The sequence below is a fragment of the Gossypium hirsutum genome, chromosome D12 (assembly GCF_007990345.1).
Source record: "Gossypium hirsutum isolate 1008001.06 chromosome D12, Gossypium_hirsutum_v2.1, whole genome shotgun sequence".
Taxonomy (NCBI): Eukaryota; Viridiplantae; Streptophyta; class Magnoliopsida; order Malvales; family Malvaceae; genus Gossypium; species Gossypium hirsutum.
The window spans coordinates 2,922,580-3,066,758 of NC_053448.1; the positions used below are offsets into that span (position 1 = coordinate 2,922,580).

General features: G+C 32.7%; 10 protein-coding genes, 4 long non-coding RNA genes and 2 pseudogenes across 28 annotated transcripts; 8 read left to right on the top strand and 8 right to left on the bottom strand.

Annotated features, from left to right (window-relative positions):
• Window positions 1–10,425: 10,425 nt before the first annotated feature.
• On the top strand, window positions 10,426–14,094 carry LOC107953378 (D-3-phosphoglycerate dehydrogenase 1, chloroplastic). The gene is made up of 4 exons (XM_041108228.1): window positions 10,426–11,344; window positions 12,425–12,912; window positions 13,001–13,096; window positions 13,218–14,094. The coding sequence occupies exons 1-4, from the start codon at window positions 10,792–10,794 to the stop codon at window positions 13,887–13,889; spliced, it is 1,809 nt and encodes a 602-aa protein (XP_040964162.1). The 5' UTR covers window positions 10,426–10,791; the 3' UTR covers window positions 13,890–14,094.
• Window positions 14,095–14,190: 96 nt separating this feature from the next.
• LOC107953377 (cyclase-like protein 2) lies at window positions 14,191–16,812 on the top strand. 3 transcript variants are annotated; one of them, XM_016888675.2, is made up of 7 exons: window positions 14,191–14,924; window positions 15,068–15,112; window positions 15,472–15,544; window positions 15,748–15,845; window positions 16,168–16,238; window positions 16,332–16,470; window positions 16,568–16,812. In XM_016888675.2, the coding sequence occupies exons 1-6, from the start codon at window positions 14,603–14,605 to the stop codon at window positions 16,455–16,457; spliced, it is 735 nt and encodes a 244-aa protein (XP_016744164.1). In that variant the 5' UTR covers window positions 14,191–14,602; the 3' UTR covers window positions 16,458–16,470; window positions 16,568–16,812. The 3 variants fall into 3 exon arrangements, with proteins under 3 accessions (XP_016744164.1, XP_040964163.1, XP_016744163.1); XM_041108229.1 differs by having other exon boundaries at window positions 16,626–16,812; XM_016888674.2 differs by having other exon boundaries at window positions 14,206–14,924; window positions 16,618–16,812.
• Window positions 16,813–22,105: 5,293 nt separating this feature from the next.
• LOC107953379 (DNA-directed RNA polymerases II, IV and V subunit 3) lies at window positions 22,106–24,392 on the top strand. The gene is made up of 3 exons (XM_041108230.1): window positions 22,106–22,660; window positions 22,762–22,999; window positions 23,782–24,392. The coding sequence occupies exons 1-3, from the start codon at window positions 22,215–22,217 to the stop codon at window positions 24,052–24,054; spliced, it is 957 nt and encodes a 318-aa protein (XP_040964164.1). The 5' UTR covers window positions 22,106–22,214; the 3' UTR covers window positions 24,055–24,392.
• A 506-nt stretch (window positions 24,393–24,898) lies between these two features.
• On the bottom strand, window positions 24,899–31,168 carry LOC107953381 (phosphatidylinositol 3,4,5-trisphosphate 3-phosphatase and protein-tyrosine-phosphatase PTEN2A). Of its 2 annotated transcripts, none has more exons than XM_016888677.2 (13): window positions 30,909–31,168; window positions 29,679–30,106; window positions 29,422–29,523; window positions 29,290–29,346; window positions 28,445–28,510; window positions 27,726–27,902; window positions 27,518–27,604; window positions 27,344–27,408; window positions 27,195–27,271; window positions 26,619–26,665; window positions 25,929–26,059; window positions 25,765–25,834; window positions 24,899–25,650 (listed from the first exon to the last, which is right to left on the bottom strand). In XM_016888677.2, the coding sequence occupies exons 2-13, from the start codon at window positions 30,087–30,089 to the stop codon at window positions 25,105–25,107; spliced, it is 1,836 nt and encodes a 611-aa protein (XP_016744166.1). In that variant the 5' UTR covers window positions 30,090–30,106; window positions 30,909–31,168; the 3' UTR covers window positions 24,899–25,104. The 2 variants fall into 2 exon arrangements, with proteins under 2 accessions (XP_016744166.1, XP_016744167.1); XM_016888678.2 differs by having other exon boundaries at window positions 29,679–30,175; window positions 30,909–31,127.
• Window positions 31,169–40,476: 9,308 nt separating this feature from the next.
• On the bottom strand, window positions 40,477–63,537 carry LOC107955928 (probable cysteine protease RD21B; annotated as a pseudogene).
• LOC107953382 (scopoletin glucosyltransferase) lies at window positions 58,286–60,209 on the bottom strand. Its single transcript, XM_016888679.2, has one exon. The coding sequence runs from the start codon at window positions 59,904–59,906 to the stop codon at window positions 58,443–58,445; it is 1,464 nt and encodes a 487-aa protein (XP_016744168.1). The 5' UTR covers window positions 59,907–60,209; the 3' UTR covers window positions 58,286–58,442.
• Window positions 63,538–69,492: 5,955 nt separating the features above from the next.
• LOC107953383 (scopoletin glucosyltransferase) lies at window positions 69,493–71,349 on the bottom strand. The gene has a single exon (XM_016888681.2). It carries the CDS (start codon window positions 71,111–71,113, stop codon window positions 69,650–69,652), a length of 1,464 nt encoding a protein of 487 aa, XP_016744170.2. The 5' UTR covers window positions 71,114–71,349; the 3' UTR covers window positions 69,493–69,649.
• A 16,104-nt stretch (window positions 71,350–87,453) lies between these two features.
• LOC107955929 (CENP-B homolog protein 2-like) lies at window positions 87,454–88,518 on the top strand (annotated as a pseudogene).
• Window positions 88,519–99,565: 11,047 nt separating this feature from the next.
• On the bottom strand, window positions 99,566–101,994 carry LOC107953385 (caffeoyl-CoA O-methyltransferase). Of its 2 annotated transcripts, none has more exons than XM_041108231.1 (5): window positions 101,689–101,994; window positions 101,481–101,560; window positions 101,235–101,379; window positions 101,008–101,139; window positions 99,566–100,910 (listed from the first exon to the last, which is right to left on the bottom strand). In XM_041108231.1, exons 1-5 carry the CDS (start codon window positions 101,992–101,994, stop codon window positions 100,800–100,802), a joined length of 774 nt encoding a protein of 257 aa, XP_040964165.1. In that variant the 3' UTR covers window positions 99,566–100,799. The 2 variants fall into 2 exon arrangements, with proteins under 2 accessions (XP_040964165.1, XP_016744172.1); XM_016888683.2 differs by having other exon boundaries at window positions 99,566–100,185; window positions 101,007–101,139.
• LOC121224626 (uncharacterized) lies at window positions 100,483–101,824 on the top strand. The gene is made up of 2 exons (XR_005922224.1): window positions 100,483–101,170; window positions 101,249–101,824. It is a non-coding gene; the product is annotated as an uncharacterized lncRNA (long non-coding RNA).
• A 4,645-nt stretch (window positions 101,995–106,639) lies between the features above and the next one.
• LOC121224627 (uncharacterized) lies at window positions 106,640–111,068 on the top strand. The gene is made up of 4 exons (XR_005922225.1): window positions 106,640–107,798; window positions 109,506–109,572; window positions 109,913–109,974; window positions 110,048–111,068. It is a non-coding gene; the product is annotated as an uncharacterized lncRNA (long non-coding RNA).
• A 125-nt stretch (window positions 111,069–111,193) lies between these two features.
• On the bottom strand, window positions 111,194–112,404 carry LOC121224628 (uncharacterized). Its single transcript, XR_005922226.1, has 2 exons — window positions 111,700–112,404; window positions 111,194–111,617 (listed from the first exon to the last, which is right to left on the bottom strand). It is a non-coding gene; the product is annotated as an uncharacterized lncRNA (long non-coding RNA).
• Window positions 112,405–116,359: 3,955 nt separating this feature from the next.
• LOC107955930 (serine/threonine-protein phosphatase 7 long form homolog) lies at window positions 116,360–117,693 on the bottom strand. The gene is made up of 2 exons (XM_016891710.2): window positions 117,041–117,693; window positions 116,360–116,756 (listed from the first exon to the last, which is right to left on the bottom strand). The coding sequence occupies exons 1-2, from the start codon at window positions 117,691–117,693 to the stop codon at window positions 116,360–116,362; spliced, it is 1,050 nt and encodes a 349-aa protein (XP_016747199.2).
• A 3,295-nt stretch (window positions 117,694–120,988) lies between these two features.
• Window positions 120,989–127,058, top strand: LOC107953386 (E3 ubiquitin-protein ligase MBR2). Of its 10 annotated transcripts, XM_016888688.2 has the most exons (9): window positions 120,989–121,239; window positions 121,857–121,993; window positions 122,695–122,772; window positions 122,867–123,030; window positions 123,255–125,022; window positions 125,323–125,373; window positions 126,327–126,425; window positions 126,503–126,646; window positions 126,729–127,058. In XM_016888688.2, exons 5-9 carry the CDS (start codon window positions 123,262–123,264, stop codon window positions 126,858–126,860), a joined length of 2,187 nt encoding a protein of 728 aa, XP_016744177.1. In that variant the 5' UTR covers window positions 120,989–121,239; window positions 121,857–121,993; window positions 122,695–122,772; window positions 122,867–123,030; window positions 123,255–123,261; the 3' UTR covers window positions 126,861–127,058. The 10 variants fall into 10 exon arrangements, with proteins under 10 accessions (XP_016744177.1, XP_016744178.1, XP_016744175.1 ...); XM_016888689.2 differs by lacking the exon at window positions 121,857–121,993; XM_016888684.2 differs by lacking the exon at window positions 122,867–123,030 and having other exon boundaries at window positions 121,027–121,239; window positions 122,695–122,796.
• A 1,902-nt stretch (window positions 127,059–128,960) lies between these two features.
• On the top strand, window positions 128,961–129,985 carry LOC107953387 (uncharacterized). Its single transcript, XR_001699198.2, has 2 exons — window positions 128,961–129,353; window positions 129,641–129,985. It is a non-coding gene; the product is annotated as an uncharacterized lncRNA (long non-coding RNA).
• Window positions 129,986–139,018: 9,033 nt separating this feature from the next.
• LOC107953388 (PI-PLC X domain-containing protein At5g67130) lies at window positions 139,019–143,060 on the bottom strand. 2 transcript variants are annotated; one of them, XM_016888694.2, is made up of 9 exons: window positions 142,792–143,058; window positions 142,631–142,687; window positions 142,422–142,544; window positions 142,190–142,327; window positions 140,440–140,538; window positions 140,016–140,319; window positions 139,687–139,910; window positions 139,490–139,576; window positions 139,019–139,360 (listed from the first exon to the last, which is right to left on the bottom strand). In XM_016888694.2, exons 1-9 carry the CDS (start codon window positions 142,795–142,797, stop codon window positions 139,193–139,195), a joined length of 1,206 nt encoding a protein of 401 aa, XP_016744183.1. In that variant the 5' UTR covers window positions 142,798–143,058; the 3' UTR covers window positions 139,019–139,192. The 2 variants fall into 2 exon arrangements, with proteins under 2 accessions (XP_016744183.1, XP_040964166.1); XM_041108232.1 differs by having other exon boundaries at window positions 139,687–140,319; window positions 142,792–143,060.
• Between the last annotated feature and the right edge of the window lie 1,119 nt (window positions 143,061–144,179).

Here is a 144,179-nt window from a genome sequence, read left to right on the forward strand (position 1 = left end):
TTATTTTATTATATCAAGGATACCTACTTTCTTAATGTAGTAATTTTCGAGGTATTACAGTAGTAATTTTCAAAATATTACAGTATATATAGTAGAGCATCATTTTAGCAAGTCCCACGTCAAAGCTTACACTGTTCTATAAAAACCCTTTCTATTACAAGAACGAAAAGAGCTCCAGGAGGCCTACTTAAGCTTTGCCAAATCTCTCCCAAGTAACTATCTAAGCTCATGAGACTCCTTGAAACCTCCAAGTTTAGCGGCTCTCCACACCTTTCATAGTGTGAATCACCTTTATACGTGTAACTCGTGGAACCCCTACGATGTGAATCGCGATAACAAACCACCCCCATATTTCATGTTTTAACAAACTTTAATTATTATTATAGCTATGAAGTTTAGGTTTTCTAAGATTTACATGGCTTGTGTATAACTATTTTTTTATATTAAAAAATTAATTTTTATAACCATAACCACTATTTTTTTTAAAAGAATTTATAAATAAAATTATAATAAATACAATTCGAATAACTATAATCAAGATGAACTATCTTACAATAACCAAATACACTAGGTTAAATCAAAATAAATGTGAAAATTAATTATTTTTGAACCGGACCAATTGAATCAGGAATCAACTAAGGTATTTGTTCGGAGAATGATATTGAAGCAGTACGAACTGGTTGAACTAACGGTTGAATCAATTTTTTATTTTTTAAAATTTTAATATTTTTTTAAATTTAACTGGTTGAACTGATAACCGCAAATTCAATTAAAATCATATAATTTGAACCTAAAAGCTCAAATTTTCACAATCATAATCATAAAACCATTGTTGATGCCTTTTATTTTCATTTTTCTAATTTTAAATTTATATGATTGTTCTTTATAAACAAAAATATATTATATTTTTAAAAAGTAAATTAAAATTAATTTTTTTTCCTAGCATCATCTGCAGATACCACATGTGGGGCTACATATAAATATTCTTTTATGATTATGTTTATTTATGATTTTGATATATGTTGACATTTTTTTTAAAAATAGTCATTAAGTATTTTTTTTATAAATATGTTTATGAAAATATACACTAAAATTTAATCATAAATTTATTTTATGAAAAATTAAAGGGGTGAAAAACTAGAATGATGAAAAATATAATTTTTTTTCATAAGTGTGCTTGGTAGGAGAGACGGAAAAAATGGAAGAAATTTATATTCTCTTTATTGCTTGATAGAAAACATTTGAAAATTGTATAATTTTGAACTAACATACACATCTCTCTCATTTCATCATTTTAATTTGGAATGGTTGATTTTTATGTATTATGATAGAAAATAGTCACCCCTCCTATTTTCTTCCTCACTTTTTTTCCCAACCAAATAAACTCAAAATTTATTTTCTTTTCATTTTTTTTCACTTCTTCCTCCCATCTTTTCATTTTTTCGCGCAACCAAACACACCCCTAATAGATAAGATAGAGGCAATAAAGCATTTAGAATATAGTGCTAATAATTTGACGTTACCATCCACTCATTCTATACTATTGCCCTTCGAGCTAAACTCGTTATTAAATCATCTCAATTATCTCTTTCTAGGCAAAGAAAAACAGTGAAAGCTGTAACTTCAAGAATCTAACATGAACTGAACCAATGGGCAATGTGAGCCAACGTCACCAAACAAAGACGCTTATGGGAGGCAATGCATGAGTAAGACATTTTAATTTTATTACTAGTTGCTCCTGGCACCTTGACTCCATTAACCCAATGTGTTTTTCCTAATGAACACAACCCCCAAGACGTTAGCAATTACGGTAGCTAAGACATAATTCTTCTCACGCCCTATACCGGCTCCTTTCTATTGAGCTTTGCAGGTCCAATTAAGGCACTCCGATTCTGTGAATAAGCCTATGGGGTGGCCTCTCAAGGTACACTGGCTCTCGATAAAGTATAAGAAACAAAACCCCCACTAAAAGATAACACCTTTAATTGTTTAGAGATCAATTGACTAGTTTGTAACTTTTTTTAAAAAAATTGACCTCCTCAATATGATAAAATTTTTAATTAAAATTTAATATTTGACTGATTAAATTTATTAAATTATCGATCCGATTGTTACAACATGACGTTGGATAAGAAGAAAAGAAAGATGGTAAATAGATTGGATACTTGTTTGGAAGGAAAAATAATTAGAAAATTAAAAAAGATAGGTTGAGCAAACACCATTGTTAGTGTGTTGATTTATTATTAGTTAATACTCTTTCTTTTTTTGTATTTCCACAAAAAAAAAAAACAAAGACCACAAACTCTTTTCAGTAGTTTGTTTTATACAGCAGGGATCTTTCCTTGATTTGCTTACGCGGCGATAACAATCATTTTCACGTGCATCTCATACTGTACCTTCTTTTTTCGCAATAAAGTACTCACTTGTCAATGAAGTTTTAATTGTGTCGGCTTGGTTGAATTTTTAGATTCTTTTTTAGTGCTGAGATTTCAATCTAATTTTTTATTTATATTTAAATATTTTATTGATATGGTGTACCCTTTCTATTAAATTATAAGATAATATTTTTATTTTTTTATTTTTTTATATTATCTTTTACATCGTGTCACTTTTTTAAATTATAATTAATATCAATGTAAACTACAAAAATAGATATTTATGTACGATTTAAATTATGTTTTGGTCGTTTGGTCACTAACTTTATTAATTTGTAATCACAATTATGAGTTAGGTTGGGTTTGAGCTAGGTTGATGCAAAATTTTAGGTCCTCTTTATAAGCCCAGACCCAACTCGAAAAATGGGCTTAAAATTTGCTCAAGCCTGACCTATATAAAAAATGTTAAACCCAAACTTGGCTCGGTCTGTCAGTATTAGATTTTTTTATATAAAAATAAATTTAAAAATATAATATATTAAATGCACTAAAAGCATTAAAATAAATGTTTCCCAACAAATTAAAAATATATTAAAAAAAGTCTTTATACTTAAATAACATTAAGATATATGCAAGTTAACAAGCAAATGTCTTTAAAATAGTAGCAAAATTAACAATAAAAAAGAGTTATACAATATCCAAACAATAATAATAAAATAGTAACAATATAATAGCAAAGTGACAGCAAAACAACACTAAAAAAATTATTTTAGCCAGATTCGGGTTGGACCAAGCCGGGTCAAAAAATCTTATCCCAGGCCCAACCTATTTTAAAAAATCAACTTTATTTTTTGTCCAATGCCATTTTTTGAGTCTCCTACTTTTCAGGTGGACATTCAGGCTTGGGCAGGTAGCTCACCCCATGATGAGGTCTACCTGACATTATAAATATAACGAAAGTTTGACATAGCACAAACTGTGCAGTTAAATATTGACTTTAGGGACTGAAGGCACAATTTCTCCTTATCCTTCTTTTTCTTTTTGTACGTGTGATCATATGGCTTATATTTGGTTTAAATGTTCAATTTGGTATTTGAATTTAGATTTAGTGTTCAATTTGGCACCTGAGTTTTTCTTTTGTCCCAATTAAATACCTATGTTTTTTTATTAGAGCATACTAAACCTGTTCATGGGTTGGGTTGGGTGGCTAGACTTGAAAGTCCGCCCAAAAAGTGGGGGTTGGGTAAAAATATAGGCCCGAAAAATGGGCTTGAGCAAAAAATAAGGCCCATTTAGAAAACGGGTTGGGCTTCGAGTAAGTTTTTTTTGCCCTAGCCTGGCCCGAATATGCAAAAAATTTTATTTTTTTTACTGTTTTGTTGCTATTTTCTTGTTGTTGTTTTTTTCACTATTTACTACAATTTTACTATTATGTTGCTACTATGTTGTTTTTATTTTTTGAATATTGTATAACTCTTGTTTTATTGTTAATTTTGTTACTATTTTAGAAACATTTGCTTGTTAAGTTGCATATCTTAGTGTTATTTAAGTATACATATTTTTTTTAAAAAAATATTTTCAATTTGTTGGGAAACATTTATTTTAATATTTTTAATATTCTTTATGTATTATATTTTTAAAAAAATTATATAAAAATAATAATAATAAAAATTATATAAAAATTAATACGGTCGTGCCCAGCCTGAGTTTTAGCATTTTTATCAGGCTATGCTTGGACAAAATTTTAGGCTCATTTTTTAGGGTAGGCCCGAGTTTAACAAACGGGCCTAAGATTTTGGATGGGCCCAACTCGACCAAGCCTATGAACATTTCTAGAGCATACATGTTAAATATTTATTAGACCACATGATGTTGTTTAGTTTAGGTACCAAATTGAACAATGAAGCTAAACTTATGTACTAAATTAGAACAAAAATAAGTATTGAATCGAATAATGCAGATAATATATTAAACCTAATAAAATAAAACTTCTTGATCGAGGACGGAACTAGACCTGTCCATGGGCTGGGCCAGGCCGGGCCCGAAATTTTTTTTGGCCCGCCTCCTAGGCCCGGCCCGGGAAATATATCATAAGCCCAAGCCCGGCCCAACCCGGCCCATTTTTAATAAACATTAAAAAATTATTTTAAAAATAAAAAATTTTAAAAGTATTTAAAATTAAAAATTAAAAAAATATATTTATTATATTCGGGCCGAGCCTGGACTAAAAAAGTGGTGCCCGAGGCCCGGCCCGTTTTTTAAACTGGCCTCGTTTTTTTGCCCAAGCCCATATTTCGGGCCTATATTTTTACCCGAACTTTCTCATATTTGGGACGGACCGGCGGGCCGGGCCACCCGGCCCATGGACAGGTCTAGACGGAACGGACCGATTCACCATGTCACTCAGCAACTCAACCGGCAAACGGACTGGAGTGGGGGACTCATCAAACCGGCCCTAGATTCTGCCACGTTTGTTCTCTTTTACTAAAAAGAGATCTACCATAGCAATGGCCAATAGCATCATCAGCGAATATTCTGGCAAGTTTGAAAGGTTGCAAGTTTTTCCACACGCGACTTTCAAGAGCGTCCTCAACCTCATTCTTTTTCTTTCGCTTTCTCGCTATTTTTCTTCACCAACCTTTCTGTTTGAATCAAATGACTGAAATGTCATATCTTATCTTATGAAGTATTAGATTAACTTACTGCATGTGTTTCATATTTGAATTAGATTAGGGCAAACTCATGAGATGATGAGTGCAATATATATAACAAATGTGTTTATAAAAAAAATTAATAATATTAATAAATAAATTTTTGGTTAAAATGGTAAAATCACGATATTAAAATTTTGATATTTTAAGTTCGAATTCCATCAAATTTATTTTTCTAAATTTTACATAATTAGTAACTATACTTTTTTTGTGTGGACTTATTGCTATCTAAACTTTAAAGCCCTAAGTATATACTAATATGACATTTATGGTTGGAAAATTTCTATTCAGAAAACAATTATGTTTCACATGAAAAATTAAAATTTTCCTCAAAATCGAGCAGTTATGTTATTTATACCAATCAATCCTTTTACTAAATTCGTACATGTGTTTTGGAATAGACATCCTAAATCGTTTTTTAACTTTTGACCAACATGATCTTCTCTACTATGTTCGAACTTTAGCTTGCTTAGAGTATAGGCTTTAACTCAGAAAACCGATTAACAGATTGAAATTTTTTTAATGTTATTTTGAGGAAATCAAAAATTATTTATAGGCTAAAAACCGAAGGAAAGTCTCTAAAATTTAAAATATAGTGAAATTTTGCAAAACAAAAACTTAACTTTGAAGTAACATGTAAATTCTGTAATTTAAACGACACATTTATAAACTCCGTATTAAGGAAAATTTGTAAGCATTAGTTGATAGTATGCATAAATCGATAAATGTTAAAAATGAACTTTGGCCTAAGTTTGTGCTCTATAAAAGGGTAAAAGTGTTGGTTAATGGCAATCATCTTAATGGTATGAAGTGATTAAACTGAATGAAACACTTTGAATGTGTTGTGTGTTGGCAAAAATGAAGTTATTAACTTCATAAAATTAGAGGTGAGTAAAATCTAAATTGATTCGAAAAATTTGATAAAAAAATTAAATTTTGAATTAAATAGTTCGAATTATTTGAGTTAATCGAGTTATTCGAATCAATTCAAATAAAAAAATCAAAATTTTCGATTTAACTCAAATATGAATTACACAATTTAAGTTATTTGAAAATCCGAATAAGAAAAGATAAAACTATGTCATTTTGATAAATGTTTACCTTTTCTAAAGTTAAAAGTCAAAACCATTAAGTTAAAAGGCAAAACTACATCGTTTTAATAAATGTTTACCTATCAACCTTACCTATGTAGTTAAATAATATTGTACTTCGTCTACCAGTTAAATAATCACTTCATGTAAATACAACATTGAGTATAAATAATAAGATTCGTTAACCCTACTCGACTTGACTGAAAATTTTTTGACTCAATTCGTAAAAATTTCAAATTGAGTTTGGTTGTTAAAATATGATTCGTCAACTTGATTAACTCAAAATTTTTTTGACTTAATTCAATTCGACTCAACGCTCACCCTTAAAAAAACTAAACCCTTATTAACAAGTGGCACATTCAAAGTGAAAACCTCTTGGTAAAACACTCAACACCAAGTGTAAATAATGGTAAAGTAGGACATTCATGAGTGTTTACTAAATTTTTGAACTTAACACATTAATGGTTCTAAACGCGTAGGTGAAAATCGTTTCTAAGAAGGTTGAATTAGTGATTTGGCAGCATCACATCACCACTCCAAAATAGAAAAAGGTTGAACTTATAATATTGTATTAGAATAGGTAGCAAAATGACATGTACATAAGTACTTAGTCTCATATAAAGAGTTGTGATTATTTGATTCATGTTGATATGTGGCCATAAATTTAATTTTGATGATGTGTAAGTTTTCCTCTAATTCTTGAAATTGTTGAGTATATTTTATAAATGAATATAAGTTTTATGAGTTATTTTATTGTGTTCTAAATGATTTGGGATTTAGTTGTACATATGAGTTGCTTGAAGGTGCTTTAAGGTGTTTTGTGATCATTTTTCAGTTTTACGGGGTTAGAGTTCGGTATCTTTCCATGGGTATCGATATCCAACTTGGTAGAATGTAAAACTCAATAGTACAAAGACTAAGTTCTGATACCTAAGGCCCTAGGTATCGATACGTAGGTCTCTAAATAGTGCCACTGCACTATTTTAGAGTTTTTGAGCCTTCGGAGACCCGTATTTGATCCCAAACACCTATAAATTGATTATAAATGGTTCTAGCATGATTTTAAAGCCTTCAAAAATGATTTCATCTTATGTCTATAATTTTATTTAAATTGTTTTAGGTTATTGTAAAACCTCTATCTATCTCAACCCGAAAGACCTCAATTTAAGTTAAACAGCTTCAAACACTTGATTTATGATTTGGACATAAGGGTATTTAATGACTCAAATTAGTTTCCAATCATATTTGTATCTTTCTAAACTTTGTTAAATCGATTTAAAGAATATTAAAATGTTGCGAAACGATTTATTTTATGATTTTCTTTTGTACAAGTTAAGAAAGTAATCCAATGGCACCTCCCACTCATGTCATACATCGAGACGAGTGAGGGACATTACAAATAACGGACAAGGCAAACCTATTCAAAAGGTTTTCATATTAGGCAAACTTTATATTTAAATTTTAAATAAAGGGTAAACTATGTTTCGGCCACCTAATTATTATTAACTCTTTATTTTGATCACCAAACTATAAAAAGTTACAAAATAATCTTAATATTATCTATTTCTAACATTTTGGTCACTCGTTTGTTGATTCAATGGCTAACTGATGATGTGGCATGTTAACTCATAGGCTTAATAGTTAATTCGGTCTTTAAATTAAATATCAATTTAGTTCTTTTAGAATTTTTTAATGGTTAAATTCAAGAAAAAAATATCATAAACTTATTAAAAAATTTAAACGTTAATAATTTGTTTTTTGAAATTATAAAAATATTTTTAAAAATTATAATCATGCAAGAAATTTTGAAAACTTAACAAAATACTAAAAAGAAAATTTAAAATGCGTAAACTTCAAAAAAAAATCTAAAAATGATTTTTCTTTTTGAAATTGTGGCGTTTAAAAAAAAATCTAAAAAAATCCGCAATTTTTTATGATAAAGGAAATTCTCAAATCTCATTGGTGAAGCTACCACCTATTAGTTACTCAATTTTTAGTATGTTTTTATCTTGGTCACCTAATTATCATAATTTTCAATTTAATCATTAAAGTTTTCAAATTTATTTTTTTAGTCACTCTGATGTTAAATCTTTAACACCGTGATGACGTGGCATTTCCTCCCCAAAAACCTTGAAGCTTTCCTCTATTGCTGTTCGATTGTTTTTGATTGCTGATCGTTGTTCGTGACATAACTAGCACCAAAACATTTCCCTTTCTCCCTCTCTCTTCTTCTTGGTTTGGTTTCTTCTGAAACCTACTCAAAAACAATAAAAATCAAGTCAAAGCTTTGTACTTATCTTGGTTCGATCTTTGCCGGTGGTCGTCTAATGAGGTTGGTTTGTTAAGCAACTGACTCAATCCACGTCAACTTCCTCACCTAGCTGACATGGCTTGTTTTTTGTTTTTAATTCAAATCAGTTAGGATTGGATTTGTTTATTTTTTGAATAGTTTGAAAGATTCAAACCACTGTTGTATTCTATCTCAAACACCTAGTTAAACACTTGTATTTATTTGTAATGCAAAGCAATGAAAATTAACTCTTGCCGTTCAAACCAAAATTGCTTCTCTTTTATGGTATCAGAGTTAGCCATCTTTTAGGATTCAAGGCCGCTCTTTTTTTTCCCGATCCTTCTCCTTCTACCATGGGAACCATCGATGCTGATATCTCCTCTGTCATGTCCTCGCTTATGTCTTTCCCTTCCATCCACAACCAACTCACCATTAAACTCACCGTCTCAAATTATCTTCTCTGGAAAACTCAATTCACCCCGATCCTCCATAATTGCTTCTCTTTTATGGTTTTGACATATGTCATTATTCATCTTGAAAGAATGCTTCTTACTTTTGGGATTGTCCGAGAGACACTTCGGACCCTTAAAATCTGATAAACCTCCAAAACAAAAAAGAAAAAGAAAAAGGATGCTACCCATTTCCGGACTCCCTTGATTCTTCAACACTAGCACATCTTCCTCCAAATCCCATTAGTGGGGAGGTGGATAAGGAGAAAAGCAATACAACTCGGTCCATGTTGATTGGACGGTGGAGCTTGTTGATCAGAGTTGTTTTGCTTTGGGTTGAAGTTTCATAAGTTTTAAAGAGGGCTTCCAAAAATTTAAACCAATAGAGTGGTAGAGGATGATGAGGCAAGTTTGTCAATATTTAAAGTGACCAAAGAAGATTCAGGGGAACGACGACATGACATGTGAGAAGAAACCAAAAAGCTTTTTTTTATTGTGTGTGTGGAAAAAATGAAAGAAAGAAATAAATGCCACGTCAGAAAATAAAATGCCACATCATCACGGTGTTAAAGATTTAACACCAAGGTGACTAAATTTTCTTTCAAAACTTTAATAATTAAATTAAAAATTTTAATAGTTGAATGATGAAATAAAAAGCTTAATTTTTTTTAAAAATCCGAAAAGTTTACAAAATTTTAAAAGGAAAATTAAAAATGGCTAAACTTAAAAAAATATAGAAAATGATTTTTTAGCGGATTTAAGGGGTGTTCAGTTCCCTTAAGAATGATAAAAATTTGATTTAATCATCTAAAAATTATAAAGATGTAGGCTATTAGAATGGCGAAATTACATTTTTACTATCATAAAAATATATAATTTAATTCCGACCTCCAAAAAATTTCTTGACTTCACCCCGGCCCCCTAAATCATATTTCTGGATCTGCCAATGAAAGAATTGTTAAGAAAAAGACAACAACAAGATTTGATCAAAACATAAAGTAACGGCTCGATCAAAATTCCACACAAAGAAAGATCCAAAGTATCGAAACTGATTTAGAAAACCTAAGAGAATAAATGTTAAAATATGTTGTTAGTCCTTATACTTTGACAAAATTTGAGATTTAATCTCTATACTTAAAAAGTCAAAAATTAATTCCTCATAGTTTTCTAATTTAAAAATTCCAGTCCAATAATTAACACCTTTAGTATCTTCCATCAAAATTTATCAACTTGGCACATTGATTAAACTATCTTCATATGAGTTGACAAAAAATAAACAGACTAGGATTTTTAAATTTAAAAAGTAGGAGGGTAGAATTTTTAACTTTTGAATTATATAAAGACTAAATCTCAAATTCTATCAAAGTATAGGGACTAATAACATATTTTAGCAATAAAAAACCGAATGGTATAACCATAGCCTAATTTGGCATCAACGAAACTGCCAAAATGGTGAGGAATTGGGCTGCTTTAATCATCTTTTACTTTTAAACTTTTCATCTTCGGAAACTAAACTTTTCCTTGTGAAGCGTGAGAAGCCAACACTGTGTTTTGAGTAACAAAATTACTGAAAAAGTTTTCATGTGTTCCCTTTCCTCAACACTTGGAATGCAAGAGAAATACCGGAAATAAAATTCCAAATTTTACCAAAATTCTTCTCAACCATTTTGGCATTTTCACTGGAAAAAGACCATCATTTCTCCCCCCTCTCATCTCATTCGCGTGTTTACACGCTCCTACCCTACTCACTCTCTTCACCGTATCCCACCAAAATATATATTCCCCACTTTCCTTCGCCTTCCCTCGCTGCATCCACTTCCGCCCTCTGCCGAACCTCCATCTCTTTTGGAAATCCCTTCTCTTCACGCATCGATCATGGCTTCTTTCAAAACCCCAGCTCTCAAAAACCCATCCCTTTCCCTTTCCTCTAAACCCCGACTTCCTTCTGCATTTTCCATCTCCTTCCGTGACAACCTGCGGTTTTCGCGCTCCTCCTCCCGACCGCAACGCCGTTTCTTAATCGTAACAGCTTCCGCTGCATCTATCTCTAGCAAACCTACCGTACTCGTCGCCGAGAAACTCGGCGAAGCGGGTTTGACGCTGCTCAAGGAGTTCGCCAACGTGGACTGTTCTTACAGCCTCTCTCCCGAAGAGCTCTGCACCAAGATCTCGCTTTGCGATGCCTTGATTGTGCGCAGCGGAACCAAAGTCAGCCGCGAGGTCTTTGAATCAGCTGGCGGGAGATTGAAAGTCGTTGGGAGAGCTGGTGTTGGGATCGATAATGTGGATCTGGCCGCCGCCACCGAGCATGGCTGTTTGGTCGTCAATGCGCCTACTGCTAACACTGTGGCGGCGGCTGAGCACGGGATCGCGCTGTTGGCTGCCATGGCTAGGAACGTAGCTCAAGCCGATGCTTCCATGAAGGCTGGTGAGAATGATTTCGTGGTTTTTTTTCTGCAGTGCTTATAATCTTTGTGGGTTGCTTAGATCTGTCGTTTATGTTTAGATTTTCTATGCTACGAATTCAGTGCCATCCTCAAATATCGGAGATATCTTTAGATTGGAGGGTAATTGTGGATTTATTTTAATCAAAGCATATAATAATGTTTCCTTCCGTGCTTTGATTTTTTGGGTTCAATTTTCAATGCTTTGATTGAATTAATGGAATATAAATATAATTAGGTTAAATTATGTTCAAGTCCTTGAATTCTTCGTACATTTAGAATTTAGTCTTTTTACTTTTACTTTTAAAATTTTAATATATCTATTTTTTTTCAGATTTAAACATGCAAGTCATTTACATGGTTAAAGTCTTCTATTAAATTTATGTTTATTATTAAGTCGATTTTTAGTTACATGATTATCAATTGAGTTTTTTTTTTTATATTTCAAAGTGTCACACCAACTAATTTAACAAAATAATTTTAATGGAGTTAACAAATAAATAGGAATTTTTAAATTTTAAAAAATATATGGACTAAATTCTTAAAAATAAAAATAAAAATAAAAATAGAGGGACAAAATTTGAAATTGTAAAGAGTACAGGGACTTGAAGCATATTTTTACCATATAACCATTATCTATTTAACTTATAAAATGCGTGTGATAAATTAATCAGTTGAAAAAAAAATTAAAAAATTAAAAACAAAATTTATTATAGAAGTATGTAGTTTTGACTAATTTTATAGATGTAATTAAATTAAAGAGTTGTTAAAATAAATGAGTGATTAAGTTAAGATTTATAGGAATTGACATTGGTTTTCACCAATCACGAGAATGTTTGTTCATATTTACGTGACGCAAGTGAACATCACCACATTTACAAGTTTTCAATGCAATCATTTTCATAATTTAATAAACGAGCAAGGTTTTGAAGTGATTTGATGTAGATATTTTGTCCTGATTTTGGTAATATAATTTTAAGGGTTTAGGATTGGCTGCTTAAGTGATTTCATGTTAGATGTTTCTGGAAACAAGTTTCAACTTATACGTATCTTTTGTGATGCAGGGAAGTGGCAGCGAAACAAATATGTAGGTGTATCCCTTGTTGGAAAGACACTTGCTGTCTTGGGTTTCGGAAAGGTTGGATCAGAAGTAGCTCGGCGAGCCAAGGGGCTTGGCATGCATGTTATTGCCCACGATCCTTATGCCTCAGCTGATCGAGCTCGTGCTATAGGTGTGGAGCTGGTGAACTTTGAGGAAGCCATATCCACTGCAGATTTTATTTCTCTGCACATGCCTCTCACCGCTGCTACTAATAAAATGCTCAATGATGAGACATTTGCTAAGATGAAGAAAGGTGTTCGCATTGTCAATGTTGCTCGTGGGGGAGTGATTGATGAAGAGGCTCTTGTGAGGGCATTGGATGCTGGAATTGTAGCTCAGGCTGCTCTTGATGTCTTCACTGAGGAGCCACCGAAACAGGACAGCAAATTGGTGCAGCACGAGAGAGTTACGGTGACTCCACATCTTGGTGCCAGTACAATAGAAGCTCAAGTGAGTTGCTTCTTTAATCAATGAATTATGTCCATATTTATTTGTCTCTGAATGATGTTATTGAATGAAGCATTGTTATGTTTTGCAGGAAGGAGTGGCTATTGAAATAGCTGAAGCTGTTGTTGGAGCCTTGAAAGGGGAACTTGCTGCGACTGCAGTCAATGCACCAATGGTTCCTGCTGAGGTACACAAGGACTTCATTTAGTTTTGCCTTGAGTACTTTCTTGTTGATGTGGCCTTACTTTTCTTCATGTTCTAGTTATTTAGGATTGATGTTTTACTTATGTGCTTCACTTTCACTGCAGGTTCTAACAGAGTTGAAACCATATGTCGAGCTTGCTGAAAAACTCGGGAGGCTGGCTGTCCAATTGGTAGCAGGTATAACTGGTGTAAAAAATGTGAAAGTGTCGTATGCTTCCTGTAGAGCTCCTGATGACCTTGACACAAGGCTGCTCCGTGCGATGATCACCAAGGGCCTTATTGAGCCTATTTCCAGTGTTTATGTGAACTTAGTTAATGCTGATTACACTGCTAAACAAAGAGGACTGCGGATTACGGAGGAACGCATTGTTATAGATGGTTCATCTGAGTGTCCACTAGAGTCCATCCAAGTTCAGATTGCCAACGTGGAATCAAAATTTGCCAGTGCGATATCAGAGTCGGGTGAGATTAAGGTCGAAGGACAGGTGAAGGATGGGATTCCCCATCTGACAAAGGTAGGGTCATTCGAAGTGGATGTAAGCTTGGAGGGTAGCATTATCCTTTGCAGACAGGTTGATCAGCCTGGCTTGATTGGTAAGGTGGGAAGTATTTTGGGGCAGGAGAATGTGAATGTGAGTTTCATGAGCGTTGGGAGGATTGCGCCGAGGAAGCAAGCAGTGATGGCCATAGGGGTCGATGATCAGCCCAGCAAAGGATCTTTACAGAGGATCGGCGAGGTTCCTGCCATTGAAGAGTTTGTTTTCCTCAAGTTGTAGGGTGACTGTACCATTTACCATATCCTTTTCTTGGGTTACAACCCTGTAGTACTAAAATTTTTTGAAAATCTGTCATTGAGTGTGTTCTGTCTCGGATAAGAAAGAATAATTTCGTTGAACTTGAGTGATTCAGATTGTGATTAATATATATTTTCGGATGAACTTAAGTGATTCAGATTGTGATCAAATATGTATTTTTGATGAACTTTTAAGTGACTCAAATTGTGATTAATTTTGGGGTTAGGCGGTTTGTTAATACTCAAAACGTACGAGGCCGGCCGAAGTTTCAAATTTTGACTAAAACTCATGTGCTCCAAAAGTTTTGCTTTTTATACAAAAAAAGAAATCACCAAATTCCACGTTTAGTAGTATTATAATCAATCTAACTAAATGCAATCAAGCACAAGTTTCTTTTTTATTACCATAATTTTGCAGCTTGACTAGTCTTGCGAGTTTGCAGGCAGATTTCATGGAGACTGGATATGGTGGAAGCTAGTTTTCAGCTTTCAGTGTTTGTCGCAATGCCATATAAAAATTTTACAATAATTTTCATGATAAATCAATGCAAGTCATAACCATGATTCAAGGCTAACAACTATCATATATAATCAATCTCTTTGTTGTCCTATTGATTTCCATATCTGATATATATTGGCAAGATATACTCAAACAGATGAGCAGATTTTTCTTTCTATGAAACTTTCAACTCCACCATGAACAAAAGCAAGCTCCAGCTGCAACTTTGTGCAGGGATATTTACTTTAAGCACCCTCTCCAATGCTGCTTATGGCAGCGACAAAATCTTTGACATAACTCACAAAATCAGTTCTCAGTTGCCAACTTTTGGATCACAGAAGGGTCTTGGTCAATTCATTTGGCTTCTTTCCAGCATTAAAAATGGGTCCACAGTGAATGTGTCGGAGTTCAAATTGGGAACCCACACTGGCACTCACGTTGATGCTCCTAGTCACTTCTTCCAGAAGTATTATGAACAAGGGTTTGATGTTTCAACCCTTAGCCTTCAAACTCTTAATGGTAAATTGGTTTATATCATAAGCCTGCCACTAATTGTTTCCTTTTTCCAGTTCTTTTCTCCTTAGACTTGGTAGGTGTTTTCAAGCAGTTTTTGCTTGGGATATCATTGATGACCTCACATGTTTGTTTTATTGTTTGTGTAGGTCCTGCTCTAGTAGTTGATGTTCCAAGAAATAAGAACATTACTGGTATGCCTGTTATTTATAATAATATCATATCAGTAAAAAGTAGTGATAACTGGTTTCAACGAAAGACCTGGTCTGATGCTTTATTTTCTAGTCTCTGCATCAAGATGCCAATGTTGGTTGACTATTGCAAAAAACGTTCTCTCTTATAATTTTTCCCTTCTTGTGATGATAAACTATGTTACCCGGACTTATCATTTTCCTCTAAAGTATGCATGTTCAACACATAGTACATGAATTTGGGGTATGAAATTCCAAATATATGAAAAACAATACAAGTTAAAAACACTCGTTTATCGTGTTTGATCTTTCTTTTTGTGTTGTTCTCTAGTAAGTAGGTAACTAAAATATGCTTCCTACAGCTGAAGTTATGAAGTCCTTGAAAATTCCCAGAGGAGTACATCGTGTGCTTTTCAAAACACTTAACACTGACAGGTAACTCAATATGAACTTACCACCTATTCATTTGTCTGCATTTACATATGCATAAAGCGAATATAGTTGAGTGGGCTCCTATCAAGAGTATTTTTGAAGCATGACAAGATCAGATGTCATTAATAATGGTGATCTTGATAGGATTGACTTTTGTTTTGTTCTACAGAAATGGCTTAAAATTGTTGATATGTTTTCATTTTCAGGAGGCTGATGCATAAAACGGAGTTTGCTTCAGACTTCACAGGATTTAAGAAAGATGGGGCACAATGGTTGGTTGATAACACAGACATCAAACTTGTAGGTAAGATTTTACATTTTTCCTCGTTAACTAGAGGAACCTTTTTGTGCCATAGATTCAGTGCTTCAATTCTGGCTTGATGATTACACAAATGTCAGTCCCATCATTACTTCAGTTTAGGAGTCACTTCAAGAAAATGTCTTAGTAACTAATGGAACAAGGCCTCTAACTTCTGAAAGTGACACAGATGACTGATCTGATTTAATTGCAGGCAATCAATGAAGTTCAATATAATCTTCTTATATAGAAAATATAACCATTTCTATGCCTTCATTGTTGGCAGAGCTTATAGTTTTACCAACCCATCTATCTGTATTAACTGCAGGACTTGATTACCTATCAGTTTCTGCTTATGTTGATGCTGCCCCAACTCATCATATATTTCTAAGGAAGAGGGTAAAGAATTCAGAAGTTTCCCTTGTGAATCTGAGAGAAAAAGTGTTGTTGTGCATTACTGAACTGCTCTTCTTCTTTTTTCTTTTTTTGCAGGAAATTGTTCTTGTTGAAGGTCTAAACCTTGATGACATAAAGCCAGGGAAGTATACTGTCCATTGCTTACCTTTGAGGATGGTAGGTGCAGATGGTTGCCCAACAAGATGCATTCTCATTGCATAAAACGTTTCTCCTAGTAAGGTTCTTTCACCATTAAAACCGATAATGTTATATTGACTCTAAAAACAACTAGTAGGGATGGGTTTTACATGATTGAAACTTTTCTTTTATAGTGGTTTGACTACTTCAAGCATATGCTCATTAAGCCTTAAATTCGGTGCAGGAGAGTAGGATATTGAGAGGAATGGTTTGAAGTATCAATAGAAGTTCTCTTTGTGGACCTTGTGTAACCAACCTTGAATTGAAATGTAATAAAATGCTGACATTGAAGTCTCATGAGTCATGACAGATAATTTTGCTTAACTATGTTTATATTATCAGAGAACAGACTAAGCTACAAAATTGCATAGTTGTAAAAGTGCCTCAGGAAAATCTTCATCTCCAGCAACATCATCAATCTATATTTTTGTTTATTTTTAGATCATTAAGTTTTTCTTTTTTCATTCACTGTTAACTGATTCCATGTTTATATTTAGAGCAACTGAACCAAAATTATAAATTACATGTTTGTGTTGGAGATTTTGGTATGAAGATATACAGGGAAGAAGATGATTAAAGAAAATGTAAAAGGGAACACATTTTTCATTTCTTCTGTAATATATATACTGATACAAAAGAGTGGCAGTCAATACCAAAATTCCATTGTTTAAGGAAATCTGTCCCCTAGTCTAGACCTAAATTAAGTTCCACCACAATTCATTCAAGTACATAACAAAATATCATTGAACAAAAAGAACAAAATACCATTTCGTCATGAACAATTATCTTCACCACTCCTTAATGCAAAAGTGTAGATACAAATTTTGCGTCCAATAATAACTTGAAAATTTTGGAACAAATCAAAGAAATTTCCTAGGATGTGATGAGTTTGAGAGAGGAGCAGCAACTTGATAATGCTGGTGTTGCTAGTCCTTGTTGCTATTACTATTATTTTTATTTGGTTGATGGATACATTTTGTTGCATTGGAAAGTAACTGTTGGATAATTACTATTGCAAAACAAAGACGTAAGTATAAATAATAAGGAAAAATAAATAAATATTGTGTCATGGATAACTATTGTCTTAAAAGTAATTTCACCTTTATTGGTGTAATCGAAAATGGATGTCGCCTCCCAAAGTTAACACAGTGTTTCCAAATACGTACACCTGAATGAGGAAGATAGAACACAATTGATATTGTTCTTTTTAAGTTCACATAAATAAGATCAAAAATAATTTTAAAGGAGAACGGTAGCATTAGTTGCACATCCCATATACAAGGTTATAACTGCATGTGTAACTTACTTTATTTGTTGGCATGTTTTGACGTATGTATTTTAATTATTAACTCTTTTTGAGGATTTTGAGTAATAGGACAATTTTCAAGCGTCCTAGATTGATATAATTAGATTATTTAAAGATATATTTTTACTAAAGAATGAGTGATTTAATTTGGGAGAAATTTCAAAGATTCATTCTTAATCAAACTTGCTCATTTACAAAGTACTACAATGCCTTCTCAAAGACTTGTGTTATGACTTATTTGTTCAATGTCAAGAACTTGTTTTTAGTGCAATTACTTCGTAAGCAAATTATTATTCATGTTTAATTTGTGACTAAACTTTTAAGGAGAAATTCTTATGGAAAAAATGATCTAATTGATGTATAAGAATGAAGTTGTTATTAAGTGAATGAGTTGAAACTAAATCGCATCTTGTACAGTTTATTCATAGTGAGTTACTATTTGAGTAAAACTCGTGAGCATAGGAAGATCTTCTGAATTGTGTAACTAACTATTGTGTCCATTCCTATTTATATATATATTTTTTCAATTGTTAATCTAATTGTAACTTACGAATATTTTTAGTTCAAGAATTATAATATATATATTTTTATCATGAAGCCTACTAACGAAGACTTGTAATTCATGAAATAGTCTTGAGAAATATATCCACACCTTTCCTTTCATAAACTCTGATGGCATTAGCAAATCGTTAAGACAATGTTTATTCAATATAATGGCATAGCTATTACAACCCTATTCCGTGGGTCTACCCTAAACACCTGTTTGATTCAATGGAATATCCTATTACACGCTTATTCAATTGCGGGCCTTTGCAATAAAATTGTCTGATTTCTATTCTGTCTCTCACCACCGATTACTGATTCGGTGTTTCCACTTTCCCACTTTCTCCCTCTTCCTTCCATATTTCTCTCTTCCAATTTTTCTGCTTTCTTTTTCTTTCTCTTTTCCACTCTCTCCTTACCCTAGATCCAATCTCTCCTCCCATGGTGCTCTCCAAGAACTCCGGTGGTCACCGGGGATGCAAGAATCGATGTACTCAGTGATCGCTCAAGTCTTCATTTTTAGTAGCTTGCGTCGAACTATGCGATGAGGCCGCCGCCATCGACGTTTACCGTCTAATCCAATACGACATGTCCGGTTCTGCTTACGGATCTCGCTTCACCGCTCTCAACCACCACGCCGCCTTCTTGCATTTCCCTCCTAGCGCCGATCTTTCCAGAGCCGTCCTCATCATCCCTCTCCGTGAACTGAACATCACTTTTGTTCGAGGTTCACTTTCATTTCAACAATTTAATTCCTACTTTTCTGTTTTTAGTCTTCTTGAGATTAATTAAACCTTTTATTTTTGGTGTTTGGCAGAATATATCAATCAGAAAATGGAGGGAATAAACAAGTTCATGAAAAGGAGCAACTGAAAAATCTACTGGCAGAGCTGGAACAGTTACTTATACATGCAAATATACCCGTGAGTGTGACAGAAATTATATTTCTTAGGGTTAAATTTTGTCTTTATGCAAAATTATTACTTGCCACTATATGCCTGCATAAGTTTCCATGTTATTTAGTTTTTTGGTAAATACTATGCCTTGAGACTGAAGCTTCCTCATTTGCTAAGCTAATTTTGTTTAAGATCTGAGTTCTTTAACTTGACTGTTTACAAGGATTAGATTTTGTCGGTTGGAGTGTTATTTTGTCTCCGTTGATTGAGACTGAATCAAGTGTAATGTTTTTCCTTAGCTTAACAATTCTAATGCATTGTTGTTAACCTATACCAGCATTTGCATCATAATTGAAGTTGATTTTGACCTTGTTTGCTTGTTGTTTTTAACACTATCCAATTACTTTAACATCATTCCAAAATCCTGCCAGTCCAAAAGACTTGGATTCCTGTTTCTTGCTCCATGCTTCCATCTTAAGCAGATACCTGTTGTTGACTAGTTTTCATATCAACTAATTGTTTAATTGGAAAATGACAAACTTTGAAATTTCTTCCTAAAACATGCCTGATATATGTAACTCCAACATCAATGCTTATTCATATGAGCGAACTTTTTTCTATTGCTATTCTAGCATCATTGGTAAGCTTTTTCTAAAAATTAATCATACTGTGATATATGCTTAAGTCTCATACTCGTTGGTTTCCTGAAGGACATTATCATCTTATGTTCCAGTAGTGTTATCAGCTAGGGCTGACATCTGTCCTTTAGTTCTCTATGTTCGCTTTTTGTGCTCTGTGTGAAAATGGTTTTTAGAATTAAATCCAAGTTAATGTTGTTCTTGTGACTCCAAATGAAACCTTTGTTACTTCTCATTTAAGGTAGGAAAATTACAAGAAAAGAGAAAACTTTGCTACTTCTCAACTCTTGATTTGTTTTTTAATGTCCTTTTTATGTTGTAGTTGTAACTTCATTGTGGGGATCTTGTGCTGCAGTATCCTGTTTATTTCGCTTTTGAGAATGATGAGATTGATACTGTCTTGGCGGATATCAAGAAGAATGATGCGATTGGTCAACCTGCTACTGCAACTACTGGAGGGTCAGTTCATAGTTTTTTGGCTTAAAATTGATACTATATATCCAATGGTTGTATAAGGATGCTCGTTTGATGTCAGGGAACAGATCTGGCCTGAACTCTTCCCTGATTTCAACGAGGGATAAAATATATTACCTGTTTTTCTTGTTTTATTTCTCAAAATATTGTTGAATGATCATTTTCCAGCTTGAGGCCCAAATAAGCGGCTCACTTATTTTATTCATTTACATTTCTACTTTAATCTTACACCATTTTTGCTTATTTATGTCTTCGTTATTCATTTACCTTGGTTGTAAATTTATATGTAAATAAGTAAATATGACTCCATCTCTATTGTGATGTGTTTTTAGTTGGTTCGTATTCTCTAGTTCATTTTGTTGTTGAAATTGGTAAGAATTCATGTTTAATCCAACTCATCTTGTGAAAAATTCAGATACAAGCTTGTTATCCCAACACCTGAACCGAAGAAAGTTGCATCTCCCACCATCACTAATATTCAGGTGTGTGTCAAATTTTATTTTATTTTATTTGTAACTTTTCTAAATGAACAAAAAGAGTGCAACTGATTGCATAGTAGAGAAAAATCACATGGCTGCTTCTTGCATACAGTAATAATGAGACACATGTATCATATGGAAGACAGCCACCTGGTTTTGCTTTTATCATATGAAAGAATACTAGTTATGTTTTAAAAGAAAGAACCTTATTGCCTTCTGACCTGGGAACAACAAAATATATATCATTGCTTCGTTGAAGTTACATAACTTCATTTCAATTGTTGCTCACTCCATCTTCATATCATATGTTTGTCTTGTAAGATATTTTGGCGTCAGATATTGGTATGTTTAATTTTTCTTGAATATGCATTAATGGTTGTTTTCTGGAAGAAGTTTTCACTCTGGTAATTCTGCTGTGGTAACAGGGGTGGTTGTCTGGCTTGAAAGTTGATGGAGGTACAAATCAACTTCCAACGATTGCTATTGTGGCATCTTATGATACTTTTGGGGCTGCTCCTGTATGTATTTTATTGATTTTCAGTAAAGAAAATCAGCTTCAATTATCCAAATGACATGATAGAATATCATTACAATGTTGTAATTTTTTGATGTTGTAAAATTTTATAACATATGGATTATGACATATAAACTATAAAATCATGTAACTTTTTGTTAATATATGAATATTATGTTTGGATGTGAAATATAATTCTCAAATTATTTATTACTTCTAATATTTTGTTTTTTATTGTAGAATAATTAAATTATTTGTTTCACTAATGATATTTTAGCAGATTAAATATGTATTGTAGTTTAAAAATAATTAAGTAGATTATATATTATTTTTATAGTATTATATATTATGATTTTTTAATTCATATAATAATTATATTAAGAATTTTATTAACTTATATTTAATAATAATTATGTTAAAATATGGTTAAATTATTTATTATTTTTATTAAATTATTTTTAATAATAATCTTATTAAAATTTAATAATAATAACAATAATCTACTTAAATTTTTTTACTAAGGTACTCTAGTCATTTTAATTTTTTTCTTTATACTATTACATATTATTCCATTCAATGGAACTATTACAATTCTATTTCATTCAATTTAACCAAATAATTTAAACCAAATTAAACATAGGGTAAGGGCATAGGCAGATGCTTTGGCTCCTCAAATTATATTTTAAAATTTCTACTTTCACGCAATCCGTTAATGGTCTCGTCCTCGATGTTTTTTTTATCCGGTACATTTATTAGGAAAAACAAAACGACATCGTTGCAGTATGCAATGAATAACCAATAAGAAGCCGACACGATAAACAACCAAAACCCCCCAGTTGGGTTTTAAGGAACGCAGACTCAAGCCCTGCCCTATAGCAGTTTCCTTCCATTGCAGAGCCGAAGACCTCAAATCCATTCAAAAAAAATAAAAATGGAGGGAATATCGTACCAGCGATTCCCTAAGGTTAAAATCCGAGAGCTGAAGGATGACTACGCTAAATTTGAGCTTCGCGATACCGATGCCTCCATGGCCAATGCCCTCCGCCGCGTCATGATCTCCGAGGTCCCCACCATCGCTATTGACCTCGTCGAAATCGAAGTCAACTCCTCCGTCCTTAACGACGAGTTCATTGCCCATCGCCTCGGTCTCATCCCTCTCACCAGCGAACGCGCCATGTCTATGCGCTTCTCCCGTGACTGTGACGCTTGCGACGGTGACGGTCAGTGCGAGTTCTGCTCCGTTGAGTTCCATCTTCGGGCCAAATGCATTTCCGATCAAACCCTCGACGTTACCAGCAAGGATCTCTATAGTTCGGACCATACTGTTGTTCCCGTCGATTTCACCGATAACGCTGGCTACGATTCCACTGAGCCTAGGTACTTAGGGTTAAATTTATAAATTACTCCTGATTTGTTTTTAAAATTGCATTACGGCTTTAGGATTCGACGTTCGTACAACTGAAATTGTTTCTTTTCAGAGGGATTATTATTGTGAAGTTACGGCGAGGGCAAGAACTGAGGCTGAGGGCAATTGCTAGGAAAGGGATAGGGAAAGATCACGCCAAATGGTCACCTGCTGCGACGGTGACTTTTATGTATGAACCTGAGATTCATATCAATGAAGATTTGATGGAAAGCTTGACGCTTGAAGAGAAGCTAAGCTTTGTTGAGAGCAGTCCAACTAAAGTCTTTGACATTGACCCAAATACCCAACAGGTATGCTATGCCTTTACTTTCTACATCATTACATCAATTCTAACAAAGAAATTGTTTGGGATTAAGCTTTGGGTTGTGTTGGCTATCACTAGAGCTTCTGGATTGTTAAAGAAATTGCTGGTTTTGATTAATTACATCTGTGATCTGTCCAATAGGAGAATTGAATTGCTTTGCACGTCATCAAGGTCTTTCCTTTTAGAGTTTCTAGTTTGCTTGAGCTTAAAATGTGGATGTGTTTTAGTAGTATTTTGTCTTTATATGTTTCTTACAAAAGTTCCTCTTATGTGCCTTTTACTTTTGTGAATCATGAGGATATTGATGGAACTTGAGCTTCAGTTTAGGTTTCTGGATTGGAGTGTTTCTCCTTGTATTAGGGCTGTTAATACCACCCTGTGTTTATCTCAAAGCTAAAGATACGAGGTGTCAAACTACATTTCTTTCTGCTTTCATTTAAATGGGGCCTGCTTGCTACTGCTGCCATTACTGTGTTGAAAACCTTGTTTCTATAGGAAGTCTCCAATGATACTGTAATGTTGTTACTGACTATTATGCCAGTGAGTGTTGAAGCATTTCGGAATTAGTTCATTTGATTAGTGCTTTTTTTTCGCCTCATATTTTGTGTAGATAGCTGTTCTGACTTGCTTGAGCATCGTATGTTTCATGTATGTTGAGTGCCTTGTTTCAGTCCCTATATTGCGAGCCAAAAATTGGAGGTTATGCTATTTCACTGCTGCTGCTGTTGGCGCTGCTAACTATGAATTCTATTTTTATCTTGAAAACAGGTTGTGGTGGTTGATCCAGAGGCGTATACCTATGACGATGAGGTGCTAAAGAAAGCTGAAGCTATGGGCAAGCCAGGTCTTGTGGAGATATATGCCAAAGAAGATAGTTTCATCTTTACAGTTGAATCCACTGGTGCGATCAAAGCTTCTCAGTTGGTTCTTAATGCTATAGAAATCCTGAAACAGAAGCTGGATGCAGTTCGCCTGTCTGAGGATACTGTGGAAGCTGATGATCAGTTTGGTGAACTAGGTGCCCATATGCGAGGAGGATGATCTGCTTGTAATTAAGAACTAGCCATTGACATTTGTAGGTTTCAGAAAAGGCGTGTTTACATCTAACTAACTTCCTTTTGTTTAAAACTCTTGAGATATTTTGGGTAGAACAGACTACTTGTTTTCCTTGATGAAAATTGTCAGCTATATGCCATCTGTTTTAAACTTAAAAGCCAGCAAAGCATGGACTGACAAATGATTTAGCCTGTAGCTTATTACTTTGTCCAAACTATCAGCCTTTGTATTTATGTTTCTGCTTTGTTGTTTCTTCCCACTAGTGATTCATCAGTGAGCTTTTAGCTGGTTGAAATGTATACTAGCATTTCGCTTTTCGCCTCTATTGTATGTCGAGATTAAGTTTCCCTTTGGCTTCGTCAAGTTGCCATCTAGGTTTAAAAATGGTGGCTACAGCTACAGTAGAAACTTATGTGGTTGCAACTTTATTACTCCATTCTTATTCCGCTTCTCTACTTGAGCCTTTATCGAAGTTTTCAGAACTAAATTGGTGGTCAAACTAATCAAACCATCAATCTTCGGTTCAATGAGTTCGTCCATCTTTAATCATGAGTTAAATTAATTTTTTCTTGGTTCAACTAATTTACACTTATTTGTGAATCAATTGATCTAATTTGAACCGATACAGTTGAAACTAAATTTTACTTAATTTATGTAAATCTTGGGGTCCAAGAATTCTCTTATCAACTTAAACATGAAACAAGCCAAAATAATACAATGACACGTTTAATCATCGTCTTCCTTGGCACGAATGTTTGGAACTCGGATTGAGAGTTTTCTGATTCCAATTACTACCGTTTTCGTTACTTGCTAATCCCATTAACTGTGATTCACATTTAATGGAATGTTTATTCTGATAGTCAAATGTAATAGTTTTTTTCAATTTACAACATAAAGAAGGCAGAACCAGATTCTGATGATGATACAAGATTCAAATGAAGCGAATATGATTTGATATAATATGGCCGACGCGTATAACTTGCAAACCAGTTTTATGTACAGAAGAAGTGGCATCTGTTGTGTTCTGCCCCAAGTTTAGTCACTTTCATAGTCCTCATCATCTCCAAAGCTGAAAACAGATGCATCAGCCGCCATTGCCCTGAATTCACTTTCTGAGCTCGAAACTTGAACACCTGCAGCAGGAGGAGCTGCAGCAGCAGCAGCAGCATCTTTTCTTGGCTCACTAGTACCATGAATTGGTTGGGAGCTTGCACTTCCTAAAGAAACTTGCTCGGTAGAATGCACCAAACTTGCAACTTGAACTGATTTGTCATTTGTTTCAGGTTCGGAGGTTGCTGAATTAAGAGCTATTCCCTCTGCAGATGTTGCCTTATTCTGCCTGCTCTTTGAAGAACCAGATTCTTCTGCCTCACCGTCTGAGAACACATCATCTTTGTCATTATGTCCTGGGTCTTTATTTTCATTTGCTGGGGCTGCACCTCCGTCAGTTGATGCAGCACCAGTCCCGGAGCTTTCGTCTGGCTTATTGGTAGTAGTTTCAGTCTGGGGCGTGGTGGGAACAGTACCATTATAATCTACTAGCACAACCTCAACCTGGAAACCAGGGGACGGCAATTTCCTCTGCATATTAACAAAAGGAAGCTCATAACACTAGAGAAGAAATTATTTGGGCCAGAAAGAAAGAAATGAAGATCCAAGACAACATGGAACATCACAATACATTTCATGGTTTACCTTGTCAAACCAATCAAGCTCACTGGTATTCAGAACTTTTCTGTTTTCTATCATTGTTGTGTTTAACCAACTGACAAATCAAAAGGGGCAGAATCACAAGATGATTAGTTACAAAATAGTAAAGCCTGAAACTACTTTTACAGGGATGAGGGCTACCAACATACCAGTAGAAATCTCCTTGGCGATCATGAAAATGAACTTTGAAATCCCCATCCAACTGAGTTAGACCAGGCTCCCCAGGCAAAGCAAAGACCATAACTCCTTTCTTTGGTGCGCTAAACCAAAAATCTTCAGGCTGTGAAGAACATGTACGTGAACATTATTTCAAATTGGTATTCTGAGGCTCAGACTTTCAAATAGCATTTTTCAAAACATATTGGTGGTGGTTATAATCATGTTGTAAAAATCGGACCAGACCGACTTGTTCAACCATTGAACTGGGAAATAGTTGCTCCAATCGTTTAACCATATAAGTTGAACAAAATATATATAACTGGCCAAACCAGTAATAACCGGAAAAAAAAACTGGTAAAAAAAAAGAAATAGATTTTTTAACAAAAAATTTCGGTTTTTTCATCACATTTTGGTCCATTTTCATGTTTTTTTTTTTGTAAATATATTTCTTCCTAATTTTTATGATTTTTTATTATTTTTCCCTTTTCGAATATTTTATGAATTTATATATTTTAATGGGTTTCCTTAATTATTACGAATTTATATATATTTTATATTTCCTGAGATGGTTGAACCACCCAATTGAACCAAAAATAAAATACCTAACCGGTGTGACCTCCAGTTTGGCATTTACCATGATTATAATAATTATACAAAACAATAAAAAATATTAGACATACCGAGAGATCCTTGGTGCGCGGATGCTTCTTTGTTGAGAAGATAACACCTGTACACAGGAGTATTGAAGTTCATGATTTAATCTAGGGTGATAGCTAAGATAGCATTAAATGACAATAAAATGGCTGCATGTCACTTTCATCTGTTAATTTCCCAAAAAAAAGAACCATTGTACAGTATTCATAACAAAAGATAAATAGCATCAAGAGTTAGGTTTGAACCTTAAACATGAGGAAGCAAATTAATTCAACAATGAAATTATGAGATTACTTAGTTGCTATTGGGAAGATTCAAATACAACATAGGAGTTTCAGACTATGGCTATGTATTTAAACACATTTATGCCAGCATTATACCATAAAACACCACCAGTACATAATAAACAGGAGTTTGAGATACTAGTGCCTGCCTGCACCATGAAGGTTGAACCAATTATCTTGTATTCAAACCTATAAGGCGTTTGTCTGTGTTGAGAACATCTAAAACACCCAGATGCAATGAGAAGTTCAGCATAAAACAATAAGAACAAGCCAGCAATCAAATAAAGGGAATTGTTTGCAGAGACAGATAAGATATACCATTATGATCAGAGATAGTGATGGAGGGCCTGATCCAATAAGGGCAGCGATGGAGCCGGAACCCCCTAAGCATGCACCTGCATAAAAAGTGGATCAGCACTAAATGAAGACCAAATATGCAACATAAACATTCTATAGCCAGATAATACCTCCGCCCAGGCGGGTTTTCACCATTGAAGTATGTTAACGTGCGTTCGAAGTATTTGACATATCTCTACAATGCATGCAAAAAAGAAAATGCCAAAGATAAGATGAGATAAATAGCTTGCCAGAAACAAATCTTGAAAGTATAAATTTTATATCACTGAAAATCAATTGCTCACAATTTGACTTGGCAGAACAAGCCCCTTTCCATCAACACATCTTTTCTGGTTGTAGTAGTCAATGGACTCTTCAGCAGTGGGGAAGAACTGCAGAAGGATAGCAATTAGCAAATAAGTTATATAAGAACATAATCATCTATTGTGACCAAGAAATGTGAAGCTACACCAAATTTACTAGCACTTCTTCAACGCGTTCATTGAGTCAAACCTTCAAGTATAGAAGAAGGCTAGAGATCATCAACCCTGTCCTTGCCATTCCAGCTTTACAATGCACAACTACAACATTCTCAATGTCCTCCTTCAGCCATGAGTAAGCACTTCGACAGAAAGATATTATCAATTGAATTGGGGGGCAATTATGATCATCAAACGGGAAACTGGCCACCTGAAGAAAAAGTTTGGTATAAATGACATAAATAATAAGATGACTCAATTTCATTTCACACTCTGCTCATCTTACAGTAAGTTTTAACAGGGTGTATTTGCTGTTGTACATGCATTGAGTGGGAAACAAAAGGTGATGGTTTTCGTCAAAGTTGAGGAGGAATTGACTAGTCCCGGGAATTATCCTCACCAATGACTGATTGTCATCATTGAGTAAAACACTCTTCTTAATCCTGTCCTAATGGATTCCATTGAAAAATTGTTTAACAAGAAAACTGGTGGCCGGTTTCATCGTTGTGAGATGAACTTATTTTTGTATCTGACGGGTCCTACCAAATGGGAAGTAAAATAATTTTCAAATGCCAAAATAGGGTGATATAGTTACCCGGTTAAGAGATAAGAAGGTTCTTCTATCAAAGCTGAACAAATAGGTGTGGAGCACAATGCCACCAAATAACCAAAATAATTTAAGAAATAAGCCTGGGAGAAGTATTAGAAGTAAACATATTCCCATAAGAGTTCCCATAACAAATAACAGCATACCTTTCCTTCAAGTAATGAAGCATCATATAGTCTTTCAGAGCAAAGGTTATACACTTTGTACTTGTCCTGCATATAGAAAGTCAATAGAGTTTAGCACCAAAAGCTGCAGTGGGGCTGGCCAAGGATGAAAACATAGTAACATGCATATGAATTAGTGACAAAAAGGCCACTTCAATCCAAAATTTTCTTTTGATTGGTACAGCCAAATATTCAGGAACAATGATTTTAACTGCTTCAGAAACCTCAACCGAAAGGTTCATGCTGAAGAGAGGTGGACGTAAACTTTGAAAAAGGTACAGGCCAGAAAGTTGAACATAGACTTGTGAAGTTTTTATTTGAAGATAGACGATTGCCAAAGAAGGCATAGAAAGAACAGAGTGAAGACTGAGGAAAGTTCTCATGTTCAAAGAGCAGAAAATATATTAAAAGAAGAGGCAAGAATAATCTCTCCCAACCACCAATCAAAATTTAATAAATCAGTATTTGAATGAGCTGCTCTGCAGCAAAGACAACTTATCATCATTGCACACAGTCCTGTAAGATGTTTAATATATCTCAAATACTGAAAAAAAAAACTAACACAAACAAGGGAAAAAAATTGTTTTTGTTCAACTTATGATGTCAGAACAACGAACTTGCCATCTATTTAGGAAATAAATGGTAAAGCCCCAACAAAGAAACATCACAAAAATCAATATGTCTTAGTAAATTACTACAAGAAGCAATCATAAGACAAAATTTGATGGAAAAATTGTAAAAATAACATTAATCAGGGGAAATGCCAGAAAAGAAAAGAATAATGATGCATGGAGTGGTTAATTATATACTGATAGAGATTTGATTACCTTGTGATATGTTTCAAAAAACTTAATCACTTCTTCCATGTGATTACGATAGAAACCCTGTATCACAATTATACATTTTTCAGTGCAGACATGAGAGGATAGTCAAATTCAACTACCGATTTATGTAGCTACCTCAACATATCCAAAAAACCCAGAGCTCAAGTCACCAGCAGGGAATCCCATAGCAATTATGTTCTCAGTGATGTATGTCATATCTAAGTCAAATCCTCCTTCCTGAAGTGAAGGTGCACAGGTAAAGTCACAAATATTGAGATTCAAATCAGAGTAAAAAACAACAGTTACTAGACATATCACACATGAAATTCTTTTATTTATTATTTAAAATATTGGAGAAAAAATGATATGGGAAAGAAGAGCATACAGCCCACCTGGTATCTCCGTTTGTTCTGTGAAACAACATGACGAGCCTTAACCTGTACAGCTTTTACTGCATTTTTAGATGAGTCCACTATACCTTTCGTAATTGTTCCAAGAAAACCAGGCTGCGTGGTTGCTGAAGCACCGTCAGAACTATCACTAGCAGGAGATTTTGGAGACGAACGCAGTCCAAACCCACTAGTAAATCGTGAAAAAGTTGATTTTCCAGCATTTCCTGTTGGTGAGTTCTCTTGCGAGGTAGCAAATGGCTGAGGAATTTTTAAATTTTTGGCCCATGATGACAGCTTGGATGGTGCATCAAGAGTAGGATTAGTAGATCCTGAATTTGTGACAGCAGGAGTTTGTACCTCAGAAGCTTTAGCAGAAGGCGAACTTGGCTTGTCAGCAGGTACATCATCCATTCTGCCGTTCCAGAGGTCTAAATAATAATTGAACGTCAAGAGTTAAAAGACCCAGCATATACGACACCAGTTTATAGTAATTACAACTGCAAGCATAATGTAGAATTTCAGCTAAAAAATACTAAATGCTATAAGAAACATAGACTTCTTGTCTTCCTACATTTAAGTAAACGAAAATCACAATTTGCTACATACTCAAATTGATTTGACTTATTGCCGCAAAGCAAGTATAAAATGGGATGAAAATGCTGACATAAGCAGATAGTCAGGTGAATCTTCTAGTTTTCTGTACTTTACATTCTTCCCAGTAATGCATGGCACATCAATCTTTTCATGATCTTACAAAGAAAAAGTAGTGCCAAAATAACATAATTGCAATAATGCAAGGTATAGCACCGATCACTCTAGGAGGTACTTTTAATCTATGCATTTATTTCCAGAAGAAATTTCAGCTGTCCATTACTAACAAGAAAATGTTGTGAGTTGCAGCACGCTAGGCAAGCAACCGTTCATACAGAAAAATAATGTACAAGAACAACTATTACAACTGTTTCAAATGCGAGATTAACAAATTATCAGCTTCTCACTCAGATTACTTGCTAATTAACAAACAATAGTTACTGATTGTTCACTCCAAAGGTCAAAAGAACATATTCATTTGCTCTTCAAGTACACTAAAGTCTTCAGCATCTAATCAAAATAAAACTTCAGAAACCCTAAACAGTTGAAAAGCAAAAACTAAAGGTGAAATAACATGAAATCATCGACTCTTCCAAAAGATTTGGTTAAAGAGATTAAGATCAACGGCAATTATCTTACCTCGTATTGAGACTACGGAATCACTTTAGTAGGGGATTGCAAAAAAAAAAAAAAGGACCTAGGGTTTCAAAATTGAACAAGGCGATGGAGAGAGAGAAGGGACCGAGGAGGGAGGAGTGGCATTCGGTATTTTCAAGGTTCTTTATTGCGTCAGTTCACGCGCTCTCCGTGGCCAACGAATGTGGACCGCTGATTTGGTTGAAACTGTATTAAAGCTTGTAATTGGACGGTGCGTGATTTGTTTCACAATTACTGAATAAACTGTATTAGCTCTTACAATGAGATATGTTCTCTTAAGATTCTTTTATATGGCCCCATACTTTATCTTCTTGGTCAATATATGGCCCCATGCCATACTGATGAATATTCATATATTTAATCTTATAATTTTATTAGGATAAACTCAATTATTACCTCTTATCTTATCTTAAAAATTCTTCTTCCCCCAACAAAGAAAATCTAGATTTGATAATATAAAAGTTATCTATCTTCCATCTTTTTCATTTCATATTATAAAACCACCCTAATTCTTTATAATTTATTTATTGTTTAGAGAAAAAGTATATTGCTTATAAATGCGATTTTTTTGCATTGTTTTATTTTATATTCATATAATGTATTATTATGCAGAATTTTGATATAATGGATTTTATTTGATTAAGTTGGTGTCAGTTAAGTCAATTTTGTTAGTTTAGTCTATTATCATCTCGGTTATGGCAGTTAGGTTAATAGATTATCAATCACTAAAATTCATAACTTAATCGACTTAATATATATTTATTACGAAAATTGCATAAAAAATTACTAAATTATTAGTAAGTTTATCTTTTATTCACTCAACTTTAAAAAGTTTCAAAATGGTCACTAAATTATTTCAACTTTGAACATCACAAATTTACAAACCACAATCTAAACAGCTTCTCTCCGTTATTTGTCCATTGTTATTTTTGTTGGCTTTTCTTCTTCATTTGCTTCTCAAGCAATAACAAACTTTGTCTTTGTCGTGGTTCATTGTTTGGTACTTGTAGTTGGACCTTGCTTCAATAGTTCCTAGTGGATTGTCCTTGCTGTGTTTCATTAGCAAAATTACTAAATAATGTGAGGAAAACAATTATAGGTTTTAACACGTTCTGTAAAAAATAGAATGTCGGTAATGGTAATATATTGCAAAGAAAAGAGAAAGAAAAATAAAGAACACGCAGATTTTTACGTGGAAACCCTTTCGTGGAAAAACCCACGGGTAGAGGAGAAGAAAATTCACTAGGTCGAATTCGAATGATTACAAGAGTAGGCTAAGTCTATTTATAGGCTTGTAAAACCATATTCTAATAGGAGTGTAGTAAGATTGAAACACCTTATTCTAATCAATATCAAATAGATGGAGTTTAATAAGGTTTAAAAAACCTTATTCTAAAATAAAATAAAAGAAGTGTAGTTCTATATGGATTTTACTTTTATTTTATTTTACCACTGTATTTTATTTAAATAAGGATTCGGGTCACTTAATTCTAACAATCTCCACCTTGACACGAATTCTCAATGAACGAGTTCTTCATCGCGAACTCTCAACGAACAAGTTCTCCACCTCTTCCATAAAACCCCTTAAGGGTTTAACTTCAACAATGAACACCAACCAAGTCTAAGCAATGCTCAAACTTGGTTATAGGAAGTGACTTAGTCATCATATCTACAGGATTTTCATGAATACTAATTTTTCTCACAACAATATCACCACAAGCAATAATATCAAAAATAAAATGATACCAAATATCAATGTGTTTTGTTCTCTCATGAAACATTTGATCTTTTGTAAGGAAGATGGCACTCTGACTGTCACAAAATACTGTACTGATTTGAAGGTTTTCATTGAGTTCACTAAAGAGTCCCTTCAACCAAATAGCTTCTTTACAAGCCTCAATAATCACCATATACTCAACTTCAGTGGTAGACAAAATGACTGTAGTTTGCAAAGTGGCTTTCCAACTGATTGCACAACCTCCGATTGTAAAGACATAACCTATGAAATATCTTCTTCTATCAAGGTTTCCAGCAAAATCAACATCAACATACCCAATGACTCCATCTCTAGTTTTTCCAAACTATAAGCAAACATCAGTTGTAACACCCCTTACCCGTATTCAATACCGGAATAGGGTACGAGGCATTACCAAAACACATGCACTTGTAAACGTATTTAACCGAGTTATAAAATTTCATCTAAATTAAAACTTTCAAAATAATTAACATGCTCCTATAACTTTTCACAATATATCCTCAAAATGTTATAATCATAATAATTAGGGCTTACGAGATCCGATACATACTCATGCAATTCAATGCTTCATTTCCATTTCCTGCAATTCGCAATTTCTCATGCTCACGATTTAGATCATATCACTAGCAATTTCCATTTAATTCACGTACAATTCAATGACATCAAGTTCAACACTAATACGTATTTACCATTTAACTCAATGTTTATTGATTATACCATTCAATAACGCATTTATGAAATTCTCAATTTTGCAATGAAAATATCACTTTAGCTTGAATAACAACATCGTCCTGATATAAATACACTACCACTTATCCATTTACTTTAATTTTTTTGGGTCCATTTGTCACTTACCATCCTTAATCAAATTAGGGAACGGTTACGAAAAATTGAGTACTTCACTTTCACTTTGCCATAGTATAACTATGGTCTTACGTATGATCACTTATCACTTGTCCCTGATCAGATAAGTGTAGCTAGGCTACCACTTATCACTTTGTCACTTGATCAGATAAGTGTAGCTAAGGCTACCACTTATCACTTTCTCACTTGATCAGATAAGTGTAGCTAAGGCTAATACTTATCACTTTGTCACTTGATCAGATAAGTATAGCACTTATCACTTTTTCACTTGATCAGATAAGTATAGCACTTATCACTTTTTCACTTGATCAGATAAGTGTAGCTAAAGCTACCACTTATCACTTTGTCTCTTGATCAGATAAGTGTAGCACTTATCACTTTTTCACTTGATCAGATAAGTGTAGCTAAAGCTACCACTTATCACTTTATCCCTTGATCAGAAGTACTCAAATCTGGCGTTCCGCTTAATTTGATCATTTATTCGATTTTTGCATTTTTATTTTACTCTCATTTCAACAATAAATACATTTCATCATACATTATATAATTCATGAAATTAACATTTAATCATTAAATTTCAGCCATATGAACTTATTATTTCATTATCTTTCCACACTTGTTTCTATGCACATCACACAAGATATAAGCATATCATTCAACCATAGTTGCAAGCTAGTGTATTTAAACATGACTCTTTTTGGAACTAACCACACGATAAACCATTTCAATGCATAACTTATAAATTTCATGTGGCATAATCTAGCCACTACTTGGCCAAAGTCTAAGCATATACACCAAATATGTTAGCCAAATACACGTATAGCATAAACATTATAAGCATGGATGAGCACAACATTTATTCATGTATCAGGCTTACCAACATGTGTTAATTCATAAACCATTCATGACATTATTTCATGCCAAATCATATACCGAATATACCATACACACATACTATGAAACTTTTATTTTCACACATGAGCTTAAACCATGACCAATAATGCACAAATATAAGCATCATTTCTATTTCATCGTTTATCAATTAAAATCAAGCATATGACCAATTATACACAAATCATTCATATATTTCCCAATTTTCCTCCACCTCCTCTCCATTCCACATCCTTAATGTGTATAACACACTTAAACAACATTAGCTATAATTTCACTATTCACTCACATGTATATTCAAAACTGTTTATCCGAGTCAGAGTCACTAAATTATTTTTATCCAGAGCGACAGAGCTCCAAATTAAGATCCGTTAATTTTCACTAAAACTAGACTCACATATATTCATACCATAAAATTTTCAGAATTTTTGGTTCATCCAAATAGTACAGTTTATTCTTTAAATTTTCCCCTGTTTCGTTGTCTGACAATTCCAACTACTCTTCACTAAAAATTAGTTATCCCATTGTACAGAATTCGGATGATGTTTTCATTTGTTTCTTCCAAAAATAGACTCATTAAGGATTCTAACCATATAAATTATAACTCATAATCATTTTTTTACAATTTTTAATGATTTTACAAAGTCAGAACAGGGGAACCCGAATTCATTCTGACATTGTCTCACAAAATCTATTAGATCTCATGGTTTACAATTTCATTGCTCACACCGTTTCTTTTATAAGAAACTAGACTCAATAAGCTTTAGTTTCATATTTTATTCATCTTCTAATCCAATCTCTAAAATTTTTTGTGATTTTTCAAAGTTACACTACTGCTGCTGTCCAAAACTGTTTTAGTGCAAAATGTTGATTTCCATTTTGCCCCAAATTTCACAGTTTATACAATTCGGTCCTTTCTCAATTAACCCCTCAATTAATATAATTTTCTTAATTAATACTTTACCTAGACATTATAAGTTGTTACACAACTATTTAAATTCAGAATTTCCACATATAACTCTATCTTCAAACTCTTTTACTATTAGGTCCCAAACATTCACTTTCTATTCAATTCTTTCAATAAAATCAGCATATGAACAATTTAAAGCTCTAATTTCATGATAAATCATCATATAATTCCAGCATATATTCATATCAACTTTCAAATTCTTTCATAAAATCAAAAACTAATGAATTTAACAAGTGGGCCTAGTTGTAAAAGTCATAAAAATACAAAAATTTCGAGAAATAGTCAAGAATTGAACTTACTTGTAATAAAAATATGAAGAACCAGCTTGAAGAAGCCCTTCCATGGTGTTTTAGCTGATGAGAATTCAGAAAAATGAAGAGAAATCTAGATAATTCTACTTTGGTCCTAACTTTATTAAGCAAATTTTGTAATATTCCAATTTTGCCCTTAATTCTTCTTACTTTCTTGCTGATTTCATGCCTTTGCCGTCCAGCCCAAATAGAACTTGGGTCTATTTTCCTTTTAAGCCCTCTTCCTTTTATCATTTAAGCTATTTAATCATTTCCCAAAATTTTGCATTTGTTACAATTTAGTCCTTTTTGTTCAATTAATTATCAGAACTTTAAAATTTCTTAACGAAAGTTTAATACTAACTTTTTAACACTCCATAAATATTTATAAAAATATTTATGGCTCGGTTTAAAATCCCCGAGGTCTTGATACCTCATTTCGATTCTAATTATTTTAATATTTATTTCTAGTGCACTATTCACTATTTCAAAAATTTTCCTAACTTCACATTTAACTTATACTTATTAAATTAATAATATTTTCTACCCATTTTTCGAATTTAGTGATCTCAAATCACCGTTCCGACACCTCTGAAAATTCAGGCCATTACATTTTTTTTCTCGTCGGATTTGTGGTCCCGAAACCACTGTTTCGACTAGGCCTAAAATCGGGCTATTACATCAGTAGTACCTCGTAAGTATATTAAAATCCACTAAACTGATTTCTAATATTCTTTACCAGGATTCTTCATGTATTTGCTAACTGCTCTGACTACATATAATAAATCTGGACGTGAGCAAACCATAGCATACATGAGAGATCCCACTGCACTAGAGTATGGAACATGTGACTTATACTCAATCTCATCATCTGATTGTAGAGACAAAGCCGATGAAAGTCTGAAATGGGTTGCTAAAAGAGTACTAATAGGCTTAGCACTTTGCATATTGAACTTGCAAAGAACTTTCTCGATGTACCACTTCTAACTTAGGTACAATTTATTTGCTTTTCTATCTCTAAGAATCTTCATACCAAGTATCTTCTTTGCTGGTCTCAAATCTTTAATCTCAAATTCTTCACTTAGTTGGGCTTTGACATTTCTTATCTCTCATTTATCTTTTGCTGCTATCAATATGTCATCAACATAAAGGAGTAGATACACAAAAGAACCATCATTGTTTTTCTTAAAGTAAACACAACTGCCAAAGTTATTTCTTTTGAAATCATGAAAAGTCATAAAGGAATCAAACCTCTTATACCACTGTCTTGGTGATTATTTCAAACCCTAAAGGGACTTTTTCAGCAAGCAAACATAGTCCTCTTTTTCTGAGACTGTAAAACCCTCTAGTTGTTGCATGTAAATATCCTCTTCAAGTTCTCTATGCAAAAATGCACTTTTTACATCTAACTACTCAAGCTCTAAATCATGCATGACCACAGTACCAAGCAAAGTTCGAATCAAACTATGCTTCACAACAGGGGAGAACACATCTGTGAAGTCAACTCTTGAAATTTGATTGTAACCCTTTGCAAAAAGCATTGTTTTCTATCTGGGTTCTTCAACTTCTAGAGTACATTCTTTCTTTTTAAACACTCATTTACAACGAACAACCTTTTTTACCTTTAGGAAGTTTCACAAGATCCCATGTTCTATTTTTGTGGAGTGATTTCATTTCCTCTTGTATAGCAAACATCCACTTTTCTGAGTATTCATAGCTAACCGCCTTAGAATAATTAAATGGCTCTTGGTTTGTATCTATATCTTCAGCCACATTTATAGCATAAGCAACTAGATCAGCTCAGCATACTGCTTTGCAGGTTTAATTTCTCTTCTAGTTCTGTTTTTGGCGATAGAGTATTGTGGTGAATAAGCAACTCTATTATGAATTTTTGTGCTGGCTTGAGAAATCGACTCTATTGTAGATTCTGGATTAATCTGATGCTTCACCTACTTTTGAGTTTCTTTATTAGAAGAGTCTTTAAGTGATAAATTAGGTAGCATAGCAGTTTCAACAAAAAACATCTCTACTAATAACAACTTTTCTATTTTTAAGACACCATAACTTGTACCCTTTTACACCAGCTTTATAACTAAGAAAAACGCATTTAATGGATTTCAGTTCCAAATTTCAATTATCAACACGAGCATATGCAGGACAACCAAATATCTTTAAATCAAAATAGCCAGTAGGATTACCAGACCATACCTTTTGTGGAGTCTTTTTGTCAATGGCAACGGATGAAGATCGGTTGATTAAAAAACATTAGTAGATGCTGCTTCGGCCCAAAATGACTTTGATAAGTTGGTATTTGACAACATACATCGAACCTTCTCTATGATTGTTTTGTTCATTCATTCTGTAACGCCGTTTGCTGTGGAGTAGGACGAACTGTCAAGTGTCTCATGATCCATTCTAACTTGCACAATTTTTTAAATTCATCAGAAAAGAACTCTAAGCCATTGTCTGTGCGGAAGTATTTTATTTGTTTTCCTATCTGTTTTTCAATCATAGTTTTCCAAGACTTAAATGCGGAAAACACTTTGCTTTTTTACTTCAGAAAGAACGCCCAAACTTTTCTGAAAAAATCATCAATAAAAGTTAGCATATAATTAGCTCCACCTCTCGAAGGCACTCTAGATAGCCCCCATAGATCAGAATGAATATACTCCAATGTTCCTTTCGTGTTATGGATTCCTTTGGTGAATTGAACTCTTTTTTGCTTCCCAAAAATGCAGTGCTCACAGAGCTTCAGTTTGCAAATTCCATACCCATCAAGAAGTCCTCTTTTGCTCAATTCTACCATACCATTCTCACTCATATGCCTTAGGCGCATATGCCAAATTTTAGTAATATCATCATCTGACAAGAAAGAGGGTGCAACAGCTACATCACCAGTAATAGTAGAACCCTGCAAAACATATAACTTGGTAGTGTTTTTCTGCCATTTCATCACAACGAGGGAACTTTTAGAAATATTCAAAACCCCACTTTCAGTTGTGTATTTGTACCCTTTTGAATCAAGAGTACTCAACAAAATTAAATTTCTCTTCAATTTTGGAACATGTCGTACGTCACTAAGTGTTCTGACAACTCCATCAAACATCATAACTTTAATTGTTCCAACACCTGCGATTTTATAGGAAGCATTATTTCCCATCAAAACAACACCTTTAGACACTGTTTTATAAGTTTTAAATCAATCTCGATTGGGATTCATGTGGAAGGTGTAGCCTGAATCAAGGATCCACTCCTCATTCACTTTAGAATTGTTGACAGAAACGACTAGAAGTTCACCATCGTTGCAGTCTTTTACAACATCAGCTTTACTAGAATTTTCTGGTTGTTTTCTTTTTTAATTCACAGCCTCCCTTTTGATCTTGTTCTGTAGCTGATAGCACTCAGATTTAATGTGTCATTTCTTCTTGCAAAAGTTACAAGTTTTACCTCTGTTTGAAGACTTCGATCTACCCTTAGATTTACTGTGAGGATTTCGTTCTTATGTCCTTCCATGATCATCATTAGCATTCCGATCTTGTCTCCCATGAACAATGAGACCCTCTCCCTAAGAGTTGGTTTTAACCACAAGATGCTTCATCTTATCATACGAGGTCAAAGAATCATAAACTTCATCAACTGTGAGAGACTCATGACTATATAAAATCGTGTCTTTAAAGGTTGAATAAGACGAGGGCAACGAACAAAGTAGAATCAACCCTAGATCTTCCTTATCATACTAAACCTCTATGACCTCCAAGTTTGAGATAATTTCTTTAAACACTATTAAGTGTTCGTACACAGACGCACATTCTTCCAAATGATGAGCATTAAGACGCTACTTCATATGCAGCTTGCTGGTTAGAGTTTTCGACATACATATGTTCTAGCCTCTTCCATAATCTAGCAGCAGTTTTCTACTTCATCACATCTTGCAAAATTTCGTTAGACAAATGCAGATGTAACTGTGTTAACGCCTTTCGATTCTTACACTTCTTCTCTTCCTCCGTCAATGTCGAAAACATCTTATCTACCCCTAGCAAGGCTTCCTCTAAGTCCATCCGTGTAAGAACTACTTGTATCTTTATCTGCCATAACACGAATCTAGTGTTGCGATCCAACAATAAAATTTTATACTTCAAAGACGTCATTACCGTGATTAAGATGAATAACCCGGAAGCTCTGATACAAATTTGTAAAAAATATAATATTGGTAATTACAATATATCGCAAATAAAAGAGAAAGAAAAATAAAGAAAACATAGATTTTTACGTAAAAACTTTTCGTGGAAAAAATTACAGGCAGAGGAGAAAAAAATTTACTATGTCGAATTCGAATGATTATAAGAGGAGTAGACTATGTCTATTTATATGCTTGTAAAACCATATTCTAATAGGAGTGTAGTAAGATTGAAACACCTTATTCTAATCAATATCAAATAGATGTAGTTTAATAAGGTTTGAACAACATTATTTTAAAATAAAATAAAAGAAATTTAGTTCTATATGGATTTTACATTTATTTTATTTTATCACTATATTTTATTTAAATAAGGATTCGAGTCACTTAATTCCAACACGTTCTAATATTGATATCAATATATGTATTTGGAAAGAATTAGAAAAATATCCATGGCCGACATTTACATTTGAGTCTGAGTATTATAATTTAAATGCAATTGTAATTACCATTAGGCATGTTCTAGCTGTAAGGCCATAGATGGGGTAACTCAGAGGGTAGCAACTATAGTGACCATCACAGAATTCAATTGGGCAGTAGCCCTACACAAAACAGTATTTACTAAGGCATACATGCAATAGCAAGTGCTTCTAGCATAGCATGTGTAGTATTCATCACAAACTGTCGAGGGCTTGACAGGTGAAGGTGCAAAGGGCGCTGGTTTAGGGAGGTTCTGTCCTTTCTTGATGGGGTATGATGCCATACTGCAATGCTACAATTTCTATTGGAATGGCCAACCACATTAATTTCAATTCTGATGTATCCATTCTCTGCCCAGTTTGAACCCCACGAATTCCTTACTATCCAGTAATCCATACTATTTTCTGTGTCATATCGCACGATAACAACACCACGGTCTAAGTCTATTTTGCAGTCATCAGAGAATACACCCTGAAAACACACAAAAAAAGTGTAATGCTTTTTTTTATATAAGCTTGAAAATTCAACAGTAACGAGACAAGCACTAGTTAACAATCATTGTTTCAACTATTTACCGATTGGTAGAGCTGGAAGGCCCTGCCACCAGCTTCAATGCCAACACTGACTGATAGGAGCGAAGCCAGAACAAATTTTTAGGGGGGCCAAATAAAATTTTAATTTTTTATAGTCTATATCTTTATAATTTTTGAAGGATTAAATCAAATTTTTATAATTTTAGCAGAGGCCGAAGTGTAATTTTACATTTACTAATTTAAAATTTTTTAAAAAAATTAAGGGCCTAAATAGTAATTTTACATTTTAGGGGGGTCGGTGCCCTTGCCAACCCCCTAAATCTGCCTCTGCTAACTGATCAATTTGCCATAGCCTTTTTCAATGAATTCTCATCGTTTTTAGGAACGTCTTCATATCCATCTGTGGAAACAATACGTGCATTTTTCTGAAAGGATGAACAGAAACTAAAAGAGGTTAACCAATCTGAATGAAGAACACCATGAGACACCAGCATAAAAGTGTCTTATTTGAGGTTGAAAAATATGTAAATTCTCAAAAGCACGGCAAGGGTAATCCTCTTCTGTGTCGATGCCACCATTTTTAATAAAGAATTGAAAGGCACTATCCATGAGACCTCTATTGCATCCTTCGTTCTACAATGTATCGTAGTCTACTAGTTCCTGCTCCGACAATGAGATGAGATCATCAGTTACAATCTTGCTTATCCTTTCCACTGCAGCAACAGTTAAGACGCTTAACAACTCATTTCATTCAAAATAAAAAAATAATCATTCAAACATGGAGAACATAGCAATGTAACAAGTCAGCAACAATAATGTCAAAAAAGATAACTTACCACATTGGTTCTGATCCTTGACAGGGATGACGACACCTTTCTCATTCCAATCTACAAAATCAAGTAATCATCACCAACCTTAAATGTGTACCTACGACTCTTGTTCTTCCCTGTAAGCATAAGTGGTTGGGTTTTTCGACTACTCTTGATACCTAAATACATAACCTTGCATTCTTTGTTGGTCAAATCTGCAAACCTATTAAGGCCAACCTTATATGTTTGGTTAATTGAGTTATGCTGTAACGATCTGATAGTCGGGGTGACAGAAAGTGAGATTCGAAACTCTGTTACCGTTAAATGAACCCGTAAATATTTCTACTAAATATTTACGAGGTTAGTTAGAAGTGAATTAGGTTTTGGTTAAGTAAATTTCGTGAAATTAGGAGTTGTTAAAGTACAATGACTAAATCGAGTATGAGTTAAAAGTTGAATTATAAATTGAAATAAACTAAAAGGACAAAGATAACAAATAAGCATTTATTTAATGTGGTGGGTGGCGTTAATAATTTATGTTGTGTATATTACTTTATATACATGTGTATGTTATAATAAATAAATGGTATAAAATGTATGTAAATTATATTATATATAGAAACATAATAAAAGAAATAGTAGGAAAGTGAAAGGAAAGATGATTGCATGCAAATTAGAAAAGAAAGAAAAGAAAAAGATAACGAAAGGGGGTTGAAGCTCAAATTGGTTAGTGCAATTTAGTCAATTTTTTTGTAAATTTTATGTTTTTGGAATCTTGATACCTAGTGCTACCCGACCCATGTTGTAATTTTTAGTATTGTTCAAGATTTTAGATATTAACATTGTTGAATAGTTTAAGTATTAAGGATAAAATAAATAGATTTTTAAGTAGAAATGGAAAATGACTAAATTGTGAAATAAATTGTTGATTTTGAGCAATAGGGACTAAATTAAGAAAAAATTGAAATTAAGGGTTCGAATTGAAAAATAGGGAGCTAAATTTAGTTTAGAGTTAAATTAGTAGAAAAATATAAAGTTAAATGTGAAGGCTAAAAACTAGTCTCGATTTAGAGACTAAATTGAAGAATAAGCAAAATATAGTGTGAAAATTGAAATTTAATGTGAAATTGAGTTGTGCAATATTAATGTATTTTAATTATTTTATTCCGTAGCTAAGGTCGTACTGGAATCCTCGAGTAAAAAGGGAAGGATAAAATCGACGTCGAATAACTCAGAATTCACGGCTTGTGTTTCTATAATCTGAACTCTAGTAAATTGTTGCATTTTGAACTATTGTGCATTGTACAAGAGGAGGTGAGAACTTTTGAACATTGGATTAAAATAAATCAAATGATGATTAAAATGACTCGATTATGAATATCATAAAATATGGTGTTTTATGACTGTTGAATTGAATATATGTGTATTGAGAAAATGTGATTATTATCAAATTGAATATATGCTTATATGTGATGATATACATTCATGAAATTGAGACATTGGTTGTATTGAAAGTAAAGTAAAACCCTATTAACTGTTTCGGGCTAAGTCAGATATAGATGGCATGCCATAGGATATGAAGAGTTCATAAATTTCTTCGACCTCGAGTCGATGAGGCACTGGGTGGCAATTTGCTTTTCTTTAACCAATGAGACACTGGGTGTCAATTTATATAACGTTGGACGCAGTTATTATTTCAAATTTATCCGATGAGGCACTAGGTATCAAACTGGTGTGTTGGTTGGATCCGTGTATCCGTCCAAGTGCGAGTCATGTTAATAGGAGAAAATTAAATAATAAAATATGTTATTGATTTTGAAATGGTGAAGATGAGAAATGAATACAAGATAAGAAAATATTGAAATGGCAAAATTGAAAAATGAATATGAGATAAGAAATGTAATATGAAATGATGAAATGAGATGTGAAACTTGAAATGAATTCAAGTATTGATAAAAAAAGATGAATCATGCCATTGTATGAGTTGAAATATTCAAATGTTATATGAAATGCCTTTGATATATATATGAATATGTGGAATTTAGAGGATGTAATAAAGAATGAGAAATTTCATATTATTGATTCGAAACATAAGTGCATAATATTTCTTGTTGCATTCTCACATTTTGATTACTCATATTAAATTAAATTGTTCGGATTATAGAAATACCACTAAGTTATACTCAACATGCAGTTTTATTTTCCGTGCGCAAGCTAGGTACTCTTCGACTTATCGCCGACTCAGCATCAAAACAAGAAATCCCGAGCTCAAGTGTGGTGATATCTTATTTTGTAATGACATATACCTAAGAAGTCTTGATTGACAGTTGGCTTGTTAATGTGATGTTATTTTGGTTTAAGGTGAATTAATGGTCACTTGTATATATAGTTGTGGTTTAAGCTATGTTTTGGTATGTAGTTTAGTTAATGTTGTGGTATGTGTATTAGTTTTAAAGCTTGATATCCTAAGTAGCTAGATGTTAGTTCAATATTGGCAAATTTGGTATGGATGAAAGTCTTGAATGATTGATGCATTGTTGAAATGTTTAAATATATGAAATGTGGTACCAATGAGGGTACATTGGTTAGGCATATTAGGTGATGGTTTTGGTATATCTTGAGCATATTTAATCGTGTTTTGAGAAGGTTAAATGATTGGTAGTTGAGTTGCTTAGTGCCCAATTAAGTAGGAAATGGTAAACTTGAGTTTTAAGGTACATTTTGGTGCACACGATCTGCCATACGGCCGTGTGTCACACATGGGCTTGTGACCCAAGTCAGTGAGTTACACGAGTTGGGGCACGGCTGTGTGTCCTAACTTCGAGAGTCACATGGCCTGGGGCATTCCACACGGCTTGACCACACGACCGTGTATCCTCTATTTTTAGGAATTTTAGAAAATAACCCTAAACTTTTAAAATTATTTCAAATTAGTCCCTGGCTGTTTTTAAACTATGTTTAGGGTCCCGTAAACTCGAAATAGGGGATGTAAGAGTATTTTTTACTCTGAATTAGGATGGATTAACAAACCTAAATTAAGTGCATTCTACTAATATCATCGAAGATAAAAAAAATAGTCGGAATATGGACCAATACTCTAATGCTAATAATTGGAATAGTTTTATTATGTGACGAACTTCTAGCATTCAAGAAAAGATAAATAGTGATAAGAGTGCAGATAGTGGAAGACCAAATTTAGCATTGCATAGCATGACTATTTATTCGATGGTATAAGATTCCAGTATGAAAGTATTAGATTATCGTGACCTACCATTGTATATTATAATGTTAATGGCTAGCTTACATGTTTAATTATGATTGATTATTTGTTTCGATTTGTTAGTAATCCTCGTGACCCTAACCTGATGACGAAGAGGGTTAGAGGTGTTACATATGTTTTGTGCAGTTATGCCTCGTATTTTTCAGCTTTTCTTCTCCCAGTTAAACTCTATTTTTAGTTTCCCACTTAAACTCTTATTAGTGTAGGTTATTTTAATATTTTTTGACCTACAAATTTAGCTTATAAATAGGCCATTTTTCCACCCTAGAAAAATAACCCATTAAACATTTAGGTATTAGCTTTTACAAGCTTTTAGAGAATTTTGTATTTACGTTTTGAAGGTTCTTATTTCGGGTTTCGGAGTTTAGTTTTATCTCTATATTTTGTATTATTCGTTTATGCCATTTTAGGGAAATCATCTTTGCCCATAATTTTTTATCCTCTTCGGATGGTTTTTTCACGTAAAATATTTGTGTTCAATCTTTTTAATTTTTTTGTTATTTTATTTGTTAGTTGCTTAAACCATGTTTATCCCCAATAAAATGGTATCAGAGCTAGTTCGATTTTTGTAAACTTGTTCAGAAATGACAATAATAATGTTTGTTATTGATAAGTTCGATGTCATCACAAATTTCAATCTATGGCAAGTTCTGATGACGACAATTTTGATTCAGAGCGATCTTGAGAAGGTCTTTATAGAGAAGACGCTTGCAGACATGGATAAATCAAAATAGGATAGGTTAGATAAAAAATCTCTATTAATGATTCAATTATGTCTACCAAATAATTTGTTGCAGGAGGTTTTGATGGAGAAAACAAAATTCACTTTATGGAAAATGTTAGAAATCCTCTACACGACAAAGTCTCTAGCTAATCGATTGGTGTTGAAACAACGTCTATACACATTTTGCATGGACGAAAATGAACACCTTAGAGGTCACATCAATTAATTTATTACTATTTTGAATGATTTAAAGAATGTTAGTGTTCAGATTGACAATAAAGATCAGGCTACGCTATTATTGTGTTTTTTACCCTTTTCATACAAGTCTTTCAAGAAGACTCTGATTTATGGCAGAGATAATCTCTCATTCGGGGATGTGAATGGTCATTTGTTGAGTAAAGACAAACTTGACAATGAGTTTGGTTCAGATAGACAAACCTCGATTTTGGTAGCATCAAGGAAGCTAACTAGAGATTTCGCTATTATAAGAAGTTAGGTCATGTCAAGGTAGATTGTTACAAACTGTGAAATGAAAGGGCTACTAAGAGCAACAAGGAAGATTTAACTAGTGCTAATTTGGCCAATGACAAGGGTGATGATTTCTTGTTGGTGTTAACAAGTAAAAGCTCCAAGCTTGCATCCAAGTGGATCTTGAATTCGGGGTGTTCTTTCCATATGTATCTCAACAGGGACTGGTTCTCTACATATAGTTCAGTTAAATGTAGAGTTGTGCGCATGAGGAATGGTTTACCCAGTAAGGTAACTGGTATTGGTACTGTTCAGATTAGGATGCACGACGGGATAATTAGGACACTGTCAGATGTCAGGCATGTGCCTGATTTAAAGAAAAATCTCATCTCTTTGGGAATTTTAGACTTGAAGGGCTGTAGAGTTAACATCGAGTCAAACGACATTAAGGTATCATGTGGGGCTCTTGTTTTGATGAAAGGTAATAAGATTGACAGTCTTTATGTTTTGGAAAGATCAACGGTGACTGGTGAAATAGGACATCCCTTGTTTATTAAGAAATCGAAGTTGACTCGTTTGAAGTAGAGACAACTTGGTCATATGAAGGAAAAAAGTATGGCCATTTCATATAAGAGAGGTTCTCTTTTGGGTGCAGGTTTTGAAAATATAGGGCATTGCATTTGTGAAAACCAGACAACGGTCAGTTTTGATTTGGTAATGCACAAGTCGAAGACTAGAAGTCTTTCAGCTTCTAAGAATAAATTCAACTCAGTTAATATCATGTATAGTTCAAGATAAGCCCATGACAAACTTTGGAAAAAAAAAGTTGTGGAAATACGAGTCAATGTGGAGATTTGTAAAGTTATACCTCGTATTTTTTAGCTTTTTTTCTCCCAATTAAACTTTGTTTTTAGTTTCCCACTTAAACTCTGATTAGTGTAGGTTATTTTAATATTAGTTTCCCACTTAAACTCTAATTAATGTAGGTTATTTTAATATTATTTGACCTATAAATTTAGCTTATAAATAGCCCCTTTTTCCACACTAAAAAATATAACCCATTACACATTTAGGTATTAACTTTTACAAGCTTTCAGAGAATTTTGTGTTTACGTTTTGAGGGTTCTTATTTTGGGTTTCCAGGTTTAGTTTTATATCCATCTTTTGTACTCTTCGTTTATATCATTTTAGTGAAATTACTTTACCCGTGGTTTTTTATCTTTTTCGGATGGGTTTTTCCACATAAAATATTTGTGTTCAATATTTGTAATTTTTTCGTTATTTTACTTGTTCGTTGCTTAAACCGGGTTTATCTTTAAAGATCTTGAAACATTTTTTGTTCTCTCCCAAGGCATTGTAAACCTTGCTATGCTTCACCAACCAGGTTTCATACATTTCCCTTATCTAAGCCTCAATTCTTTGCCATTGTTGTCCACCATGTCTGAGAATATAGTCAATTATTGACATGTCCAACCCAGATGATAGGGTTATTAGAAAGAAAATGAAAAAAGAAACTGCAAGAAGGTTGGGGATAGGGTTAGGGTTGAGGTAGATGAGGGCTATTTATAATTTATATATGAGAAAATAGTGGAAAGAAATAGAAGGAAATTGTGTTGAAAATGGAGTATTGAGTTTTGTATCTATCACGGTTTGGCAGTAGCGCAACGTGACCCACCCACTAGAGGTGTCCATGGACCGAGCCTGGCCGGGTTTAAGTTGGGTTTAGACTGGGCCCAACTAAAATTTCAGGCTCGATTGGTAGGTCCGACCTGAAAAACAAGTTGATATTTTTGTCCAAGCCTGACTTATATTATATATGCTTAACCCAGGTCCGGTCCGACCCTTTTTTTTAAAAATATTTTATTACATAAAATAATTTTTTAAAAAAATATACCAAATAAACTATAAAATTAAAACAAACAATTCCCAAAAATTATTAAATTATATTAACAAATATTAAAAATTGGATGAAAACTTATTAAAAAGAGGCAAATGAATTACCACAAAGGCATCTAAGTAAAAAAAACATAATTGATGCAATTCAAATGTTCAATACAAGCATCTAAGCATAATACCATAATCAATGCAAATGAGTTACCACAAAGGCATCTAAGTAAAGAAAACATAATTGATGCAGTTCAAATGTTCAACACAAGCATCTAAGCATAATACCATAATCAATGCAAATGAGTTACCACAAAGGATTTAAGTAAAAAAAAAACATAAAGGATTTAAGTAAAAAAAAAACATAATTGATGCGATTCAAATGTTTAATACAAGCATCTAAGCATAATACCATGATTGATGTAGTTCAATACATGCATCAACAAAATATTTTTTTTCAATCTGGAAATAAAGCTGGAAATTAGCTTGTGAAAAAAAAGGAAAATTTATATAATTTTGTTAATTAATAAAAAGACTGTGGAAATAAATAAATAAATAAATAAAGATAAACAATGATCGAAAGTGTTTAAATGTGAGTGGAATCGTGATATTCTTAACAATATTGATAATGATACAAAAAGTATTTTCATTGTATTTAATTTTTAAAATTGATGTTTTTATGATAATTGGAGACAAATAAGCAGCGACAAAGTTGTAGAAGGCAGAGAAGTGAAAACCAATAGCAACGACTAGAGAAGAAGCAAGAAGCGAAAACAACAAAAGGAAGAGAAACAGCAATGACGGCAGTAGCGAAAAAACAAGTGAAAAGCAGTAGAAGGAGGAGAAGCAAGAAACAAGCAAAAAAGAAGCAAGAAGCAACAAAAAAAATTTAAGGATTAGGGATTAAGGGGAAATAAGGATTGAAAAGGGAAAGGGGAATATCGAGACTGGGTCTGTTGGGAAGTGGGAATAAGGGTAAAAATTTTAGGTTACTAAAATCGGCTGGGCCCAGGATAAAAAATTATTGTCCGAAGCCTGACTCATTTTTAAAACGGGCCTCATTCTTATATCCAAGCTTATTTTCCGGGCCTATATTTTTATCCAGACCCTCTAATGGACATAAATAAGTCTACCACCCACCCATGACCAACTATATTTTGAAAGCTCTTTTTTCGTATTATTATACTTGGATAAGGTTTCATTTATTGCTTTCATTTAGGTATAGGTTTGGTGTGGAAGCCATTTTCCCATTTAGATGAAAACCAAAACTCGATTAACCATATTATTGTTGAAATAAATTTAATTAATTTTTATTTTTGTGCGGTGCACGATTTAATTGCGTATATTAATTTTATAATTATTTAACATTAAATTTTGTTTAACATCATTAATGAATGTACTAAAAAAATTAATAAATTGAGAAAGTAATTTAATTACAGAATATTTTAAATATATAAATAATTTAGAATATGTATATTAATGTTATTTAATCTTTAAAATCTTTAATATTAAAATAATACAAAAATTCATTTATAATTTGAATAATAATATAATTCAGTATAATTTAAATAATATTACTAATATTTTTATAGGTTATTTATTTTATATATATCGGGAAATTATTTTATTTTAATGTTTTTATATAATATTGAATATAGGAGATAGGGGAATTTGTTTTAATGTTAAAATTTGATATTTTATAATTATCTTTGGTAAATGCTATTAATATATGTCCTTTTAAAACTATATTTTAAAATTAATAATTTTTTTAACAATATCACTATAGATTCTGATCATATCTGCTCTTTTTAACACAATGCTTAGAACTACTCATAGTCCTTCCCCAACCTCTAAATAAGAGGATAATGCGCTTTAGCGCATTCAAACTCACGTCCTTCTGCATTGGTAACAATGCCCATCCCAATTGAGCTAATACCTAATCAGCACAAAAAACTTTATATATTAAAAAAAAACTCAATCGGCAAGAGATAATATATTTAAAAAAACTTTATATTTAATATATAAAAAATGCTAAAAAAATATATTTAAAGCCTGAAATAACTTAAAAAATTAGAAGGCAATAAGTAAAAGAATAATTTATTCAATTTAAAAATAAATACTTGAAATAGAATATATTATATGTCAAAAAATTGTAATGTGAACATGAATGTTTTTATTATTATTTAGCCACAACCTTATAATATATATATACCATTTGAATGTATTTTATTTATATGTAGAGAAAAAGGATGAGAATATGGAATTAAGATGAATTACCCAATTTAGAGATAATATTGAAATTAATTAATACAATGATTATTGTAGTAGGCCCAAATTGGCCCAGGCCCGTGTGGAATAAATAATGGGACACAGCCCAATTTTTATTCATTTCCAAGATATGCATTCCTAAATCAATTTCTTTGTTATCCATCTTTATTATCTTTGACAACTTATTCATTTCGAGCTATGCTCAGAACCAACTCAATTCTTATCCATGATTTTTTTTGCAAGCATGTTGCATTAGAATAATGATTAATGGACTAATAAAATTTTCACAAGGGAAGTTTTTCATATTACTCTAGAAGTCTCTGAATAATATAGGAACCTTAAACAGGACTATTGTTTAGAACGCACAAAGGAAGAGTCTAAATTAAGACTATCCCTTTAAATTTTTTTGTCGAAAACAAAATGACAAGATTTCGTGTTGGCGACAAAGCGTCAATGAGCAAGCAAACAATGATCACCTTACAATAAGAAGAGGTTTCCTCGAAGGAAAAAACATTAATTTGTGCATAGGCATTTGGTATGACACCCTGAGAATGGCATAGAGGGCCAAAGTGTTTCACATTGTGATAAGAGAAGATCGAGAAGTCATGTTTTTCAACCCTTGGGTTATAGTGAAAAGATGATACAAATTTTGCATCCCAGTGGATCAAACTTGGAGGTTTACAGTGGGGGCAATCTAGTCAAGTGTTTCTTTGGAGAAGCCAGCCGAGCAAGCAGGCGTTATAGCACATTAGCAATGAAACTTTAAATAAACTTTGAGTAATGATACCCTAAGTGGCAAGGAGGAATCATTCTCGAAAAATGACATTCTGCATTCATTCAAATGTCATTCATATATGTCTAGTTAGGAGCATTTGATTCATTTTGATCATGTCATCCTAATCATTAGGCATAATTAGGTTCATTATACAGGTCAAGTTCCCCAGAGAACAGATCAGTGATGATAACAGATATTGCCTTCCTGCATCGACAGTGAAGCAGATCGAAGACACTAACCTCGCCTCCCTCGGAGACAGTGGAGCAGGTTGAAGATAGCAGATCTTGCCTTCCTGCATAGACAACGAAGCAGATCAAAGATGGCGGATTTTACCTCCCTGAAGTTGCAGTGGAGTATATTGAAGCCAGTAATTCTATCTCCCTGAGCAGCAGTGGAATAGATTAAAGATTTCAGATATTGTCTCCCTAAGCAGTAGTGGGACAGATCAAAGATGGCGGATTTTACCTCCCTGAAGTTGCAGTGGAGTATATTGAAGCCAGTAATTCTATCTCCCTGGGCAGCAGTGGAATAGATTGAAGATTTCAGATATTGTCTCCCTAAGCAGTAGTGGGACAGATCAAAGATGGCGGATTTTACCTCCCTGAAGTTGCAGTGGAGTATATTGAAGCCAGTAATTCTATCTCCCTGGGCAGCAGTGGAATAGATTGAAGATTTCAGATATTGTCTCCAGTAGTGGGACAGATCAAAGATGGTGAATTTTACCTCCCTGTGGTTACAGTGGAGTACATTGAAGCCAGTAATTCTACTTCCCTGGGCAGCAGTGGAATAGATTGAAAATTACAGATCTTGTCTCCCTAAGCAGTAGTGAGGCAGATCAAAGAGGGTGAATGTTACCTTCCTGTGGTTACAGTGGAGTACATTGAAGCCAGTAATTCTACTTCCCTGGGCAGAAGTGGAATAGATGGAAGATTTCAGATCTTTTCTCCCTAAGCAGTAGTGGAACATATTAAAGATGATGGATTTTACCTCCCTATGGTTACAATGGAGTAAATTGAAGCCAGTAATTCTATCTTCCTAGGCAACAGTGGAATAGATTGAAGACTACAGATCTCATCTCCTTAGGCAGTAGTGGAATAGATCGAAGATTGCAGATTTTACCTCCCTGAGGTTACAATGGAGTACATTGAAGCAAGTATTCCTATCTCTTTGAAGTTGCAATGGAGTGGATTAAGACCACAGATCTCATCTCTCTGAAGTTGCAGTAGAGCAGGTCGCGTCAAGATTTATCTTTTAGTTGTAGCAGAACAAGTTGAAGCTATAAGTCTTATCTCCCTGAAGTTATAGTGGAGCAGACTAAAGATAGTAAATTTTGTTCTTTTGAGAAGCCACAAGGTACGAATCCTATCTCCCTGACGTTGCAGTGGAGTGGATCAAAGCACTGTTTCCTATACCTCTGAAGATGCAGTAGGAAGGAATGATGCTACCTAAAGCACTGAAGAAATCGAGGCTTAGTAGGACCGGGCACAATTGGGCCTTGTAGTCTTTGCTCTGTTCCCGTTACACGACTACGAGCAAAGAGGGGCAGCTGTAGTAGGCCCAAATTAGCCCAGGCCCGTGTGGAATAAATAATGGGACACAGCCCAATTTTTACAAAGCCCAAATTAAACCCTAGCCTTAACCCCCTCAAAAAAATAGAACCATAGCAGCATACAACCTTCAGCCCTAGCCGCCGCACATCAGCACTGTACCACCACCCTTTGCGCACGTACGTGTCCCACGTACATCTTCAATTGGCCGAATCTGCGCAACAAATGGAAAAATAGATGCAAAGAACGAGTAAACGAAAGAGAAAAGCGTAAAAAAGGAGAAAATAACAGGAACACAACTGTGTTGTGTTATTTCTTTGGTTTTTTTATTTTTATTTTTTCGGCTATAAAAAGCCTGGACCTAGGTACTAAAAGGATAAAGAGAAATACATGAAAATCAGAGAGAAAAATCAATAGAAAGCAAATATCAGTTTTAAGGTGATTTATTAAAATTTCTTTAGTTTTTTTTATTTTTGTTTAGTTTCTGTGCATACAAAAGTAAAAGAAAAGGGAGAGAGGCTTACCTCGCCCTCAGATTGGCTCGAAAAAGGGTTAAAAAACCCAGTTTGGCGCGCCTCCGGCCACTGGTTGCGATGAAACCACGGCGGACGAACGGCGGCGCAAGGGACTGAGGCGAAACCCTAGCAGAGGAAAATTTTTTTCTTCCTTTCATTTTTTTTCTTTTTATTCTGCTGCAAATTGATTTTTTTTAAAAAATACTGCTTTAAATAGCAGAGTAAAACGGCGCCGTTTTGTCCAGGCCTTGACCCGCGCGCTGACCCGACCCGAAGGGGAGGATCCGCGCGTTTGGCTTTTAAGGTCTAATTGCGCATTTGGCCCCTGTTTTTTGTGACTTGCTTCAGTCAAACCGATTTGTTCTTTTTGCAAATTGAGTCGCATTTTTTTGTGTGTTCCAATTTAACCCATTGATGCGCAGCGTTTTGGGAAGGATGGGATAATTTCCCTTTTGGTCCTCCATTGTTACGCGCGCTTTCGAGTGGGCCCTTTTTTAAATTTTATTTTAAATTCGCCCCATTGCTTCGTTTTTAACTCAATTTAATCCATTTTTTTTGTTTTTATCATAATTATGCTATATCATTTTTATTTTATCCTATTTATTGATATTATTAATATTATTATTATTATATACGCCTATCTTAATGCTTAATTAATACATATATGTTTTTAAATTTTCATGAACACATGCATTCATACATTTTTTTTAAAACTTTTTTTTACAGTTTTTTAACTTTCTCATATTTTATATTCCATATATATACTTATATGTTTTAAAATAGATACATATATGCATACATATTTTAGTTCTTATATACACATATTTCATATATTTTTATATATTCTGCTCCCATAGTTTATATAAATAAATATGTACATATATATGTGTATATGCCTACATTTTCTAATTCATATGCATTTTTTACATATACATGTTTTTAGAAATTATTATAAATTTTGTTTTATTGGTTCACTTATATATGCATTAACGTATGTACATTTTTTTTTATTTTTTACAATTTTCATATTCACGCATACATGCATTTATATATATATTGCATTCCATCATTTTATACGTATTATCGTATGTGTGTTAAGTATATGTGTATACATATCTGCAAATTTGCTTACTGTACTTGTATATATATTTGTAAATATTTATTTATATATGCTTTAAATTAAAGTATTTGCCTCATAATTGTTCATTGAGGTTTTCAACATACTTTTTAGAAATTATTTCTTTTTGGTTTTATCAAAGCCTTAAAATCAATTTTTCTCAATTCATAAGTTTTTGTGAATAAAAAACAATATTCAAGGTTTTGGGATTGTCGAGGAAAATTGAGCCATAACGTATTGGGTTCTGATTTTCTTTGCTGATTTCAAATTACCGAGGATATTCTTTATTTTAAATACACAAGCACCAAAAATCATTTTTGGGAACTTAATTTGTCGTGCCCTAACGTATTGGGTGTGGCATGTTACCTTCTCGAAATGAAGATTTTCGCATAAAATAAAAAGTGATATTCAAAGTTCGAGGATTATGAGGAATTGTACCCTAACGTATTGGGACTCGATTTCTTTACATGACTTGAGCAATTTGTTATCCTTTTGCAAGTTTCATCATTCAAGCTTATTTTAAAATCTTTTTTAACTTTCGACACTAAGACATTAAATAATCAATTTGGTACCAATTTTGGGCGTTACGAGGGTGCTAACCCTTCCTCGTGCGTAACTGACTTCCAAACTCGTTTTCTCAAAATTCGTAGACCAAAATCATTTTAAGGTGAGCCGATCACACCTTAATAAAGGATCGGTGGCGACTCCAATTTTTATTTTTAAAATCGACAACCAAATTTTTGTTTTTCAAAAACGGTTTCGACAATTATAATTATTAAAAGCTGTGAAATAATATATTAATTAGTTGATTTGCTCGAGAGGTTAAAAGGGGCCGTCGCTAATATTATGTAAAAAGTAGATATAAAGTTATTTAATATTTAATATTTTTTATATTTAATTATAAATGAGATAATATTATAAAATTAATAGCACGTTTGGTTGGTTATAAAGCCAACCGGTTCGTGTCTATTCTGAGGGCAATTGTTCTCTGTTAGTTTGGTTGGCCAAATGCCCCTGAATAGCCATTCTTTACTTCATCCTCTAAATGGCTATTTCAAGCAACTCAGGATATATATTTTTCTATTATTTTCTTTTTAACCCAACCAAAAACCAAAAGGAAAAAAAAATGGTAATAACAAAAATCATTCAACACATCCTCACGAGGGAAAATTGGAGCAAATTAAAGAGAAACTCTAATTGAGTTAATTCACAGTCATTCATTGCAGATGGAAGTTCTTTAAATTTTTGGGTATTCAATTGGTGGTGAATAGTGGATGGAAATGATGAGCATGGTGGTTGACGACCAGAAGCTGAAAAAAAAATTTCTAATTTCTGGATTTTTGAGGGAATGAGACACGAGAGAGGAGAGTGAACATCGGCAATTGATGGCAACATATGACAACATGCAAGAAGAAATTTTTGACATGAAAGTAGCAGATGACGGAAAAAAAGAGTGGTGAAAGCCACAAGTAAGTTCTGTAGATTTGAACTTTTGTGATGAATTTTAGGGAAAAAAACTAAGATGGGAAAGAAAAAGTGGAGAATTGGATGATTCTTCTGGGTTGATCACAACCAGGGTGGTAGCAGAGGCGACGGCGATCGTTGCCAGAATCTGAACTTTCATAAAATGTTTTCTGCCAAACAATGAACATTCTGTTTGAATTAAAAAAGGAAACTAGAGAAGATGATTTTTTGAAAACAAAGATGAACGGTTCATCTCTCAAAACGAAAGGGAGAGTTTGAATTTAAAAAAAAAAAGAAATAAGATGATTTTTTGGAAAAAAGATTAACAGTTCATCTTTCAAAGTGAGATGGAGAGAGAATTTGAGGGAGGGGAAAGGATTGTATGAAACAGTCATGCCACGTCATTTGTGTCACTTCCCAATCAATTAATGACATGTCAGCTAATTTTTACATGTCATTTACAACTCATTTAATTAGATTTTTTAATCATTTAATGACATGTCAGCTAATTTTTACATGACATCTCTACCGTACTGCTATTTTTTTTCTGGCAACTTTTTTGCTGCCTCTTCATGATCTCTTTGCCACCCCTGCTACTATTATTTTTTTCTGCAACTGCTTTGCTGCCTCTTCACGTATCTCTGCAACCCTTGCTGCTATTTTTTTGGCAACTGCTTTGCTGTCTCTTCACGTCTCTTTGCAACCCCTGCTACTATTATTTTTTTCTGCAACTGCTTTCTTGCCTCTTCACGTATCTCTGCAACCCTTGCTGCTATGTTTTTTGGCAACTGCTTTGCTGCCTCTTCACGTCTCTTTGCAACCTCTACTGATTTGCTATGTTTTTTCGGCGTGGCTGCTGCAATCGATTTTACAGGTGAGGTTTTTTTTTCCCTATTATGCTAAAATAGATAGGAGAGCAAAAAAGTCAATGCTAGTTCCTAACAATTAAATGAATAGGTTAAACTATTCTTGAGTAGAAAACAAAGATCTAATCTTTAGGTAGCTTTTCATGTAATACAATATAATTAAATAGATTTAGATAAAATTAGTGAATTCTAGCATTATGCTCAACTGGATCAACATGTTAGGTTATTCAAGGCTGGTTAGGTGATTTAGTTTGGGATGTTAAGTATTTCCACTTGATTTTCATTTGTTTGAAATATAGTTCTATTTAGAATCTTTTAAATAATTGTGATTTTTAATAATAATGACTTAGCGTACTGAATTTTTTTTATGATTTTCAAGCGGTGTTTTTATTAGATTTTAATTGTTCTTTTAAATTTTTTAATAATTTCTTGTATTATCATGATTTTTTTATTATATATTAAAATTTATTCTCAGGTTTTGTTAATTTATAATTTTCATTTATGGAGACAAATCAAGATGAAATAGTTCATCTTGTCGAGAAAAAAGATAACTCCGTTGAAGAAATAAAAGTGGGACTGAAAGTGCATTCCGAAGAAGAGGCTTATAATCTTTATAATCAGTTTGCTTTGAGTAAGGGGTTTAGTATTCGAAGAGGAAATAAGAGACGAAGCATGACTGAGCCTATAAGACAATGTGAATTTTTATGCTTGAAATCTGGGTATCATGAACACGAAGATGTTGGCAAAGTGAAAAAATTTAATCGTCTAGAAACAAGGACGGGTTGTCAAGCTAAAATTCGTTTTACAATAGAAAAAGGTGTTTGGGTTGTTTCTTAACTTTAATGATTATCATAATCACCACTTAGCAACTTCAGAAGAAAGAATATATTTAAGATCAGGAAGAAAAATTTTGGAAGGACATGGAGATGTTATTCGTTCAATGGCTGCTATAGGAATTAAACAAACAAGTTATTGGGTTTGAAAATATTACATTTACCAAATGAGATTGTCATAATTTCTTGCAAATTGAAAGAGAGAAACTAATTGAAGCAGGGGATGCAGAGAGCATTATCAATTTTTTTCAAATATAAGCAAGCTAAATACCCTATGCTTTTCTATTCAATGCAAGTGGACCAGAATAATCGACTAGCTAATTTTTGTTTGGAGAGATGGAAGATCAAAATTGGATTACGATTGTTTTGGAGATGTTCTTGTGTTTGATACCACGTATAGAACTAATAAGTATAATTTGGTTTGTGCTCCATTTGTCGGAATCAACAATCACTAGAATAATATTTTGTTTGGTTGTGCTTTTTTATCGGATGAAACCATTGAGTCATTTACTTGGCTATTTGAAATATTTTAGAAGCCATGAGCCATCGACAACCGAAGAGTATTTTCACTGATCAAGATCAAGCGATGATGAAAGCAATAGAGATTGTCCTCCCAAGAATCTTCTCATAGATTATACATGTGACACATTTCAAATAATGAAAAACAACATCTTGCTAACCGTTTTGCCAATGCTGAGTTCAAAGCACAATTTAATAAATGCTTTGAATAAGATTACAGCTCTATTTCATTTCATTCAACAAAATAATAGCAGTAGGGTTGTTAAAGGTACTTTGGTCATTTCAATTTTTTCTTTATGTTATTACAGATCTATTCAATTCAACCAAACTTAAGAATAAAATTACACTTCCATTCCATTCAACTAAATAATTTGATTATTGATTACAACTCTATTTCATTAAAGTCCTATTCCATTCCTCCCAACGTGAAGGAAATGACAACTAAACCTGGAACTACAAATATGATATGCGTGACTCATGATTCATTTAACGGCGTCGGGAGCTGAGTTGTTGAATCAGATCATTCAAATCACGGAAGGATGAACCTCCTTCTTCAACAGCTCTTTTAGCCATTTCTCCTAGTGCCTTGGCTCTGCTTCTCATTTCCTCTGCTTTTTCACCCACCATTATCTCCTTCACCGCCTTCTCTATAGCATCTCTTTTCACAAAATCCCCCACCACTTCTTTCCATTTTTTCGTTCCAACTCCCACCCCAATCTTCAGAACATCTGTCACCAGTTTTTCATTGTAAAACTGCTCCGCGAACACTGGCCACGTCACCATCGGCAAACCAGCTGAGACGCATTCCAGGGTTGAATTCCATCCGCAATGAGTCACAAAAGCTCCAACTGCTTCATGGTCAAGAATCAACACTTGTGGTGCCCATCCTCTTATCATAAGCCCCTTGCCTTCCGTTCTCTCCTCAAACCCTTCAGGCAACCAATCCTCTTCATTGTTGCTCTTTTCTTTCTTCACAACCCAAATGAAGTGCTGCCCTGTGGCTTCAATGGCGAAAGCTATCTCCGTTAACTGAGCAGTATTGAAATCGACTGCAGTTCCAAAACATATGTAAACCACCGATTTGGGTTGTTTAGAATCAAGCCAGCTTAAACATTTTTGTTCATCGACCGATGGTTTCTTCCCTCTATCTAATTTATCTTCAATGGCCCTATTGCACAGTGAAACAGGGCCAACATGCCATACCTTTCTTCCTATAACGTTCCTGTAGTGATCGACATAAGCGGCTTCTAGCTCATAGAAACTGTTGACGATGAACCCATAGCTTTTCAGCTCTGCTTCTCTCCATTTTTTAACCGACCTGGTAAGTTCATTTTCTTCATTTTGTGTAAAAATAACAGCCATCTGATCTCTTGTGAGTTTAATATCACCAGGAACGTTAGGAAACACAAAAGGTTCAGAACCTGATTTGACTTTCTTCTGTGGCTCATATAGACTAACAGAATCTGATATACACAACGACAAGAAACTGCCACCATTAAACATCAACCTGGGGATGTCATACTTGTCTGCAATATCACTGGCCCAAGTGAAAAACATATCGACGAGCAAGCAATCTGGTTTACATTCTTGTATGAGCTGCTCAAAGGGTTGTTCAAACATATCTGCGGCCTTGAAGAATTTGGCAATCATATCCAAGTTGACTCCTTCGGAACTTGGGATGGAATCAAAGTTTTCACAGCCCTCGGGTAATCCAGCTTCAACACAAGGAAAGTTAAGGACTTTGAGGTGGATATCGAAGCCTGAATTCTTGCTTCTTTCGATGGTGCTGGAGATGAAAGGAACATTGAGTGGAGTGGTGACGATGGTTGTCTTTACACCTCTCATAGCGAACAGCTTGGTCATATCAACCATGGGTATCATATGGCCGTGCCCCATGAAAGGAAAGAACAAAACATGAAGCTTAGGATTCTCAGTCGCGTCAACACCCATATTTTTTTCCTTTTCAATAAAATGATTCAGAACACAGAGAAAGGTCAGATTGTAAGAAACTGATGAAGATATCAGACATGTGGATGGCACTTATGGAACTTTAGGTTCATCATCTTTTTCACTAAATAAAGGGTAAACTACCCACTTTGTCCCCCAACTTTAGCTCCTTGTAATTTAGTCGCCCAACTTTTAAAGCGATTTCATTTTGGTCACTAAAAATATCTTTTTTTAAGTATTAATCGAGGTAAAAAAAATTCAGGATTAAAATGAAAAAATGGTAAAACCTAAAATAATGCATTAAAAATTTTCAAATTGTACTTGTTTATTATCCCATTGTTGAAAGTTGTAAATTTCTTTTTTTTTCAGTACTTAAATTTTAAATTAAATAAATTAAATAAATTATTGAAAAAAAATTATCACTTGATAATTCAACCAATTTGTTACTATAATATTAAAATTAATTAATATAATCTCCTTATAAAATTTAATATTTAATATTATGTTTTCATATTATCCTTAATGGAATCAACTTAATTAACTTGATTTTATTTTATGTTTACTCCGACCAATACTTTAAAAGATTTTTTTTGTGACCAAAATGAAAGTGATCCGGAAGTTAGGTGACCAAAATAAAAGTGTAAACCTGATGTGATATGTACAATCAAATGCCATTAGAGATTTAACGTTTAGGAAACTAAAATGAAAGCGTCCTGAAAATTAGATGACTAACTGAATAATTTACCCTAAAATAATGATCCACTTATGACAAAAAAAAACTTTAGATAATGATCAAATCGTTTAAAAAGTGCCTGAAAGTGAGGGATAAACTTTTTAAAAAGAACTCAAAATAAAGATTTTTCAAATATTATATATTAAGTTTCAAATTATATTCTGATTACTTTTTTTTTTCTTTTCAATCAAATATCTAATTTAAGGTTTGTAAACACATCAGTATTTACCTAATTTTTTTCTACAAAGAAGACTAAAGTATATGCCCAGCCATTCTTTAATCACTTATGTAAAGATTAGTTCCTTATTTAACATTTACAAGGAATCTCTAAAATGTTAAAGGAAATAATTTAAACATTTACCAAATAAACAAACCACTAAAGAAATCCTCGTGACCCTAATCTGATGACGAAGAGGGTTAGAGGTGTTACATATGTTTTGGCAGTTACGCATTGTATTTTTTAGCTTTTCTTCTCCTAGTTAAACTCTGTTTTTAGTTTTCCACTTAAACTCTTATTAGTGTAGGTTATTTTAATATATTTTGACCTATAAATTTAGCTTATAAATTGAACATTTTTCCATCCTAGAAAAATAACCCATTGAACATTTAGGTATTAACTTTTATAAGCTTTTAGAGAATTTTGTATTTATGTTTTGAAGGTTCTTATTTCGGGTTTCGGAGTTTAGTTTTATCTCTATATTTTGTATTCTTCGTTTATGCCATTTTAGTGAAATCATCTTTGCCCGTGACTTTTTATCCTCTTCGGAGGGTTTTTTTCACGTAAAATATTTGTGTTTAATCTTTTTAATTTTTTTGTTATGTTACTTGTTCGTTATTTAAACCATGTTTATCCCCAACAAGATGGTATCAGAACTAGTTCGATTTTTGTAATCAACCTGTTCAGAAATGACAATAATAATGTTTGATATTGTTAAGTTCGATGGCATCACAAATTTTAATCTGTGGCAAGTTCTGATGACGACAATTCTGATTCTGAGCGATTTTGAGAATGTCTTTATAGAGAAGAAGCTTGAAGACATGGATAATCAAACTATGATAGGTTAGATAAAAAAATCTCTATTAATGATTCAATTATGTCTAACAAATAATTTGTTGCAGGAGGTTTTGATATAGAAAACAAAATTCATCTTATGGAAAATGTTAGAAACCTTCTACGCGACAAAGTCTCTAGCTAACCGATTGGTGTTGAAACAACATCTATACACATTTCACATGGACGAAAATGAACACCTTAGAGGTCCAATTAATCAATCAATTTATTACTATTTTGAATGGTTTAAAGAATGTTAGTGTTCAGATTGACAATGAAGATCAGACTATGTTATTATTGTGCTCTTTACCCTTTTCATACATGTCTTTCAAAAAGACTCTGATTTATGGCAGAGATAATCTCTCATTCGGGGATGTGAAGGGTCATTTGTTGAGTAAATACAAACTCGACAACGAGTTTGGTTCAGATAGACAAACCTCAATTTTGGTAGCATCAAGGAAGCTAGACTAGAGATTTCGCTATTATAAGAAGTTAGGTCACGTCAAGGTAGATTGTTACAAACTGTGAAATGAAAGGGCTACTGAGAGCAACAAGGAAGATTTAGCTAGAGCTAATTTGGCCAATGACAAGGGTGATGATTTCTTGTTGGTGTTAACAAGTAAAAGCTTCAAGCTTGCATCCAAGTGGATCCTGAATTCGGGGTGTTCTTTTCATATGTATCTCAACAGGACTAGTTCTCTACATACAGTTTAGTTGAAAGTAGAGTTGTGCACATGGGGAATGGTTTACCCAGTAAGGTAACTGGTATTGGTATTGTTCAGATTAGGATGCACGACGAGATAATTAGAACACTGTCAGATGTCAAGCATGTGCTTGATATAAAAAAAAATCTCATCTCTTTGGGAATTTTAGACTTGAAGGGCTGTAGAGTTAACATCGAGTCAAATGACATTAAGGTATCATGTGGGGCTCTTATTTTGATGAAAGGTAATAAGATTGACAGTCTTTATGTTCTGGAAGGATCATCGGTGACTGGTGAAATAGGACATCCCTTGTTTGTTAAGGAATCGAAGTTGACTCGTTTGAAGTAGAGACAACTTGGTGATATGAGGGAAAAAGTATGACCATTTCATATAAGAGAGGTTCTCTTTTGGGTGTAGGTTTTGAAAATATAGGGCATTGCGTTTGTGGAAATCAGACAATGGTTAGTTTTGATTTGGCAATGCACTAGTCTTTCAACTTCTAAGAACAAATTCGACTCAGTTAATATCCTCTATAGCTCTAGATAAGCCAATGGCAGACTTTGGAAAAAAAGACGTTGTGGAAATAAGAGTCAAGGTGGAGATTTGTGGAGTTATACCTCGTATTTTTCAGCTTTTCTTCTCCCAATTAAACTCTATTTTTAGTTTCTTACTTAAACTCTGATTAATGTAGGTTATTTTAATATTAGTTTCCCACATAAATTCTAATTAATGTAGGTTATTTTAATATTATTTGACCTACAAATTTAGCTTATATATAGGCTCTTTTTCCACCTTAGAAAAAATAACTCATTACACATTTAGGTATTAACTTTTACAAGCTTTCAGAGAATTTTGTGTTTACGTTTTGAGGGTTCTTATTTTGGGTTTCTGGGTTTAGTTTTATCTCCATCTTTTGTACTATTTATTTATGTCATTTTAGTGAAATTACCTTTACCCGTGGTTTTTTTATCTTTTTCGGATGAGTTTTTCCACGTAAAATATTTGTGTTCGATATTTTCAATTTTTTTGTTATTTTACTTGTTCGTTGCTTAAACCGAGTTTATCTTTAAAGATCTCGAAACATTTTTCCTTTTCTCCCAAGGCATTGTAAACCTTGCTATGCTTTACCAACCAGGTTTCATACATTTCCCTTATCTAAGCCTCGGTTCTTTGCCATTGTTGTCCACCATGTTTGAGAATATACTCAATTATTGACATGTCCAACCCAGATGATAGGGTTATTAGAAAGAAAATGAAAAAGAAACTATAAGAAGGTTGGGGTTAAGGTTAGGGTTAGGGTTAGGGTTGAGGTAGATGAGGGTTATTTATAATTTATATATGAGAAAAGAATGGAAAGAAATAGAAGGAAATTGTGTTGAAAATGGAGTATTGAGTTTTGTATCTATCACGGTTTGGTAGTAGCACAACGTGACCCACCCACTAGAGGTGTCCATAGACCGAGCCTGGCCGGGTTTAGGACAGGTTTGGGCTGGGCCCAACTAAAATTTTAGGCTCGATTGGTAGGCCCGGCCTGAAAAACAAGTTGATATTTTTGTCCAAGCCTGACTTATATAATATATGCTTAACCCGGGTCCGGTTCGACCCTTTTTAAAAAAAATATTTTATTACATAAAATAAATTTTTAAAAAATATATCAAATAAACTAGAAAATTAAAACAAATAATTCCCAAAAATTATTAAATTGTATTAACAAATATTAAAAATTGGATGAAAACTTATTAAAAAGAGGCAAATGAATTACCACAAAGGCATCTAAGTAAAAAAAAAAACATAATTGATGCAGTTCAAATGTTCAATACAAGCATTTAAGCATAATACGATAATCGATGCAAATGAGTTACCACAAAAGGCATCTAAGTAAAGAAAACATAATTGATGCAGTTCAAATGTTCAATACAAGCATCTAAGCATAATACCCATAATCAATGCAAATGAGTTACCACAAAAGATTTAAGTAAAAAAAAACCATAATTGTTGCAATTCAAATGTTTAATACAAGCATCTAAGCATAATACCATGATTGACGGAGTTCAATACAAGCATCAACCAAATAAATTTTTTCAATCTGTAAATAAAGCTGGAAATTAGCTTGTGAAATAAAAGGAAAATTTATATAAATTTGTGAATTAATAAAAAGTTTGTGGAAATAAATAAATAAATAAATAAATAAATAAATAAAGATAAACAATGATCGAAAGTGTTTAAATGTGAGTGGAATCATGATATTCTTAACAATATTGATAATGATACAAAAAGTATTTTCACTGTATTTAAATTTTAAAAATGATGTTTTTATGATAATTGGAGACAAATGAGCAACGACAAAGTTGTAGAAGGCAGAGAAGTGAAAACCAATAGCAACACTAGCGAAGAAGCAAGAAGCGAAAACAACAAAAAGAAGAGAAACAACAATGACGACAGTAGCGAAGAAACAAGTGAAATGCAATAGAATGAGGAGAAGCAAGAAACGAGCGAAAAAGATGCAAGAAGCAACACAAAAATTTAGGATTAGGGATTAAGGGGAAATAAGAATTGAAAAGGGAAAGAGGAACATCGAGACTGGGTCTACTGGGAAGTGGGAATAATAGTAAAAATTTTAGGTTACTAAAATCGGTCAGGCCAAGAATAAAAATTTATTGCCCGAAGTCTGGCCCGTTTTTAAAACGAGCCTCATTATGAAATCCAAGCCTATTTTCCGAGCCTATATTTTTATCTAGACCCTCTCATGGACATAAATAGGTCTATCACCCACCCATGGACAAATCTACCACCCACCCATGACCAACTATATTTTGAAAGCTCTTTTTTCGTATTATTATACTTGGATAAGGTTTCATTTACTGCTTTCATTTAGGTATAGGTTTGGTGTGGAAGCCATTATCCCATTTAGATGAAAACCAAAACTCGATTAACCATATTATTGTTGAAATAAATTTAATTAATTTTTATTTTTGTGCGGTGCACGATTTAATTGCGTATATTAATTTTATAATTATTTAACATTAAATTTTGTTTAACATCATTAATGAATGTACTAAAAAAATTAATAAATTGTGAAAGTAATTTAATTACAGAATATTTTAAATGTATATAACTAATTTAGAATATGTATATTAATGTTATTTAATCTTTAAAATCTTTAATATTAAAATAATACAAAAATTCATTATAATTTGAATAACAATATAATTCAGTATAATTTAAATAATATTACTAATATTTTTATAGGTTATTTATTTTATATATATCGGGAAATTATTTTATTTTAATGTTTTTATACAATATTAAATATAGGAGATAGGGGAATTTGTTTTAATATTAAAATTTGATATTTTATAATTATCTTTGGTAAATGCTATTAATATATGTCCTTTTAAAACTATATTTTAAAACTAATAATTTTTTTAACAATATCACTATAGGTTCTGAAAATCTGATCATATCTGCTTTTTTTAACACAATACTTAGAACTACCCATAGTCCCTCCCCAACCTCTAAATAAGAGGATAATGCGTTTCAGCACACTCAAACTCACGTCTTCCTACATTGGTAACAATGCCTATACCAATTGAGCTAATACCTAATCAGCACAAAAAAAATTATATATTAAAAAAAACCCAATCGGCAAGAGATAATATATTTTAAAAAAAAATTATATTTAATATATAAAAAATGCTAAAAAAATAAATTTAAAGCATGAAATAACTTGAAAAATTAGAAGGCAATAAGTAAAAGAATACTTTATTCAATTTAAAAATAAATACTTGAAATAGAGTATATTATATGTCAAAAAATTGTAATGTGAACATAAAAATTTATTTTTTTATTTAGTCACAACCTTATAATTTATATATACCATTTGAATGTATTTTATTTATATGTAGAGAAAAAGGATGAGAATGTGGAATTAAGATGAATTACCCAACTTAGAGATAATATTGAAATTAATTAATACAATGATTATAATTATTAAAAGCTGTGAAATAATATATTAATTAGTTGATTTGCTCGAGAGGTTAAAAGGGGCAGTCGCTAATATTATGTAAAAAGTAGATATAAAGTTATTTAATATTTTAAAATTTTTATATTTAATTATAAATGAGATAATATTATAAAATTAATAGCACGTTTGATTGGTTGTAATAGCCAACCGATTCCGTGTCTATTCTGAGGGCAATTGTTCTCTGTTAGTTTGGTTGGCCGAATGCCCCTGAATAACCACTCTTTACTTCATCCTTTGAAAGTCTATTTCAAGCAACTCAGAATATATATTTTTCTATTATTTCCATTTCAAGCAACTCAGAATATATATTTTTCTATTATTTCCATTTTAACCTAACCAAAAGCCAAAAGGGAAAAGAAAAAATGGTAATAACAAAAATCATTCAACACATCCCCACAAGGGAAACTTGCTGCAAATTGAAGAGAAACTCTAATTGAGTTAATTCATAGTCATTGCAGAAATTGAAAAAAGAATTTCTAATTTTTGGATTTTTGAGGGAATGAGACACGAGAGAGGAGAGTAGGAGAGTGAACATCGGCAATTGATGGCAACATATGACAACATGCAAGAAGAAATTTTCGACATGAAAGCAGATGATGACGGCAAAATAAAGTGGTGAAAACCACAAGTAAGTTTTGTAGATCTGAACTTTTTTGATAAATTTTAGGGAAAAAAACTAAGATGGGAAAGAAACAAAGAAAAATTGGATGATTCTTCTGGGTTGATCACAACTAGGGTGATCGATGGAAGAGGCAACTATATACGATCATTGTCAGAATCTAGACTTTAATAAAATGTTTTGTGCCAAACAATGACCATTCCGTTTGATTTAAAAAAGGAAACTAGAGAAGATAATTTTCTAAAAACAAAGATGAACGGTTCATCTTTCAAAACGAAAGGGAGAGTTTTAATTTAAAAAAAAGGAAATAAGATGATTTTTTGGAAAAAAAATTAACAGTTCATCTTTAAAGTGTGATGGAGAGAGAATTTGAGAGAGGGGAAAGAATTGTATGAAATAGTTACGCCACGTCATTCGTGTCCCTTCTCAATCAATTAATGACGTGTCAGCTAATTTTTACATGTCATTTACACCTCATTTAATTACATTTTTTAATCATTTAATGACATGTCAGCTAATTTTTACATGACATCTCTGCCCTGCTGCTATTATTTTTTTTTTGGCAACTTCTTTTCTGCCTCTTCACATCTCTTTGCAACCCCTGCTACTATTATTTTTTCTGGCAACTGCTTTGTTGCCTCTTCACGTATCTCTGCAACCCCTGCTGCTATTTTTTTCGACAACTGCTTTGCTCCCTCTTCACGTCTCTTTGCAACCCCTACTGATTTGCTTTGTTTTTTTGGCGTGGCTGCTGCAATTGATTTTACAGGTGAGGGTTTTTTTTTTCTATTATGCTTAAAATAGATAGGAGAGCAAGAAAGTCAATGCTAGTTCCTAACAATTAAATGAATAGGTTAAACTATTCTTGAGTAGAAAACAAAGATCTAATCTTTAGGTAGCTTTTGATGTAATACAATATAATTAAATAGTTTTAGATAAAATTAGTGAATTCTAGCATTATGCACAACTGGATCAACATGTTAGGTTATTCAAGGTTGGTTGGGTAATTTAGTTTGAGATGTTAAGTATTTCCACTTGATTTTCATTTGTTTGAAATATAGTTCTATTTAGAATCTTTGAAATAATTGTGATTTTTAATAATAATGACTTAGCATACTGAATTTTTTTTTATAATTTTCCAGCGGTGTTTTTATTAGATTTTAATTGTTCTTTTAAAATTTTTAATAATTTCCTGTATTATCATATTTTTTTATTATATTTTAAAATTTATTCTCAGGTTTTGTTAATTTATAATTTTCATTTATGGAGACAAATCAAGATGAAATAGTTCATCTTGTCGAGAAAAAAGATAATTCCGTCGAAGAAATAAAAGTGGGACTGAAAGTGCATTCTGAAGAAGGGGCTTATAATCTTTATAATCAGTTTGCTTTGAGTAAGGGGTTTAGTATTCGAAGAGGAAATAAGAGACGAAGCATGACTGAACCTATAAGACAACGTGAATTTTTATGCTCGAAATCTGGGTATCATGAACACGAAGATGTTGGCAAAGTGAAAAAATTTAATCTAGAGACAAGGATAGGTTGTCAAGCTAAAATTCGTTTTACAATAGAAAAATGTGTTTGGGTTGTTTCTTAACTTTAATGATTATCATAATCACCACTTAGCAACTTCAGAATAAAGAATTAATTTAAGATCAGGAAGAAAAATTTTGGAAGGACATGGAGATGTTATTCGTTCAATGGTTGCTATAGGAATTAAACAAACAAGTTCATATTCGTTTCTCAGGAAGGAAATTAGGTTTGAAAATATTACATTTACCAAACAAGATTGTCATAATTTCTTGCAAATTGAAAGAGAGAAACTAATTGAAGCAGGGGATGCAGAGAGCATTATCAATTTTTTCAAATATAAGCAAGCTAAATACCCTATGCTTTTCTATTCAATGCAAGTGGACCAGAATAATCGACTAGCTAATTTTTGTTTGGAGAGATGGAAGATCAAAATTGGATTACGATTGTTTTGGAGATGTTCTTGTGTTTGATACCACGTATAGAACTAATAAGTATAATTTGGTTTGTGCTCCATTTGTCGGAATCAACAATCACTAGAATAATATTTTGTTTGGTTGTGCTTTTTTATCGGATGAAACCATTGAGTCATTTACTTGGCTATTTGAAATATTTTTAGAAGCCATGAGCCATCGACAACCGAAGAGTATTTTCACTGATCAAGATCAAACGATGATGAAAGCAGTAGAGATTGTCCTCCCAAGAATCTTCTCATAGATTATACATGTGACACATTTCAAATAATGAAAAACATCTTGCTAACCGTTTTGCCAATGCTGAGTTCAAAGCACAATTTAATAAATGCTTTGAATAAGATTACCTCTATTTCATTTCATTCAACAAAATAATAGCAGCAGGGTTGTTAAAGGTACTTTGGTCATTTCAATTTTTTCTTTATGTTATTACAGATCTATTCAATTCAACCAAACTTAAGAATAAAATTACACTTCCATTCCATTCAACTAAATAATTTGATTATTGATTACAACTCTATTTCATTAAAGTCCTATTCCATTCCTCCCAACGTGAAGGAAATGACAACTAAACCTGGAACTACAAATATGATATGCGTGACTCATGATTCATTTAACGGCGTCGGGAGCTGAGTTGTTGAATCAGATCATTCAAATCACGGAAGGATGAACCTCCTTCTTCAACAGCTCTTCTAGCCATTTCTCCTAGTGCCTTGGCTCTGCTTCTCATTTCCTCTGCTTTTTCACCCACCATTATCTCCTTCACCGCCTTCTCTATAGCATCTCTTTTCACAAAATCCCCCACCACTTCTTTCCATTTTTTCGTTCCAACTCCCACCCCAATCTTCAGAACATCTGTCACCAGTTTTTCATTGTAAAACTGCTCCGCGAACACTGGCCACGTCACCATCGGCAAACCAGCTGAGACGCATTCCAGGGTTGAATTCCATCCGCAATGAGTCACAAAAGCTCCAACTGCTTCATGGTCAAGAATCAACACTTGTGGTGCCCATCCTCTTATCATAAGCCCCTTGCCTTCCGTTCTCTCCTCAAACCCTTCAGGCAACCAATCCTCTTCATTGTTGCTCTTTTCTTTCTTCACAACCCAAATGAAGTGCTGCCCTGTGGCTTCAATGGCGAAAGCTATCTCCGTTAACTGAGCAGTATTGAAATCGACTGCAGTTCCAAAACATATGTAAACCACCGATTTGGGTTGTTTAGAATCAAGCCAGCTTAAACATTTTTGTTCATCGACCGATGGTTTCTTCCCTCTATCTAATTTATCTTCAATGGCCCTATTGCACAGTGAAACAGGGCCAACATGCCATACCTTTCTTCCTATAACGTTCCTGTAGTGATCGACATAAGCGGCTTCTAGCTCATAGAAACTGTTGACGATGAACCCATAGCTTTTCAGCTCTGCTTCTCTCCATTTTTTAACCGACCTGGTAAGTTCATTTTCTTCATTTTGTGTAAAAATAACAGCCATCTGATCTCTTGTGAGTTTAATATCACCAGGAACGTTAGGAAACACAAAAGGTTCAGAACCTGATTTGACTTTCTTCTGTGGCTCATATAGATTAACAGAATCTGATATACACAACGACAAGAAACTGCAACCATTAAACATCAACCTGGGGATGTCGTACTTGTCTGCAATATCACTGGCCCAAGTGAAAAACATATCGACGAGCAAGCAATCTGGTTTACATTCTTGTATGAGCTGCTCAAAGGGTTGTTCAAACATATCTGCGGCCTTGAAGAATTTGGCAATCATATCCAAGTTGACTCCTTGGGAACTTGGGATGGAATCAAGGTTTTCACAGCCCTCGGGCAATCCAGCTTCAACACAAGGAAAGTTGAGGACTTTGATGTGGATATCGAAGCTTGAATTCTTGCTTCTTTCGATGGTGGTGGAGATGAAAGGAACATTGAGTGGAGTGGTGACGATGGTTGTCTTTACACCTCTCATAGCGAACAGCTTGGCCATATCAACCATGGGTATCATATGGCCGTGCCCCATGAAAGGAAAGAACAAAACATGAAGCTTAGGATTCTCAGTCGCGTCAACATCCATATTTTTTTCCTTTTCAATAAAATGATTCAGAACACAGAAAAATCAGATTGTAAGAAACTGATGAAGAGATCCGACCTGGATGGCACTTATGGAACTTTAGGTTCATCATCTTTTTCTCTAAAATAGGGGTAAACTACCCACTTTGTCCCCCAACTTTAGCTCCTTGTAATTTAGTGGCCTAACTTTTAAAGCGTTTTCATTTTGGTCACTAAAAATATCTTTTTTAAGTATTGACCGAGGTAAAAAAAATTAAAGATTAAAGGTAAAACTTAAAATAATGCATTAAAAATTTTAAAATTGTACTTGTTAATTATCCCATTGTTGAAAGTTGTAAATTTCTTTCTTTTTCAATACTTAAATTTTAAATTTCAAAACATCAAAACCAATTAAATAAATTATTGAAAAAAAATTATCACTTGATAATTCAGCCGATTTGTTACTATAATATTAAAATTAATTAATTTAATCTCCTTATAATATTTAATATTTAATATTATGTTTTCATATTATCCTTAATGAAATCAACTTAATTAACTCGATTTTATTTTATGTTTTTTTACCCCGACCAATACTTTAAAAAGATTTTTTTTTTGTGACCAAAATGAAAGTTCTGGAAATTAGGTGACCAAATAAAAGTGTGAACATGACGTGATGTGTACAATCAAATACCATTAGAGTTTTAACGTTTAGGTAACTAACTAAAATAAAAGCGTCCTGAAAACTAAGTGACTAACTGCATAATTTACCCCAAAATAATGATCCACTTATGAAAAAAAAGAAAAGAAGAAGTTAAATGCTTAAATTGGAGCCCAAGCTTTTAGCCATTGTTTAGATAATGCTCAAATCTTTTAAAATAGGGCATGTAATAGTCTAACATCTATAAAAAGGGCATAAATGAAGGCTAAACTTTTAAAAATTATCAAATAAGGGCTTAACTTTTTTGAAAGTGTTCAAATAAGGGATAAACCTTTTTAAAAGAACTCAAATATCGTATATCAAGTTTCAAATTATGTTCTGATTACTTTATTTTCTTTTCAATCAAATATCTAATTTAAGATTTCAAAACACATCAATATTTACCCAATTTTTTATACAAATAAGACTAAAGTATATGCCCAGCTATTATTTAATCACTAATGTAAAGATTAGTTCCTTATTTAACACTTACAAGGAATCTCTAAAATGTTAAAAGGAAATCATTTAAACATTTACCAAATAAACAAACCACTAAAGAAAAGGTGCATTTCTTACTATTTGTCGTTTCCGAGACCAAATCTCCGTCCGTCCTCGGCATATCTCTGCCATCCACTAATGCCTTTGTCCTTAGTGTCTTGTTAATATTTTATTTTTGACGGTTCAAGAAGAAGAGATGTTTAAGTTTAGCGTTTTTAGGGTGAAAATGTAATTTTATTATTATTAATTTAAAATTTTATAATTTACAAAGGGTTTAAATGAAATTTTTTATTTTATTTTAGTAGAGGTTAGACCCCTGTCTACTTCCTAAATCCGCCCCTGTCTAGGACCAAGATTAAATTAACGATAATTGAGTTAGGTTTTAATGTTTTAATTTGTATTTAATAATTTTTTAATTTAGGTTAAGTTGAATGATTTAATAGGCATTTAGTATTTTTTGTAATTAGATATTATAATGCTTTGATTATAAATATTAAATTCTTTTGAAAGTCTCTTAAACTCTTTTATGGAATTTTGCAAATCTGGAAACAATTTATACCTTTATTTTAAGACATATTTTGTTTTATTTTACTCATAAGCTAGTTTCTTTATTTCTATATGTGTTGGTCACTTGGTTGTATGTATTAATTATTATATATTAAATTTATTTTTAATTTTAAAAAATAAATCAGTACTCTTCACAAATAATATTAAATAATATATTCTAAATACTATATAAAATATTATAAAATATGTACTATTTAAATATTATATTTTAATATTGTAAAATACTATATTACCTTACTCCAGAATTTAATATTTCAAAAAATGCAATAAATTCTTGCTTTATTATATATGTAAAATATGATACATATATATATGAAGTTGAATATCTATTTTACTTATTAAAATTGGATTCTCAATTATAATTTGACATCTATTTTGAATTATAGAATGAATTATTGGTTGGTCTAAAATTAAGGTAATATTATTTAAATTTTGATTATTACATTTATCAAATCTTATTCTTTTATTTTAGAGGACTCTTTTAATATGACATTTCTTACTCAAAAGGTAATTTCAAAAGATATATAATAATTTCATAAATATTTTAGGATTGTTTTTTCATAATTTTATTTGAATAAATTTTAAACCATAACTTAGTTATTATTTGCATATTATTTTTGAAAATTACACTGCATTATACTTAAAGTGGAAATCTTAATATAGCAATTATAATGGATTAGTTTTAAAAAAGAAACTGGACAGAGCTTCATTATATTTCAGATATTAAGGTAGTGTTTGGAAAGCCTCTAATAATTGGATTTGAGTATTACTTGTAATTACAAAAAAATGGAATGTTTGAGTAACCATTGTAATTGGTGGGTCCAACTAAATTGACTGTAATTGGAGCACCACAATTACACTTTTCAGTCAGCGGCTCCCCTCTCTCCTACCACTTGAATCACTAAATTTAAAAAAAAAATTGGGTGCAACCTGATCAATTGATGGCACCCGTATTTCACACCAAAAAATACACCCTTTTTTTTGTCCATGTATAGCGAAAAAATATATTTTTATTGGTGTCACCGATGTGTCAAGCAGCACCTGATTATTTTATTACAAATTTTTTAAAGCTGAAAAAAACTAGTATATTAAATTTTGGGTATTGAAACTTGGACCCATGACTAACGACCTGCCACTGATGTGACCCATTAATCACGTTTCGGGTTCCAATACCCAAAATTTAATATACCAATTATTTTTCCAACTTTAAAAATTCTATTTATTATTATATTATATTATTTTATTTTATTATAAAAGATGGTTAGTTTGATCTCAACCCCTCACAGATATCAATCAAAAGGAAAAAAAATTAAGAGCTGCTGAAGGTCACTCCCACCCCGAAAATCAAAAGAAAGGTATGTGTTTTAATTTTTTTTAGTATAATTAGTTATATTAGTAGTAGTTTAGTATTAAGGTATATTATTTTGTTAAAAAAAGGTTAGTACTAATTATTCCCTCCAGATCAATCACCACACGAAAGAAAAAAAAATAGATCCAGTTGAAGGTCGTATAATTAGTTAATTAGTATTATTAAGGTTTTTTTTTAGTAGTATAATTAGTTTTTTAGTAGTAGTTTATTTGTGTTAAAAATTTCTTTTATTTAGTATTAGGGTATGTTAATTATGAAAATTATTATACTTGTGTATGTTTACTTCGAAAAATTTCCCAAAGTTGTGAAAGGAGGATGACGAAACTATTCTACAAATTTCCAGTTTCGTCAAATCCTATCAAATTTATCGAGATGGAACTTTTAGACGATGATGACGTTGAGACAATGGTTGTATTATATTTCCCATCACGGAGGGTGAACACTGAACCGATTCAGTTTTTTTTAAGTTAGCAAATGCAGAGCTCGTTGAAAATGTAACTCAGTTAAGTCAGCAATATGGAGTTGAAGACTCGCGTACAGATGTTCCGAGAGTGTCTGTCGATAGGAGGTCGTTTGTGCGTGATTTTGACATCGATCTCAACGTTGAATGTTCAGATTAGTACAATGGTGGATTACAAATACATTAGTTGTTATTAAAACCGATGCGCTTGGTGAAGATGGATCTGATAGTATGGTTGTTTTGATCACGAAAGTAAAGATTTTAGTGACCCCGATTTAGATGATGTCCTAGATGATATCAACGATAAAAGACTGGATGATGGAAATGGTCAACCTTTTTGGTCGAAAATATGAGTCGTCGTGTCTTCATACACAAAGGTCTCAGAGCCCATATGTCGGTCGTTGATCCTGATGTGGTGCATGCTTCCGAGTTCCTTGAGTACTCGGACATAATACTTGCTCACTTGATGTTACTAGATCCTAGATTAGAAGATTTGTTCGTGGGTCAAACATTTACGAGCAAAGACGAGTGTGTTGGTGCCATCAAGCGCTATAGTATGAAGGTTTCTGTCGACTACAGGATGGTCGACTACATGCAGGTGGCATGTACGAATTGTATTTATACAGAGGTCCCAATAGTAGAAGATACGAAAATATGTTGGGCCTTATACATGCATTTCTGCATGTATGATATAGGAGACCACCGCAAGCTTGATTCAAAAACCATCTGCAACTACATATTGGAAATGGTTAAAGACATGCCCATCATTCCCGTATCGGTGTTGATTGCTAAAATGCAAGAATAGTTCCAGTACCGAGTTTCATATTGGAAGGCATGGTTGGCTAAACAAATGGCTATAGATCAGTTGTACGTAGATTGGGATACGTCGTACAACAAACTCCAAGGGTGGATAGCCGTAATGTGAGAGTACGTTTTAGGGACTGTGGTTGAGTTGCATACGCTCTCTTATTACGATCGGGACAGCCAACTCCATCTAGGGAAAAGAACTTTGTAGGGGTAGGGACAACCAACCAACTATATCTGGGGTGGCAATGGGCTAAATATGTCAAACATCATTGGTGAGCTCGGTTGCTGATAAAAAAAACTGCAACCGCCCATTTTCGGGTGTATTGCATAACCTGAGTACTCCGGGGAAAAAGTACTGCAACCCCCCAACTCCGAATGATAGGAACTACCGGTCAAGTACGTGTATGACAATGAAGGTGTCCGCTTAAGCTCAAACTCTAGCTTAGGCTCCGGCTCGAGTGAGGGAAGAGAAGACGGCTGATGAGGTCATCTTTGTAGGGGACCTCGTCATTTCATGTGTGGAGGGACTACCATCAATTCGCCACCATATAAGTAGGGCCTGCAGCCTAAACACGCGGTACGCACCCTAATCATATTAAATTACAAAATTGATTAATATCTCGCAATTAAATAAAAAATTACGTGCAATATTAGAACATTTTTTTACTGGCAAATGGATTGTCCTTACTATGTGCCCCTCTACAATAAATAAAGAACTCATTTCAATATCTGCACAAACAATTAAAATTTTAATCATCAACTTAACAAATAAACAATATAAAAATAACTGCAATTATTTTCTTTCGAAACCCATATTCGTAATCAACAAAAATCAAATTACTCAAATAATTTCTCCATTATATTAAATGCAGTAAGCGAAAAATAAATTGGGAAATTAAATTAGCAATTAATTTCAATTGCAACTATTTTCAAGGTAATAGTTTAATATTTAAAATTATTAAAAGAAACTTTTTGCTTAAATTCCCGACTATTCCTCGAGTCTGATTTCCACTCTACTAACAGTTCGAAGAATTGTAATTTATTAATTAACGAAATGGAAGGTTGCTTCTTAAGTGTATACTATTCTTTAATCTATAGTAAACAAAATAATTAGTATTAATCTTTTAACACAAATAAAATGCATTAATATTAACCTTAATAAACTTTTACTAAAATATAACCTAAAAAAATACAAATAAAAGAGTGAAGAATTTTACATTTGATTTTCGGAGGGGGACCTCCAGCATTGAAGAATTTTGTTTTTCACTCACTGATGTGTCGGGGTTAGGGTACCAAACCAACCCCCATTTAGTAATAAAAGAAAATAATATAATAATAAAATAACTTTTTTAAAGATGAAAAAGAAATTGATATATTAAATTTTGGGTATTGAAATTTGGACCCGTCACCAATAGGTCACATCGGCCATTAATATTAACCTTTTAACATAAATAACATGTCTTAATACTAACATTAATATACTATTACTAAAATATAACCTAAAAAATACAAACAAAGCAATGAAGAATTTTACCATTGGTTTTCGAAGGAACCTTCAGTATAGCCCTATTCATGGGTTGGACCACCTTGTCTGGCTTAAAGGTCCGCTCGAAATGTGAGAGAATTTGAATTAAAATATAGGCCCGAAAAATGAGTTTGGAGAAAAAAATAAGGCCCGTTTAAAAACCAGATCGGGCATTGAGTAAGACATTTTTGGCTCAGGCCCGACCTGAATTTACTAAAGGACAAAAAGGTTTTACTTTTTTTATTTTATTTTATTTTTTAATGTTATTTTCTTGTTGTTTTCTCCCTATTTTGCTACTATTTTACTATTATGTTGCTACTATTTTGTTGTTATTATTTGGATATTGTATAAAACTTATTTTATTGTTAATTTTGTTATTATTTTAAAGGCATTTGTTAATTTTGTTATTATTTTAGACGTATTTGCTTGTTAAGTTGCATCTATCTTAGTATTATTTAAGTATACATATTTTTTATATTTTCAATTTGTTGGGAAATATTTATTTTGATGTTTTTAGTATTTTTGATGTATTATATATATTTAAAAATTATATAAAAAATTAATACGGGCGGGCCGAGTCGAGCCCTGGTTTTAGCATTTTTATCCGGGTCAGGCTGCGACCAGGCTTAGCCAATGAGCTTGAATTTTTAGTTGAACCCAACCCGAACTCGGCCCAACCCATGAACACCTCTACATCAGTTCAGTAGTAAAGAATTTTTTTTCACTTCAAATGAATGACTGATGTACGGGGGTTGGGGACCAAACCAACCCCTCTTCTATAATAAAAGAAAATAATATAATAATAAAACATATTTTTTAAAGCGGAAAAAAGTGGTATATTAATTATTGGGTATCGGAATCTAAACCCGTCGACCACAGGTCCGGGTTCCAATACTCGAAATTCAATTTACCAGTTTTTTTTCCAACTTAAAAAAAATAATAAAATAATTGGGTGTCGCCTGACATATCAACAACACCAATAAAATTTTTTTGTTATACATGTACAAAAAAAGGTGTATTTTTGGGTGTAAAATACGAGTGCCATCAATTGATCAGGCTGCACCCAACTTTTTTTTTAAATTTAGTGATTCAAGTGGCAGGAGAGAGGGGTGCTGCCGATTGATCAGGCGACACCGATTTTTACTGTTGAGTTTGTCTAGATTGGTAAATATTAGGACCTTACCTATTTCATTATGTATTATATTATATTATATTTTATATTATTTGGTTAAAAAACCCATAAGTTTATTTCTAAATTCTGCAATTAAAGCTACAAACTATTTGGATTGTGAACTCAAATATTATAAGGACGATGCTAATTATGCAAATATAAGATGTTTTCTTACACTATGTCATGGGGTATGATACCATTTTAGATAATGATGTCAGGCAACAAGTACCATAGGTAGCTTACGATCTCTTTAATTTGAATCATTCAAGTCTTTAAAATGTGGTTAATAAGACATTTATTGTTCTTAAAAAATATTTCTCATATTAACATCACTAATAATTTTTGCGATTATAATACATATAATGATTTTATTTTATTTTTTGTTACTTGTTTAGAAATTATTTTTATCATATTAATAATTTTTATAGTAACTATTTTAAAAAAATATAAATTATGTAATTATGTAATTACAATTTGTACTACTAAACATGACATACGAAATTACGATGTAATTACACTCTACCTGCCAAATACATCTAGGGAATTATAAGTCATTGCAATTACAAAAAAATGTGATTACTACTCTAGTAATTACACTTTAATCCAATTACATTATAATGTCCAAATACAATAATTTTCTAATTAAACTTAATAGTCATTGAAGATATTTTATGTAAAGAAAATATGAAAACTTTATATTAAAGTAGATTTTAATGTAATTTTATTGTCCCAAGTGGCAACCATTTAAAACAAGTTATCAATTCAACCATACCAAAACCTATACCTATACTAATATCCAATATTGCACTTATTCAAAACATGCCAAAACACACCTAAACCATTACTTTAAACAGTTAACCAATATACCTCAATGTCACTCATTCACAAAAACTTTAAAACCTATTGCACATAATTTTGGTACCACAACCTAGCATTATGAATACAACAATTCAACATCCCAAAAATGTAACACTCAAACTTCTCAAATACTAACCAATACTAATCATCCACAATTCAAACTTCCATTTCATTCTATTTATTTTAAACCTCATTCATGCTATCACATTAAAGCATATTCATTTATTATACCATTTTCATCTTAAAGAGTCATAACTTATCATTAAAGCCTACTCAAAACACCACAAAACACATATATTTACAAAATTCAACTAACCCTAAATTCCTATCAAAGAAATCAAAACAAAATCCCCAAATCTCACATAAACATCTATCCAACTACTCCTATTTACATACCACTTATAACTGAGCTAGAATGGTCAAAAGTCTACTAAGTCACTAGATGGATAGTGTGAGCTCCAACGCGATCCAACCTGTAACACCCCTAACATGTCTCTGTGATTGGATAAGGGTTATAGAGCATTACAGTGCAAAACAAAACCTTAATCATCAAAACATGGATAAACATGCAATTCACATATTTATTTTCAATAACTTAATTTAAATATGATAAAAATACTTTTACGGGTTCTAAATCAAGCTTGATTAGCCCTAAAAATAATTTGGAAACAATCAGGGACTTATTTGAAGCAAATAAAAATTTTTAGGCAAAACATGAAAAATTCTATGAAACAAGGGTCACACGGTCATGTGTCCAGGCCGTGTGACATAGCCCAGACCATGTGGACATTTGAAATAAGGTACACGGTTGTGTCGTGGGCTGTGTGCCAAACCATGCAACTACCTGTTTTGGGAGACACAGCCGTGTTGTAGACCGTGTGAAACCTACATTTAAAACAATAATGACACACAGCCACGCGAACAGCCAATGTGTGACACATGGTCGCGTGACAGCTCGCGTCTCAGGCCATGTGTACCAAAATGTACATTGAAAAACAAGTTTACCAAAAATATTTTCTTGAGTCATAAGCATACCATTTGCTAACCTTTTAGCCTAATCAAAACACACTTAAACGAGAACAAATCATGCTAAAATCAACATATATTCGATACATTTCCATCAGTCAAACAATGTACCCACATTGGTACTACAAAATATACATCCAAAGAAATTCATCTAATTGACATGAACTAAGCTTAAAATCTACACCATGCATATAACTATCACTCATCCATTTCAACTACAAATTACACAAATTAAGTCAAGAATCATTCATCATATACTTACCAAAATGCCAATCAAGGGCACCACATTTCACACACCAAATTTAGACCTATGCCACATCTCAAAGTTCTAGTTTGAACTTATGTCAACCATACCAAATATCCATTCCCAAACATGTCATTATACCTTATAATACCTAATATCTATAAAGCATGCATAAAATTCATCCACTCATACTTGTACCTATTATTCACATGCCATCATTTAATATCACTAACCACAACAACTTAGCACAACTTAAACAAGCCAAATCACTTAAATAACCTTTTTAGCCCTATTATATTCCATTTATAACCATTTGCCAAAATAACCAATCTTTACCAAAATGGATCAACAGATAGTGTGATTGTGCTCCGACACAATTCCAACCAGCCAAGCTTTTCGATGACTTATAGATACAGAAAGAACCAACTATGTAAGCAATTAATGCTTAGTAAGTTCGTATAAAGGAACTTAAACTTACAAAACGCATTAATTAAACAACCATGAATAATTCCTTTTTGTTTTAGGCCAAATTTCCTTTTTCCTAAACACAACACCTCACAAGATTAGTAGGTGAAGTAATGCACATGTAAATTTAACCAAATAAGGCGTATAACATATCAAGCTTTTCAAATTCATCAATCATTTTCATCATATACTATGCACTTTCATTTTTATCACCTTTTACATCTCAAACTTCATATATCATACATACTATAGCATAGTAAATCATGACATATACCTAATAAGCATTTAGATCTTATATATTAACTGACACATATATATCCATTATACATTCTTCTCATTTGAGTCCAAATAGCTAATAGATAATAAGGAAACATAACATCTATGAAACATTACATATATTACGAAATAAATTTCATGCATATTTCATCTGTCACATGATAAATTCTCATTATTTTCATTTCATATATGCATATCCATCTTTCCATTTCATATGAACATTAAGTTTTTATACATGCATTTCCATTAACCTTTACTTACTCGTTGAACCATCTATGATTTCATTGGATATCGGGAATGCTCACACATAGTGTGCCTTTTCATGTAATCATAACCTTTCCTTTTCAATAGTGCTCACACGAGTTGCGAAATGGGCTTGCTCACACGAGTTGTGGGTCAGAATGTTTGCTACACGATGCTGCTCACACGAGCTATAGAGAATCCGCAACAAATGCAAAACCTCAGTTATCGGTAGCACATTCAAAACCAGCACCCAAAACCGTATAATCCCTAATGACATGTCATTTGTATCCTAAGAATTCACATGGCTCAAATGGGACCGTTTTATATATCCAAGCCTTAATTGGCATTCAATATATCATTTTTCACATATACATTTATTTTATCATATTAACATTTGAGTACCTTATCCAAATCAAAACATTATATCATCCAAATTAATTTACATCCTATTTTGTTCTATTTATCAAAATATTATACAACTACTAATCTAATCTATTTATAACATAAATATTTATTAACATTACATTCAAAACATTACATGATAATTTAGTCCTTAAACTTACCTCAATTAGAATGATTCCTAAAACAGAGTCAACAACTAGCACGAAACCTTAGCTTTTTCCTTGATTTAAATCCAATTGTAGCGTTTCTTGATCTAAATAATATAAATTCATTTAATTAAATAATTCAAATATCTTAAAATAATTATGTAACACCCCTATACCATGTTTGACTCAAGGAACCTGGTATAGGAATATTACATTTGATGCCAAATTAATTCTTGGCTAATTACTAATATATTTGAACATAAAAACGAACACTTGGAACATACTTAATATTTTTCCTAAGTACATGCCATTCTATTCAAAAATTTAAAACATACCTTGTTGTTACTTGAAGATGTGACGAGATGAAAGCTTGCAATCTCAAATTCAACTCTTCAAAAATCACTGTACCTAATCTGCGCAAGAAAACAAACCGTACGCTGAGTATATTTACTCAGTGGTATTACTATAATTCAAATACTTAAAGTAAAATATTAAACTTGTATTTTCAATCATAAGCCATTCTCTCTCAATGGATCATTTATTTGTTCATCTTTTAATTTCATACTACCAACTAGCTTAATTAGCTTTAATCATTTCAATTTGCACTTCAAACTACTGTATCATTATTCATTTTACAAAGAATCTTTTTGTTCATATATCTCATTCCAATAATTCATTCCATTTCATATATAAATCATTCAATTCAACAATTCATACAATATCAATTCTGATTATCAAATTGTTCATTACCTCTATTAACAACTCATAATCTTTATACTTATAATCTTTAATAACCATTTCATGCACAAAACAATTTGTTTCATTAATAGTATTAACTATCTCAAATTCATTTCAATTTCCAAATTTTCATTATAATAACTCATCCATTATCAATTCCATTGTCAATTCGTTCTTTTATAATCAATTTACAGTTATAGTCTTTTAATATTCGATTCATACATTAAATCCATAAATAAATTTCAAAAACTTGTATTCAATTAAATTCAAGTATTATTTCACTATTTCAAATCATTTTATTTTCACTTCTCATTTCAATTCAATTTAGATCAATTCAAATCACTTTTAATTTCCAATCAATATATCTTCAAATAGTCACATAATTCATGATTCAATATCATTTCTTACCTCAATTCTTTTATTTTCCCCCATTAACATGACTCGGACTTTGACAGATACATGGATTCCAACCCAAGCACACCAGTATGGCACATTGTGCCTAAAACGGTACATAGTACTTGATTAGTATACAACACATAAGTGCCTGAAATGACACGCGAGATGCCTGATATGACACACGAGGTGCCTGATACGACACACGAGGTGCCTAAAATATGACACATAAAGTGCCTGATCGACAAAGCCGATAAATCTCGTACTCTTCCTAATCCTATGGCATGTCAACTATATCCGATTCAGCCCGACTAGTTAATAGGGTATTTAAATCATTTTTTTATTTCAAATTCACTTTCAATTCAATCACAATTCAATTCAAATTCACTTTCCACTTTTTAATCAATATACAATTCAGTACCAATACATATTTCAGATATTCACATATACTCATACTTCGATTCAATTCAAACCACTTTTCAATCAATACACAATTCACGTATTCACACATATTCATAATTTAAGTCAATTTTATTTAATTTATATTTTTAATTCATTTTCCAATCAAATTCAAATCACTAATTACTTTTCAGTCAATATACATTTCAAATATTCACATATTTTCTTCATTCAATTAAATTTAATTCAAATCATTTTTAATTTCCAATTTGTTCACATTCAATTTCAATAGCCATAAACATTTTTGAATCAATTTCATTCAAATCAATATTATCATTTCAATTGCTTACCTAATTTTACCTACCATGCATTTTAATTAAAATATAACAATTAATAATAAACAGATTTGAATTATAGTAATACAGACCCGGATTTACTCGATTACTCCTCGACAACTTTTCCCTTTCCTTTCGATGCCAATGCTTCGAGTTCTTTACTAGCAATTAAACTTGAAGCTTCCAAATTCCAATTCTCCCTTTTTCTTTTCTTTTCTTTTCTTTTCTTTCCCCTTTCCTTTCTTTCTTCTTCGCCTGTTCTCTGTTTCTTCTTTCTCTTTTGTTTCCCTTTTATTTATATGCTTTATTTGTTTAATAATAATATAATAACTTAACAATTATCTATTTACTTAAAAAGTAATTAAATAAATATATTACAAAAGTATAAATACCATTATTATATTTGTATATTTTTATCACACTTTAATTTAATAATTATTATTATAATAAATATCTTTAGCTTAAAATATAAGTAAATAAATAATTATACTACAAATGTTTACATATATTTATTACACATGTGTTTTATCACCACCCTACATTTGTCAACTATTTAATCACAAATCATTATATGTATTACAATTGTGCACACATATATTTTTACAATTGTATATTATCATCACCATCCACTTGTCCTTATTTTATTTATTTCATAATATAATACAATCTAATTATAATATAATTATTATAATTTAACACAACTAATTTATTTATGTTAATTTTTGTTAATTATAATATAATTAGATTTTTGTTTGGTTTGCCGCCTCAACTTATGCTAAATGACTTATTTCCCATTTTGGTCCTTCTTATTTTCTTTTAATCTATAATTCAACTTTTACTCTTTATTTATTTTAGTCTTTTTTTCTAATTACTCTTAATTAAGCTAAATTCACCTAATTAGAACTTAATTAGGCACACCATTAGTCTCATAAATATTTCTAATAATTATTTACCAACCCATTTCACTAAGACGGAGACCCGATAATGTACTTTTTCGATGCCCATGAATTTTGGGTCATTGCAAATTAATTCAAGCCTGTAACTTATTTTAATGTGAATTTATAAAAATTTTCCCAACACTGTTCCTTTTATTCAATTTAGTCCTTAGACCCATAACTTGGAAATTTACCATTTTTAAAAGGGAACCATGTTAGCCGATTTTCTCAGGATTTCTAAAGAGTCTATTTCCATCAAAATTTCACATCAAATCCGATGAATTTTACTCTTTTAACAAATTAATCATTTAACATTAAAATTACTAAAAATCACTTAACAAAATACTTCTATTTATTATCCAAGCTTAATAATTTTCAATTAAATCTAAAAACTCACTTAAACCATTCATGACAAGTCCCTAAACTTTTAACAATTTTACAAATTAACCCCAGATTAACTAGATTAAACTAAATCGATCTCAAAAATATAAAATTTATTGAAAACAAATTGAAAACACATACCATGCAATTGTAAACAACCTTGACCGAATACTTGCTTAAACTCCCATGGATATTTCGGTTTGTTTCTCCACTAAGAAAGAAGATGATAACATGTTCTTTTATTTGTTTATGTTTTAATTATTATTAAATTACAATTTTAACCTTACTTTCAACTTATTTCATATATAAGTTGCATGTACACATATGTCCACTAAAAGTACAGGGTAAAATTGCTATTCAATGCCCTTTAATCATTACTTTATAGTTATTAAACACATATAACTTATAACGATTAAATTTTGCATTTTATACGATTTAACCTTTTTTCTTTAATTAACTATCTAAATATTAAAATTTTTTAAACAAATTTTAATATAACCATAATAGTACTCTGTAAATATTTACGGGCTCGGTTCATAAAAACGAGATCCCGATACCTCGTTTTCTAAAACCACTTGACTTTTGGAACAAACCACTTGCACTTAAACTTTAGTTCAAACAACAAAAATGATCAAATCAAAATTTATTATAATACTATTTTTAACTCGTAAATATTAGATAATAATATTTAAGGACTCACTCGTTGGATTAATGGCCCCAAAACCACTATTTTTAACACCGCTAAAGAACAGGATGTTACGCAGCCAATTGCACAATTTCTGACAATCTACAAAAAAGAAAATAGAACAAAGGTAAGCATACTTAATGCTTAGTAATTTTTTTTATTTGATTATGTAATTATAAAAAGTTATAAAATAATCACTAACTAATCGAGTTTAAATTTTTTTATCCAATTTCGTTAATTACTGTTAATTTTATAACGGATTGATGACATGACAATTTTAAAATTGAAATAATAATAATTTCAATTTCATTTTTTGCATATTATATTAATTTGATCATAATTTTTTTTTAAATAACTCTTAACATTTACACATTACCTCCATTTTAAAAAACTAAAACAATTCAAAAAATTATAAAAAAATATATTTCTAAAAATTCTCAAAAATGTGTTAATATAAAAAATATAAAATATCAACAAAAAATATATATATATAATTCTCCTTTGCTAAAAATTAAAATATGATGTAAAATTTCGAAACTTTTGAAAATATTTATGTCGTTTCCAAAACATGTATTATTAAAAATTTATTTTTTGTAAAATAATATGTAATATAAATTATTTGTATAAAAGTTTAAACGTTTTTGGTAAAAGATCTCTTTAATCCCTTTCTAATTTGATAGTAACTAAATTGATCCCTTTAAAAAAGAGAGCAGTTTAATCCGTATTAATTTTGAAAGTAAGCAACTAAGGATAATTTAAAATGACTTGATATTTTCCACCATTTTGCATAACTTTGATCGGTATAATAATGAATTTATCCCTCATTATTTATCTATTAAGTTAATTTGATCCTAATTCTAAACAACTCAACAAATTTATCCTTTAACATTTACACATTTATCGATTTTATCCTAATTTTTTTAAAATTATTAAAAAATAATAAAATGTATAAAAATAAAAAAATACATAAATTAAAACTAATTTGTTTTCTTTCTTCTTTATTCCAAAAAAATATTTATTTTCAACCCAAAACTCATAAACACCATCTTATCTGGTTCTACGGTAAAACCTCAACAAAATAATATCCTTGGAACCTGAAAAATTTATTATTTTATCAAGGTTATTAGTTTATCGATAAATGAATATTTTATTAATTAATCGATAAATTAATATTTATTAATTTAGAGAATATTCCATACTCTATGCATGGTTTTTTTTTTATCAAAATCCAATATGCATGTAGGTGCAATGAATCAAAGTTAATTCGTTCACGTAACAAAAAAAGAGAGAGTTAATTAATTGATTCATGTAACCAAAAAGAAAAAAATAGTTAATGGTTTCAAAATCCAATACGTATATGTTCATTGGATAGATTAAAAATTTTATTATAAATAAACACATGTACATATCAAAATATTGTAATTCATTTAATCTTTTCCTCCATAGCTTCCCATTTGAAAGGTGTAAAAAAATCTACATTGACAGATAAGATGAGAAAAACATTATGTGAGTACAAAAATGAGCATCCCTTTTTAAGTCAAAAAGTTTTGTAACAGTGGGTTCAACAAACATTTGATCTCTTTGTTAGCCAATCAACAATATCAAATACTCTTAAAAGATCATCTGAATATTTGTAAAAAGAGATAAAGAATAGCAATGTTAAAAGACACAAACCGACCAAATATCCCAAATTAGAGAATATATTGTATGAGTAGTTTCTCCAATATCAAGAGAAAGTAAACATGACTGGAGAAATGATTCAAACTAAAGCAAAAGAGTTTCTACAGAAAATGTATGGTGATGCAAATTCTGAATTTAACTGTTCAATTGGTTGGCTAGAACGGTTCAAGGCAAGACATGGGATTAAATCTTATAGAAGATTTGGTGAAAGTGGTTCAATTTTTATGGATAATATTGAAGATGCTTTACCTCAAATAAGAGCTAAATTGGAAAATTTTGATTGGAAGGATATCTATAATATGGATGAAACAGGCTTATTTTATCGTTTGCAAGCAGATTATTCACTGGCTGCAAAGCAATTAGAAGGGCAAAAAAGGGTACAAGGAAAAACTTACTGTTGTGGTTTGTTGCAATGAGGATGGTTCAGATAAAGTACTCTTTGGGTTATTGGTAAGTTTGCTAATCCTAAATGCCTTTAAACATGTGAATACTGACAATATTAACTGTCATTATCGAGACAAGAAAAAAATGGATAATTGGATTACTTTTTCAAGATCTTGTTCGCTGGTTTGATGCTAGAATAACTGGTAGAAAGGTGTTGCTTATATTATACAATTGCCCAACCCATCCCAAGGTTATTGAAGGCTTGAGAAATGTTGAATTATTCTTTTTGCCTCCAAAATCAACATAAAAAATTCAACCATGTGATACTGGAATTATTAGAGCAGTTAAGATTTATTATCGGCGTCGCTTTTATTCTAGCATCTTAGAAGGTTACGAGAAAGGAGAAAAAAAATCCTGAAAAGATTAATGTATTGGATGCAATCCATTTTATTAATGCTGCTTGGAATATTGATGTGAATCCTACAACTATTGCAAATTGTTTTCGACATTGCAAAATTCGATCCGAGGAGGATATGCCTCTCGAACAAGAAATTGGTGATGTTGAAGGCATTCATAAATTAAAAGAAGTAATTTCTGATTTACACTATAGAAATGCCATGGATGTTATGCAGATTTTGAATTATCCAAGTGAAAATAAATCTTTAATAGAGCCACCTACGGATGAAGAAATTATTCAAGGAGTAATGGATGTGTCAGCTGATGACGAGTTGTGGATACCTTGAAGAATTATTTAATACAACACAAGAAGAATATATCAGATTTGGTTTATGCCCTTCTAAAAGTTAAAGATGAAATTGTATTTGATTCACATGCAAAGAAGGAGTTTAACAATAGAGCATATCTTAGCAAAGAATAACATTGAAAAAAAATAAGAGTTGTCTAGAAAACACTTTAGTTTTATGTATTTCATATAAATTTTTCAGTATATTTAATGAATTATTATTTTATATTTTTATTGGGACCTTAAGGATTTTTCAAAAAATTATTATCTTATGCATTTAGAGAGGTTATTATTTTATCCTATTGGCCCAAGTCGGGACAAAAAAAATTATTTAACCGAGATTATTAATTTATCAAATATTCATTTATCGAGGTTTTACTATACGGTCCTCACTTACGACACCATCTATCACCATTAGCATCACACCATGCTTCACAAAGCTGAACCCATCACTCCAAATTTAAAGCTTCATAGCCAAATCGTGACAATCCTAAAGATCCACAAATTTTTTTTTTGTTTTTTAGTTTTTAGATATGTTCATTTGTCAAATGTAATTTATAATTGTCGCTACCTATAGTTGATGTTTAGTGAATAACACAACAATTAATGGAAATGTTTGACTGTAGTGACCACTATGACTTGGTACCACAAAACCTATGCAAATAAAAGCACCAAAGTTTATTTACGCAATTCGGTTTCCTTAAGTCTACAAAGCCTAACTCAGTGAGTAATTTTACTATCTTTAATTCACAATACAACGAGTGAATCACATGCTATCACTCTCCAAGTATAAAGATCTCACATTTGTACACTAGAACACTCACCTCCAAATCTTCCCTTAAGAACTTATGCAGTAAATAAACAATGTTTACAAATCAATTTACAATATCACAAAAATAATTCCCTAAAGAAAAAATACAACTGCTATCAATATACTCTCATACATTGCCTAGACAAGCCTTTTAGCATATATTAATTTCGAGCTGCTAACACAGAATCTGAATGAATACAAAGTAACTCCTTTAAAATAGCTATTGCAATCAAACAATAAAATCATTAATTTGATGAATATATGACCTTTCCAAACTCAGCATTGCAATCCTACTCAAATCTTCACAAAATAAGGGTTGTTTTGATTCATTGAATCTAATCCAATCTTTACCAGCAACGGATCGGTTTCTATAGATGGACTCTAGTATCTTCAAAATATTTGCACAATAACTAATCCAAAGATTTTGCTGCATAAAATTGCCAACACAAATATGACAAGTATATTCCCTATCTTTGTGGTAGTTTGTAATAGGCATTGCAGAGTGCCACTCAACATAGAATCACACAACGTACCTCAACAATAGCACAAGACTTTTTTACCATAAAAATGAAATCCTATCTCAAATATCATAAAATCTATAATTTATTACTGCAATGGATGAAACACAAAGGTAAAACAAAATTTCTAGCAAATATAAAAACTACCAAAACGACATAGAAATCCCCAAAAAATAATTCTTTGAACCCCATTGTTTAGGCCAATAATCTAGAAAATACACTAGGATTCATGGTTACATGAACATACAAACACACAATTTATAAATATGCAAACATCACAATACAAATATAACCATATTGATTCACAAATAAGCAAGGAACCACATCCACTCAAAAAAATAAAAATAAGAAATTAACTGTTTCGAGTTGGGATTTTTAAGATAAAGAAGGTTTTGATATTTTAAAATATCGTTTTGGTTTTTGCTTTGAACTTGAGGAATACATGATTTCTAGGTTTAATTTTTTGTTGTTGAAGGAGAAACATGTTTACTTTCTTTGGTTGAGGGAGAAACGAAGAAGAGATGAGAGAAAAAAATAAAAAAGAAATTAAAATAAAAAACACATATATTTATATATATTGAAGTTTAATTGATTTATATTTTTTTGAATTTTAAGAGATTTTTTTAAAAAAATTATATATTTTTTAATTTGTAGATACATTGTTTTAATGATTAGAATCAAATTTGACAATTATATACATGTTAAGGGCTAAAATAGTTAATTTTTTTAAAATCAGAACCTAATTGACAAAATAAATAATGTGACACCTGACCTGATTGTTGCATCACATTACGTCGCTGAAATGACTCAAACTAACTTGACATAAATTCGCAAAATTTTATTTCATAATCTTCGTTCAAAATAATAAACCAATTCATTATGATCAAACGCATTCATTCGTAATACATAAGAATCTATTTTAACTAATTACGGGGTTATAACGAATTAATATCAGAGTTAGGACTCGAATACAAACTCAAATGTCAAATTTCAAATTTATGTATTGAGATACTACATGTGTCTCGAGGCAAGGTTTTTTATGTCTCAAGATCAACTGTAACGATCCGATAGTCATGGGTGTCACAAAATATATTTTCGAGACTCCGTTTTCATAAATTAGACTCGTAAATATTTATTAGAAATATTTTTGAAGTTATTTGTGTGGTTAATTAGGTTTTGGTTAGGTAAATTTGCATGAATTAAGAGTAATTAGGTATAAGGACTAAATTGCATAAAGGGTGAAAGTTGAATTATAGATTAAAGAAAAACTAAAAGGACTAAGAAGCAATTATGCCATTTTTCTTTAATGAGGCCGCATAAGTGTATATTATTATAAAATTTAAAGTAAAAATATCTATATTATAATATTATATAATATTAAAATTTAATGTTTAAGTATATATATTATATTATAATAATAATAAAAAAAGAAAAGAAAGAAACAGAGAAAGCCAAACGAACTAGAAAAGAAAGAAAGAAAGAAAAAGAAAAGGGAGAAAGGAGAAAGACGAAGGGCCTTAGGGGTTTTAAAGTTTCAAGTTCAATTGGTTAGTCAATTTAGTCTCTTTTTTTGTAATTTTTATATTTTTGGAATTTCGGTGTTAAATACTACCCAACCCATGTCAAAATTTTAGAAATTATTGAGTTTAAGTGTTGTTTATGTTGAATAATTTTAGTATTAGGGATTAAATTGATAGATTTTTAAGCTAGAAATGAAAATGGATTAAATTGTAGAATAAATAGTAAATTTTGTGTAATAGGGACAAAATTGTGAAAATTTTAAAATTTAGGAATTTATGTGAAAATAGGGAGTTGTTAATTGTTAATTGGTATAATTCAATTTAATGTATATGGTAAGTGTTGAGGTGAGAATTATTGTGTTTTGCAATTAAAATGGATTGATTTAGTATGTGATGAATTTATTGAATTTATATTGATTGAATTGGTATATATATTGAATATATTGATTATTTGAATTGAAATGAATATTGATTGTAATCGAAAAGTGAAATTAAACCCTATTAACTGTATCGGGCTGAGTCGGATATAGATGGCATGCCATAAGATTGGAAGAGTTCAGAGATTTCTTTGACTTCGAGTCGATGAGACACTGGGTGTCAATTTACTACTTCAGATTAATTTGATGAGGCACTGGGTGCCAATTTACTACGGTTTAGCCGATGAGACACTGTGTGTCAAATTATTACTTTGAATTATCCGATGAGGCACTAGGTGCCAAACTGGTGTGTTGGTTGGATCCGTGTATTCGTTCGAGTCCGAGTCGTGTTAATAGGGGTAAACATATAATTAAAGTTTTATAATTGATATTGAAATGGCATGGTATGAGAAATGGAATTGAGATAGTGAACTGAAAATAGAATGTGAAATATGTTATAAATACATGGAATACACGAGTTATATACTCATGAATTGAATGTGGAATGGATATTGCCATTGTTTAAATGATATGTGAACAAATTATGGAAAGCTGTTATATATAGCAAGTGATGAAAATTGAGTATGGTATATAATGATGTATTCATGAATTGAGTAATGCATGGCTAATGTCATTGTATGAATAAATATGGTTTTAAATATTCAATTGTGCCTATAATTATTATGTGCATATTATATTGTTTTATCTTTAAATATTCAGATTATGGAAATACCACTGAGTTTTTACTCAGCGTACGATTTTGTTTTCCGTGCGTAGATTAAGTACAGTGGTTTTGAAGAGTTGTAATTGAGGTTGTGAGCATCCATCTCATCACATCTATAACACCCCAAACTCGGTCTAAACGTTATGACCGAATCTGGTGATGTCACATTGTAACACCCCTTACCCGTATTCGACGCCGGAATAGGGTACGAGACATTATTAGAAGACATACATTTGCATACGTATTAAACCGAGTTACAAAATTTCATCCCAATTAAAATTTTCAAATTTTTAACGTGATTTTATAATTCTTTACAACATATCCTCGAAATATTATATTCATAACAAATAGGGCCTACGAGACCCGATATTTACTCATGTAATTCAAAGCCTCATTTCCATTTCATTCAATTCACAATTTCTCATGTTCACTATTCAAATCAATTTCTCAATCCAATATATCATCTAAGAATATAATTCAAGTTACACGAACTTACCAGGCTAAATTGCAGAAATACCAAAATTTAGGGACATTTTGGTAATTTTTTATTTTCCTCGAATTTCCACCCAATCTTGATATAAATTAATATTTCATTCAATTTATTAATTTAAATAATAAAACAATTCATTTCATGCAATTTGTCACTTTTTGACATTTTTACAAAATTACCCTTAAAATTTTACTTTTATTCAATTTAGTCCCTAAACCTAAAACATGTAAATTAGCTATTTTAAAATAAACTCATATTATTTTAATATTCACATATATTTTTTCTCCTCCTCCACTCCATTCCACATCCTTGATATATACATAATACCACTATTAACTTGTTTACTCATAACAAGCTGTTCACTTGAGTCATAGTCACTAAATTAATTATATCTTAAGCTATAGAACTCCGAATTGACATCCAAAAATTTTATCTGAAACTAGAATTACATATATTCTTACCATAAAATTTTCAGAATTTTTGGTTTAGCCAATAAGTACAGTTTATTCTTTAAAGTTTCCCCTGTTTCACTGTTTGACAGTTCCGACCCCTCTTCACTAAAAATTAATTATCTCTTTGTACAGAATTTGGATGATGTTACCGTTTGTTTCAATTTAAAATAGACTCATTAAGGATTTTAAAAATATAAATTATAACCAATAATTATTTTTTAAAAATTTTTAATGATTTTTCAAAGTCAGAATAGGGGAACCCAAATTCATTCTGACATTGTCTCACAAAATTTATTGTATCTCATGATTTACAATTCCATTACTTACACTGTTTCTTCTATGAGAAAGTAAACTCAATAATATTTATTTCAATATTTTATTCATACTCTAATTCTATTTCCACAATTTATGGTGATTTTTCAAAGTTAACCTACTGCTGCTGTCCAAAACTATTTTAGTGCAAAATGTTGATTACTAGGTGTATAACTCCCTTATTCCCTTTCTCTATAATATTTCCCATCTCTTTCACTTATTTCTCTTCACTAATATATCAAGAAAATAAGACCTTATATAAGAAAACTCTACTATAACATTATTTCCATGCTTTTTCAATAATATCAAACTTAAAAATATATTGACATCTTGATGTTCTTACCTTGTGCTATTGATTTCAATCTTTAACTTGATTTTATCTCTCCTCCAGCTTCTATTTCTTGAATCTAACTTGATATTCTAGCTTCCCATTGTCTTCTTGTTATTCTTCTCTCTTGGAAGCTATGGAAATTCTTTTGATTTTTAGGTGAAAATGGTAAATTTTTGGTGGAAGGACCAAATTGTAAAGAAAGCAAAACTTTCTTTCTTCTCCTCTCTTCTCACGTTAGTTGCATGGAAATATGGTGGAATGGATGATTCTTCATCTTCCTTTTCTTAATATACTAAATAAAATACTAATAAAAAATAAAATATCATTTAAAAATTAAATTAAAATATTAATAAACTAATATTTAATTAATTAATTAATATAAAATATCTCCAACATCATCATTATCTTCTAGATTTCTCTCTCTTCTAATTGACCATTTTGCCCTTTATAATCTTTAAAAATTCCATCCTTGAGTCTTCACTTAATTTGGTAAAATTGTGATTTAGTCCCTCAAAATTCTTCACCTTTTCAATTTGGTCCTAATTCATCCATTTTCCTTAGTTTCTAGATTATTCCACCCTTAAAATATTTACACTATTGGCCCTTCAAATTTTTCTTATTTACGCTTTAATCCCTCACATTTGAGTATTTACTCTTGGGCAACAAAAATTTTCTCACTTTTGCGATTTAATCCTTTCTTGAATTAATATGTCACAATATAATTACCAATGTTGCCATAACTCAAAGTTTCCCTTTTTGTCACTTTATTTCCTTATTTTACTATCAAGGATACCTACTTTCTTACTGTAGTAATTTTCGGGGTATTACAACATCTCCAAGTGTCGAGAGGGTATGTTTCAAAATTTTGAATAGAATGGCATGTACTTAGGAAGATTAAGTGTGTTCCAAGTAATAGGGACTAAAATATAAGTTATAAAAAATTATTTTTTTAATGTTCAAATATATTAGTGATTAGCCATAATCACTTTGGCACCAAATGTAATATTCCTATATCAGGTTCCTTGGGTCGAACCGGGTATAGGGGTGTTACACCAACCTCCCATGTTTTCCTATTTTTGCTTCGATGTTTGAATGTCTCGAGATAAAGGGTTCTTGTCTTGAGACTTAGAGCATGGAAAAATCTAATTAGCTTCGATGTACTTCTATCTTGAGACAAAAGCCACTTGTCTCGAGACAACTCAAGACCTACGAACAATTGTCTTGAGACTTATATAAATATGTCTTGAGAAATCAGGCTCTTGAATGCAAAAATTAAGTAAATTTTTTTCTAACGGTTTTGAGACATGTTCTTTCTGTCTTAAGACTTAGCAGGCCAGTTCTTCATATTTTTAAGGTCCTAGGAAAAACAATAAAATGGAGTTTTAGGTTCCTTAAAAGTTAGAAAAAAAATTTAGGTCCCTTAAAAGTTGGTAAAAAAAATTTGGGCCTTTAAAAGCTAAATTTTTTTGGGGGCCCCTTAAAAACTGGAAAACAATATTTTTGACCTATTTTAGCTTTGGGCCCTAGGCGGCCACACCTCCAGACGACCCCCAGGGCTGAGCCTGAGACTCAGTGACCAAATGGTCAAAATTCTATACTTTTAAGTATCCAAAGCCTTAACTAAATGAACCTAAACATACCTAAAACTTATCACAAAACATATTAATCCAGTTAACCTATCTAAACATGTTCAAACATTACCAAACCATAACCTTCAATACATCATTACTAAACTAACCAAATTGCATATTCAAACTCACATAATCAAGCATAATTAACTAGTAATCAAAAGATAAAATTCAACCAATATAACATTATAGGTCACTTACCAAAAGTGCCAAAACTAACTTAAGCAACAAGCCTACCAACCTAGATACATGCCATATGACTTCAAAACATATATATATATATATACACATACAAAATAGGATCATAATGGTTTTTGAGTTGAGCGTGAAAGTTGGATGGTTGACCACAAAACTTTTATAACTTTTATTCGGAACCTGCACACAGAAACAAACAAGTTTGTATGCTGAGTAATGGTTAGTCAATGGTGTTAACATAATTTGAATTCAGTTATAAACATAACAAGATCTAATAAACATAACTAACATTATAAGTCAAGTTAACCAACTAATCTTTTCACATTAACATCAGAGATACATATATACCATTAGATAATTTATCATTTCATTTTATTCTCATTAATGCTTTATTCAATTTCTTGATATAATTTTCGATGCACCACAAAGTATTTGCATCTAGTTTAACATATCAAAATCATGTTTGATGTTAGTATCAATATCCCATTTTGATTCAATAAATGTTCAACATGCGAATTTTACATTATAATCCTATTAACCAAATTAGATAAGAACAGATGCTCAAATCAATCTACCATCACACCAAATACACACTGAAGTGCTAATCGGGCATAATTGCACTGATCCCAGAAACCACACCAGAATACACTCGTACCCCAGGGTATTTGAGCTGGTGATACGTTCTCGACCCCCAAGGTATTAGAGAACTATAACAGCATAGTGTTGAACCTCCCACCTATCAGTGTGGACCCTATGGCATGCCAACTATACCCGTGACTCTATCTGACAACGTTAATAGGGCAAATATCATCAAGTATATATATAGGTATATTCATTCAACCAACTGATTATAAATCACCCAATCAAGTATATACGTACCTGTCGAAACATTCTTATTGATAGTTAATCATTCCTGAACATATATCAATTCAAACATATATATTTAATTATTTAATGAACTTGAGTTATAAGAGCACAAACCAAAATATCTATTCGTCGACGGCTTTGGATTTCCCTTTGTCCCGGGATGGTCTTGCATCATCTTCAACTATGAAATTAAATTTGAATACGGAAAATTAATTAATCACACTATTCAAGCATAAGTTAACACATTATATACATGAATGCATCTTATTCGATTTAGTCTCTATACACTCTAATATCCGAAATACTTGATTCCCACAATTTACTCAGTCGAATTTAAATCTGACTTAATAAATATAATACATGGATCCCCTACAACCTTTATTCATTAACAATCCTTAAAGTTTTTATTCTTTACAAATTAATCCCCATTTACACGAAATTTAACTATATAATTTAAGCTTGATTCAAGCTTAATTTAACAATTTTAACATATTCTATTATAATCTCAACTCAATAGTCAAGAACCCATTTCTATCAAGCCTAATTTCATCATCTTTTAACAACAATTTGATTAAAACTCAATAATTAAAGGCATGTACTATTAAGCTTAGATGACTAGAATTCTGCAAAATCAAGGAAAAAGCTTAATTACCTTATCAATTTGGACGGAATTCTTAATGAAGAAGAAAAATAAACTTTCTTCTTTCTTCAAATGTAGGGACCACAAGCTTAAGGAAAAAGACGGAGTTTTTTTTCTCTCTCCCACTAACTTGCACATATATATATAGATATACTTAGATTAATAATGTAAGTAAGCTTAACTAATCCCATTTAGTTAATTAACATAAAACTATTACTTAATATAAACCATATTAATGACAATGGATGACTTTAATCATAACACTCCACTATCTCAACATTAAAGTTGGTCTAATTATTCTTTACTGCTCCTTAGTTTAATTGCCTTTCATTTTATTCACTAATCAATTTAGTCTCTATACTATTTTTATTAACCGATTTAGTTCAATAACACTTAATAATACTACTTTCCCATCTGTACTTGACTCATAATTATTCTATTTTAATTATCTACTAATTCAACTCAATTAATTCGGTCTGAAACCGAATTTTATGACACCGTTGAAAATTAGTCGTTACAAATAAATATTGAGGACTAATTTTGTTATTATACCAATAAAAGTTAAACAAAATTGATGGATAATTGTTTGCTTTTGAATTTGATAGGGATTAAATTACACCATTTTTTAGAGTGACCTTTAATATTGAAATTGAGCTGGGCCATAGAATTCTTTTAAATTTTTATATAAACCCAAAAGTTCCTCATTAATTTCTTTCTCTTGCCCACCTTTTCTTTAACCAGTTTTCTCAAAAAAACTACCGTCAAACCCAAATTTCAACCAGCCTGTTGCCGCCGTCCACCGCACGCCACCGATCGTCAACCCAGAACATTGTCAAAATTCTCCAAAATCTTTGTTCGCACATCCTTCTTCATACTTTCCAATTAGTTTTTGTTAATAACGTTCAACAATCCTAGATTTAAGAAACAAACTTGAAACTTTCAGCCGCTCTAAAGGTCACCATTGTAATGTATGTTCTTCTCCTTTTTATCCTCTTCTTAATTTCTAAGTTTGAAGCAACAAAACCCAAAAATCTTCTTTTCTCATCCTCCACTAACCCAAATGAGACAATGTCATCTTCTTTTTCCTTTTCCTCTTCATCATCGTTGTCTTCCAATGATCCCATCGATGACCAACTCTTCGAGAATACTTGGCTTTTATCAAATTAGTTCTTTTTCTTTTTTTAGTTAGATTTGACTTTTAACCTTTAAAAAAAATATTCAAATCATTTTCTAATGAAAATACGGATTAAAACATTAATTTTTAATATTGTTGGCGTAACAGCTCGCATGGTATTTTATGTACGCATCATACTAACATAACACCATTCGTCTTATATGTCACATCAACAAATAATTCAAAAAATTATAAAAATATAAAATTAAAATTTTAAAAATATAAAAAGTTCATAAAAATTCAAAAAGTTAACATGGAGTATACTTGAATTGTCATGCAAGCTGTCATGTTTAAAAATATAAATTTATACTACTTAATTTTTATTTTATGTCTCACTATTGTAATGCACACGTAATATTATTACACTGGTAACTTGACATTGGTGTTTTAGGATGAGATGGTGTTAATTTATTTTATTTTAATTTGGGTTTTGTTTTTATTTAAGTTGTGTTTTGTTTTAATTTATATTGTAGCTAATGAAATCAATGATTTAGCCGAAGTTACATACCAAAAAAGATTTTAGATTTATAAATATTTTAAGTTTAAATTTCTTTAGAATTCATTTGTAAATATTAGAGACTAAATTTATTATTATACTTAGAAAATAGTCATTTTATCTGATCGTTACAAATTTAAGAGAATTGGACTAAAAAATACCTTGGATTAGTTAAGAGACAGAAAAAAAGAAGCATAATTAGATGAATTTTACCTTTAAATTTTTGTACAATGTTTATATTAAATATTGCATCATGAATTTTAGCATATATATTTTGAATGAAGGACCTTTATCAGATAAATTTTTGTGTTCATATATATAGATAAATAATATTTCCTAGGAGAAATTACGCTCATTATCGTCTTCTTCTTAGTGGTATAATACACCCAATCCGGATGCGTCGAATTCATAATAAGCAAAAGTGGTTTTGCCATTAAAAGAGAGATTTTAAGAGAAAATTAAAAAGTTGATCACTGGAAGTAAAAACTGAGAAGTACCCGTTTCTGTCTGAATGAAACATAAAAGTTTTTTCCTTTAGTGGTGGGTGGAAGGAAACCACGCAATTATACAACCAAGTTAGAACGGTCGCCCACCATGGTGTATAATACTGAGAATCATTATGATTCGATACGTCAGATCATGTTTAAATAATATGGCATTCTTCAATCATCCACCCACCGTGCATTATGATAAAAATAAACATACACAATATAAAGATGAGGAAAGAAACAGAAGGTGGGTGTCAACTTTTTTGTGCGGAATGTAAGAGGTGGGCCAAGCTTTGGTGGTGGTGAGGGTTGTTCATTTGACGCGACGGCAAAGGGTGATGCCATCACCAACCGGGAGCATGCAGATCTCAATCCTGGGATCAACAGCAAGAGCCTTGTTGAGTTCCATGACGAAGTCTCTGTAATACCTAACGTACTTCCTGAGAGGCGCATCGGGTGGTGCTACCACCGATCCATTCCATAGGGTATTGTCGTAGCTGATCAAACCGCCTACTTTCACCAGCTCAATTAGCCTCTTGTGGTAGTTTAGGTAATTGTCTTTATCAGCATCCACAAAGATGAAGTCAAAGGATCCGTGGTGTCGGGTATGGGTCCCACTACGTGGGAAACTCATATTTTCTGCCACAATGTTTTGCCTTTTTTTTTATTTTGTCAAAAGCCAATTTTTTGGCCTTTTAATGTGGGAGTGGGCAGCATTCTTAATTGAGAGCAAAATTCTCAATTACATCCAGAGAGAAAAACAGAGAGTGAGATTGAAGCTTGGTGCAGCAGCGATCAACTCCTCGATCGAAGGTCCATCCGTGGTTCGATTGAGCTGATTTTTGGACAGCAGCTAGGCGATAAGGTGTTCTTGACTTTGTACGGTCGGATTTTTCATCCGAGTCTTTTAGCGTCGGAAATACCCATTTTTCAGCAGCTGCGTTTTTTGGTGATGTTCTCTCATTTTTCTCTCTTTTGCTAAAGATTACATATTGTTAGCCTTGTCAGAGTTGAATGCTTGTTGTAGGCTTGATATTGTGATCTTGTAGCCGAACATTTGATGATAGTGGAGCTCTTTATCGGACTCTAAAGTCCCGTGGTTTTTACCCTTAATTTAGAGGGGTTTTCCACGTAAAAATATCGGTGTCTCTATTTATTTTTGTTGTGGTTGCATTAGTTGATTTGTGGTTGATTAAGGTTGCTAGAGAACATATCTTGTGCTATTGTGCTTGCCATAATTTTTGACAGGAGTTATAAGGAGAGAAAGAACACCGATTGTGCTTTCGCTTTGTTTCGGTTGTTCGGTTTCTTCCCAACACGTGGTTCTTTTCCTGTCATTTTTTTTAAATTTTGTTTTTCAGCATAAAATTTAACTCGATTATTAACAAATTCTGAAGAAAAAAAATGGATTGGATTGTTGAAATTTACATCTTCCACTAATTGATCAAGAACAGGCAAAGCAGGGCCCTCTTTGAAATCAATTTTGTGTGCAACACCAGCCTTTTGGATTACAGGCAGACCCAGCTCGTAGTTTTCTCTGTTAACATCCATGGCTAAGATCTGCAAGTATATATATGAAAAAAAAAAGACGGTAATGAGTTTCCCCTGTTTTTTAAATATGACTTGTTTTGGGTAATTTTCAATCAATTAACTACCTTTCCATCATCAGGGATAGCAAGGGCAGTGGCTAAGAGAGAATAGCTAGTGTAGACACCAATCTCCATGGTGTTCTTGGCATTGATCAACTTAAGAAGCATGTTCAAGAACTGGCCTTCATCGGCTGATGTTGTCATAAGGTTCCTGTTTCCACTCATTCCAATCAAGTCAACAATGGGTAAAATCTTAATTACATAATCCAACTCTGAAACAGAAACTGGATCTGGGTCAATTAGTAAACCAACCATGGGTGCTTGGCAGTCAACTCTCTGAGCTCCTTCATGGGTTCAGGCTCCCTCGGATACACACTGGTCTCGAGGATATACTGCAAAACCAAAAACCCATCAATTAAATAAAAAATAAAAAAACTAATATCAAATCATAGATCAAACATGAAATTGAAGATTCGAAATAGGCAAAGAAAGAATCTAATTGAAACATTGAAGATGATACCTGGTAAAGAGCATCACTTTGCAAAAGGCTCTTGTGGCCAACTTCCTGGTGCCTACCAGCCTGAGATTGCTGGTCTTGTGTATTGGTTGCCATTGCTAAAACCCTTGAAATGAAAAGCTTCTTTCTCTTTGCTTTCCTTTGTTTATGGACCTGAGCGAGTTTCAATTTCCTTTGAATTGGAAACCTGAGTTGAAAGAAGAAATGCAAAGGGGTTATATGAAGTCGAAAATCCGGGTTGGACCCCTTGCCACCCCGGTCGGGGGTTGGTGAAGTCCCAAATTGATCGAAAGTTGGACTGGGACCCATTCTCACCAGACAACCCCCAACTGTGGCACGGCAATTAGCATTGGTCGAAAGTAGGCCAACGAGTCATGACTCGATGATGGCTCAGTCAGGTCAATCCATGAATTATTCTTTACTTATGTTTTACCATCTTACCAAACTTGCAAGTAATTTTCTTATTGCGTTGTGCTATAATCCATTGTAAGGGATTGTGACCCAGGTGGGGTTGTATTAAAATCAATCGTTAAGGATAACCCAATATCATGGACGTGATTGTCAGTTCTATTAAGGTGGTTAAAGCAATGGCAATCAAAGAAACCTGCTTTATCATTAATAATAGAAATTGGTCTCACGTTCTTACAGAATCAGATGTGAATAATTAGTTGATTAGTTTTTAATCGGCAAATAATTAAAGCATAAATCGTAGTGGTACTGGGGATCCAACAAACTTTTATGCTTGGCTTCTGCGTGTATGTTCAAACTTTATACATCCAAGTTTTCTATTTTACGAATTTGATAAAATGAAAGTTTGAGAATTAATATTGTTATATACTTATAATAAAAATAACTCAATCCGGAATTTAATTCGAGGTTCAGCCCTATATAATAAAATTTTACAGACATCCTAAAAGGAGGGATCTTCTTCTTCTTTACTTTTTGCCGTTCTTGATCAGAATTCCATCCCCTCTATTTTCACATCCGTCGATCATATGAATCAACAAATATTATTAATCTTTGATATTAAATTATTAACTTAAAAATTAAAAAAATTAAAAAATATATATACAACAAATTAATAAAAATAAAAATATATAACTTTATTATTAAATTAAGTTTAAACAACCCTTATCCCTTCCTTCATTAAAGAAAACACCTTATTAATTATTCCATCAAATTTAGTTATTATTTAATAAATTAAAAATTTAAAGACACATTTAAAAAATCATCTAATAATTAGATTTTATTGGAATTTTACATAACAGAGAAATATAATAAACTGATAAATTTAATTAGAAAAATGATTTAAGATGAAATATGAACCGATTTAAGATGAATTTCAATTGATTTAAATGTGTTGACTTAACCACTGCATAGCGAAGAGGCGTGTGAAAAGGAGAGTTGGTAAAGAGGTTGGTGAAATGGGGAAGCATTATGAAGAAAAGAATAAAAAAATCTAAAGAGGGTTGGTGCCCAGAAATATGACCCATGTATATGAATATTTCATAATATAAAGTATTAATTTATTAAAAGTTATATAAATATAAAAAAATCTTATAAATAAACAAAATCAGAATATATATGAATTATCGGAACAACTTTTTAGCATAAATGTTGTCAGTGGGATGATTGATTCGGGGCTGCTCAAACAAAATTAGGTTTAAAAAATATTGAATCGAAAATAGGCTGAAAACATATATGATTTGAGAATATAAGTCAATGAAACAACAAGAGGGAATAAAGGGCTTTGTCGAAAGTAAATCGACATAGGATATCTTCTCTCCCAAAGTAACTTTTTGGTGAATTGGCAAGGCTAGAAAAATGTTGCCCCCCAAAACTCTATGCCTGTATTGCCTTTTCTTCTTTGGTGATCATTCGATGGTGTGCAGGCTTTGCTTGGACTACTATAATTCCAGCATGTGACTTTATATTTGAGCATAGCTCTCCTCGAAGTTGTTCTATCTCAATGTATTTGTGTACTTTTTCATATAATGTTGGTAAGCCTTTTGGTGATTCATTTATCAGCGTGCACCTTAACTGCTCGTGACCTACCCCAATGATGAACACCTAAATAGTCTAATAGTTTGTCACACCCTTTGTCTTCATAGTTGTGAAACCGAATTTGCCAATAAATTCCCTTAAAGGTGTGTCATCCTGTATTAAGTGGAGAAAATGAACAACCAGTAAAAGAAATTATATGACATGCATCATTGAGATATTATCTCATCTAGATCGCTTAACAAATTCATGTAAACTAAAAGTTCAAAAGATAATTCATTTGCAAAATATTTCAAGTCAACAACCAGATACTTTTATTAACCTTAAAAGAGTTATTACATCTCATGTACCAACTAAAAATGCTCCAATCTATATCGATGCCCCCATAAGGCAATCTACTAGTGCAAATGAAAGTAAGCCTCGCTTGAAGAATGGTAGACTAATAAGTTCCAAAGAGAAAAAAAACTCTTTGTAAAAGGAAACGAGTAAATGCTCCAGATAGTCATATTGTAGAGGGAAGTGCCTAAAAAGAGACCAAAGACATAACTAATAAGAAAACCCCCAAAAATGTTCAAATACATGAAACCAATGATAATAAAGAGATCTTAATAAGTTATGTTATTACAATAAAAAGATAGAATAAAAAAATATAGTTGTCAACAACATTTTTACTTATAATATTGCTACTGAAATAACAATAGAAAATGAGGATATTGAACTTATACCTATTGAAGAATGTAGAAATAAAAAGGATTGACCAAATTGGAAAGACGTAATTGAAGCATAATTGAATTCACTTGTTAAAAGTAAACACCTATAGGTGTCAAACCTATAGGATATAAACGAGCATGTGTGAAAACAAAACGAGAAAAATGAATTCGTAAGATACAAAGCAAGACTTGTAGCACAAGTGTTTTCACAAAGACCCAATATTGATTATGAAGTCACATACTCTATTGTGGTTGGTACAATCATGTTTAAATATCTTATTAGTCTAGTAGTGCATGAAAAACTTGATATATATTTAGTTGATGTTATTACAACTTATTTATATGACTTACTTGATAGTGAAGTTTATATGAAAATATTTTAAGGATTTAAGATCCTGAAAGGATGCAAAGTTTCCTAAGAAAATTGTTTAATCAAATTAAAGAAATCATTATACGAATTAAAACAATTTATAAGTATATGATACAATTTTCTTAGTGAATATTTGTTAAATGAAGGTTATAAAAATGATCCAAATTATTTATGTGTTTTTATAAAAAGAATTGGATCAAAATTCTTTATAATAGTTTTTTTATGTTAACAATTTAAATATTATTGGAACTCTTGTAGAGCTTCAAAATGTGCATTAAATTGTTTAAAGAATGACTTTGAGATGAAAGAACTTAGAAAAATAAAGTTTTGTCTCGCCCTGAAGATCAAACATTTAAAATATGGAATTCATGTCATCAGTTATTTTATACAGAAAATATTTTAAAGAAATTTTACATGAATATAACACACCCATTAAGTGCTCAAATGATTGTAAGATCATTAGATGTGAATAAAAACCCCTTTCGTCATTATGAAAATGATGAAGAGCTCATTGATCTTGAAGTACCATATCTTAGTGCCATAGGGGCATTAATGTATCTTGCAACAACATACAACATAATATAACATTTCATGCTAGTTTGTTAGAAAGATTTAAATTTTCTCTAACACGTAGGCATTAAAATGAAATTAATCATATATTTAGATATTTGAGAGAGACAATTGATATTGGGTTATTTTACTCAAATGTAACACAATCTCAACTAGTTGGCTATAATGATGTCAAATTTTTATCGAATCCACATAAATGATGATCTCGAATGTGATATCTATTTATGTGTGGTGGTATAATCATATAATAACATTTGAGAAAACAAACATTACTTACTGCCTCTTCAAATCATGCAGAAATAATACAATGCATGAGGCTAGCCAAAAGTTTATTTCGCTAAAGCAAATGATCCAACATATCCAGAATATATATAATTTACCTCTACAAGAAAAGACACCAACTATCTTATACGAAGATAATGTAGCTTGTATAGCTTAATTAAAAGGAGAATAAATTAAAGGAGATAGAATGAAACATATTATATCGAAATTGTTTTTCACTCGTGCTATTAAGAAGAAAAGTGATATTGAAGTTTAATAGATTCATTCTAGTGATAATTTAGTAGATCTATTTACCAAAGCATTGCCAACTGCATCATTTGAAAGGCTAGTATACAAAATTAGAATGCATCATCTCAAAGATGTTAAGTGACGTTGTCATTAGGGGTGACCAAATACATGTATTCTTTTTCTTTAATCAAGGTTTTGTCTTATCAAATTTTCCTGGTAAAGGTTTTTAATAAAGCAACTTACAATAAGAGTTTGTATACTTTTTTTCCTTCATTAGGTTTTATCCCACAAAGGTTTTGCTAATAAAGATTTTAATAAGTCACACTTTTGTTTTAATTAGCGTCTAAGATGAAGTGTTATAAATATATTAAAAGTGGATGTCTATAATCCCTTTAAACCCTCCCATTAATTTATGAGATAAACTCGTCTCATCCATTTATGAAAATGAGAGTAAAATGGATATTTCAATGAAGCAATCAAGAAAGATTCATTTATTTTTACTTCATCGAATGTAAATAGAGTCATTGTAAGTGAAAAATGAAATACGAGAAATTTTTTAATCTCTTTCTAGTATAATTTTTTATTTATTCTATAACAATATTGTGTTTTTTTTTATAAAACTTTTATCATTTAAAAGTATGATACTAAAATATATTGTTGGAATGTCCGTGGTTTGGGGAGGCCACGGGTTGTAAGGAGACTTTGACATATGCTGAAGATGTATAATCCCAAAATTGTATTCTTTATGGAGACTAAATTAAGTTCAAGAAGAATGGAGAATGTTTGCAGAAGATGTGGTTTTTTGAATGGGTTTGATATTGCAGCTGAAGAATCTAGAGGGGGTTTGATGGTTAGGGCCCCATAATGCTCTAATTTAGAAGAGGTGATTCCACGATTACTTTGAGGAGTTTTTTAGAACACCATATTGATGCCGAAGTTAGAGAGGGTGTGAAGGGTAATATTTGGAGATTTACGAGATTTTATGGGGCCCTAGATTCGTGGAATAGAGAGGATACATGAAAATTGCTAAGGATTTTAGGACAACCACAGAATATTCCTTGGATTATGGGACAAGATTTTAATGAAAGGGAGGAGATGAGAATGGAGGCTTTTAGAAAGTTTCTTTGTGATTGTCAACTAGTGGATGTGGGTTACTCGGGGCCGTGGTTTACTTGGGAGATAGGTAATCTTTCAAAAATAAATATCAGATAGAGGTTAGATAGGGGGTAGCGAATGAAAGATGGATGACTGTGTTTCCTAACATGCACTCTTTTTCTAATTATTGACCTCTTCTTATACAGTCAGAGCTTAATGACTATGACTTTTGATCTAAACGCTTTTGGTTCAAGGCATGGTGGGTGTTGGAGGAGTCTTTTGAGGAAGAGGTGAAATGTCTTTGAGAGGGGGACGATGATGATATTCTCTCTAAGTTAGAGCGCGTTTGGGTTGGCTTAGGGAGATGGGCAGCGGATGTAAGAAGAAAAAAAGTAGGCATCAAGAAAGAGTTAACAAAAAAACTTGGGTATTTTCTGGTCAGGGAAAAAGATGACAACAATCTTTTGGAGTTGATTACACCAAAATTCAGTCAAATTTCGAGATTGATAAGGATGAACAGTTTTGAGAGCAGATAGCAAGGGCGAATTGGTTGAGGTTGAGGAATAAAAACACGACTTTTTTCATAACTTTGCTAAAATGGATAGTATTGTTCGAAATTATTTCTAATCCTTTTTTGAGTCAATGAAGATCAAAGATACATAACATATTCTGTCTGGGGTAGGAAGATGTATCTCCAATGAGGCAAATGCTTTGTTGACAGAACAGCACACGATGAAAGAATATGGGACCAACAAAGGCATCAGGGGATGATGACTTTCCGGCTCTTTTCTACTAAAGGTATTGGCACATTGTTGGGAAGGACATTACTTCTTCTTGCTTAAAGGTCCTGAATAAAGGTAAACCTCTAGTTCCATTAAATGTTACAAATATTGTGCTCATTCCTAAAATCCCATGCCCGATGAATTTAATGAATTTTAGGCCAATTAGTTTATGCACGGTTCATGCTTTTTGTTGCCTAAGTCATTGTGTCAAAAACCGGAAAGCATAATAACAAGGTTTTGGTAGCAGAGAAGTCATGGCAGAAAGGGCATTCATTGGTGTCAATGGTCTAGATTGTCTGAGCTTAAAGAGAATGGTGGCTTGAGATTTCAATGTTTGACTTTGTTTAATGTTCCTTTGTTAGCCAAATAGGTTTAGCGTCTTATTAATAGTTTGAATTCATTATTAAGTCGAGTGCTAAAAGTTAAGTATTATCCGCAATGTGAACTTTTCCAAGCAAGGTTAGGGAATCTACTTTCTTTCACCCGGCTAAGCATTTGGTCAACAAAGGTTTGCTGCAAGATGGTCTTGGTTGGAGGTGTAATAGCCCATTGTTAATGGTATCGAAAATAGTGGTTTCGGGACCATGATTTTGATAAATGTGTCAATAAATATTAATTATTTAACATTTACGAGTATTTATTAAGGTCATATTAAAATTTGGTTAAGAAATTTTAAGGTTTAAATAGTTAATTAAGGAAAAAGGACTAAACTATAAATGATGCAAAAGTTAAATTCTATTAGTGAAAGGTATAAAATTGTTATGAGAAAGTGAATTAAGGGATTTATTTAGTAAATCTACCATAGGATATGAGAATGGACGGTTATGGACTTTGTATAGATAAAATTAAGTTGAATGTTTAAAGGGTAAATTAGTAATTAATCTAATAAATACATAAACAAATAAGTAAAAATTAGTGCCATCTTCTTCCTTACCTATTTTTTTTACCGAAATTACCATGGGAGAGTAGAGAACAATCGGCCAACCTTTGTTTCATATGCATGGTATGTAAAAATTGTTCGTTTTTAATTAATTTTGTCTTTAAGTTCGTATTAGCTTAATCTAACTAACCCAGGGGTCAATTCATAAAATTTTTAAAATTTTAGGGACTTGTCATGAATGAATTTAGTTGATAAATTATTAAGGTTGGTAGTTAAATATAACTATTTTATTAAGTGATTTTTGATGATTTTAATGTTTAGGGACCTATTTGAGAAAATAGTAAAATTTAATGGAATTAGGATGAAATGATGAATGATATGGGCTATAATGAAACCCTATGAAATTTGGTTAATAAGGTTTTTCTTTAAAAATGGTAAATTTGCAAGTTTTGGGTTTAGGGACTAAATTGTGCTAAGGTTAAAATGCCAGGGGTAATTTTATAAATTCACATTAAAAGGGCTAAAAGCTTGAATTAATTATTTTAAGTTATTTGAATTATTCAATTGAATGAAATTATTATTTAGATCAAGAAACGAACAAACCAACGAACAAACCAAACTTGAATCGTGGTAAAGCTAAGGTTTCGAATTAGTCATCGACTCTACTTTTGTAACCGTGTTAGTCGAGGTAAGTTTGTATAAGTATTAAACTTATTAATTAATCTTTTGATTGTATGTTAATAAATATTGTGCTATGTATAATTTAACTTGATAATTGTACGACGTTTTGGATATTGGATCAAATTGCGATGTTAATTAAATTGGATTGTTTAATGGTCCTGTTTGAACCTTATGAATACTTGGGATACAAATGACATGTTATTAGGGTTATACGATTTCAGGTACTAGTCTTGGATGTCCTACCGATGGTTGAGGTCATGCATTTGTTGTGGATTCTTCACAACTCGTGTAAGTAGCATCATGTAGCTTAACATCTCGACCCACAGCTCGTGTGAGCAGACCCATTTCACAGCTTGTGTGAGCATTACAAATACAGTTAAAATTATATGTACAGGCACACTTTGTGTGAGCATGTTTCTTGAGTAACTGACGTCATTTCATTTGGTTCAATTGGTAATTAAAGCTTTTAAAGAGTATATGAATATATAAAATGATTATTGATATTGAATGATGATATAAACTATATTGATATGAGTATTTGATATTTTTGTTATAATATATGACATGGTTTGGTTGGATTTACAAGTGCATTATTACACCTACTAACTTTGTGAAATGGTGTGTATAGGAAAGGAAACTATGCACGTGACATAATGAATTTATGCTTGGTTGTTAGATATAATGTGTGCGGTAAGTTTAAGTTTTCTTTATACGAGTTTACTAAGTATTAATTGCTTATATAGTTATTTTCTCTATTTTATAGATCCTCGAAAAGCTCAATTGGTTGGAATCGCGTCAGAGCACGATCACACTATCCAATCATCATTTTGGTAGTTTTTGGTTATTCTAGTATAAGGTTATAAATGACATGTATTAGGGTTGATTGTTAACTTGATAATTTGGTATGTTTTGAATTGTGTCAAACTTATGTGTGCCTTAATGTTTAATTGCTGGTTTGCAAAAATAAGGTAAATAGGTGTGTTATTGAACCCTTATGCATGCCCATGAGACTATAGGTAAATCATTATTGGATGATATGCTTATGAAATGGTTTTGGCATGTCTGATGTGTGCTTAATGAATGAACTTATAATGTTGAATGGAATTAAGTCTGATTTGTGATTGTGGTGCCTTTTGTTGGCATGTTGGTTAGGTCTTATAAGATGGTTGGTTTGGTATGATTTGGAGTATGTTTGAATGTGTTTTGGTCATATACATGCATGTAGAAATAAGATGACTTTTTGTTTAAGCAATTGGGCATGACATGGCTTTTTTTAGAGGCAATTATAAAGCACATAGCATGGGATATGGGCTATCACATGGCTGTGTGTCATTTAAATTTTAGGTGCAAGATAAACCACACGGGCACAATGAGTTACACGACCGTGTGACCAAACTTCGAATGCACACATGGTCTGGCACATGGCCTGCAACATAGTCATATAACCTATTTTGAATTTCCACACAGGCAGATACACGGGTTAGAACATGCCCGTGTGTCTCATACATCAAATACTCACATGACTTGGGCTATGCCACACGGCCGTATGACCCTTGTTTTCAAGATTTTTCAATTATTCTAAAATTTTCTATTTTGTTTCAAATTGATTCCCAAACATTTCCAAACTATTTTTTGGGCATCGTAGGCTCAATTTAATGCCCGTAAGTGTATTTTTACATAAATTAAAATGAATTATTGAATTTTTTAATTTAATTTGCTTATTTGTTTTTATTAAAGTTAAATGTTCCAATTTGCATAATAATGCTTCATAGCCCTACTCTAACAATGGAGACGAGTTAAGGGTGTTATAGAATGGTTGGTAAAGTAAATCGAATCTCTATTCAAGAGGATGCTTGGTTGGCAAGGGCTAAAAATTACAGAGTATATGGGAATATCAACAACAGTAACATCGAAAAGGTATATGATTTAATTGACCATTCTCATAGGAAATGGAATGTGGGGTTGATAAAGGATACCTTTGAGGAAAGTGTTGCAGAAAAAATTCTAAGACTCCCTTTAGCTAGGTTGGAGCATGAAGATATGTTAGTGTGGAGAGGCGAACCTTCAGGTGTTTTCTCGGTGAGAAGTGCTTATAAGCTACTCCTTAAGGGTGGTCGAGACAATCAACATACAGATTTTCATAATACCATGAAAGGCCTTTACAAAAATTTGTGGAAATTAAAATTAACTACAAAATAGAAAATTACAGCTTGGAAAACTTTCTGGAACTTTCTGCCTACACTAGTTAATCTCTATAATAGAAGAATTGAGGTTAACACAATATGTCATAGATGTGGAGGGGGTCCAGAAACTGTAGGCCATGTGGGATTGTCCTGTCATAGTGGAAATATGGAATATGCTTAACCTCGTTTGGATACTATCTCAACCTCTGCTAAATACAAGGGAATGGCTAACCTGGGTTTTTCATAATGGCTCAGTTGATAGCTGCAGGAAGATCTGTTGTGCGACGTGGGTAACCTAGTATGAGAGAGACAAGGAGTAGAAATGTACTTGGATAGAGCCGTACCGGATTTCGTAGTGTGGTCGCTGGGCTCGGAGACTCCAACGGGAACGAGAACTGAACTGAGCTGTAACACTTTTGTTCTTGAATTGGTGAGGAGTGCAAAAATGAAGATTGAATGGTTAGGGTAACTGTGCTCTGTGGAACTGGAATCATCAAGCAGAAAATGAGCATTCTAGAAGGAGACGATTTGCCAGTTTTCAAATCAGGCTGGCTGTATCTTTAATGCTTTTGTCCTTTTAAGGTTCTTTTTTGTTCTGAGCCAACTCCGAGGTTTTTTACTAAATTATTATAAAAGATAAAAAATATCTAAAATATTATATATTTTTTATTTATCAAAATATACAAAAAAACAGAAAAAAGCTGCGCCGATGTGACAGGACCCTGGTGGAGGGTTTGTGATTGGCGGCACCAAAGGTGCCTAACTGATTGGCGGCACCGATGGTGCCATACTGGTTGGCGGCACCGATGGTGCCATACTGATTGGTGGCACTACTCGTGTTATAAACATGAGCTCTATCCAGCTGAAGGGAGAAAAATAAGAAGAAAAAAAGAGGAAGAAGAGGTGCTGCGGAAAAAAAAAGAGAAAAAGAGAGAAAAAGAAGGTATTTTTTTTAAAAATAATTGATTATCTTGTTGTTATTGTTTTGTATAATTTGTATTATTTTTTGTTTTAGTTTAGTTACTAAGATTAATAAAACTCAAATTGATAGTTTTAGTTAGTATTATTATTATTATTATTGTTAGTATTAAGATGTTATTAAGATATTAAGATGTTACTTAGTATTATTGTTAGTAAAAAACTAGGATTATTATTATGGTTAGTTATTATTTTTATTTACCAAAATAAACTAGTTAGTAAAAAACTAGTATTATTATAGTTAGTTAGTTAGTTATTATTTTTAGTAAAACCCTAATTAATAATTTTAGTTAGTATTATTTTGAGTATAAAATTATTAATATTATTATTGTGTTAGTTATTAGGATTAGTGGTTAAACGGTTTTCATGTACAAAATTGCATATTGAAACATTAATTTTTTTATTTAAGTAATTTATTTATCGTTTGAGATTTTTTATGAGATTTTGTTTATTTTTTGACAGATTAAATATTGAAGATGGATGCTAAGTTTTTTGTATGCGTTTATTTCGATGGAGTCATCTTGACAACAAGTGTTGGATGTGTATTTGAATGTCGACAACAAATAGCAATGAGATTTAATAGAAATGTCTCGTTCGATGAAATGAAAGCAAGGATTAATGCAAAAATTCTTAGACGTTGTGGGAGAAGGATATAATTTTTTTTTGACAAGTTTCCAGTTTCGACAAATCCAGTCAAATTCATCGAAATGGAACTTGTAGACGACGAAGACGTGGAGACAATGGTCGATCTCTACTGTGGGAATAGGAGTGACAAGAATGCACCGATTCACTTATTTGCTGAGTTAGCTGGTATGGAGCAAAATGAAGATGTCAATGCATCTGATGTAGAACACGGAGCTCAAGAACTGTGGATGGTGGCTCCAATATCATACGTTGATAGTGAATCGACTATGGGTGGGATCGGTATCGACCTGAATATTACACCCGATGTTGATATGGTTAGTGATGAAGAAGAAGGTGGTGGCGAAGAAGAATGTGGTGGCGATCATTGGGATAAAGAGGTCGATAGTGACGGTGATCCCGATGTGGACGATGTACCTGATGATATTGACGATGAAGATGTCAACAATGATAAAGGCATTAACGCTTCTTCGTTCGGGGAGCAGATGCGGCGTATTTTGATACACAATAATCCTACGCCACACATGTCGCACATAGACCCTGACGCAGCGTATGTAGCTGAGTTCCCGGAGTCCCCTTAAATAGTTCATCCTCACGGGCTAGCCGTAACATCTGATGATGAGGAGTTATTCAAAGGCCAGAGATTCAACTGTAAAGAAGAGTGCGTATATGCCATTAAACAGTATAGCATGAACGTATCGGTGGATTATAAAGTCACAGTGTCTACTCCGACAATATATGTTGGGGAGTGTTAGAAGGCAGCGGAAGGCTGCAATTGGCGGGTACAGCTGCATTCAGTAGAAGTTCTCAGATGTGGGAGATATGAAAATTTGTTGGTCCTCATACATGCACATCAACACGTATGATAGAAGATCATGGAAAACTTGATTCGAAAACTATATGTACGTGTATCATGCCAATGGTGAAGGACATGCCGACCATTAAAGTTTCGGTACTGATTACCGAAATGCAAGCACGATTCCAGTATCGAGTCTCATATCAGAAGGCATGGATAGCTAAACAGATGGCGATAGAGCAACTGTATGGGGATTACGTTTTGTCGTATAACGAGCTTCAAGGTTGGATAGCTACTATGCGGGAGTACGTACTGGAGACTGTGATTGAGCTGCAGACAATGCCATATTACGGCCCGGACGACTAGTTACAGCCGGCAAAAAGGATTTTCCATCGGATGTTCTGGACGTTCGATCCATGTGTGCGGGCATTTCCCCACTGCAAGTCACTTGTGCAGGTGGATGGGACCTGGCTGTATGGAAAATATACACAGATCCTACTTCTTGCGTTACTCAAGACGGCAACAGAAACGTGCTCCCGATAGCATTTGCTATCGTAGATAAAAAGAACATGGAGTCTTGGGAATTCTTCCTCACAAATCTGCAGAGGTATGTTATTAGCAACGATAACATTTGCATAATCTCCGATAGAGGGAAGGGTTTAATTGCAACTATTAGGCGTTCCGGTGTGTCGTGGAGATCCGTTTACTGCATCCGTCACATTGCGGCTAACTTCCACAAAGATTATAAGAATGCAGACTGGAAGAGACAAGTCGTGACAATGGGTAAATGATAACCTTATATTTTCAATATAAGTTGTAATGTTTTATGTTATTGACTTACTAGAACTTATTTTTTCTTAATACGTATGCAGCGTACGAGTTAGAGCCACTTATTTTCCGGCAAAGAATGATCCGACTTGAGAGTGACATTGAGGGGCAGACAAACATATCTTTCCGATAATGGTTGGGCACAATAGAGCCGTGGCAGTGGGCTCAAAGTTTTGACGAGGGCTTTCGTTATGGCCAAATGACCACAAACTTAGTCGAGGGAATCAACGTTGTCTTGTTGAAAACACGTCATCTTCCGATTGCATCTGTATTTTCTGCTACTTTCTACAGGCTGGCTTTTGATGCCAAGAATGGGTCAGCAGCAAGTTGACCAGATTCAGGCGGGACACGTGTTTGTCGAACATGTCAAGGATGCAATGGTCACAAACCGTCGGTTGGCAAGGTCAATGAATGTAGAAATATAATCACGACGACTGGAAACGTTTCGAGTTACTAAGACCATCAGTCATCGACCTGGTATACCAACTAGGTCCTACGGAGTTGATCTCCGGAACAGACGGTGTGAGTGCAAGAGGTTCGAAATAGTTCATTATCCCTGTGCGCATGTTGTGGCAGTGTGTGCTAAAGTCAACCTTGATGTTGAACAATATGTCGATGATGTGTACACGCTAGAGCGCACATTGTGTGTCTAGGAGAATGAGTTCCCTGTCCTGCCTGACCTATCTACGTGGGAGGTGCCGCCTACAACTTTTGAGCTTCTCCGAGACAGAGGGCTACGAAAGAATCCAAGGGGTCGTCCGTAGTCAAGCAGAATCCGTAATGAGATGGACATTAGGGAGAAATCTGACAGAAAGCGTTGTGGAATATGCAGGTTAAGTGGTCATAGTCAGAATAAATGCCCTAACCGAAACTTTCATGTTGGACAGTCATCCAGATCGGGTCGGAATTGACCCAATGCTGTAAAATTTTTTTGTATAGTGTTATAAAAAGTATAATTCATTTGAAATAATTTTTATTATTCAGCTTATGCTTATGCTTAAATTGTATCCAAATTGTATCCAACTTAAGTTATAAAATACTATGTGCGTATTTGAAAGTATTAAAATTATATAAAAAATGGAGGCATTTATAATTTGATTCAACTTTAATATAATGAAAAAATAAAATAATTAAATTTATACAAAAAAGTTCAGAAGTAAGCAAAGATTAAATTAGAAATATTAAATTTATACAAAAAGTGCATTAAACCCCTAAAATTGATGGTTCGATGGGTTGTCCTAGGGGTATACCTATTCGGGGTCGACGATCACGTTCTGGGCGACGACCAACATCATCATTTGGCGCAGGTGGGTGTGTGGCAAATGGGGAGAAAAAATCCTGTAGCTCGTTCGGCACCGATGAACTTGAACCGGAAGGAGTCCTATGATGCTGTGGATACGGGTCGGACGGGCTGGGCATGCCGTACTGCGGCGGGTAGGATCCAAAGAGTTCAAACTCGTAGGCGTATTCGCCCCCTGAGAAGCTCAGAAAATAGTTACCGCTCGCCCAATCCGGACGATAGCTATGTGAATCCACATGTGACTATGATTGTTCGGGATCTGGCTGGGGCTCCTGCTCGGGCTCTGGTGGTTCCGGAGAATAATATGCCATAGGATCCATATCCATCGGGGCCGCTGCATCCAATCCCTCAGGTTGCTGCACGTGCGGGGGGGATTACAGTCGACTGGCCTCCAAGTATATATGGCTTCCCGCAACTATAGTACCATTGTATATACTCTAATGATGGTTGCGGGTCGGTAGTCATAACCATCTGAGGTCTTCGACGCAATCGATCGTTCCACAGTGCCACAAATTTTTGGTGCTTAATTCCCCAATCCAACATCAGTTTTCCTCTTTTATTCATGCTGTGAACTTCCCCCACCTCGCACGGTGGATCCGGGATAGGTTGGATGCAGCCAAATTGTCGTAGCACCCGATCTCCGTGATACCGCTCGACCATGTTGAAATTGATGATTGGTGCGTTAGTGCACCATATGTGGGAATCAACATATGCAGACGAGGGTACCACATTTGTAATTTTCGGCCTACGGTATGACATCTATATAAACTGCATGATTAATAACATTGTAACGAGTTAGAGCTATAACGTGTGATTAAGATATAAAAAGTAAGATGTCATGAATATTAGAATAGCAGCTTACCCCTTCCCGGGAATACTGTTCGATCATGAGGCGGTATATCGGGACAGTGTACGACCTCCCGATACCCGGACGAACACTCCACATACAAAAACAAATATAAGGTTTAGGGTTGGTAACATTAGTCAATATATTATGACTACAAATAATGACAATTTATATTTTATCACCTGTTCAACAGCGGATAGACATATGGTTGGTCACTAACGGATGCCAAAAATGGCATCCGATAGAGCGTCCAGGACTGTAGCAGTGTGAGGCATCCGCTCATGTCTACAACATCCGGGTTTGTCACCCGACAAAGCTCCCGATACAACACTGCTAGAACGATGGAGCCCCAGCTATACGAGCTAACAGTGGACAAATCAGCTAACAGGGGCAAGTACATCAAATGCACCTTGTCGTTGTTTGCATCAGGCATGAGTACTCCCCTTACGATATGCATGATGTACGCTCGAGCAGCGCACATCAACTCACCTTCAGTGGCAGTCGCTGATAATTGTCCAAATTTGGCTTTCAGCCATGTAAATTGTAAGCCCGTAAAATTTGACTCACCGTCCACTAGCGAGTCCCCCAGGAGCTCACGACAAAGTGCAGTCGGATCGGTAAATGAAGATACTCCCGTTACGGGACTCCCGTCAATTGGGAGCCCAAGCTGTATTGCAACATCCTCCAATGTCACCGTGTACTCCCCGCACGGAAAATGAAAAGTGTGGGTCTCCGGGCGCCACCGCTCTACTAGAGCAGATAATAAATCATAACGCAAGTCAGAGAACCGGACCAATGCTGCTGACCCAAATCTGGCTTGTTCCAAGTACGACATCAATCGTGCATCCGGAGCTTTCTTTAAACCTCTCACACGGCCCCTTAATACTCGGTACGAGTTCTGATAGTGTTAAATTACAGAAAAAATATTACGATAACATGAATTATTTGTATATACTACGTATATCCTTTTTAAATAAATAGAACCCGTGATTAACAAATAATAAATCATACCGCGTTATTAGTCGCATCAGATATGTGTCTATCGGTTCGAATCAATGGAGCCATTGCGATGCCTGCAAGTTGAAAAAAAAAGTTAGTAATACACTCTTACTTCGACTATTTGTTCGTATTTTTTTATCCGCATTATATTATTTTAAAAAATATCATAATTTCTAATTTTATAATTTTACATTATTTCAGTGCATAATATTTGAAATTTATTAATTTAGTATGTTTTTTAAATTAATTTGTTGTAAGAAAAAAACTCTTATCCTTGCCCTTTGCTCGTATTATTTTCCCGATTTTTATTACTTTCAATAAAAATATTTTATTTTCGTATTTTATTATTTTATATTATTTTAGTGCATTTTGTTTGAAATATTTGTATTAATTATTTTTGAATTTTTAAAAAATGTAGTAATACACTCTTACTTCGGCTATTTGTTCGTATTTTTTTATCCGTATTATATTATTTTAAAAATATCGTAATTTCTAATTTTATCATTTTACATTATTTCAGTGCATAATTTTTGAAATTTATTAATTTAGTGTGTTTTTTAAATTAATTTGGTGTAAGAAAAAAACTCTTATCCCTGCCCTTTGCTCGTATTATTTTCCCGATTTTTATTACTTTTAATAAAAATATTTTATTTTCGTATTTTATTATTTTATATTATTTCAGTACATTTTGTTTGAAATATTTGTATTAATTATTTCTGACTTCGGCCATTTGTTCGTATTTTTTTAACCGCATTATATTATTTTAAAAAATATCGTAATTTTTAATTTTATCATTTTACATTATTTCAGTGCTTAATGTTTGAAATTTATTAAATATACAATTTTTTTTTTGCATTTTATTACTTTCGGTGAATGTACAATTTCCGGTTCTTCTTTTCGTATTTTATGCTTTCTTAAATATAATTTTTTATCATTTTACTTGTAATGCTATTTTACAAAAAAAACTAATTTCAACATCCTAAGTAAATTTCATAAAAAAATTCCTAATCAACATACAATGTCCATACCATGAATTTTTAACACACAAATATTACAAAAAATTAATTTAATAATAAAAATTACCTTTTTTTTCTTTTTTTTCCTTCCTCCCCTCCCCTCCCCTCCCCTCTTCTTCTTCTTCTTTTTTTCTTTCTTTCTTCTTCTTTCCCTCTCCTTCTCTCCCCCCCACCGATCGGCCCCATTATAAGGTTGGTGCCGCTAACCAGTATGGCACCGTCGGTGCCGCCAATCAGTTAGGCACCTTTGGTGCCGCCAATCACAAACCCTCCACCAGGATCCTGTCACATCGGCACAGCTTTTTTTTTCTATTTTTTTTCTGTTTTTTTGATAAATAAAAATATATATAATATTTTAGATATTTTTTATTTTTTTATAATAATTTAGTAAAAAAAACCCCAACTCCGTTTTGTCTGTTTTGTTTAGTATAAATAAAATGTCTAACCCGATAATTTAAAAAAAAAAGTGTGATACTACTTTTTTCTTTCTGTACCAAATTTTAATATGTAATTTATAATATTTGTTATTTAATAATGAGAAGTTGTGGAGGTTTATCAAATATCAAAGTTGTTGGAAAAACATTTTAATTACCGTGTTTGGTGAAAGATTCTTGGAGTCAAAGCTTTGGTGGTTACAACTCTCTACCCTTTGTTTCTTTCTCAATTTTTTCTTCTTCTTACAATTACTTTATTTCATTGTTGAATATTATACGAAAAAAGAAGAAGCAAAATATGATACTAAGTTTATAAATAATGCAAAAGTTATTCATATAACTAAAAGAATAACATTTGAATTTTTGTTTGTAATATTGATATTTGATAGGCAACCAATAGAGCGGCTGGTTTATGACTTAAGTCTCTATTTGTGGGTTCATGAATGATGATGATGGTGAAGTTGATTAGTAAGTTGTAGCTTTTGCTCCAAGGGACCAGAGCTGAGCTCTCTCAACCCTCGGCCACTCTCTTTTACTTACCACATAAATTATAAAGTGTGGTTGCATCTACAACAAAGAAAAAAAAACGAATTTAATTACGAAAAATGCAATTAAAATATGATATTGACTGCCAACAACTGACAATATAATACCAACAAAAGATTACTCCTATATGACATGTATTTGAAAAGAGTATAAATTATGTCCTTGGGGTATTCCTTTATTTCTCGACAAGAGAATAGATTATCATGTTTCAACCAGGTGAAGCATGATTGGACATTTCAACTTATGGCCTGTCTCCAAAAGCTAGGCTAGGCTTATATTTGGGATTATTATGATTTCCAAGCCCAACAACAATGGTTGGTTGTTACCTACCCAAAGCAAAGTTTGGTTGGCCCAATCACCAACACCCAACCCATCATCACCAAATTGAAATTTGAAAATAAATTAATTGCCTTTTGTGCATTGCTAAACTTTATCCTCCACCTTTCTTGCCTGCCTCCCCAATCATCAATGGCAGATCCCTCGGGGTTACTAGTACTTTAAAAGAATAAAATGTATTTTTTATTGGACAGAAAAATAACAGTGAAACAAAAGAAAAGGGGAAATGAACCCATAACCCCATGGTATTGCATGAAAGCTAAAAAAATTAAAAATTAGACAAAAAACCCCTTTTATTTCTTTAATTTTCAAAGATTGTACCTAATTATTTGAGGGTTAAATTATTATTTGAGACCTGAATTTGGTAACTTTTTTTATATTGGGGTCTAAACTTTTTTTTATCCAAATTAGGTCATAAATTTGGTAATTGCTCTCACATTGGGACTTGGATTGGTAACTTTTCTTACATTGAGGCCTAAATTTTTTTTTCCAAGTTAGGCCTGTATTGACAATTATTTTCATATTAAGGCCTGAACTTGATAATTGTTCCTACATTGGATTAACTTTAGATAAGAAAGAAGTTGAAGCCCCAATGTGGGAACATTTGTCAAGTTCAAGACTTAACTTGGACAAAAAAATATTGTCCCAATGTGGAAATAATTACCAAGTTCAAAGCCTAATTTGAAAAGAAAATTCAGGCGCCAATGTTGGAAAACTTGCCAAGTTCAAGTCCCAAAAATGTGATTTAACCCATTTTTTTTATTAGAAAATAAACAAAGAACAGAATCTGATGCTGTTTGGTGCACTGCCAATTTCTGATAACTTTCTTTTTCTTTGGGTCATAAGTGCAAAAAAAGCAAAAAAACAAGGAGAAGGAGAGAAAGGAGAGAAGTCCAAAAACTTCCAAAGGAATAAAAATAAAATAAAATAGAGGAAAGAACCGAAGAAACGCCCTTGATCTCTCTCGTTTCTTTTAGTACCATTTTAAGCTCAAATATCAATTTTTTTATCACTTTTCTTTTCATCATCTCATCTTTTTTTTTCCTTCAGGTATTTCTCTTAATCCATGCGATTTTTTTTTATAAAATATATTAGCTTTAATGTTCTAAAATATATGTTGTTTTTTTTTTCCTTTTCTTTTTAAAGATCGTTTAGCCTTATCCTTTATTTGGACTCCTTTGTTTTTTCTTTTCTGATTTTATAGTTGTTTATTTTATCTTTTATTCGATTTTTTGAAAGCATATGAGAAGATTGTGGTTGAACCTTGTTGGGTTCATTTCACTTTTTTTTTTCAAATGAATTAAAATTTTGGTAAAATATGTGCATTCTCCAATTTAATCATTTGATGCAGTTGGTGTTTTTTTTTTCCATCTAATAGAGGAAGAAATTGGATTGGATTTTTCTTGCTTTCTGGTAGTTTTGTCCAAAACCCAAAGCTTTACTAGTACAAGAGGCACCTTAGATGATTTTTGGAAGAACTTTGTTGGGTTTGTTTCCATCTAGTTTTAGAGTTTGTCAATGTGATCAAGTTTGTGCTTTTTCTTGATACAGATGCTTAATTTTACGTACTATAGTCAAGATCCTGCCTCTTCAATTTGCATTTTTTAGATTTTATAATTTGAGGTTTGAAGAATTGACATTTTGATATTCGCTTCCTGCAATCTCAGCATGTTATTACTTTGATCTGCTACTACTGCCTCAAAGTATTTTTTGCAAAAGACTTAATGTTCTTCACCAAAAGATGTTGACTTCTTCGTTTCCTGTGATTCGAAGCTAAGTGTTTATAACAAGCACATTATATGTGGTAATAGTTTATAGTATTGTGCTTATATCTGATATTACTTTTTCACTGTTCAACAATTGTTTCTTTATTCTAGTTTTATCTTGTAGTTGTTTATGGATGAATATGCATGAAAATATTGATAAATTTATGGTGGAAAACATAACATTCATGTTGGGAATAAATATCTTAGATTGCATTGTTTATTGGAACACCATGTTATCGTTTACCAGTGTGTCATTAGTTGATACTTGGGAACTTGGGATTGAGAGGACATTTCTTTAAACATTCTTTTCAATTAATTTGGTTCTGTTAATCCTCGGTTTAGTTGCTACTGTGTACTTCCAACTTCTAAAGCTTTTGTTTTGTGGATCATCTCTATTTATGCTTGGAAAGTCATGAACCAGAGAACTACTGTCAAGTGCATGATATGCAGAAAGTCCCTTGGAGGATAAAGAAATAGTCAATCAATTGTGTTCCTTATAAACATGAACTTGTCAATTGATATATGTTCATAACTCTAAGTGCGTTGGCATGTTATAAGTTAGAGCAATTTGTACTCTAATTTTGTTTTGATGAACCAATATTCAGTATTTAACTTAGGTTTCATACGTCTAATGCTATGGTTATTGCTTACCTCTATGTAACATAAAGTTCTTGCCTGCACCTCCTGTCAAAAATAAATATCTGTTGTCACTAAGGTCGTTGTTTTCTTTGGGTTCAAGATGTTACTGGCAGGGGCTTTCGCTTTCTGACATACATCAGGCTCCATGCAACTGTTCAATCCTTTCTGACCTGGAAGGGTAAAAAATTTCAGAATTTATTTTGTAAGTAGAGTTTGCAATATTGTTGTTATTTTCAAAAGTTTTACATAATATTCTTCCTTTGCATGTCAAGATCAATCCCCTAGTTAGACCAAAAGCTATAGCTGTTAGTTAGCAGGGGCTTTTTCCTTTAATCTAGTAGCGCAAAATGTCTTGTGTGCGGGCCTGAGGAGCTTCACAATGCATGCTTGGTACCTCATCAAGTTCAACTATCAATCAAGCACCTGATGAGACTAGGTTGATTGCTTGGCCCTATATGCCAAAATATTTTACCTTTCTCCCTCTTCCTTTGCATTTTTCATAACTGAAATAAGAGTCAAATTTTGCCTAGCTTTTTCAGATCTCAACTGCCAATCTGAGCTTGTGTAGCCCTTTTTTTTAATTAACCTGAGAACTGCATAGCGTGATGCATTTCTTTTGGAATTTTGTAATAATATTTAACATATTTGGGATCTTTACAGGTAGAAGATGTCGTCCCTGATGCAAGGTCAGGGGAGCACCATTGATTCCTTTCCTGAAATTGTTAATATTGATGAGGGAACAAGTCCCAATAACACTAGTATTGGTCAACCAAATTCATTGCATGACATGCTGAATCCCGTGGAAACTCGGCTATCCAATTTTACAGCACCTTCTGGCAGGACAATGCACAGAAATGCTATTACCCTTGATGTTCAGAGCATTAGCGGCTGGAATTCTGGTCAACCAAGCTCTAGACAGGGAGTGCAGAACCAGGTGACGCAGGATGCTCTAAATCACCGTCTTAATGATGATGGTGAGGATGCACGTATACGGGCCACTCCGAGGTCAGAAGAACGGCGGATTGAACCACTAAATGTCTTTTTTACTGGGAGACTGAATAATGGATGGAGTGGCAATCTGGTTAGAAGTGGGCCCATATGTTTGCAGAGTTCCAGCTCTAATCATATCCCAGAGAATGTGAATTTAAATGAAGGATTTATTAGTGGAAATGGTACCAGAGAGTCAGGTGTTGGAACTGGTGGAAGGCCTAATCTCCACGACTCAGGTGGATTAGAAAGAGAAAAGATATCTAATGCAAGTGTTTCTTCTTATAATGTTGGCAGTTCATCTGGAAGCTCTAATCATGTAGGAGAGGAAAACAATGATGGCTCAGGCTCCTCTTTGGGCAGTTATGGTTTATCCTGCAAGAGGAAGGCCTTTGAAGGTACTTCTGGACAGTCTTTTTCTGCTGGTGCTTCAGGCTGTTTTCAACAAGTAGAAAATATTGCTTGGCATGCTGGTCCTACTCGTAATGAAGCTTCCAGCAGCTTGAGTTTATCTACGCCCTCTTCGAATTTCCTTAATGTGACTCCACCTGATCAGTCAAATCCAAGAGTTGGGCTTGGTATGAGAGGAGTAGTTAGTGATGCATTTCTTTCTTTAGGTGAAAGAAGAGCAAATCCGGGAAATGAACAAGAATCTTTACCATTTAGTTTATTGTCAACCAGGGCTTCTGGCCATTCTAGTTTCGTCTCTCCTAGTCACCCTCAAGTTGCACCAGTTGATGAATCTCTAGACTTGAGACCAACAACAACAATAGCAGGAAATTCTGGCTCAACCTCAACTCAACCTCATATGAGAACTGCTTCTATTGTTCCAAGAAATGTGCATCCTATCTCTAGGAACGGTACTTCCAGTTCAAGTGTTTGCAACCCATCAAGTTCTAGTAGTTCTGGAGAGAGAGCTGATGCATTACGAGGAGAACCAAACATCAGAAATATCTCAAGAAACAATGTGGAGCATCCCATGTTTGTACCGGCTACTGAGATGAGAAATGTGGCACAAGATCCAACAGGTTGGAGTTTGGCTTCTGGAAATCCTAGTACTTCTGGAGGTATTCCATCTTCTAATCGACCTGCGTCTAGTTCAAACATCCATCCTTTGCCCGATCCTGCCTGGATCCCTCCTCACAACGCTCCAATACATAATCAACAGAGACTATCAGAATTCGCTTCTTGGCCTTTATTTCCTCCTATTGGTTCTGAATTTGGTGGTCATAGTGGCCGTTTTCCACTACCATCTTCAAGCACTTCAGCTTCCTCACAGGAGACAGTGGGGCCATCAGAATCTAACAGCCAAGGGAATAATCAACCATGCCCAAGGTTAGCATTCATATTGGAGAGACATGGTGATGATGTTCATGGGATGGCCCATTCATTACGAGCATTGGCTGCTGATATTGAAGGGAGACACCGACTAATATCTGAGGTTTGTGCTCTAATAGTCATTGCTTATGTAAATTTATACCACTATTAGAATAGGGTTGCTTTTAATTAATTTTAATACTAAATAATAACACATTTCCCTTTCTAGATAATGATGATTTATTGCATTCTAGAATTACTGTAGTCTGATTTCTATTTTACCTCTTCCTTTTAACTTTTTCCAACTGCGGAAACCATCGCCATATTGTTCAGTTGCTTGTTAATTTTTTTAAATTTGAGAAGATTATGTATATTAGATATGTTGATTGATGACTTACTGCTCATTTTCTTTTCCATGTGTTAGATTCGCCAAGTCTTAAATGCCGTCCGCAGGGGGGAGAACTTACAAATTGAGGTTTGGTTTCAATTTGCAGTACAGAATATTTTTTATGGCTATGTTGCAAAAATTCATTTCCTTTTCCTTTTGCATTTATTTTACTCTATTTTATCAATAGTTGATATGGTTTCTGCTCAATTCATATTCTTTCCCCCTTATTGAATTTTTCTCAGACCATATTTTCTCTAAATGCGACTAAACTGCTATAGAGCACCTTCCATGAGTTTTGATTCCTTGGAAAATGGGTGCATTTCTTGGAACTGAATTGAATAACTATCAGATTCAAGTGACTAGTGGCTTTAGGAAATATTTCTCATTGCTTCAAGGATATGATAAAAGTTGGAGACAACTTGGTGCTGATAAGCAGCAACACATTATTCTCATTATCAACTTCTTTTCATTAGTTGGGATAATTGCAGCATTCTAGAATATGTTTTCATTTTGGAGAACAGATTCTTTGTAATGGTCGAAGTTGATTTTGAGTCGTAGCATATTATGGGATAGTTGGGTGCATGAGAGGCTTTTTTAATGTCCATAGATCATTGAGTAGATTGCTTCAACAGTTGAACATGCTAGTGATGCAGGGATATGTTGATGTTCCCTCGTATTAAGTTGTGTTTTATGTTCATATTGCATATAATCAAGTCTTGTTCTTTATGGCCATCAGGTCACATGATTGGCTTCATATCGTTAAGCAAAAATTTTCTTATAATCTTTGACTCTTAGCATTTTTGGATGACATACTCTTCGGTCCAACAAAAGAAAAGAAATGTGATTTCAACCTTGAGAATACTGAGTTCATATCTAGATACTTCTGAAACCAATTTCCACCAAATGAGAGATAAAGAATTCTTTTGGTGGAGCTCCTGGGTAGAAGCCTAGGAAGTGCATTTGGTCTAACAATAATTCTCAGTCCTTCCTACATTATATGATGTTTAATGACATTGGATATGTGTATAATGCCCTTTCAGGATTATATGCTGTTTGATCCATTCATCTATCATGGTATGGCTGCTATGCATGACAGACATAGAGACATGCGTCTTGATGTTGATAACATGTCTTATGAGGTAAAAAGGGTTGCTGTTCTATGTTCTGTCACTTAACACTGGAGATCTTTCTTCTCAAATTACAATTGGAAAACTAGGAATTGTTGGCATTAGAAGAACGCATAGGAGATGTGAGCACTGGACTGAGCGAGGAAATGATTCTGAAGTTGATGGAACAACGGAAGCATTCATCTACTTCAACAGAATCCCAACAAGATCTGGAACCGTGTTGTATCTGTCAGGTACAGAGTAGATAAGCTGCTTTAAATAGCTTCACTTGGCTTCTCTATTTATTATTTTTACTTTGAAATTTAACCATGGCAGGAAGAATATGCAAATGGAGATGACACTGGGATACTAGATTGTGGACATGACTTCCACTCTAACTGCATTAAACAATGGTTAATGCTAAAGAACTTGTGCCCTATTTGTAAGACAACAGGCTTGCTTAAATGATAGCAAAAGCTGATGTTAGAGCCTGGAAATTTCGTTATCTTTTGATTGTCATTAAGATCCTATAATAAGGGTTTAGGCGCGCGTGAACCATACAAAATTTGAAGATGCTGCTGCTAATTTTATGTACTGCAGGATGAGTTGTTTGTCGAATAACTTGGCATAAAAGCATCAATGACAATGATAACATATTTGAAACAACATTTGTTACATTATCATGCTTCAAGAAAAGTATATTATCGTTTTGAACTTTTAACCATTTATATGAATTTTTTTACTAAAATTAGTGTAGCAGACGTCATTTTGAACCTTATTACAAAAGCAAGGAGATTCCTTTCTTAGGTAAGTCTGGAAAGCTAGCCTTTCTTAAGGAGGTATTACGCCATACCATTGCCTTTAACATTTGTTGGCAAGACTTGGTGTTCAATATATTACTTGTTGACACCATTTTTTGGATGAAAACGGGGTCAACTTAGGTTTTGACGAAAACGAAAAAAACAAGAGTCGCCACCAATCTTTTTTTTGATGAGGTGTAATCAGGTCACCTCGTAAAGGTGGTTGTTTTTAATAAACAATTTAATTTTATTAAAACAACGAGTTTGGTCCGCGAAATTCAAAAAAATAGGTTCAGGAGTCGGTTACGTACGAGGAAGAATTAGCACCCTCGTAATGCTAAAAAATTAGTACCTAGTTGATTAGTTAGTGTCTTAATGTCGAAAATAAAAATTTTGAAGAGTTTTAAAGATACGATCCTTGTGTTGAAATGCAAAAAATATTTGAAAAGAAAAGATGGCATACTTCACGTTGATCGAGAAAGAGAATCGCATCCCGTAAGTTAGGACACAATGTCTTGAATTCCTGATGCGCGAATGAATGCCAAAATTTATTCATTTTGGAAGACATTTAATTATTTCGAGTTTTAGGAAAAAGATCATGTCCCGTGAGTTAGAATACGATCTTTCGTTAATTCCCGAGTGCATTTAAAAACTTTGTTTGAAGTGATTCGTGTATTTAGATTTATTGCGAAAATCAAAACCTAGTAAGTTAGGGTACGACTTTCTCAAATCTAAACACGAGATTTTGCTTATTTGAAAGTCAAAATTTATACATCGAGATAAATTAATCTAACTCAAAACAGTAGAGATGAAACACGAGGTTAATATGCGTATAAAATAATATTGGATGCGATAGTATAAAAATAATACAAGCAACAATAATATGAATGAATGAATAAAAAGGGACATATTAATAACATGCAAAATAGTAAATATAAGCAAATAAAGTTGAAACATTCCTTTAGAATAATAATAAAAATGTAAATGAATAATTGAATAAAGAAAATGGATAAAATTGTAAAAGCCTAAAAAGATATATAGGTATGTATATTAAAATTATAAAGTATAAAAAGTATATATATATATGAGTATGTATTAATGTGTGTGTGAAAATGAAAATACGTATATAGATATATAGATATGTAAACAAATCATAAACTAAAAAATATATATATAAGGGTGCATACATGAGCTATAAAAATACGTACGTATCTATGTCTATATAGATTATAAAATGTATGTATGTATATATAAATTACAAAAATGTATGTATGTATATATGTAATTAAATTTAAAATTAAATGGCATAAATGAGTAAATAATAATAATACAAGGTTAAAAGATATTTAAACTTAGATAAATGAATAAAATAACAATAATAACGATAATAATACAAAAATAACAAAATAATATAATAATGTAATAGTAAGGAATAAACAAATAAAATATAACCGAATTAATTAATAAAATAACAAAATAACATAAAAAGGACTAATCTTGAAACTGAGCCAAAGATTTGGGGCAAAATCCAAACAAAGAGAAAGAAAAGGACCAATCTGAACACATGCGTAGCATGGAGGGACTGCAAGGATAATTTTTCCTTTCCTCCAAAACGACAGTGTTCAGATGAGGGCCAAATTAAAACATAAAATGAAAAGCCAAAGGATCAAATTGAAATAGGGTGACAATGTGTAAGTAGCCGCAGCGCAAATAGCCCATAAGGCGCAAAAACACGCGGACATTGGCTGCGGGTCGGGTCGACGCGCGGGTAGGAGGGGACAAGGACAAAAATGGTGCCGTTTTAGGGCTATTGGATCAGCCCTAAACGGCGTTGTATCGCCCGGCCTATAAAGGGTAAAAAAATAAAAAAAGTAATTATTCTCTTCATTTTTAAAGAAAAGGCTAAACCTCTCTCTCTCTCTCTCTTACACACTCATCTTCTGACGCCGGCCTAGCTCCGGCCACGGGTACCGGTGGGGTTCCGGCACCGTCGCCATCGTCAGCCACCGTGCGCGGTGGCCGGAAACCCTAAAGCGACCTCCTTTTTAACCACTTTAACCCCGGGTAATTCCGATCTACCCTAAAAACTGGCTAAAAACCGTCAAAGATCAAAGGAAGACCGAAAAACTCTTCGGTTTCCTCCATTTCGGCCACCAGCAAGGTAAGACCTCTTTCTCTTTTCTTTTATATTTTTTTTGTATGTAGAAATAAAGAAAATAAAAATACAGATTGAAAGCAGTAATCACTTTAGAAATTTTTTGCTTTTATTTCTCAATGTTTTTTTTTACATTCGTTTTTTCTTTTTCTTTTTGAAAAATCTCCCCCTCCTTTTTTACATTTGTTTGATTTGGCTTTTATAGCCGTTTTGGATTACAGTGCATGCTACTGTTCTATATTGTTCTTTTCTTTTCTTCTGCTGTTCTTGTTTCTATTTTGTGTCATTTGCAGGTATCGACGAAGGCCGAGTTCGCGGCTTTTTGCCGTTTTGGTGCTAGGCGGTGGCTAGGGTGTCAGGTAAGCCTTGGGACAAGGCACGGATGGTACGCCCGAGGGAGTAGCGCACATGGGCAGTAGGGGCTACAGCGCGAAAGGGTTAGGGAAACCCTAGGTTTTCTCTGATTATGTTTAATTTTTGGGCTTATCGGGCTTTATTTTTTGGGCCAGTTGGGCCATTTGTAATGGACTATAATTTTTAATTTTTGGCTTGTTATGCTGGTATGGGCCCGGGCAAAATATGGGCTTTACATTACTTTTGAAGAAATACCTAGCAAAGCACACTAAAGTTCAAACTGTTATCTGTTTCCAAGCCAATCATAATTCTAAATGACACAAATCACAAAAACATGAAAAAGGCAGCTAAAAATTTCAATTTCATGAAATATCCAATGCAAGAACCAGCTACCATATCCAATACAGAAGTAAAAACTGGCATGTGCACCAAGAATAGGGTAATGGTGGAGAGTAAAAGTGTTAAACTAACTAGTTATTACTACAAAAACTCAAAACAAACCATCAAATCCTTCAACACTAGACATTGGTAATCCTTGTGCCGAAAGTTCTCTAAATTAATGGAAAATAAGACTAAACAAAACTAACTCAGGATAATCTTTAGTGTAGATTAAGAAAATGGTAGTTGATGCTTCAAGCTGATGCTATTGTAACTTGTATTTTAATGCTACCTTTTCTTGAAGTATTATTTTTCCCACAAGTTAGTCATTAGTCAGCTATAAACTAATTACAATTGGTAATTTTTAGCCATTCATGTTTCTTATTTGTGGCAAAGAAAAGATTTTTTTTTGCTTATTTTGAATATATTTTATTTTTTATAAGAGTTTTTACTTATATTTCTAATTATTACTTATTTTATGTCTAACTACTTTAAAAATATGTGTTAAATAAGTTTTTTACTTGTGTCATTACACTAGTAATTAAAGGTAGATAAATGTACAAGGGCATCTCCACATATCTAGAGCCCTAAAGCAAAATTATAAAATGAGGTTTTTTTTAGAACTAATCTTATTATAGGTCCTTATTATATTTGTTTTTTTTATATAACATCTAGAACTACCCATAGCCCCTTAAATTAATTAACTATTAGAAAATTATAAATTTTTATTTAAAATTTATTTTTCTAGCTTTTAAAGAATTCAAATTATTTACTTGACGTCCACTAAACTAACTAATAAACTAAGACAAGTGCACCTATCAATTAATAGTATAACTATGATGAGCACATATATTGTTCCTTCGAGGGCTACAATTACTATATCACCTTTCCATTATTTAACCTAATAATTCAATGACTTAATTAAAATTAAATTAAACTATCTAAATTAACTAATGAGTATACCAAAGAATGAAACACAAAAACAGACAAATATCAACCAAGTGACAAAACAATACCCATGTAAGAATCCACCTAAATTTCATCTATAGTTCTCAAATCTAATTTATGCAATTTCTTTTCTTAGCTCTTTGATCCGTAGAAATATCTAATTTATGCTAATATCTCTTTCGAGCATAAGAGCAATTAACTCTAGGTTGATTAATTGAAATTTCTTTCTAATTAAAACTCCTACTATTGCATTAATTCGCTCTATGGATTCCCTTATTAGATTTGACTCTAATCTGATAGATTTATGTTGTCCTATTTCTAGGATTGCATGCAACTCCTTTCAATTATGCACAATCTAATCTCAAGAAGGGTCTATTAAACCTCAAACTTAAGCACATCAAGCATGACTTAACACTATAGAAATATTAACCTAAGATAAATTAAGCATTCATAATTGAAAACAAAGAAATTAAGGTTTTATTGCATAAAACTAGAAATCAAATAATAGAATTCATATAGGGTTTATCTCCCCTAACTATTTAGAAAATTAGTTCATAAATGCAAGAAAAATATCGAAAATACAATATAACCACTAAAATAAAAGAAATTCATGATAACTTCCTTCATAATCAAATTAGACTCTTGAATCTTGATGGAAGTTGCTTGGAAATCAGCTTCAATAATGTTCTTCGAGTAATTTTCATGCTACTCTATGGTGACTGCTTCTTTTCTCTTTTATTTCCTATTTATACCTTCTTAAAGTGCCAAAAATCTAAAAATCGCGACTTTCGTCTGTTAGCGTGTAACACCCCTAACCCCTCTCTATCGTCTGATTAGGGTCACGGGTATTACTAACATTTCAAACAATTCATCAATCTTAATTTCACATATACATACTAGCCATTAACAATATAATATACAGAGGCAGGTTACAAACAATCAAATTATATCATACTAGAATATTATACAATCGAATAATGATTCATGCTATGCAAAGTTAAACTTGGTCTTCCACTGTCTACACTTTTATCACTATTTATACATTGCTAAACTTAGTCTTTCACTGTCTACACTCTTATCACTATTTATCCCTTCTTGAATGTTAGAATTCAGATACATACAAGACTATTCCAATTATTAGCATCAGAATATTGGTTCATACTCTGTCTACGACTATCTTTTTAATTTATCTTCGATGATGTTAGTGGAATGCACTTAATTTAGGTTTGCTAATCCACCCTAATTCAGAGTAAAATTTACTCTTACAGCCCCTATTACGAGTCTATAGGACCTTAAAAGTAGTTTAAAAATAGGCAGGGACTAATTTGAAATAATTCTGGAAGTTTAGAAAATAATTATAAATTTTTTTATTATAGGGGTCACACACCCGTGTGGCCAGGCTGTGTGCCTCACATGGCTGAGACACACGTTCGTGTCTCAGGCCGTGTAACTCTCTAACTTGGGTCACACGCCCATGTGTGTTGCCTGTGTGTGACACACACCCGTGTGGCCAGGCCGTGTGCACCCAAAAGTACCTTAAACTCAAGTTTACCATTTCCTACTTACTTGGGCACTAATCAACTCAATTACCAATCATTTAACTTATTCAAAGCACGATTAAAAATTCCCAAAATACACCAAATTCATCACCTAATATGCCTAACCAATGTACCCTCATTGGTACCACATTTTATATGTTCAAATGCATCAACAACACATCGAACATTCAAGACTTTCATTGATATCACATTTACCATATTTGAGCTAACTTTCAACTTCTAAAGTTACCAAATATGAAGCTAAGCACATACCAAGCATTATGCTAAGCTACCAAACTTTAAACTATCACATACCAAAATATAAACTAGGCTAACATACCAACATAGCCTCAACCACAACCATATACACATTTAACCATCATTTCACTAGCAACTAAGTTAACATCTTATAAACAATACCAACAAAAGACTCCTTAGGTACATGCCATTACAAAATGAAATATCACCACTCAGGATTTGTGATTTGATGTTGAGTCGGCGATAAATTGAACAATACCTAGCTTGCGCACGAAAAACAAAACTGCACGTTGAGTAAAACTCAGTGGTATTTCTATAATCCGAATAACATAAACTTGATATAAGTATTTAAAATGCAAAATCCAACAAGTAAGCTATGTTCATGTGTTTCAATTTAATAGTATAGTTTTTGCTCATTCCTTATTCACATCTACTCAGATTTTCACATGTTCAAATATATAAGTATATCTCAATGGCATTTCATTTAACATTTGAATACATCATCTCACGCAATGGCATGATTCATATCTTTGATCAATACTTGAATTCATTAAGTTTCACATCTCAATGCATCAATTCATATTTCATTTCTCATCTCATAATCATTTTTCGTATTTGTCATTTCAATATTTTCTCATCTCATATTCAATTCTCATCTTTGCCATTTCAAAATCAATCACATAAATTATTATTTTACTTTCCCCTATTAACATGACACGGACTTGGACAAATACACGGATCCAACCAACACACCAGTTTGGCACCCAATGCCTCATCGGATAAATTCGAAGTAATAATTGTGCCTAGCACTATATAAATTGACACCCAGTGTCTCATCGGTTAAACCAAAGCAAATTGGTACCCAGTGCCTCATCGAATTTAGGTCGAAGTAATCCCTGAACTCTTCTTATCCTATGGCATGCCATTTATATCCGACTCAGCCCGATGCAGTTAATAGAGATTCATTTCACTTTTCAATACAACCAATGTCTCAATTTCATGAATGTATATAATCACATATAAGCATATATTCAATTTGATAATAATCACATTTTTCTTAATACACATATATTCATAATCAATATATTTCATAATATACAAAATCAATCCATTTCATTTCAATTATGAATTTAATTCAATCCCAAAGTACCAAAGTATTCACCTCAAATGCTTACCATATGCAAACAATTATATATGCAATAATCTACTATTTAATTCGGATTATAGAAACACAAACCGTGATTTCTAAGCTATTCGACGCCGATTTTATCCTTCCCTTTTTTACTCGAGGATTCTGGTACCACATTATCTACGGAATAAAACAATTAAATCACATTAATATTACACATTTCAATTTCACATTATTTTAAATTTTCACACTATATTTTGCTTATTCTTCAATTTAGCCCCTAAACTGAGACTAATTTTAACCTTCACAATTTAACTTCATATTTTTATACTAACTTCACTCTAGACCACATTTAGCTTCCTCTTTTCCAATTTGAACCCTTAATTTTGAATTTTTATAATTCAGTCCCTATTGTTCAAAATCAATAATTAATTTCACAATTTAGCCATTTTCTATTTCTAACTTAAAAATCTATCTATTTAATCTCTAATATTTAAACTATTCAACAATGTCAACATCTAAAATTTTGAACAATACTAAAACTTACAATATAGGTTGAGTAGTCCTAAGTGCCAGGATTCTAAAAATATAAAAATTACAAGTGTAGGGACTAAATTACATTAACCAATTGGAGCTTGAACCCAAAATTTCCTTAGCCGTGCATGGGTCTTCTTTTCTTTTTTCTTTCTTTTCTAATTTGCATGTAACAGAGAATGAATCTTCTCTTTCTTTTGTTTTTATTATTATTACTATTATTATTTCTTATTATATAATATACATACATTTTATACAATTTATTTATTATAACATATATACATATTGTATTAACATAATATATAATATATATACATGTCATAAATGTTCATTATGATCGTCCACTTTAAATGAAACAAGGATATAATTGCTTCTTTAGTCCTTTTAATTTATTTCAATCTATCATTCAAACTTTTAAACATTACGCGATTTAGTCCCTGTACCTTAATAACTCCTAATTTCACAAAATTTACTATTCCAAAAATTAATTAGCTACTAAGCTAGCCTCATAAATATTTAATAAAAATATTTACGGGCCCGATTTAAGAAAACGAAGTTTCAAAAATATGTTTTTCGACACCCTTGACTATCGAGTCGATACATAGCGCACATGGTTCCCGAAAATAACATGCCCTGGACACACGGTTGTGTGGACCACATGGTCATGTAGGTTGCCTGTGTGAAAGTCTGTTGCAGGTGTATAGCTTCCGAAATGTCCCAATGTTCTAATTTCCATCGTTTTTCACTCCTATTGCTCCCAAGTGCCCTACTAAGCATCAAAACATGAGTATAAAGGATTAAGAGGATATAATTCACAATTAATGTCGCATAATCACCCAAAAATACACCAAGAACGAGTCTAAAATATGTTACTTTTGACACTTATCAATATTAAAATATTATAATCAATCTTGTGAAACATTTCCTTTTCAATTGATAAAATAACAGTTGAGGCAACTTTTGAGCAGTGCCTAAACCAATGCCTGGACTAGTGCCAACTGGTAGTAGCATTCTCTGCTCATAAAACTTGACATCTTTAAGTTGGAAAATTTTGGCAACAAAACTAATTGGGTTGTGATTCCTGCTATTACTTTGGACGATTTTCAACCTATCTTTAATATCCAAACTACACATAGCAACATATCTTGGAGACAGATTTAGATTCGGATCGAAGCACTCAACTTCCTAAGTTTGAAGGATTTGATCGACTCAAGCTTAACTAGAAAGTATCTCTTAAATATTCAAGACTTATCTCGAGCTATTTGAAATATTCTTTATGTATATGATTTTGCTTATTTCGAGGGAAGATTGATTGTAAATGATATAATATGTTAGCAAGTCTTAATTACTTATATATTTGGGGGACTTGTATAGGTGATGTACTAAACCGAGAGCAGTTATTTTTGTTTATTGAGGAACACTTCTTTGAGTGCATTAAGTGAAATAATCAAGTGTGACTTGGTTAGCGTCCTAAGTTGTTAAGGGGAAAACTTAGAGGGGAGGTGTCTAGATTAGGTACAAAGGTGTGAAGTCTGAACTCGTGAGTGTTAGAGCTTGAAAACACTTGTTGTACAAGGTGATAAGATAGTGGATATTCTTTCTGGGTAAGGCTTCGATGTAAGGAAACGAAATTGCATAAACATATCGTGTGTCCACTATTTTTTTACATTGTTCATTTTTAGTGCCTGAAGCAATTAAAACTACTAACTCCCTCATGTCATAAACTTGCACATTATAATAAATAAAATTTAGGGCGTGATAATAACATATATTTTGTAGGTGTATCATGCTTAACCAAATTTTTGAGGTGCACTTTTCGCTTGTCATACTCTTTCTTCAATTGAAGAATATTACGAGAATAAATCCTTAGATACTTCTATGAGCAAATACTGTATGCGCTAAAGATTAGTTCACCAGAAGCCTATAAATTGGCAAATTAACTACCATAGTGCGCCAAAATAGGTAACCTTCACATCTATATGCCTTTCTTCTTGAATCCGCCAAATTTAGGGTGTGATACTATAGTTCCATGTCAAAAGGTTATAGACTTTACTAGTTGAAGATAAAGAAGGTAATCATTAGTCAATGTATTGTGTTTGATTAAAAGGCTACATGGAGTTAGCAAGAAGAAAAGGTTAAGAAGATTTTTCTTGCTACAATTATGCATCCAGTACATGTTCATGAACAATTGACTCATTCTATACCAAATTCTCCATCCTCATCAAGTTCTCCAAGTTTTATCTCTTCACCTAGCTCAACTCTAATAAAAATGAGAAGTTTAAGCGATGTTTATGCTAGATGCAATTATTATACAGTTGGATTAGAAAGCTTTGAAGAAGCAATCAAAGAGGATGCAATGAAGAAAGCTATGCAAGAAGAAATTGATTCAATTAAAAAGAACAATACATGAGATTTGGTTGAAAAGCCAAATGATAAAGAAGTTATTGATGCAAAATAGGTGTACAAAGTGAAGCACAATTCAGATGTTTTAGTCCAAATAAATAAAGCCAAATTAGTGGTGAAAGGCTACACAAAATAGCCTGGTATTGTCAATCATGAGACTTTTTTTCCAGTTGCTCATTTGGACACAATTAAAGAAATCATTGCATTGTTAGCATCAAAAGGTTGGAATCTCTACCAGCTAAACGTGAAATCAACATTTTTAAATGGAGAAATGAAAGAAGTGTACGTGCAACAACCTTAAGGCTTTGAGATTAAAGGCTAAGAAGATAAGGTGTACAAATTGAAGAAAGCTCTGTATGAGCTGAAGCAAACTCCCAAAGCATGGTACAGTGAGATTGTCAACAATTTCATTTAGCAAGGATTCCATAGAAGAAAAAGTTATCCTACTTTGCATGTTAAGTATCAAGTTACAACCGATATACTTCTTGTTGCACTTTATGTTGATAATTTGGTTTATATCGGTAACAATGAAAGGGTGATTGAAGCTTTTAAAATAGAGATGATGAAAAAATATGAAAAGCCTGATCTTGGATTATTACATCATTTTCTTAGATTTGAGATTTATCAAATGATTATTGTTTTTATTTGTAAAAAAAAATATGTGTTGAAAATGTTTTGAAGAAGTTTGGTATGGTTGGTTGTAAACGTGTTGATACTCCTTTGGCGGTGAATATAAAATTAAGAAAAGAATATGGTGGTGGATGATTGATGCTAGCATGTATAGAAGCTTGATTGGAAGTTTGATTTATTTGATGGCTATGAGGACTGATTTTGATGTTTGCGACTAGTTTGCTTTCAAGATTCTTAAAGTGAACCTAGCCACTTACATCTTGGAGAAGCAAAAATAGTGTTGAGATATGTCATGGGCACCATTAAGTATAAGATCATGTTTGAAAAACATTCAACGATAAATTAGAAGGTTATTGCGATAGTGATTGGGCCGAAAGTGTTGATGATATGAGGAACACTTCGGGTTATGTATGTTCTCTTGGAACTGATATGATTTCTTGGTGTTCAAGAAAGCAAGAAATAGTGGCTCAATCATCTACAGGAGTAAAGTATCTAGCAGCTGAATCAGTAGCACAAAAGCAATTTAGTTAAGAAGAATTATGGAAGACAACAGAGAAAAGCAAAGAGAAGGCGTCCGACTTCATTGTGACAACAAATTAGCCATTGTTATGTCAAAAAATCTAGTTTGTCATAGTTGAACCAAATGCATCAACATCAAACATCATTTCATACAAGAAGTAATTCAAGCAAGAGAGATCCAACTAAAATTTTGTCCACCACAGGAGCAGCTAGCAAACATTTTCACCAAAGCACTTCCAAGAACAAGATTCCAGCAACTCAAAAAAGCATTAGGAGTTAAAGAATGTCAAATTAGGGGGGAGTATGTTGAGTAATGTGATATCATTAAACTTGTATTTAGTCAAGGTGACTAAGATGGATGAATTTAGTGAATCTAGTAGTCATTTTATTAACATGCATGTGTCACAAGCTGCAGGTCAAAGGCTGTAACCATTACGCACAAAATGTCTCATAGATTTTAACTTATTAAATGGAACTCATTTGGTTCATATGAACTGGCCCGATTCGTGAAACCCATGAAGAAACCCTTGTACTTGAAGTCTTAATGACCCAGTGAATCACTCCAATAAAACTAAAGTTAAGAGGGTAATTAATGTAAATACTAAGTGATAAAAATGTATAGAGTTTAAATCCTTTAGAATTATCCTCTTGTAGATAGACACAAATCTTGCCCGTTAATGTAACTCAATTTATACAGTTAGTTTTGAGGAGCTCAAGTATAAATAGAGGCCTTCCTATAGAAAATTTCTGCAAGAGTTTTCATTTTCCAAGAGTAGGCTAACTTAGGTAGGATTTGACCCAAGAAATCGCCTAAGACCATGCGGTTTGCCAGACTAAAGGTCTAACCTTGTGACACATGATTGTACTCATCTAAAATGAATGAATGTAGTAGATTAAGAGTCAAATAAGATGAATGTATAGAAATTAATAATCACTTCCAACAACTATAAGTGATGAAGCCAATAGAAAGAGATGAGATGTGAGCGAACCAAAAGTAAAATAAAATTTCATTCCATCTTAAGTGTCTCTCCACCATCTCTAGATTCTCTCCAACAAGTTGGAACAAATGGTACATTCTGTTCAAAGTTTGACTAAACTATCTGGGTCATGCGTTGGCTTTATTTTTTGTACAAGTGGAAGTATTACATTGATGTTTACAATTGTAAGAGAATTGCTACCAAAATACTGATAAACAACCACTGCAATGGAACTGGTCGACTCTCCAAATTAGCAAAGCTTGAATCATGTGCTACTGGTTTTGTTGCTGGTGCAGGGGAAATATCTGCCTCAGGCATGTCACATACTCCGAATGTCATATTTGCCTATGCAAGACATTTAAATACCATAGCAACCAATTAGAGTCGTAACTTTTCCAGGTCTTTTATCAACCATTTCTTACATATTTATAAGGAAATGGAGGAAAGATAATAGGTAGAATTAATGTTGCATACCCTGCAAATGACAATGTTTTCGCATCCACAAACTAGATGACCATTTGCCACGTCTATAGCTTCTGGAGCACCTCCACCATCACTCCTCTGATATGCTCATGCAAGAATTGATTTCAAATGCCCAACTCAGAACCAGTAGAATTTTAGGTTGTTCATGCTTTTAATAGTAACAATTGACAATTGTGCAACATTCATACCTTATAAAAATCAACAGCAATGAAGTTAGGCCATCGGTTTCCGGCGGCTACATGACATGTATTCATCATGCTAATTAGTGGAGCTGAATTGTGTCTGCAAGCTTGCGTTACATCTGGTATATCAGGGAAGTAGTTGATTAAGACGAGCGACCTTGATGTTGCATTCATGGCAGGTGATTCTGCTCGGTTTGGACATGAACCAGCTATCATCCCACCGTTGCCATCTGTTGTTGCCAAAATTGCATCAATGTCACTTCTGCTTTGAAATAAATATAATTTTTCTGCTTCTTTTAATGAACTGTTTAGAAGATGATGATAACAGGACTCACATTGGTTTTCTACCATGTATCTCCACTGATAAGCTATACCTTCAGAGGCCTCCTTAGCTGACTTTGAAGTGAAAACCACCATACGCTGATTCTTTTGTATCATATCATCAACTGTTGGCCAGCTTCCACCATTTTTTGGCATTCGAGATACCGGAAACCAGAACTTCCTCAGGCCAGCAGCATCAAATACTTTGCTTAAGCCCCTTGGTGAGGTAACATAGTCTTCAATGATAATGGTAACAATTTCTGAGGGGTTTGCTTCAAGAAATGCTTGAATCTCTTTCAAAACATTAATTGCAGGTTGCTGCTTAAAAAGGAATTACTCATCCATTAAGGCCATAGTAAAGAAATTGTTATTCACATTTTTTGAGACCCAGTCCAGATAAAATATATTCATTAACTTTATATGTCCGCTCAAACTTACAAAGGCTGTATTGTTGAAACATTGTCCTCCAAAGGAGTGACACAACCAGATGTCGTTCTGGAAATCATACATGTCCAGCATCAAACCCCTAACACCATTCTGCAACACAGAAAACCACTTCTGAACTCGCTAATTATTGAAAAACAACTGCTATTTCAGCAAAATATATTGCGAAAGATAAAACAATTCAATAGGGAGAAACACTAGTATATAATGTTCAGTTAGAGGCAATTTAACAATCAAATTGCAAAGTTTTCTAGTCAGTAGTAAGTAGAATATAATATTGGGAGTTTTGGGCGGGGGGCACGTAAGAACTCAAGTTAGCCTATAATGCAGGTTACCAAGATGGAATCCGACAGAACATGTTTTTGAAGCAAATGCGACATAATTTCATAGGTCACCTGCGGTATTGATGGTATGGAAAGCACATAAATATTATATTCGCCACTAGGATATACATTTTTTAAGATCACCTCACCTAACGTACTTGACTAACATGTGGGGTTCGGAGAAGATAAAAGTATACATGTTCATACCTTAATACAATGATGTTTACCTTATTATTAAAAAAAAAAGTATGCTGACGGTCGGACCTACTCTCCCAGTTGAGATAAAATAATGTATAACTAACTCCCCTAATTAGAATAAGAACCATATGTGAAGAAAAAACATAGATTTCAAACTTTCTAACTAAAGTAAGAAGACTCAGAGGTGTCTGTCTCTGACCCTGGACATGGTCTTGGGAAGCTTTCTTCTTCATTTCCCATCATAAACATACCTCACACACTCCATTTTCTCTTGAAACATAAACAATTGATGAAAACTTTTTTAACGTTAGTTCTAAGTCTACCATCAAATTGAAGCATTCAACAAAAGTTTAAACAGGTATAAGATGTTTGGTAAAGCATGGTTTCTATATAATTTCCCTTTAAGCTTTGGCTTTCTTCAATTTTACTTGATTAAAAAGGGTGCCAATATCCTTTCTAAAGGGTAAATTAACGACATCATCTACCTACCGAAAGGGCTAAAATGCTAAATAATCCTCTAATTGTAAACTAAGTACAAACAAGAAAAATCTATAATTTCTTAATAAAGGTATCATTAAGGATACATGTAATTAAGGTTCCAAGCCAAAAAGTATTCTCACCGTATTGGGTGTTATTTTATTAACTGGATCCTTGTGTTGGCAGCAAACAACAATAGTCAAACCTCAATGTTATATTCTAGCTACCTCATACTAATGATGCAACAATAGCAAATTTAATTTAAAGCTAGTAGCTAATCTCATATAATATAACTAAATACCACTATTACTTTAATAATAATTAAATCAATTCCAAATTGTGTAATTCAACCAAATTGGTTACGGTCTTCTTGGAAACAGCATTCTCAGAAATCAGAGAGTACCCAACAAATATATTCAAGCACAAACAAACAAAAATCCCTTGCCAGAAAGACTTGGCTTTAAATTTAAAGAAATCGAGTTTTACTTTCCAACCAGAAGAACCGACATTCCTTAAAAGCAATCCATCAAAAAAACACCGCCAAACAGCAATACCCTGTTTAACTCTCTCTCTCTTTTTTTTTTAGTCAATACTGTTTAATTCATTAAAAAGTGAAAAAAAATCTAAACCCATATGTAAACTAAAAAGATCAACAGGGGGTTTAAAAAAGAAGAAGAAGCTGAAACAAAATGAGAATATTGAGTAGAGAATTAAAGCATACAACAATTATAGTTAATTAAACATACATTGAGTTGGTCGGTGATGGAGTCCTGCTGGTTCGTAGGAGCTAAAATCAAAGACCCAGTTGCGGACTTTTTTCCTAGCCTTGCAAACGAATTATGGGTCGTCAACCACGAGTATCGATTATATGGAAGTCCCTTAACCTATTTCAACCATCAAAGCCACAGAATTCATGTCTATATCTCTCCTTTTACATGTAAAGAGGCATGGTGAGGACATTGGATTCAGTGTACGGACCTTAGAAGTAGGGTTTACAGGTTGGATTCGGGTGCATCTTGGCCGTACATTTCCATTTGCTACACAGGTTTCGCAGTGCAACCCTGAGTCACAATTGCCATCCGATACGCACGTTTGTCCTTCCTGTTCAAGACACATATGCATAAAAACACTGAGAACTGGCATTTTAGCGAAAGACATAAAAGAGTCTCCTCCTGATGGGAGCATACCTTGAGAGCAGAGCAAAAACCAAAGAGAAGACAAGTGATGATCAGACTGGTCATCAACTGCAAATGAATTGCAGTGTATTGTGTCAGTTTTCCATTGATGACAGAGAAGAAGAAGAAGAAGAAGAAGAAGAAGAAGAAGAAGAATGATAGTTGAAACTTGCCTGCATTGATTGGTTTTTGGAGCTTGCTTCTTTTCTTTCTTTCTTTTTTTTTAAATTTGAATTTCGTTTTTGCTTCCCTCTGGGTTTATATAAGATCAGGATTTGAAGAGCATCAAGTTTATGGTAATTGTATTTGATTGTGGTGAGTGGAGATCTTTATATAGGCATCTAAGCAGACCCCAAAAAAAATGCAGGTGTTTCATGCGCCGCTGTGAGGTTAGCTAACCAGGCCATGTTTTGCTGAACTAGTTAATGATTTTTCTGTAGTCAATGGTGATACTGATTTCCTCAGTTTAATAAATAAAAATTACACTTTCTTTTTTCTAATTTGACATCTCCTACTTGATATATTTTGGTAACAATGATAATGATAACTTTTTAATTTGTTAACAATTATAATGATAACTTTTTAATTTATTATTTGGATTTTATGAAATTTTATAGTTAGTTAATAATATTAGTAATTAATTTTTATCAAATCAACCTTAAAATTTATATTAAATCACATCTGATAAACTAAAGGTAAAATTAAATAAATTCACAATTAACAATAAATTTATTCTATTAACAAAATCATAAAAAAATCAATCTCACTAATATTAGTAATTGATTTCCATTAAATTACTTTTAAAACTTAAATTAAACACTAAAAAGTTAACACAGTTATCTTTAAATATTAAAATATATAGCTTTTTTTCAAATACAGGTACCACAATGAAAAACAACTTCAACCCTAAAACTGTTAATAGTAATTGAATAATTGAAATTTTGAAATAAGAGATTTTGATCTTTATTTTTTTCGGTGTTGTTATGTCAATTTTATAATTCATGTTTGGGTCCGTGTTTATTCTTCTCAATAATATTGTTTTTAAAGTTTGAACATATATATATATATATATATTAATAACTATACTTTACCACTACACTAAAAAATTATCATAAGTTTGAGAGGAAATAAAATCCCAAACAAGAGTGCAATGAAAGTTTGTTGCTTAAAGTCTTTCTCTTATAATTTGCTTGCAATAATCGATCAATAAATTTTATAATTTATACTAACTATAAAATTCTTAGTTGATTAATTATAAATCAACTCAATTAAAAAATGTTAAATTTAAAAAAAAACAACTTAAAAATGTTAAATTTAAAAAATAACATAAACTCTTTTTTGAACTAAATGCAAATAGGGCAAAAGTAATTTAATAAATTTTAATTATTTTTTAAATAAAACAAAACCAACATTATCTAAAAAATTTTCACTTCCAAACAAAAAAATCTATCCACTCTTTTCACAAACCTTCTACTATTTTTTAGAATATTTTTTTAAATATTTTTCTCTCACTAAATTCAAAATTATATGCCATAACTATCTTTTAAGAAAACTATTCTTT

Bases quoted from the DNA above. Each gene is read 5' to 3' on its own strand.
- LOC107953378 (XM_041108228.1), top strand. From the start codon at position 10,792: ATGGCTTCTTTCAAAACCCCAGCTCTCAAAAACCCATCCCTTTCCCTT. The intron at 11,345-12,424 runs GTGAGAATGATT...TTTGTGATGCAG, and splicing joins CGATGCTTCCATGAAGGCTG to GGAAGTGGCAGCGAAACAAA. The intron at 13,097-13,217 runs GTACACAAGGAC...CTTTCACTGCAG, and splicing joins CACCAATGGTTCCTGCTGAG to GTTCTAACAGAGTTGAAACC.
- LOC107953377 (XM_016888675.2), top strand. From the start codon at position 14,603: ATGAACAAAAGCAAGCTCCAGCTGCAACTTTGTGCAGGGATATTTACT. The intron at 14,925-15,067 runs GTAAATTGGTTT...TTGTTTGTGTAG, and splicing joins TAGCCTTCAAACTCTTAATG to GTCCTGCTCTAGTAGTTGAT. The intron at 15,545-15,747 runs GTAACTCAATAT...TTTCATTTTCAG, and splicing joins AAAACACTTAACACTGACAG to GAGGCTGATGCATAAAACGG.
- LOC107953379 (XM_041108230.1), top strand. From the start codon at position 22,215: ATGGAGGGAATATCGTACCAGCGATTCCCTAAGGTTAAAATCCGAGAG. The intron at 22,661-22,761 runs GTACTTAGGGTT...GTTTCTTTTCAG, and splicing joins TACGATTCCACTGAGCCTAG to AGGGATTATTATTGTGAAGT. The intron at 23,000-23,781 runs GTATGCTATGCC...TCTTGAAAACAG, and splicing joins TTGACCCAAATACCCAACAG to GTTGTGGTGGTTGATCCAGA.
- LOC107953381 (XM_016888677.2), bottom strand. From the start codon at position 30,089: ATGGATGATGTACCTGCTGACAAGCCAAGTTCGCCTTCTGCTAAAGCT. The intron at 27,903-28,444 runs GTATGCTGTTAT...CTTTTTCTTCAG, and splicing joins CTTCATTACTTGAAGGAAAG to GTGGCCAGTTTCCCGTTTGA. The intron at 25,835-25,928 runs GTATGTTGGTAG...TTGATTTGTCAG, and splicing joins CGCCAAGGAGATTTCTACTG to TTGGTTAAACACAACAATGA.
- LOC107953382 (XM_016888679.2), bottom strand. From the start codon at position 59,906: ATGGGTGTTGACGCGACTGAGAATCCTAAGCTTCATGTTTTGTTCTTT.
- LOC107953383 (XM_016888681.2), bottom strand. From the start codon at position 71,113: ATGGATGTTGACGCGACTGAGAATCCTAAGCTTCATGTTTTGTTCTTT.
- LOC107953385 (XM_016888683.2), bottom strand. From the start codon at position 101,994: ATGGGTCCCAGTCCAACTTTCGATCAATTTGGGACTTCACCAACCCCC. The intron at 101,380-101,480 runs GTTGGTTTACTA...GAGTGGAAACAG, and splicing joins TTGACTGCCAAGCACCCATG to GAACCTTATGACAACATCAG. The intron at 100,186-101,006 runs TAAATTTCAACA...GTGGGACCCATA, and splicing joins TGATCAATTAGTGGAAGATG to CCCGACACCACGGATCCTTT.
- LOC107955930 (XM_016891710.2), bottom strand. From the start codon at position 117,693: ATGTCGTACTTGGAACAAGCCAGATTTGGGTCAGCAGCATTGGTCCGG. The intron at 116,757-117,040 runs GTGATAAAATAT...GTCATACCGTAG, and splicing joins GTCTATCCGCTGTTGAACAG to GCCGAAAATTACAAATGTGG.
- LOC107953386 (XM_016888688.2), top strand. From the start codon at position 123,262: ATGTCGTCCCTGATGCAAGGTCAGGGGAGCACCATTGATTCCTTTCCT. The intron at 125,023-125,322 runs GTTTGTGCTCTA...TCCATGTGTTAG, and splicing joins GACACCGACTAATATCTGAG to ATTCGCCAAGTCTTAAATGC. The intron at 125,374-126,326 runs GTTTGGTTTCAA...ATGCCCTTTCAG, and splicing joins GGGAGAACTTACAAATTGAG to GATTATATGCTGTTTGATCC.
- LOC107953388 (XM_041108232.1), bottom strand. The intron at 142,545-142,630 runs GTATGCTCCCAT...TGTCTTGAACAG, and splicing joins GTTTTTGCTCTGCTCTCAAG to GAAGGACAAACGTGCGTATC. The intron at 139,577-139,686 runs GTATGAATGTTG...TGAGCATATCAG, and splicing joins TTGCTGTTGATTTTTATAAG to AGGAGTGATGGTGGAGGTGC.